This window comes from Agelaius tricolor, unplaced genomic scaffold, assembly GCF_023055355.1.
Source record: "Agelaius tricolor isolate 1412-34295 unplaced genomic scaffold, bAgeTri1.0.p SCAF_2, whole genome shotgun sequence".
In the NCBI taxonomy this organism is placed as follows: domain Eukaryota; kingdom Metazoa; phylum Chordata; class Aves; order Passeriformes; family Icteridae; genus Agelaius; species Agelaius tricolor.
In genome coordinates this window covers 74,692,131-74,836,309 of record NW_027269262.1, presented here as the reverse complement: position 1 = coordinate 74,836,309, position 144,179 = coordinate 74,692,131, and the positions used below count along the sequence as shown (strand labels likewise).

The 144,179-nt window shown below is 40.4% G+C and overlaps 4 protein-coding genes across 9 annotated transcripts; 1 reads left to right on the top strand and 3 right to left on the bottom strand.

Moving 5' to 3' along the window:
- Nucleotides 1-31,064: 31,064 nt before the first annotated feature.
- On the bottom strand, nucleotides 31,065-94,789 carry RAD54B (RAD54 homolog B). 4 transcript variants are annotated; one of them, XM_071421580.1, is made up of 15 exons: nucleotides 94,584-94,789; nucleotides 91,494-91,647; nucleotides 90,656-90,827; nucleotides 55,250-55,450; nucleotides 51,775-52,062; nucleotides 49,204-49,366; nucleotides 48,297-48,522; nucleotides 41,930-42,137; nucleotides 41,276-41,415; nucleotides 40,401-40,691; nucleotides 38,852-39,027; nucleotides 36,462-36,723; nucleotides 35,092-35,158; nucleotides 34,593-34,793; nucleotides 31,065-31,925 (listed from the first exon to the last, which is right to left on the bottom strand). In XM_071421580.1, exons 1-15 carry the CDS (start codon nucleotides 94,787-94,789, stop codon nucleotides 31,699-31,701), a joined length of 2,982 nt encoding a protein of 993 aa, XP_071277681.1. In that variant the 3' UTR covers nucleotides 31,065-31,698. The 4 variants fall into 4 exon arrangements, with proteins under 4 accessions (XP_071277681.1, XP_071277684.1, XP_071277683.1 ...); XM_071421583.1 differs by lacking the exon at nucleotides 94,584-94,789 and adding an exon at nucleotides 92,577-92,656; XM_071421582.1 differs by lacking the exon at nucleotides 94,584-94,789 and adding an exon at nucleotides 92,467-92,596.
- Nucleotides 66,400-77,300, bottom strand: FSBP (fibrinogen silencer binding protein). The gene is made up of 2 exons (XM_071421585.1): nucleotides 76,262-77,300; nucleotides 66,400-72,000 (listed from the first exon to the last, which is right to left on the bottom strand). Exons 1-2 carry the CDS (start codon nucleotides 76,630-76,632, stop codon nucleotides 71,475-71,477), a joined length of 897 nt encoding a protein of 298 aa, XP_071277686.1. The 5' UTR covers nucleotides 76,633-77,300; the 3' UTR covers nucleotides 66,400-71,474.
- LOC139587351 (RING finger protein 151-like) lies at nucleotides 94,740-113,656 on the top strand. 3 transcript variants are annotated; one of them, XM_071421587.1, is made up of 8 exons: nucleotides 94,759-94,878; nucleotides 97,814-97,862; nucleotides 99,002-99,115; nucleotides 100,068-100,291; nucleotides 101,516-101,655; nucleotides 103,438-103,630; nucleotides 104,999-105,119; nucleotides 106,076-113,656. In XM_071421587.1, exons 4-8 carry the CDS (start codon nucleotides 100,086-100,088, stop codon nucleotides 106,307-106,309), a joined length of 894 nt encoding a protein of 297 aa, XP_071277688.1. In that variant the 5' UTR covers nucleotides 94,759-94,878; nucleotides 97,814-97,862; nucleotides 99,002-99,115; nucleotides 100,068-100,085; the 3' UTR covers nucleotides 106,310-113,656. The 3 variants fall into 3 exon arrangements, with proteins under 3 accessions (XP_071277689.1, XP_071277687.1, XP_071277688.1); XM_071421588.1 differs by lacking the exon at nucleotides 97,814-97,862 and having other exon boundaries at nucleotides 94,740-94,878; nucleotides 103,468-103,630; XM_071421586.1 differs by lacking the exon at nucleotides 97,814-97,862 and having other exon boundaries at nucleotides 94,740-94,878.
- A 1,022-nt stretch (nucleotides 113,657-114,678) lies between these two features.
- On the bottom strand, nucleotides 114,679-141,981 carry VIRMA (vir like m6A methyltransferase associated). The gene is made up of 24 exons (XM_071421579.1): nucleotides 141,872-141,981; nucleotides 139,135-139,250; nucleotides 138,819-138,905; nucleotides 138,385-138,433; nucleotides 137,710-137,878; nucleotides 136,698-136,820; nucleotides 135,579-135,881; nucleotides 133,552-134,704; nucleotides 132,023-132,514; nucleotides 131,134-131,288; nucleotides 129,098-129,180; nucleotides 128,537-128,630; nucleotides 127,856-128,400; nucleotides 127,053-127,288; nucleotides 126,067-126,319; nucleotides 124,294-124,511; nucleotides 122,957-123,089; nucleotides 122,224-122,376; nucleotides 120,359-120,519; nucleotides 120,007-120,103; nucleotides 118,921-119,087; nucleotides 118,431-118,762; nucleotides 117,372-117,515; nucleotides 114,679-116,920 (listed from the first exon to the last, which is right to left on the bottom strand). The coding sequence occupies exons 1-24, from the start codon at nucleotides 141,932-141,934 to the stop codon at nucleotides 116,763-116,765; spliced, it is 5,484 nt and encodes a 1,827-aa protein (XP_071277680.1). The 5' UTR covers nucleotides 141,935-141,981; the 3' UTR covers nucleotides 114,679-116,762.
- Between the last annotated feature and the right edge of the window lie 2,198 nt (nucleotides 141,982-144,179).

The following is a 144,179-nucleotide window of genomic DNA, read 5'->3' as shown; positions in this document are numbered from 1 at the left end:
TGAAAGTGCACTTTCTCCCCATGCAACCAGCAGAGAAGTTCACCTTCATCTTTCCCCTCAGAAGGCCTGACTGAGTAGCCTTTGTTCCCAGCAGTGAGTTGCCGGCACAGGCAGTGAATGAGGTCTGCCTCTCCTCCAGACCATTGTGGCATTTCACATTTTGCTCTGCTTCTCACATCTGGCAGTGCTGGCAGGCCCCTGGCTATTCTCAGCCCTACCAAAAACAGCAGCTATGGACAGAAATTAATTTGAGTGCTGGGCTGGATAGTGCTGGACACACTGGGAGTGCCCACAGTCACTGCACGTCCTCCCTAGGGAAGCTGCTCCATTGTCACCATTCATTCCTACAGCACAGGAAGCCACAGGCAGCTTGGTGAGCAAATGTAGTACAAAAGGCAAAAATAGATGTGGGATGAAGCAGCACTGGGCCCACAGCAGTGGGACCACTGGATTACTTACACCAACTTATGTCCACAGCTTTGCCTTTGCCCAATTCACATCCAATGACTCAGTGCGAAGTGTCATACTGACTGAAAAGGTACAAGGGATCAAACACTCTGAGACTGGGATGTATGAGGTAGGGAAGTGAAGGATTATATGCCTTAAGTAAATTACTGAGGATTTTAAGAGGGGGACAGGGCAGAGAAAGACACTGAGAAATTAAGGAATAATAAAACATTGTTTCATTTTAAGGGATGCAATCAGAACCACCTGAAAGTGCCAGCATCCAATCTAAAAAATTGCTCTTTTCAGTGGAGTAGATTTGGTAGGCCCTGCTCCTAGAGCTGCCTCCAGGGAGTACTGGATTTGTTCCACCAGCTCCTTTCCTTCCACATCACAGCAGCACTTTTACAATTCTTTAACTGAGCACTGAAGTGGAACATGGCCCTTTGGTGATGGGCACAAGGATAGGGAAGAAGCACTGATCTGCACAAGTTAGCTGTAAAAGCCAGCATTACAGTTCTCAGGGAATAGGATTGCCTTTAATCAGCTGACTCATTGGAGAACCTCTTATTAGTCTATTGCTTGCAGATAATCTGGATTCTGATGTACCAAAAGGAACATGTGTTCTATATCTGTGCACTGTAGAGCTTTGTTGACTATAACCAGTGTCCAAAGGTATTTTCCTCATTAATGCATTAAGCCAGCACAGTGGAAGACTCAGCAGAAAATGAGAAATGAGCAGCCAGGGGAAGCAATGCAGCTCAGTTCATAATAAAATACCAGTTACTTTTTAGTCTAGTTAACTGAAAAGAAATGAAAAGAACTGTCAGCTTTGAGGGGAGAAAAAAGAGCAATGATAAAAAGTAAATGGCAAAACTGGATTATTTCAGTAAGAGTTACTTAGCAAAAGGACTGCCTTTTTCCCAGTCTTGCACTCAATGACGTTAATGAATTCTGCCAATAATTGTCCAGGGAATGGGATTAAGTCATATATGGCATAAATAAATGTGCTTTTCAATGCAATTTTTAAAAAATCGTATAATACTAACAATAGTTGAATGTGAGCTAGCCATAAATTTTTTCAAATACTGAGCTAAAAAAACCTTTAGATGAATGGCACCAGCACAGAAGACTTTTTTGTAGCTGGGACCCTTGTAGTATGCCACAGTTCTCAGTGCAATCAGGTTCAGGAGCCACAGTGTCCTTTGCAGCTACAGGATTCACAGAGTTTTACATCTTGATTTTATACCACTAAGTGAAGATAGTAATTTAAAAATAGGCAAATGCTGCATCAGCAAACCATAGGTTAGAAACTTCAGCAGAACAATGATCTTATTCTGATCTTCAGACCTGTTGAAGGGAGATCCAGGAAAAGGTCTTTTGCTCTAAATGCAATTTCTTCTTCACCTTGCTTTCCAAGACTCTTACACTGAGTGCAGCCAACAATAATTATCAATACTCAGGCATACTCACACAGAAATACAAAGGAAGCCCTGCCAATAGAAGCAAATCTACTTTAAAAATATTCCACATGGTGGTCAGATCTTGACTTTCAGGTCCTAGATTGCATTTATCTACAAAACAAGCCATCCTAGGATGGCAAGAGAGCACCACTGAGCTCTCTGACCCACCTTGGCTTGCAAAACACCTTCTGTTTTGCATAATCAAAAAATGTTTTTGACTCATTGTCTGAGTGGAGGAGTCCTACTTCTGGGTCAAGGCTGACATGAGCAGGGTGGAGGAGCCCTGGAAGAATGGGCAGGGCTGTGGGTGTCCTCAGGACCCCAACTCCCACCTGGTGCACTCCTTGAGGAAAGGTGGTGGCACATGGTTCAGGCAGAGCTGGATTTGCTTGGGCTGGTTCAGTCCAGGTCACACCAGGTCTTTCACTCACATTTGCACCAGGAGAAAAGTGTCGGGCTGAAACACATGGCACACAAAACACATGGCAGTGGCTAAACCAGCTCTTCCTCCAAAACATTGGGTCACAGCTGGGGCGTGGTGTCTGGGTGTCATATCCTTTCCCAGCTCTCCTTATTGTGCAGTCAACCAGCAGTCAAAACCACAGCTAAATATGGTCTTGTTGGAGGGAGCTCTGATCTCTCCCCGTTTACAGTATCGTCCACCCAGTGTCCCTGGTTCAGCGTTCGGCTGCCTGCTTGCCACACTAGCACCCAGTAAAGTGATGCTTCATGTGATTGCCCAGTGATTCACTGCCTTGTTTGGATTTTCTGGCTCCTGGGCTCATGTTTATCAGCAAAACACACACTCTCCAGTGTCAGGCTTTAAGCGGATTGGAGCCACACAAAATGCCTTTGAGCAAGATGCGCTACACAGTCAGGCATAAATAATGTCTACTTAATTGAACAACAGCATCTCTTTTATTTACATGGCTTTACCCTTATGTCATTTATTATGTACTTTCCACTTTCCAAAATATAAGATGTGATAATGGACCTATAACTGAAGACACATTGTTTATTTTCTTTTTGCAGAGCTAATTCTTCACCTCTGTTGTACAGTGTTCATGGCAGGTGAACTGAGCACTGGCCCCTGCAGGTAGGATTAATTTCACCTCATTCAAACTGCTTGCCTTGCTTCCAGAGTGAAGCAGACAGGGTTAACCAAGTAGCTCCAGGGTGATTCATCTAACACAGGTTGATGAATCATGGAGATGCCTCTCTCCCCACTGACCACAGAGGTTGGGGAGATGAGTCTCTCTGCACTAATGCTGATTTTAAACTGCATTGTCTGAAAGCTGTACTGGCAGTCAAGTGAAATGAAGAAATCCCTAATGGCCTAAAGGGTAATTTTGATGATGATTTTTACTGATGTCCTTTTCAGGTGGGCAATAAGTATGACAAGGTTTAAGATTTAATCATTGCATATGGTTAGAATTTTCCTGCTCTCATACAGAGGGTGCATAAATACACAAAGCAACTTGGCTATAAAACAGGAGAAACCTTTACTGGGTGCCACGTTCACCACGGATGGCAACAGGGGTCTTTTCCCAGTAGCTGCTGAGACACTTCTGGGGAGGAATTAGTTCTGCTGCCATCCCCAGTGACCAAGCACCAACTGCTGTTTCTTCACAGCCTCAGACATATGACAACATATGGCTTGTGGAGTTTTCTGCCCTGCTTCTGCAAGCCAGTGCTGCTGTCAGTGCATCACTACAGACACGTCCTGCTCCGTCTAGCAGGCCTCCTGAAAAAGGAAGATCACAGCTAGCATGTTTTTCAGGGAGCATACTCAGTAAAACAGCAGCAGTTACAATGCTGTCAGCTGCAATCTTATGCTGTGAAGCCAGTTCCTTGGCACTGAAGGCTCTTGGGTTCTGTAGGAGCCAGAAAAGGGAGGCACAGCTGCAGGAGGATCTTCTTGAGCCCTCTAGCTAGGACACACACATGCACACGTGGATGATGATGATGATCAAGCATGTAGAGTGACCTCCTACAACAACTGCTAGTTTGTCTTTTTCTTTCTCTCTATTGTTTTAATCAAATTTATTCATTTTGAAAGCAGGCAGTAAACAGAGGAGCTGGGCATAGAAAAAAAAGCCATCATTAATAACTCTAATCAACCATCTTGATGACTAGCAGAACTTCCAACAATTTCACTGCATTGTGCTCCAGTGCAAATCATATTTCTGCCTTTCTGTGATAGTGTGAGACAACACCATCCTTCTCAGCAGTGAACTCTGCAAGGTCTCTGTCATGTTTTCCCTCCTTTACAGCAATTAACACATCTTTTAATACTTTCTGAGCATTTTCTACACTAAAATTTCTTATTAATAAGGGAGGACTTTTTCTCATCATCTCACCAAGCATGCTACTGATTAAAAGATGCAAGTGACTAGAAAAGAAGTGTCATTTGTGCATCAAGCCCATTTCTCAGGTGAGCTGCTCTGAACTGGGTACCTGACATGCATTGTTCTTGTGAAGTACAAAATTTGAATAACTGGTAGGAAAAAGTTTTGATTTTTTTGAGGCTGTGGAAGTAGCCCTGTTTTTCACTAATCCTCTGTTACTGGGAGTTTACTCAACGGTCAGGCCGGCAGTTTGAGAAGCTAAAAGCAAAATAGCTAATTCAAAGTCACAAGCTCAAGGAATGTATTTCTAGCATGACTTCTAAACTAGATCTAATTGTTGATGCTCTACAATCTCAGTTCTATGAGCTCCCATTTGGAGCTGAGCAGGGGAGGCAGCTGCACAGCCCCTCTGTCCCTCCCACCACTCTGTGCCCTCTCTGCAGCCCTGCTCCGACAGATTTTAAACAATTCTGTCACACTGTCAAGTAAGACCCACAAACATGACCTGAAATGATAAAACATATCAACAAAGAGAGAAGCAAGGGGGAACAATACAGACACGTCCCTTTGCAAAAGGCAGAGAAAATATTTTGATCTCCTAGTTACAAGCCCACTCCTGGTTGACTTCTGACCCAAGACTCTGCTGCTGACAATTACATCACCCCTGCTGGCCAGTATAACTCTACCTCCAGTAGCTCTTTGCCTTGTTAGCAGGGTATGCAGAAGAGCAACTTCATCTCAGTGAGGCAGTGGAGGGAAATGGGCTCCTTCAGCAAGGAGAGGAGAGGAGAGCAGCTAAGGCAGGAATTGGCACTGGATTGCCTCCCATGCTCTCCCTCACTCACAGCTTAAGGAAAAGGTGAAGCTAAAAGGAGAAGCACCCTTAGGGTACAAAATGTTCTTTGGTTAGAGGATCAGATGGAAAAACTCTGTCTGACAGCATATCTGAGCATCTTCAAATATCTGCTCCTATGAAATACCTCTTTCTTCTCTCACACTACATCAGAAACCACCCTTAAATTTAGTCAAGTCAAGAATAACTGAGATTTAAAAACATGTCCAAGTTATGGAAAGACAAAACAGCAGTAAGTCCATATGTTCCACAGAGAATGAAGACCCTGGGTCCCATATACCTGCACATTTCTGGTTCAACAACACTGCACAGCACCTGTGTTGGATGCTCACACTTCTCACAGAGAACAGAACATTTCTACTGCCTTCACTACCCTGGACTCTCTCTGTTATCTTCACTTGCCTCATTGGAGGCCTTCAGCATCACCACTGGATTGTTTTCTGATTACCTTGCATGCAGCTTGTTAACTTTTTGTCCTGGGGTGACTTCAAGATGCTGAGTTGTATCCCCATTCGTCTGTTTAGCTCAGAAATAAGTTCTGCACCTTTAAAACTAGACCTGAGAGCAAACGTGGGGGAGAAGGAAAAGCAGTGGAATATTTTTCGTGGCTGTATTCAAAGCACAGAAATAAGCAGTGCCCTTGGAGTTCTCTGTTCTGCAGACAGATGGGGAGCTTTCCCTTGCTGTTTTTGCTGGTTCTTCTCTTGTTAGCTGAGGCCAGAAGGGTTTTTGGAACTGTTCAGCCATTGTTCTCTCTGGGAACACCAGGACTATCATCCAGGGGTTCCCCAAACTGCGGAGAGACTGAGAGAACACACCCACGGACACCCACGAAAAGGACTCTGACCTGCAAAAGGGCTGTCTTGGAATTTGCCTTTTCTTCAGAACAATGAAGGGTCCTATTGTTTAATATTATTCATTTTCTTGTGTTTGTGAATACTTTGCTTGTTAAATAAACAGTTTTTTCCACTTTCCTCAAAGGAGCTTTATCTCCTGAACAGGTCGGGGGGGGGGGGGGGGGAAAGAGCTGCTTGAATTTGCTTTTTAGAGGGACCCCTTTGGAGGTTTCCTCCTAAATTTGCCCTTGTTAACCTTCTATCTGAATAAAAAAAGAAAATCTGATGAGATAAAGAGGTCAAGAGACAGACTGTCAGAGACACATGTCTGACTCATAGAATAGACTCCTTGAGACCATGTAGGTTCAAGAAGTGTTGAATTTGCAGATAGTATATCACTTACAGTGTGTAATTCACTTTTTACATCTCCAGGATCCCAGGAAAGTACTCTCTTTGGAGGCCCCTAAACTCCCAATGCCTCAGTCTCTTATTGCTACAGTCTTGTGACTATATTAAGGAACTAACCCTTCGGAGCCCAAAGGATCTCTGAGAGACCTGAGTGCTGCACCACTTCAGCTTTCCAAAGTGTTCCTCAACCATCATTAACAGAACAGTCCCTTTTCACCTACCACACAGGCAGGGGAGGTAGTTCTTCAGCTTTGTGATAAACCAGAAGTTTCCCTGTGGGTGCCCTTGTGCTGGCTGATTCCAAAACCCTCACAGATCCGCCTGAAGGGATCATCAGCTGCTCTGTTCCCATCAGGGGATCAGGAGCAAATGTACAAAGTCATGTGTGGGCTTGTTCAAATTCAACAGAAAAGAGAACCTGCACATTTCATCAGCTTGAGGCTGAAAGTCTGTGGAACTGGGATAAAGTTGGGATGAGGATGTGGAGATGAGGACAGCCTTCATCAACAGCATTTTATCAGTGCAGAGAGTTGAGAGAAGATGAGGTTACTTCTCCCTCACCCAGGATGCAGTCAAGTTTTGGAGGTATCAGACACATAGTGAAACTTTCTGTGAAGGACATGCCTGGCTTACATGCCACTGGTTTTTGGATTTTTTTTTTCCCATGTCTGAAGAACACTGGAAAACATTTTGCTCAGTGAGGAGAAAAGTTCCTGCATTTTAGAAAAGTGTAATAAAAAGTCGTGGAAGTGAAAGAGCAGACACTCAACAGACAACATGTGAGAAGTGAGCTATTTAATGGGTTGCTCCATACCTTGAATGCACACAGCAACACTCTGCTGTTGGCCTTACCACTGTAATTTCACCTCCAGATTATACCAGTGTTTTCTCAGTGGCAGCTGCATGTATCACTGGTCCCTGCTGAAGATGCCTCTCCACTTTCACCAGTAGAGCACCCAATACTAAGGGAGCTGCTTAATCCTGGTCCTGGTTTGGTCTGAAGTAATGGAAGTAGCAATCACATATAATTTTTTTAAAAAAATTAAATCCAGTGACAGTGACAGTCATAGTAATGCATGAAGACTGACAGCCACACCAGCTCTGTGTATTCTGTAGCAATGCAAAAGACAGAATAAACCCAAACTCAGACACAAGAAAGTAAGATATAGTGCCTTGCAGAGTCAAATGCAATGCACTGCCTCAAAACTTAATTACTAATTATATTAGAGCTGTACAAATCACCTGGTAGTGACCTTTTTATTTATTTAAAATCTGCGTCACTACTTTAGTTATTGTCTTTCCATGATGCACTTGTGGAGTGTATACTTTCCTGCAAATGGAGCAGCAAGTTCCCAAAACCCACCTGTTCAAATACACAAACTCTGCTATATGCATTTGAGGCAAAAGTGATTTATCAAACACCAACATACATGGAGAAATTCCTGAGCAGGTTGAACAGACCCTCCTGCTTGCTGTCACCTCGCCAGCTGCAGTGGAGGGAAGGAGCTGCCAAATTCAGAGCTTCATGGAAACACTCACGGCTGCCACAGGGGCTGTGTCCTGCAGGGCTCAGGCAAGCCAGGTACTTCAGCTGCCACCCCAGCCAGGGAACGTGCAGGAGGCCACAGCTGAGCCAGGCCAGCCCAGAGAATTTGGGGGTTATCATCATATTGTTACATATTCAAGCCAATGTGGCTGTAAGTGACAGCAAACATTAAAAAGCTCAGTTTAAGCTTTTATTTTATGCAGAAAACTAAAACATCTTAAGGATATAAATAACTACTGCTAATACTTGGTGTTACCCAACAGCTGAACTAGGTTACGCTATTTTTTGGTTTGATTGGGGATAGCCCAATATATAAATAGATTGTTGTTATGTTTAGCTGGGAACAAGGATTAGAGACTGGCTTAGTACAGAAGTAGATCCTGATTTCCTCTTAGGAAATAGAAAGAGATTAAGACAATCAGACAATCAGAGCAGAGCTCACACACAGTGACGAACCAGCACATTGTGGATTCCCCTGCTCAGGGATGTTTTCCAGTGACATCTCTGCTGTTTGTGTCATTTCCTGTGCTTAAAAAGGGCATCCCTTAAGTACTACGAGGCAGGTAAATACTCCAAGGGAATAATGCTGAAGAATAATTATTGCTGGCACTGAGTGCATGCACCAGGTATTAGAAGGCACCTGCTGTGCTGCCTCTCACGAGCAAGGCACTGCCTTCAGAGCAGCAGCACTTGGTGCTCAGTGGCTGCACTGTGCAGTTTTATACAGACATCTGGAGCAGATCTCTGTATCATTGGACCTTTGGCTTTAAATCAGTAAAATGACACAGGCATAACACAGTGCTTGTGAGGAGCATTGGAAAAAGCACTTCAATCATTTAAAGAAATCATAACTGGAAAATATTGTTTAAATAATAATTTGCTTCTAACTGTTTAAAAGAGGACTTCTGAAGACTGAAACAATTGGAAACAACATCATTATTGGTTGACATACACAGTCAGAGACCAAGCTGCACGAGCTGCATTGTGCCAAGCACTACACAAACATGTATCAAAAACATAACCATTGTCCCAGGCAACTGTCAACCTCATTATTAAACTGGAGGCATGGAAAACAGAAGGAAACAAAGAGAGAGCACTGGTCAACAGGAAAGGCAATGGCCAGAGCAAATCATCATCACAACAGGCATCAAATATATGCAGAATAGTCAATTACTTTTATGCAAACTAACAGAGAATGAAATAGCTCTGTGATCTCATAGGGATCTTTTAGGCACAAAGGACAGCAGACAAAAAGATGTACGAATGAAAAGTCTAGATAAATTCTCCATGGCTACAGATAAGAGATTTTTTGGTGGGGGAGCAGAGTTGAGTACATTTTCTATCAGAATTTTAAATAGCTTTGGGGCTTTTAGGACACCTTTACACTACCTATAGGATTTATCATCCAGTTTCAGGCCATGTTTGTAATAATACAACATTTGGCCTCAGACAGTCTGTTAGTCTGAGTCATGCTTTGATTTCTCAGAAATCACAGAAAAGAACACCTTCCCACTATTTAGATTTTGTCCTTTATTTTTTTATTTAAAAGAAATATTTAGAACATCTTAATCTAAGTTTCCAGAACTTAATAATTTATTAATATGATTGTACTTTAATACTTTCTTTCATTCCTTTCTTAAATCTTGTACCATAGAAAAAAGAGTGTTAAAAAACTAGTTTCTTACCAAGCCCGTTGAGCTAGGCACAAAAACCTGTGCCTAGAAAAATAAAATTTTTTCTATTAAAAGACCAAAGACTTTCCTATGTAAGAGCACAATGAAACATAAAAACAGCCACAATGGAAAAAATGGAATAGATTTACAGTTTTAAAATAGCTTGCATGATACAAAAGTTCATGGATCTATTTAAGTTTCAAGAAAAAAGTTGGGGTTTTTTTTCATTATTGCAGAATGCATTCATTGTGGGTTTTAAGTGCCTCGATTTAGAAGTTGAAGGCAATTTTTATTAATAGCACATGTAATCCCAATACAAGAGATTCCTGTGGCAGATTCATTGGCTCCTTAAAACAGACATCCTTGGCATCAGTAGAAAAAAGGGCTGGAAAGAACTGCTTGGCAAGGGGGAATCCCCATGGCAGTGGGGTCCCTGCTGCAGTGCCACCTCACTGCTCTCCCACAGGCAGCATGGGCTGGAAACCTCCTGAGGACAAGGCATGGATGTGCATCCCCTCCCATTTGGAAGGAGATTCCACACAGAGATACTCATAAGCCATGAGTCTTCCTGGGTCTAAAACACCTGGGGCATGAGGACCTGAGGATGCTGTACTCCTCAAGAGGACAGACTGAGCCATCTGGAGGCAGAGAGAGGACAACACTCAGTGGAATGTGAGAAGGGAAAGGCCACCTTGTTGGCTGTGACTGGCTGTAGCTGACAGCTTTAATCTCTTTTGAATAAACCTCGTTTATTCTAAGAACTCTGACACACAGCACGTGCTGGCAGGATAGGACTGACATCACTGCAGTCCCTCTGGTTACTATGCAGGAATTCAATTTGTGTCAGCCTTTTCATGGAAATGATTCTTGTGAGCCAAGCAAGAAGAGAAACTATACTCTTCCCACCTTCTGGGAAGGCAAATAGCCACCAGGAAACCCCTCTGTCCAGTACAGCTTGACATTATGGTAAAGGTGTAACCAGAAGAGATGTCCCACAATCCACCTTATTAGAAGCCCTGGGAGATGTGTTTCCTGAACTTACAGATCCCCAAACTCCCCCTCTCAAAGAAAGATACCTTCCACTGCATGGCCACCAAAGCACACACCAGCTCAGGAGCTGCAGTGGGCAGCCAAGGATAGTCACACCTCCAAGGCAGCTCACAGCTTCAAAAAAACCCCAGAATTTCATTAGGGAGCCCTGAGGTTAAAAGGTAGCTATTAGTCCATGAGGCACCAGAAAACTCTTGGGTAAAATCTTTAGATGGGCAAGGAAGAGTGAAAAAAGCAAAGGGAAGGTTTTCAGAAGAGCATCACACAATTACAGAGCAGGGGTGAAAGAGAGCCCAGAGGTGCAATGACACATCTGTCCCTCTGACTGTCCTTTGAAGGAATTTAAAGAATGCCAAAAATTGGCCTGATACTATAATAAATGGTTATTTTTCTTCTTGTTATGTACTTGATGCTAGAGTGATTTCTGGCCCTAAGAGATGAATTCCAAGCTGTCCTGAAGGTAAAAGGGCAAGAGCTGTCATTACCAGTGGAGTCTCTAAAATGAGCTACATAAAGACTAAAACTAACAGATGATAAATTCCAGCTGCTGATGCTCCCAGTACACAGAACTGAGTTGTCATGAGCTACAACAGCTCTCAGGAGAGGGGAGAGACATGCCAGGATTGCAGAGCCCCTTCACATCAATAATTTTATATAAAGTTTCCAGTGGAAACATTTTGGCACATCTACCCTTGGAAATGTCCATAAAAACCTTGCGTGAAACATGTTTATGCTTTTCAAACTTTCCTTTCTTTGTATATTCTCCTAATATCTTGATAATTGCCAGTGACCTAGCTCCAAGGCCATTCCAGTGTTCCATAAACCAGCAAGCAGTGGGAGTGAGGGAGGTTTTCTGTTGCTGTTATCACAAAGAGAATTCAAGGTAACTGCAAATCCCTGGCAGGGATCTGAATTAATGCAGAATTCTTTTACTGATGCTCCCTTCCCAGGCATCCTCTGCTCCTTAGCAGCAGTTACCTGCTCTGGTCATGGCATATAATGTCATATGTACTGGTTCTTGCTTCTGAAAAGCCAACTCTTAAAATGTGCTTTGGAGGAGCTGAAGGCACAGGATGCCCTTGTGACAGACGGGCTTGGGGAGAAGTCACCCTGCATCCAGGCCTGCAGCAATGGGACAGAGACTGGAAAGCAGTGACAGCACAGGGAGCCCCAGGGGCTTGCTGGGCAAACAGGAGATGGCAGAAGAAAAAAAGCAAACAGCTAATGGAAAAGGCACCTGCTGCAAACTAAACATTGCTAAGCTTGGAATAGTATGGAGAGCAGTCCCTCCTCACCCAGTGCAGGAACTGGGCAGGGGCAGGGAGGGCCCTGCAGCCAGGGCACACAGCAGGGAACTTGTAGACATGACAAAAGCTCAATACATGCCAGATAAGGCCTGCAAGTAGAATAAAAGATCCACAGTGTCATGAGCATGACTCTATACTAAATGTATGCATCATTCTCCAAAGCCTTTCCAAAAATGACAAATTATCTCAATGCAGATGTTTCTTTTATGTATTATTCCCTTTTCATATGTCTACTTTTCCTCTTACAGGCATTTTCAGTCGCTTAGGTAAATGATTAAGTAGATTGCAGAACTGTCAAAGGCCCAGGCAGTTGTCATGATAATAGAGATTACAGATATTACATATTCTTTCATCACACACACAGTCCTCATGGACCTCGCTGGTGAGATGAGTGTAAAAAGAATTACTGTACAATAAAACTAACTGTAAAAGAAGAAAAAAATGGAGAATGACAGAAGGTCAGAATAAATTATGTGGAATGTCAATAAAATGTCACAACACAAACACTTTTCTGTGTTCATCTTTTTATCAACAAACATTTTTACAGGCAGTGAAATGTTGCATCCCATGGCTGCTTCTGAACCAGTGCTTGAGCACATGGGCTTTGCATGAATTTACATGTGCAGCAGTGAATGTGTAAAATGAGATTTACACACAGAGCTATACTACTGTACATAGTTTTTTGGGGGTTTTGGGGTTTTTTTGGAAGGCATCTTTTTTCCATAGTGCTAAAAGATGAGCAGAAGAATCTGTTGACATTATGAAATGAGACATGTAAGTGAGCTCAAAGATCTAAAAGCTGCAACTGTGGGCCAGAGGCTGGAACATATGCAAAAAATATTTGTGTATTCATGTAGACACAGTCAAGTTTCCATTCTAACTTTTCCTATGTCAGAAAACAAAGAATTTTGACCAATTATATAGGCATTTAAATAGCTGTGCACTTCATAGCTTTCCATTTTCTGTGGTCTTGCTTTATTTCATGTGTGCCATTTACCACCTCCTGTTGCCAATGGTTTGGAACCCAGTTCTAGGAGCTTTCTAGTAGTTCACTGCTGCAGCAGGCACCAAGCAACAATGTTGGCTGTAACAGCACGTACACTCTAGTCATGATTCATTATTTTTGGTTCCTAAGAGTATACATGATCCTAATCAAATTCATCTGTAAGTGAGTCAAGTGTGCTTGATTAATGCTAACGAGGAAAATCTGAGGGCAGAGAGGCATGTAATTTCTGCTTCATTTAAAAACATGCTGGAAACTGAAAACCTATATTGGTGCAAAGCCTATTTCTAAAACATTAACTATATTTTGTCTTTCTGCATCTGTCAGCTGTAAGTACTGACAGGCTAGGAGCACAGTTTCTCCATTGCTGCTGCAATGTGATTTTTCTTGTGGAGATGTATGTGGGCCTAGTTTTGCAGCCACATTACAGTTTGTTCCTGAGGCCATGAAATATTTATAGGGATCCTTCTATGTATTTGAATTGCAGCAAGCAGAACAGTCCCACCTTCTGAAAAATTAAATTTAGACATTATGTCCCCACAGATTTCAGTAGCAGGAACCTAAATAACTTGCAGAATTGGGGCTACCATCGCTCACTGAAGAGGTAGAAAGTAAAAAACAGTTTGCAGCCATCTGCATGGAAAGCCACCATCACCAGTGGCTAACAGACCTCAGCAGCAGCACTGATCTGACTCCCACAAGCCCCAGCTTTCCATGACCCTGGCAGGCAGCTGGTGTCTGGGCAGATGGGCATACAGAAACAAGCCCAGTAAGTGCAGGTAATGACAAATGTGAAATAGAAGCTTGTAAAGTAACAACTCTCTTATGCAAACCTTTTGCTAGAAGTTACAGTGCCCAGAGAGAGGTGCCAGCACCAGTGGGGAAATGTGTTATTCTGGCATCAGCATAACCTTCTTTTCCTGGAAGTGCACACGTGACTCCACAGCCTAATTTACTGTAGCTCCAGTGCCTGCTCTGCAGGTCTGGGGCTGCTGTCTCGAGCTATTCCAGTAACTATTCATTATAAATAGCAGAGTGTCACTGCAGGCTGAGAAACAGCTTATCACAGGAGCCACACTGCTACTGCAGTGCTGAGAGCAGTGAGAGCAGCAGCTGTGACATGATCCTGCAGTGCTTGGGCTCAAACCTCTTGGAGGGAGCAAAACAAAACCTGCTTGGCCTTCCCCCCCTCTCAGCTTTGGGCAGGGAGTGTTCTGCACTGAGGCTGTTGAGGAGGCGTGCAGCACACAGGAAGGGAGGTTACTAGGGTCACATCCAGCACTTGTAATCTGTACATGACTGTGAGTGCAGAAAAGGCACTGACTGCCCATCCTCATGTCTAGCAATGGTGCAAGGGAGAAAAATGTGTGCATGAGCTCTTAAATGCAATACAAGTGGGAATTTGGGTGACCAACACTAGCAAAACAAGCTACCAAACCACACCAGAATGACAGTACATCCCAGGGGTTATAGGCATATAGGATTTTGCCTTAACAATGTTCTCAGGTGTTTAACATTCTTCACTGTGTGAGCCCTCAGGTGGCACTGCTGTGGCCAATATTATCATAACTCTTCTGCTGAGAATCACAGACTGGTCACTTATCTGACAGCCTGGTCCTTTAGGGACTTCTCGCACACATCTAAAGTACTCAGCAATATCCATTTAGAAAAAAAAAAATAAACAAAAAAACCACTCCAGACAGTAGTCATTTCTGTCCTGAAATTAATTCCAACAGGGTTTTCATAGCAGACTTGTGGACACTGCACTCCTGCAGGAAAGAGAAAGCAGTAAGTATTCCTCTCTTTCCCTGGAAGGAACTCAGAGCCATGCACACCCTGGGCTGCTGCACTGTACCCCCAAGGAAATGACACAGGCCCCAAAGAGGAAGCTCATGTCCTCCCTTCCAAACTAAATCTTTTGACTACTACACTACATTCCTGCTTTTATATATCAGATTGTTTCCATGAAGAATTGTTTCCATGAAGATCAGCAGCCCGGTGGGTGAATTTTGGCATTCAGCTGCTCTCTGTCACCTGCAATCCTTCTATGAGCCAGGGGGACAGGCATGCTCCTGAGAAGGGGAAGCTGCAGAGCTGAATTCCTTCAGAATATGGAGCTCCCCTATGGAAGAATGGTGAAAGGAACTGACTATTAACCAAAAGGCTGCCCTACCTTCCATGCAGGTCCCTCTTTTCATGGCTGAGAGAAATACAGATAACAGAAAAGGGTGCACACAGGCATTAGGTGTGATCTCATGGGTTGTTCTATTAAGGCTATGCCCCTGTGCTTCCCCTACAGTGCAGCAGAAGAGTTCACTTCATGTTCATTTTTGGATGCAGCCTTCTCCCTTGCTGACACCCCCACCAAGTGCTGGACATGCTGCAGTGATTGCACTGAGTTAGCTCTTCAGTCAGCAGACAAAACTGGTGGGGGGCTCTGAGCCCCAGTCTCACACAGCACGTACCAGGCAGCAGTTCTGAAGCATGAGAGAATTAGAGCACTCATCCATCCCTGGTTAGGGGCACATTGAATACAGGAGCCTTGGAGCCAGCTGTCTTGAAGTTCCTCATGCAGGGCCACCTGCAAAGGGCTTTTGGAATCTGAGCACTGTGCCTGCCTTCCTTTTGCATTCTTCTCAAAGAGCTGAGCAAACACCTGACTTCAACTGAGGGAAAACGAAATATTTTTGTTTGGATAGTACCTGCCAGGGAGTGGTGCTTGGAGACAACTAGCAGCAAGCTTGCTTGTTCAATGAATTTAGTGTCTTAAAATCATTTAAAAAGCATTTTAAAGCATTTAAAAAGCATTTTAAAGCATTTAAAAAGCATTTTAAAGCATTTAAAAGCTCTGTGGATTCAGTCCTCTCTGTGCATGTGATCAAGACTCTCTTGTGTCTACTGCATTTTGGAGCTTTGGGCACTCATGGCTGTCCAGTTGGAGAGATTACTCCAAGCTCCATTAGGTTTTATCACTCTTTACATGGATTTTCTGTTTTGTCTGCTGCCTTACTGTTATCCCATCTCCTTCCCATCCTGCCTTAAGCCATATGGGTGAAACTACATCAGAAAGTGACCATCTGGGCAGCTCAACCAGCTACAGTAAAGGAGATGCAACCTGAGGTAGCATCCCCTGCTCTTGCAAGGGACAAGCCAAATCTCTTACTTGTGCACTAAGAAAGTTTAGGATGTTGCTTCAAAACTGGATCAAAAATCTCTGAGCTAAATCTCAGCCTTTTTAACCCATTTAGTGCAACAGGAAAGTCTTTTAGTTCAGCAGTCTCAGCTGTTTCAGTGTTGCTGCTGCCTGTGACAATGTGGACAGAGGAGCAGCCTGGAGCAGACAGAGCCTCTTGTGGGCCCCACAGTTCAGCTTTTTCCCTGTGCAGTGTTTTGCAGTGACTAACTGATGCCACAACTGCCTTAATGTGTGCTTCTCTACGCAAATCTGTCAGCCTGACAAGAGTCCATCACAGCCTTTGGCTTTGAAAACCCCTCTTCTGTATCAGCAATGATGGCAAACAGAAGGCACAGCCATCCTGATTAATTAATCCCCACACAGCACCTCCTAGCAACCCAAGGCTGTTATGCTAACACTTCTGAGCTTGTAAGTGGATAACTTAACCACATGGGAATGCACTATCTCACTCTCATGAGCTCACAGGGCTTTAAAGGAAACCTTTCCTACCTCAAGGCTTTCTCTGAGATGCCATCAGTGTCTGGACACACAGCATGACCAACAGACAGTCACAGCAGGCAGGAAGAGAAGGTCTGATAATAAAATATGTAATTAATTAGCAACTCTTCCATTCTCCTTTTAGGAGATGAAGCCACACACTCAAGCTTTAGTTCTGTGTCCACTACAGCAAATGACAAGGAATTCTAGAGATGATGAAGGCACCTAAACCACTGAACTTGTGTCAGTGAGTTTGTATAGTGTGAAGTGCTGATAAACAACTGGAGAAGTGCTCGTCCAGGAGCAGGCAATTCACATGCAGGGCAATTCACAACTTCCATGAATTTTTGTCACTCTGACATACACTATCTGTTGAGAGTGGTCCTCAGGCTCCATATTCCAACACCACTGGAGCTTCCACCACTGAATCTTCTCAGCTGCACAAGTGAGGGCAATGTCACATCCCACCACTTCCTGCAATATCACATTACATCCCTCTGCCTGACTTGGCATCGACAGTTTTTTAAGGTGCTGCTTCAGAATGTCTGTAAATTTGTGGTTTTAAAATAACTTTTACTAGAAAATACTAGTTAAGCAAAGTTAGCAGAGAGAGGCATCTCAGCCATCCTGAAGTCTGAGGAGAAAATATCTGTCTCCAGCATTTACACTTGAGACAAACCAGGAGACTCTGCCCCCAGTGCTGTTGCTTTATATCCAGTAACTGCTTGACATTGGTGTGCACATCCACCTGCAGTGCTGCCCAGCTGTGGGGGTCAGTTTACATCTTCTCTGCTGGAATTAATTAACACAAGGAGCAGAAATTTAAATAGTGATTAGTTAAACTTCAGCATGTTACATTACCAGAAAACCCAACAAATGTTTATTACCAATGGATCTCCAGGAAATAAGAATATACACAGAGAATATTCAAGATTAAGGCTCCTGTCTGGCATCATGCAGCATGAAATTGCACCTGGTAGACTGGGACAACTGTAACAGCTGCAGGTTAATTCTGTGAGCCCAGAGTGCATAAAAGGGTGTATCAGGAGTCCTCACCCATAAAACCACTGGTTATAAATTGATGCTCCTGTTTTAACACTTGCAAATAATTTTTGAATTCTAGAAATCTGGTTTTTTAAGTTTATAATAAAATGCATTTTATTGTCCCTGAACTCTTCTCTGGTAATGAGAGGCATGCCAAAGTGATCTGGGAAGTGCTGGCACTCCTCCCTGCAGGCTGCACCCCCTGAGGGGACTGGCATGGTTCCTCATCAGACTTCTCTTCGCTGAGCAGCCCATCAGGTCAGTAGCTGTAATGTCATCTTCTCTGCAGGGCTCATCTCACACACATTTCCAGCACCACAAATGTGTGTCTCCCCTCCTAAAAAAGGCAGAGACAGCCTTTATTGAGGATAGCCAGCCAAAAGACTGAGGAAAGTTGTTCTTTCCCAAGCCCAACCCCTCACAGCAGCATTAGGTGGAAAACTCGAGGTGGGAGTGGGAAGATACTGGGGTGGGTTTTTACAGTGGGGTGTCAGAAAGCAGCAGCCACTGCAGCTGGGCTGGGGTTGCACCAGCAGCATGCCCACACTGCCCCCAGCCCACTGCCACAGCCACAGGTGCACTGGGACATCCTCAGGAGCTGGGCTGGGGGACAAGGGACTGCTGCCCTTGCTCCAAGGCAGTGCAAGATCAGAGCTCCTCATCAGCACAACCCACCAGCACAACTGCTGTTCATTGCAAATCACATTCTGAATTCTTTCCTGGCCTGACAAATCATGTGGGAAGCTGGAGGAGGGGGCAGAAATTACTTTGAATATTGTCTGAGTGAAAGGAAGCCATTACCCTTCCTACCCTGCCTTCCTCTGCCATGCCCAGGGCTGGCCTGGGTCTCCATACCCTGACCTGGGTGCAGCTCCTTGCTGGCCATGATGCCTTAAGCAGCTAGAACAGAGGCTAGACAGAGTTAAGGGGAATAAAAAGGATATTTATTGAAGAGCCTTCAAAGGCAGTACCAGAGCCAAAGCCGTGGCTCTGCCCAGATGGCTCCAAGATGGAAGCAAAAGAGGGCTTGGTCACAAGATCTCACATTTTAAAAAGTTCTGGTCCATTTGCATATTGGAGCTAATTGTCCAGTTACAGCCCCAGCCCATGAAGTCCCATCCTTCTTGTTTTTCTCTCTTCAGTCCACCATTGTTTATGCTTTTGGGCCTCAGATCTGGATTGGCCATCCTTGGGTCCCCAGCTAGAGAAGGAATTGTTTTGTCTACCTACTCTGTGAAGAGAGTTTACTATCCCCTAATATGAAACTAAGACCCACACCTTACTATCCCCTTATATGAAACCCAGACCCACACACCAAAGCAGCACAAAATTGAAAAAAAAGAAAAAATAAAAAGCTACAACCCAAGGTATCAGCGATGGCCACAAGTAGGAGGGGTGCTCCCACCACCAGAGAGGAACTGGAGAGTGTCAAAGGAGCTCAGCACTGAGAGTGCATCATTTCCAGCCTAAAAGGAACACTTTCTCACTGAAACTTCTCCTCCTCCTTCCCAGCTCCTGACTTTTTTCCTTCCTGACCTATTTCCTTGTAAGAAAGGACAAAGGAAAGAGAAAGGGTTCTTATTGCAGACGTTCTGCAGGGCTCAGCAGAAGCCTGTAGTGGGTCCAGACACAGTTCCTGCCTCTCTGCAGCACAACCACCCTCAGCCACACCAAAACAGGACCTGCTGTTGACAGCTGCTGGTAGCAGCCAGGGGCTGGACATTGGGTAATTAATTTTTAACTTTTCATTAAACTAGTCTGTACATCAGCCCCATTGGCAGAGACTGTCTAAAAGCTGTACTCATTCAAACACAGGCTCTCATCTGTCCCAGCTCCAGGCACTCAGGGGTTTGGGCAAAGCAGAGCAGCACACAGCTTTGGCTAATAATGAACAACTTCTGTAAGGGATTTCTGGTCAGCACAAGTTGTCTGCCCAGCATACTGCCAAAAGGGAACAGCACCCACTTTGGCAGGCAGTTATCAGTGATGCAAGAGAATGTTTCCCCACATTTTACCAGACTTTTCCCTGTGACCTTTCTCAGGTGGTACTTCCTCAGGTCTTACAAATGCACTTCAGATGTCATCACATTGTCAGTTTTGGTTTAGATGCTGTAGAAGATGTGTCTTAGAGGGATGTGTACTGACCACATGGTGAGCACCTGGAAATGGAGTAAAGTGGTCATATCTGAAGAGACTAAACAAACAAGACACAGTAGTTTCAGATACCTTCCACAGCAGATCAGCCACCTGTATCTTGAATCCTGTTCTATTTGCATCTGAGCGCTCCAGGTGCAATGGCTTACAGGTAACAGGAAAAACCAGCTGGAGAATGCCAGGCTTGCTTGAACTGACTCTGGACACACTCATGATTCAGCAAAAGAACAAAAGGCCAAACTTGAAGCGTCAATCCTCAAGTGTTGATCCACTTCAGCTCAGTTCTTCCCCAAGGATTTCAGGAGAAGTGTGGCCTGAAAGAAATTTTGTGTGTGGTCTCAAGATTTTTATTGCCTAACTGTAATGCAGTAAGAATTAATTATGTCCCATGGGACTCTGACCCTCCCAAATGAAACTCCAAGATCCTGGATCCTGATAGAATGATGCAAAGTGGCCAAATTTGGTAATGGATAGAGGTGGGACCTTCCATGGTCTTAACTACCACTGAGGGACGGTTTGAAGGTTATAATGTTGTGATGGAACAACCTCTTCAAACTATTATGAGACATTGTAATTCATAGAAGTGCTCAGGCTTAAATCACGTGCAAGATCCTACTGACTTCTGCTGGCCCTGGAAATGAAAGGAACAGAGCAGTTCTATGCAGTCATTTCTACTTTTTCCTCTTGGCTTGTAGCCAAACCTTGGAGAAGGATGCCAGCATCAGTCAGATGTGCAGAGACACAGATGTTCTGAAATTCAGTATTATGGCACCAAGCTTTTCAGTGTTCTCCCCATGTTCAGAAATCACAGCCCCAAGCTGAGTGCACAGGCATACTCTGCAATGCTTGGGGAGAGCTGAGTACCTCAGCTGGGGTCCACAGATGCCTACAGCATGAGGAGAAAGGAAAGACACAAGGCCAATTTAATCACGGTGCCAAGCCTTTGACAACTAAACACCAACCTGAGATTATCCTCAGAGAATTTACTGGTTGGGGTAGGTGTTTAGTGTGTTCAGGTGTCACACAGCTCAACCTGCATCTGCAAAGTGGTTTCAGGACTCTGAGTACCTCAGTGCCTATAGCAGGACTAGGGCAGTACTTGGGTACCCAAATTCCTTTGCTCCTGTGGCCCACAGTGTCTGCTCTTGTTTCCTGGAGCTGGCAGGTGGCAGCTGCAGCTTTGATCTACAGACTCTGGTCATTCCCGTGAGTTACCAACCTGCAGGCTGCGCTATTCCTGGCCGGGAGGTATCATCCCATCATCCCATCATCCCATCATCACTCAGGACAGAGCCGGTCACCAGACCCAGATACCAGTGATTTCAATGCGGAAACAGAGAGACTGTGCTGTATCGCTGCCCGGAAGGAGCGATCAGATCCACACAGAGTCACCTCCCTGGCAGCAGGGCTCCCGATGCATGGCTGACCTTGTGTCCCCTTGCGGTTCCCGGGCCCGCTCTCCGCGGCCGGCCCGGGCTCGGCAGCGCCGGGACCGATGGACCGTGAGCGGCTGCTGCCACCCTCAGGTCACCCTCTGAGGAAACCTCGCTCGCTGCCTCTGCTGGAGGCTCTCTGCAAAGGAAGGAAATGCAAAGAGAGCCCAGCCGGGCTGCTGCTGCTGCTGGGGCTCTCCCGCCTGGCCGGCGTGCTGGCTTTGCTTCCCGCGGACGTGCAAAGAGGTTTCATGGAACACGTTCCATGCAAGAGCAGGAGCACCTCTGACATAAAAGGGCAGGGCGGGAGGACCAGCAGAGCCTGTCATAGAATCATGGAATTGTTTAGGTTGGAAAGACCTCCAAGATCATAAATTCCAACTATTAATCTGGCCCTGCCAAGTAGAGCAATAATCATGTCCCCAAGTGCCACTCCATCCCTTTCCCAGGCAGACTATTCCAGTGCTTGAGTGTGCTCACGACTGAGTTTCAGTGCAGGGACGGGGCTGCAGTGCAGACCTGCAGGCAGGGAGCAGCACACTGTCCCTCTCTGCTGAATGATGCCTCAGCTCTCCCAAAACCAGCCCAGCACTCCCGGGCAGCCAGACAGGCAACTCAACTGCATGCAGCCTGCCGGAACACACAGCTCAAAACAAGCTGTGCCTGCCCCAGGAGTGTGATATCTGCAAGGACTGGGACTACAGGAGGGAAACTGGTAACCAGAGCTGAAGAAGGAGGTCCCAAATCACCTTAATTCCCCACTACCAATGCCCCAGCTAAATCCCCAGCTGAAATTAGACACTCACACCTTTACACTTCTCTTCACAGCCAGAACCACGGCTGCAGCCAAAGCTGGACAAGAGCACAGCATCAAGCAATCCTAATTGCTTTTTAACAAGTGTTTTACTTGCATTTGTGCCACCAGGCACCTCCTACATCAGCTTGTACCAGCTGAGGGGCATAGGCCTTGACAAAGGTGAGATGAGAGAGTAACAGGGGAGAGAACTTCCAGTGCTGTGAGGCAGGGTATCACTCCAAAGGCAAGCAATGCACCTTCTCACTTCCAGAGCTGCTGCACTGCAGGAGAAGGGATGAGCTTGGTGGAGAGAACATGGCTTAGGGCAGTCCTTTGCAGCCAGGACTTTTACTGCTTAGCCAGTTAAACAAAAAACAACTTGAAGCCAAATCTTTCCTGTTATTGTCTCCTGCTATACCTGTGGTCTTTTCAGCACTGTGATACCTCTGCAATTCTCCTAAGGAAAACAAAAGAAATTGTCTGAGGATAACTTTCACTGGCACATCTCAGTGCAGAACTAAATAAGCCGTGTCCTGGGGGATATTTCATGTCCACTTGACAATGTATGCTCAATGTGAATGCTGATGAGTAAGATTTTTCTTGGAAGCTTCTTTCCAGAAGTTGCTTGCATGCCAAAGTAGAGGAAAAGCAGAAATTATTTTCCAAACAAGTTTTGTTCATAGGAGTGTCAAGTTCAGCAGTATTTTCATCTCCAGCATGTTCTTCCCTTCTAATACAGTTTCTGTTGGTGTCTGAGACTTTCAAGGTAATTTCTGGGCTGTGTTTAGCTTTCAAATCAAAGGTGAGATTTTTTTTGCAACACTTCAGCAGTTTCTTCAATAGCTTCTCAGACCATTAAAACTTGCAACATCTTTGGGAGGAGATACACAGATTACTATTGCTTTTGACTTAAGCTTTTCTTTATTGTACAGCTATGCAAAACAACACAGTTTGTCAATGGCTAGACAAAGAGTAGAGTCATTGCTAAAAGCATCTTGACAAGTGGCTTTCAGGCTTAGGCAATCTTCCACTGTTCATCTGCAGCCCCAGGCTCCTTGGTTTACTCTGGCTTCTGGAAGCTGCCGACACACAGTCAGTAAAAAACCTCACAACTCTTTTCAACCTGCTGATTTCATATTCTCCACAAAGCAGGATTTCTGAACTCTTTCATCACATCAGGTTTTAAAACCTCACTGCTCCTGAGCAGATTCTTTTTTTCTACATCTATCACAGGTTTTAGACCTGAAGGAACCCTTGACAATAGTTGGTGACCATTAGTCAGTCACATGCCTTAGAGCTCTGTACTTTCTCCATATTCCTAATACAGGCCAGGAGATCACTTAAACATTGGAAGGAGCCTTAGGAGGTCCTCTAGTTTAACCTTCTACTGAGAAAAGCACCAACTTCAATGTTAGATCAGGTTATTGGGACTTTGTTTCAGTCTGGTTTCAAAAACTGTTAGGGATAGAGCTTCCACAGACTTCTGGGAGGCCTCTTTCAGTGTTGATCTCTTTTGCTGTGTGGGGTGGTTGTTGTTGTTGTTGTTGCTATTTCCAGTCAGATTTCAGATTTTGTCATTCTGCAGTCAATAACTGTCTCCTCTTACTCTTTTGTTGTGCGTCTTTGATAAGAATTCAGATCTATCTTGCCCCTAAACCTCGGGTTGGATTACTGATTTCTCCCACAGACAGACAAGTGTTGCATAGAATTTGACTAATTTATCTTCACATCACTGCTGTCTGATCAAGAGTTCCTAACTGCTCTTATGAGGTGGAGCACAGATACTAGAGACAGCAATTAAAAGTCACAGAATCACAGAATAAACTGAGTTGGAAGTGAGCATCAAGATCAGCGAGTCCAACTCCTGGCTCTGTACAGGACCATCCCCAAGAGTCACACCTTGTGCCTAGGAGTGTTTTCACTTTTTGAACACTTTTTTAACTCTGTCAGGTTTGGTGCTGTGACCACTTCCCTGGGGAGCCACTTCCAGTGCCCAACCACCCTTTGGGTAAAGAACCTTTTCCTGACATCCAACTAAACCTCCCCTGAACAACTTCAGGCCATTCCCTTGGGTCCTGTCATTCGTCACCAGAGAGAAGAGATCAGTGCTTGCCCCTCCTCTTCCTCTCATGGGGGAGTTGCAGACTGCAATGAGGTCTCCCCTCAGTCTCCTCTTCTCCAAGCAAGTGACCTCAGCTGCTTCTCATACAGCTTCCCCTCCATGCAATTCACCATCTTTGTTGCCCTCCTTTGGATGCCCTCTAAAATATATTGTTGTGACCAAGACATTGGCTAATTTGGAGTGACTGCTCTAAAATTATACCAGATTTCTGTATATGTAGAAAACACCAATTCCATTCACATCAGCTGCAACACAATTTATTCCCAGGTTGCTGTCCATCCTCTCAGCTGGATGAAGCAAGGAAATGGAACATGTGCGCACACAAGACTTCACTGGGATGCACATGTACAAGGTCATTAAATGTCCAGAAGGCAACACTCATCCTGAATGTCCACAGCTTGCAAAACAGTATCTGTGTCCTTTAAGAGGTCATGCTGCAATGAAGGTTGCAAATTTTTTTCATCTGGATTATACTTTCAAATTTCCAGTGATGCACAAATCAATAGCAAAGAAGTCAATGATTCTGGAAGTTTACAGACATGAGCTGAGAGGAAACAATTGCTTTGCTAGTGACTCCACGGGTGTATTGGGTTTGAGAAGGAAGATTTTGGCAGCAGGGGGCTCCAGGTGTGACTTCTGTGAGAAACTGCTTAAAGCTTCCTCTGTGTCTGATAGAGCCCATGCCAGCCAGCTCCAAGACAGGGCCGCAGGTGGCCAAGGCTGAGTCAATCAGGAATGGTGGTGATACCTCTGGGATAATGTGTTTAAGGGGGAGGCAGAAAGGGAGGGCCTGGAAATGTGGAACAGCAGCTGGAGGAGAGGAGAGAGAACATGTGAGAGAAACACTGGCAGAGAGGATGAGGATGAGGTGTTCCAGGTGTCGAAGCTGAGGCTCCCCTGGAACCCATGGTGCAGAGCATGGAGTCCAGAGAGGAGCAGAGATCCCCCTGCACCTCTGGAGCACCCCAGGCCAGAGCAGGGGGGTGACTGAAGGAGGCTGTGGCTACATGGAAGGCCCCCTTGGAGCAGACCCCTGGCAGGACCTGTGGGCCCATGGTGAGAACAGCCCATGGGGAGCAGGTTTGCTGGCAGGACTTGTGGCCCTGCAGGGGAACAACCCTGGAGCAGCCTGTTCCTGAAGGACTGTACCCTGGGAAGGGACCCACTCTGCAGCCAATGGAAGGACTCACATTGGAGCAGTTTGCAGAGGACTGTCTCCCATGGGAGAGACGCCATGCTGAAAAAGGAGTTGAGTGTGAGCAGTTCTGTCCCTGAAGAGGAAGGAGAGGCATAGAAAACTTGTGATGAACTGACTGCACCCCCCATTCCCTGTCTCCCTGCACTGCTGGGAGGGAGGAGGGAGAGAAAACTGGGTGTGAAGTTGAGCCCAGAATGAGGGTGTGGGAAATTATTTTAAGATTTATTTCTCATTATCCTACTTGGAATTTGATTTGCAATAAGTTGAATTGATTTCCCCAAGTAAAATCTGTTTTGCCCATGATGGCAATCAGTGAGTGATTTCTCCCTGTCCTCATCTCAACCTGTGAGCCTCTTGTTATATTTTCACAGCCCTGTCCAGCTGAGGAGGAAAGTGATGGGTGAGTACCTGGTCTCCAGTCAAGGTTAACCAACAACAATGAGCATTTACCAAAAGAAGAATGTGAGACCAGGAATTAAGGGGTCCATTACAGGGCCTGGAGGAAAGCATTCTCACTCCTTCCAACAAAATCAATCCTTCTTTCTGTTTAGTAGTGGTATCTGGTTCCAATCTTGATATTTTATTTTTTTTTACCCTCTGTCCCCACACATCCTGCTCAGACAGCAGGTCACCATTTAAGCCTTTGTTTGCCCAGTCTTTTCCTCTCTCCTATCATCTCCTTGCTTTCCCGAGTCCCCTCCACTTCCTTTTCTCTCTCCATGACAACCCTGATCTCTCCAGTTTCCTTACCCCAAACCACCTTGGCTATAGTGTTACTCAGTGAGTGGCATGGGTTTTTTTTCCTCCTGGGGGTGGATGGGATGGCTGATTAAGGACATGGATGAGACAGTTCCTTGCTGTCAACTGTGGCACTGTGGTCTGCCCAGCAGAGAGCAACTGGATCAAGAATTGCAGAAAGAATCTCTTAAACAACTCTGGTCAGACTGCATCTAGTCACTCTGTGGGATGTGGAGCATTCAGGGTCTGATCACTGTAAAAGCTCTGAGGAAATGTAGCTTGCTCAAACTGATAGCACTGTGCAGCTCTGAGTCTGATAAAAGCCTAGTGTAGAAGAAATCAGGGGACATTTTAGCTGCTCAAAAAAGAATATTCCTAGTGCCTGTTTTTTTGCAAATACTTATAAACTGGTGCAGACACTAAAGGGAACATTGAAAAACATGTTAGTGCAGAAGCCATGCCTTTTCCTCCTATTTTTTCCCACCTCTATTTTAAGTTCTTATCCAAAATATGAAGGCAAGAAGGCATTTCAGCAGAAGGGTTTCCAGTTCTGGAATAAGGACAAAACAAAGTGTTTTCTCCTACCCTGTCTCAGGAACAGATCAGATATTTTTGCTGAAGGTTTTGATGCAACACAAACATAAATCAGCCTGGCAGCAAAAAATTGATAGGGGAAAAAAGAGGAAAAGTTTCATAGTAGCAAAGGAAATAGGAAAGTGGTGTATAGCAGGAAGTGCTGGCCAGCTTTAGCATTAGGAAGTACTGTTAACCCCTTCTACATTTGTAGTACGCACATCAAATGTGACATTAGAATGAATAACACACAAAGGTTCCTCTACTTAACTCATTGTTTTGGGAATTGAATTTAGATCTTGGCTCTGCAAAGTTTTGGCTAAGCCTTGATTCCTGCACAGAACTCTGACTCAATGAGGCTGTGGAGACCTGTCTGCTCAAACCACCTACAGGATGAAAACCCCATCAAAGGCAACATGTTCCAGGTGGAGGGAGGAAATTTCAGACTGCACTTCTATTGTTGAACAAATCTATCCCTCAAAAGGAACCTTGAAAGGTCAAGGGTCAAGAGGGAACTCTCTATTACATGTCATAACTCACACTCTAAAAACTAAAACTTGGGCCAAGGTAGTGATACGTGAACAGAGGGAAAGGATGCTGACAGAAAACACACAAAAAGCCAACTCAGAGGGGCCCAGGCTTTTGTCACACTGACTGACATTTTGCCTACTTGGAAGGAAATTAATTAGAGGAGAATGAAGAGCATATGTTGTCAAGTGGGTGTAAATCAAACTAAGCAAACAAAGGAGTACAGGGAGAACTCAGGCTGAGAGAGAAGAAAAGGCTGGAAGCAGCAACAGCCACAGAGATGGGCATATTTTCTCCAAATCTGTTTATATTTCCACATGTTGATGAAAAGCCAGGAGAAAGGTAGCAGCAACCAGCGTACCCAAGAAAGGAAATTTCTAGCACAATACTCACAAGCTGGTTGCAGTGTTCAGGATTACTTACCTGGTCCTGACTGGTGCTGCTTGTGCAAACATGTACCACCTTGCAGGAGTGGAACAGTGCATCATACCTCCTAAGTCCTGTGAGTACCTGTGCCTACAAAGGCAGTCTTGCTTTTGTACCAAGGAAAGGCACACAAGGCCGTGTTAAAAACCATTCTCAATTCAGCTTATTCTTCAGTTACTCCATAAAGCCCAAAGTGGTTTTTCTCATTGTTCTTTATAGCCTTCCCAGATCTTCTGGCCACAAACACATAATTTATTTAAGCCACACATAAACAACCCTGATTTACGTCAACTTTTCATTCAATGGAAAGCACATGAAAGAACTACTTTCCTTCTGTGTGTTACTTGCCTGCAAGGGCTGGAACATGTCTTTCCAAATTCCTGGTGGTAAACCCAAGCAGTTGTCAAAGCTTGTTCCATATTTGGCATTTTAAGAACTTCCCGAGTTTTTTCCATTACAGAATCATTCTGTCACCATTTGGCACCTCTCTGTACCAGATGACAAGTGAAAGAACTTTATGACCTCTGAAAAAGGCAGACCCTTAACTGAACCTGATGTCAACCTCTTGTCAGAGTGCAAGACATTTGTATGGCAGTTGCCATACAAACTTGTATGACACCAAAGTGAATAGAGTAATAATTCAGCTTGTTATTCTTTAAGAGAATAATGATTAGGGGTCACCATCTCAGTGAAAAGAAAACTCGTGCCAAGATGGTTAAAAGCTGAATCAACAAAAACAGTCACATGAAACCCATTAAAAAAAACTTTGCTGCAGTATACAGAAATAAATAAAACACCACTCCTTCTGCTTTTTAAAATCAGGGTTGATCTCAGGCAGGAACACACAGTACACTTGTCTCTCTGGCAGCATGCCCTGTGCCAGAAGTAATTGAAATCCTCCAAAATCCCCTCCTCCCATCTAAGACCTGGCAAGGAACAAGCACAGCATCAATTGCTGTATCTGAGGGCTGGCTGACAGGCCTCCCTGCCCAGTGTGATTCACAGACCTGCAGCAGCTATTCTAAGATTAGCAGCCCATTCCCTAAAGAGTGTGTCTTCCTATCTCTCTTCTGACAGGGTAAGCCCTCCTCACTGGACCACTGGTGAAAACCAGCTCAAATCAGTGTTATTCCAGGGAGTGCCCTAAAACAGCCTCAGCTCAGCTGGAGCACACCCTGACCTGGTAACCCTCAACATCTCACACCTATAGAGGCACTGGGGTGTTTAGCTGGCACTGACCACCAGCGCCCCAGGCATTCCTCTATTCTGGTCCCATAGCACTAATAAATGTCAAATATCAACAATCTATGCTCAGCTGTTGTTGAAAGAATATGTTGCTTGCCACTGTGCTTACACCTGTAGTATCTGCTGCTCTTCCTGCTGCAATGAAGAGGTAATTTGAGACCTGTTGTTAGGCAGATTTGCCTGGCTCCTTGGCATCTGTCCATAAAAACTACCATTAGGTGGATTAATGCTTGCCTCCTTCAAAAACTGGAAAAGGCAACCAAGCACATTAACTAACACCTGGTTTTCCAAGCATTGCACTAGAACACAGCCATTGCTTCACTATCCTTTACCTCTCCCTTTCTGCAGAGCAAGTCTTTGACCTAAGACACTGATTTGTGAGACCATGCAACATAAATTACATAGCATTCTAGAGCTGGCAGCACTGGCAAGGAATCCAGAAGCTGCATTTGAGACCATCTGCTAGACCAAGTATCAGATCCTCCTGATATTTGTCTTTCAGCACCTTCCCCATTCTCTAGGGTTTCACACTTGTTAAGAGAAGGGGCAACATGGCACAGCTGGAGACTTGAAATCCCCGATATACCTTGCCAGTCAACAGTTAGATTAGGGTAAATTCACCACAGGGGCTTTTCCTAGGAGGCATTTCTCTCCTAAAGGTGAGGGAATTCACACGTCCACTGCTGCAGTCTGTATGGAAATGCTGATTATTATACTATGATAAAACATGAGCAGGATGGGCTGGTCCCACTATGAAGGCTGTTGCAGACTACTGTGAATCACAGATGGCACAGTAAATTAGAGTCTGTATTCATGCTTCCTATCTTTTCCACAATGTATTCTTCCAGTGAGAAACACAATTTTTCAGGATAAATAAAATTTCTGATTCAGATTTTCAATCTGCATCGCGTGTAATGCCATGTGCAACCCATTGCTGGGATGGTATTGTCTTACCCACACACCAAGAAGCACATGCACACTTCCACCACGCCCTGAAGTAGTGACAGGTGAAGGGGGAGACACACTTGGCTGGCAGTGACACACAGGGTGGGTGCAGGAGGAGCTGTCCCCTGAGCACTGCCAGAGGTCTGGGGCAGCCTGGCATAGCTGGGCACAGACAGGGAATTGTGCTGAGGCTGTGACTGGCTTTGAGTGTGTTTGCATGGGCTGCTTTGGCCTTCCTGACCTTGAAGCAGCATTACTTACTGTGACAGCATCAGCAGAGAAAGTCAGCACGTGCTCCTGCAGACAAGGACAGGAGAGATCTTATAGAGATTTATGGGCAGCACAGATCTGAGTATCATCAGTCTCAGATAATTATTAATTACAATAACTATCATTATACAGAGTGCCTGGAATCTCCACCTTGAGATACAGAGCTGCAAACCTTGTCCTTGCTAAGTGAAATAAGCTGTGTGAACTTTGTCTGACAGCAAATGGGCACCATAGCAGCTGGATAAGCATGGCCACCCCACCAACACTCACAGGGTGAAGAAAGAGCTCTTCAGCAGCCAGCCTAAGATGTTATTTAAACTCTACCTATTAGCATAATTCTAATTATTACCAAGAACACAGTATGCATGCCAAAAATATGTTCAGAATTTAGGACTTTCTCAATCATTGTCTCGCTTTGGTCTTCATTACTTCCAGGTGTCATCCCACATTAGAGTGGAAGGAAACTCAAAAAAACCCTCTGAAATAAATATGGATGGCAAATAGAGCTCAGTGCACATGGCTTTCAAGTTCCAAAACTGCACCAAAATGCAAGGAGAATGTCTGATGATGGGTTAGGATGGGCTGTGAATTCAATGCCAGTCTAGGGAAAGAGGCAGTCTAACAGTAACACAGAGAATAATTTTAAATGCTTCTGAAATTTGGTTGGGCACTTGGGCTCTGTTGCCACATATACTATATATCATCATATCAAACACAATGCAGGATTATGACAATGGAGCCCTCTTATTGCTCAAGGTCTTTCAAATTCTGTAAGTTTGCAGTATTTCTGAAAATTATCCATTCTTCTGCTCTTGTGGGCATTTCAAAGTACTTCACTTAAAAGTTACAAACTGATTTTGAATGTTTATGTCTTCAAAGAAGGGTAATACAGTCATTATAAAATATACCATAAAAATGCTCAGTACTTCAGTCTGGCAAAACACATTCTTAAAAGGAGTTAACAAAATGAAGATAATCCTGTACTATGTATGTCTGAGAAATAAAGTTTATTTTCCTAAGCAAAAACAATAGGAGAATTTTAGAATATTTTGACACAGTATCAAGCCATGCCCTCAGAATTTTGGACATTAGTGACTATTGCTCTGAATTTCATTAAATTGTAAATTCAACAAAAAAAAATCTACCTCGTTATAAAGCTGCATTTATACAGACACATAACATTGTTATAACAAAATCCAACCAGAGTCTTGCAATATACATGTATATAGCATTGCCTAAATTATAAAATTTGGCTGAAGAGTTGCCAGCTTTACAAGCAATAAATTATTATGATCAAATGAAAACTATAAATCAAAGTAGACTTACAGTAGTAATGTGCATAAAAATCAATCTGCATATATGATATCAAAGGAACAAAATACTGGAAAGCAAAGTTTGTTTTAAAAATCTGTATTATAATTACAGCAGGTATGATTAACTTAGTAATAACTGTAACTTTGTATAAACACCAGGAATCACATTTATCCAGAAACCTCACAAGAAACACACAAAACAGAACCTCACAAGAAACACACAAAACAGAACTGGGCAAAAAAACCAATAGGTAACTGCACATCAGTTGTTTACAAGGCCTATGACAAGGAGGATGCAGAAAAAGACACTCAAGTTTTATTAGGTGGGGAAGTTGGATTGCTTACATTCTGGAAAATGAAAGAAACATTTTCTTTTATCCTTTCAAGGAAAGGATCAGCAAGAGTCTGATGTTGCCCAGAGAAATGTTTCCATTGCATCAGCTGTGACATGGAAAGTGGCTTCTTTGAATTAGGTTTCCCATGGTTTTGTTCAAGCTGGCAGTTTCTAGATACAGGAGGCTTTTCTGAGGAAGTATCTGAAAAAAAAGATGCAGCAGACTAATCAGAGAAAACTAAGACAGAAAATTTCAGTCCGAATCAGTAAGACAGCTGGTGATAACAAACAAGAGAAAATAGAACAGCACATATTATCATTCTGTACCAACAAAATCCAAACATATATCCACAGTAAGAGAGGGAAGGCTGCTTCTTGCTCAATGATTAAGGTTATCAAAATTACCACATGCTAGCATAAAGACAAATCCTTTTACACATGGATGGGAAAGGAAATATCTTATTTGCCAACTTCCTTTCCTCTGTCTTCCTAATTCTGTGACATTTGGCCTGCTCTCATTCTTTGAGTAAATCTGAATCTAGATGTATGTTGCAGCAAAATTCATGCTAGCTTCAATTTCTTCCCAGAGGAATCACTCCAGCCAGCTAAGAAAAATTTGAGTAGCTGTTTCATTGACTCAGCACACTAGATCTGTACAGTCTGTACATCCAGATTTTGCCAAGTTGTTCAATATACACAATACTGTATATCACAGTAAGGAAAAGACTATTCCTGTGAGATTAATTCACTTTTAAGAGAGGATCCTATAGCCCCAAATAGTATCAGGTCATTGCAGTGCACATCACACACTGATAGCTTTATGATTCACCTGATGTATGGGATAAATGAAGAAATAATTTTGTATGAAAAAAATTGCATCAGTACTGTTACTGGTTTAAAACTTGTCATCAAATATTTTCATAGCAGTATTATGTGCTCGTTAGGAAACACCAGTGATATGAGCAGCATGACTCAGATTATTCCTGGTATTTTTAAGTTTCTGAGAGCCCATAAAGACTCATAAACACAAAACTTTCCTTTTGACTGACATATGATGTTTGAAGTAGACTTGAAATACATTTTTTTACTGGCCAGATGAAAATTTAGAATAGATGCATTTACAGATTCTGCCTTCCTACCTCCTAAAGTACGCTATGATCAGGTAAAACAACAGGCTTATAGCTTTGTAACTGATGTGAAGGGCAGCAGAATAGCAAGCAACCCATCTGCATGATCCATGCACAGAAAATATCTTTCTCTCAAGACCCCTATAGTTTTCTAAAGATGACCCTAGTGTGAATAGACCACAGGAGATGATGGCTGTAAGACATGTATTATTTGGCTCCTCTTTAGTTTATCTTTTGAATCATACTTGCTAGAAATGGAGGAGACAAATCATTGGAAGTTCTTGACTTTTCTGTATAGCAGAATCTATCCCCAGTAACCTGGAATCTGGTTCTTGATGTAATTTGACAGTTTTCTGTTCTTGAGAAAGCAAAGAGACCAGCCAGTGGTAGCTGTATTCTGGGGCATCAAACTGAATGCCATGCCATTGTTCATCAGAACAATTTGACTAGGGAGAGAATGAGCCAGCTTGTCCTCTGCTCTTTAGGAAGACAAACCTTCCCCTCACTCTGTCATTACCACCACTTAAGTCTAATAATGGCCTTCAGGCTTTTCCTAGATTTACTGCCAAAAGGTTTTGTTCACTGGGAACAGGAACTACTCTTGAAAAAGTCCCAGAACCCAAGAGGCCAATGTTGTGATTGAATTGATGAAACCAAAGTATGTTCAAAGCATGAGATAAGAATTCAAGATGTTAGGACAATTGCAAGCTGCTAAATAAAATTGCAAGCACCAGTGTTCATCACAGTAGCAACACAAAATTTCTCTGGATTTCTGCAATCCAGGAGCCACACATGCCTCACTGCATACCACTGGGAAAATATGGCCAACATTTAACTCAGAAGGTGCCTTTCCCACACAGATCCTGTAATAGTACCTAAATGGAGGATGGTAAATATAGAAAATCACTTATGAAGAAACAGAAGGTCTAATTTTTCAATCATTAAAGATACAAAGATGATTTAATCAGCATATGGAATAAAAATAAAGGAGAAAATCAAATTCTTATGTCTACATAAGCCCTGTGCTATCACTAGCCAAGTCTTCCTCATTTTGAGTAGAATGAGATGAGAAGGAAGTACAAGTCTAACCTATTACCTGGGAACATGCAAACCTTCAAGGAAAAAAGTACTGGATTTGCATTACTTCTTTTCCTGTCCCTGTCTATTGAGAACACACACCCATTTCTTGAGCTCTTTTTATTGAGGTTTCTGTGTGCATTTAGAAGACATCAGTATTGGTACCACACTATCACTCCTGTAAATAGTGTACATGGATATTTCATGCCCCAAAAGAGAAACATACCAAGGCAATAGGCACTCGTTCCTTTAAGAGACTAGATGAGCTATAAAACAAAAATGGTTAGGATGCAAACATAACTTATGACCATTTATTTTTTAATCCCATTTCCAACTTAAACCTATATACCTGTACAGAGCAAGGTGTGAAAACAACTTTGATATGCCAGAAGAACAGGAGACAGGTCCCTACAGAAAGGATAGATGTGCGTATTTGCTACTTGCATGATAAATGAACTGGTTGTTACTGCAAGGAATTAATCTTCTTCTCTTTTCATGAAGGACTCCTATGGATTAGATAAATCAGCCAGTGTGTGGAAGATTCCATAATGAACCTCATTATTTCAATCCTCTTTTGCTGAGAATCAAAGTTTTCTCCAGAGACAGACTATATATAAAGAATGGATTCCACAGCAGTGGCCAGAGATAATGAAAAACAAACTCACTTTGATGGTCAACCTTTCCCATACAGTCACACTCAAGCAAGTCATGAGTAACACAGCTGGAATCTTCATGTAGAGTAAAGAGATTTTTAAGCTCCTCAACAGAAAAATGTGTGTGCTCAGATGTCTTGGAAAGGTCTACAACTGCCCCAGAAAGGTCTTGTTTGCTGATCTGTCTTTGATAAATCTTTTCTTCTATTGAACCTGTATTGAAAAGAAAAACAGATAAATTGGGATAATTTTTGACCAGTATTTACAAAGAAGTCAAATCCATTTCTTGATAACAATATACATAGGAAATGCTAAATCACTATTTTCAGTTTTTTAAGAAAAAGCAAAGCAAAGGCAAGTGAATCAGTGTGATCTCTCCATTTTAACTGAACTCAGAACAAATAGATATTTTTAAAGAACGAATTATTTCCAAAACTATTCCCTCTCTTTCTTTTATGGACAAAATGTCAACATCTCTCTCAGTCTGGGTAAGTTGAGCACCATCTCTGACCTGTGGTTAGCAGCCTGTAGATATGGACAGCATGTTTCTGACCATCTCTCCACACTCTAGCCATTGCCTGAGGAAAGCAAGAAGATGAAGAGCATTAACATTAACATAACTGCTGTACAAGGATCCTTCACTAAAGCTTGTAGCTTTCACTGACTGAATTACCAGTTCTGCCCACTTCTTCAAAGAGATGTTGTCTGGATAATGCATTCCCCAATGACTCTCTGTTATTGTTTCTGTAAGTTTTCTGGTATTAATTGTAAACAGTTTTGAAAATATAATTTACTTTCTGCCATTCATGCTTCTCTTCCTTTCTGTACACTAAAGTAGGAAAGTAGGTGTTTCAATTATTTCCTGAAAGAAATCCCCTCTTCATATTTGTTTTCTAAGCATTAACAACTATTTAATATTTCAGGAATACTGATCATTCTCCCCATCTCCAAAATTGGGTTTTTTCCACAATATGCCTTTTAAAGTTACTTTCACATTTCTATTGAAATTCTAAAAATGATTGCTTGCACCTCTTTTATTTCTCAAACAAACAAAATGTAAAACTGAGTCCTGCTATATGATCTTTTTTTTTAAAAATGTATACACCTACACCCTCAACACAAACACACACAACAGGCTTGCAGTCTCTGGCAACCTGTAGCAATTTTGTCTGATTTACCAGACTTTTTCAAGCAACAAGACAAGTGACCACATGAGGGTACTAATTCACCCTGAGAAGAGGAGCAAGGGCTTATTTCAGGTATTAAGGACACAGCATTACTCTACAATAAAAAGTTTCTTACTGAGTTCATAAAAAGATTTTTTTAATTGTTATTTTTAAGGGCTATTTTAACTGAAGTCTCTTATGCACACTAAATAATCCCTTGAGGCCAACAGTGCCTTTACAAGAATAGCACAGCACTGGCTTTCTTTTCTTTCTTTTGGCATCACTGCCATGTGATTTTCTCATTCTTGCAATTGTGATCAGAGTCTCTCCCTTTTTCTCAGGGACTGCAAATCAACAGCAACATTTGCTATGCAATCTAACCCCATTTTCCTTTTCTTTTTAGAAACACAGCAACTCTCCAGATAAAAAGACATCAAGAAACAAAGAGGATACGTGACTCACTCCTCCAAAGAAACAAGAATTTAATCTTTTTATATTTACTGCAAGAGGGCTTCTACTGATCCCAGTATATATAATATGACAGAGAAATATTTCTTCTTTTCTTCTCAGGAAGAGTTTTCCCTCATTGTTGTACTTGTCCAGACACAATGTGATAATTGGTAGCAGTAAGACATGTAAAGTCAGGCAATTCAAAATCAGTCAAGAATTCATTTGATGCCCATCCCAACCCACATGTACACAGTTGTTACCAGACCTGAATATCTGTAGCTGGATTCCAGTCAATATCATACAGGATCAAATGAGATGCTCCAACCAGGTTCAGTCCCACTCCACCAGCCTTTGAACTCAGCAAAAAGATGAAAGCTGGGCTGCATTTGCTATTGAAAGCATCCACAATATGTTGTCTCTGGGAGACAGGAGTATGGCCATCCAGTCTGGTATAGGAGTATCCATAATGTTTGCATACATCTTGTAATACATTTAATGTCTGAGTGTAATTGGATACCAACACGACTCTGTCAAACAGCAAAACAAAGTCATCAACCTAGACCTTGGTAAAATTAAAGTCCAATAACAAATCACTGAAGACATAGAAGAAAATAAAATTAAGGTAAAAAATTCCACATCAACTCAGGGTTAGTTTTACTTTGTACAATATAAAACATTTCCAGTTAATTAGAAGCACATACCAGATCTGGATGCTTTTTACTCACAGTCAAGCATTCAAGTGTTAAATAATTAATGTCTCCTTTTGCAACAGAATTTGGCATAATGCAGATTGCAGCATTCAGAACCAATCACAAAGATAGATTTTTTTTTAAAATCTGTTTATACAAAATAACTGTTGTTGAGACAGCATTTGCAGAGGATGTTGTAGGAGCTAATAAATAATGTATATATAAAACTCTACTTAAAAGCTACTATGAATTTCTACAGAAAACCTCAGAAAATTCCAACAAAAATCATAATGAAAGTCGAGTAGGACATCAGAGAGACTTTCCTACATTTTATGGCTGAAAAGAACAGGGATGAAGACTAGTGAAAGGTCTGATCCCTTACAGTAATGGTCCAAGCTATGTTGGTCTATTTTCTCTGAAATTTTGTCTAATTAGGTTTCAAAGGTTTGAAAATCTAGCATTTCTATCCTCCCAAATATTGAGGATGATTCTACTAAGTAGACAAATATCAACTATCTTTTGAATTTAAGCTATAAGTAAAAGAACAAGGCATTTTCTGCCAGATCTCATTTGGAGGTCTTTAGTCATCTAAACTAAATGTAATAGATTTGATTTTTTAAGAAGTAATTATTCATTTCATTATTTTTTTTAAATAATTTTGATTTAAAACAAGTTCTGAAGAACAAGACAAATAATTTCAGGGGGAAATGAAAATATTAACATTTTAGAAGTGTTTTAGAATATTTTTATTATTACACTTTACAGCTGAACTACATCCATTATCTGTTTGTAAAGACTTTGCAAGACTTATTTTTTTGTCAATCAACATAACATTCACATCTTTGTCTGCACTCAAAAATAGAATATAAACTTCAGATTAGGACTGGAATTGAGTCTGTATATTGCAAAAACTATTCAGTACCAACGAAAGCAGAGAAACCAAAGAAAAATAAACACAAGCTGCACTGAATTAATGCAACAAAACTTAAAGGCATAAAGTAATGCCTCAAATCAGCAGCCCCTAAAGTACTGCTACAAAGAGATACAGGTTTTACTGACATTCCTGGTTTCACTGACCTATAAAAACTAAGGCCAGTACTTTTAGATATTCAGCTGACACTGGTTCCAATGGATGCTAAGAACATAAACTCCAGCAACAGGCTCAACTTTCTGATTTGTGAAAAGAAAGTATCTTCAGATTCCATTACATCAGTGTCAAGAGATCTGCTCTTACTTCCCACTACTGAATTACAGTGTGTGCTACTCAAACATCACTTGAAATAAAAGTTAAAGTTAAATACTTTTGGAACAGTTGAGCTTTAAGGCATGAGTCCATAAAAAATTATCCTGGTACACCATATCATGTGAGATTCCCACAAATCAGCAATTGCACAGAAATTAATCATGTGCATCCTATTAGCCCATGATAGCCAGAAGTTTTCCTACAAGTCAGTGGCATTTACCACAGGGGAAATAAGTGGTTGCTGGGCAAGTTCGCCTTTGAAGAATGTTTGCCCTGAACTTTAGAAAAGGCAGCAAGCAGTGAGCAGTTAAGCATGATTAAAGAGGAAATAACTTATAATCTAGCAATGAAAATCTTTCAGTGCAATTTCATAGATTAACATATCTTCTCATGAAGATACAAAGAATTGGAAAGCCTCTGCAAGTACAGGGTGCAGCACAAGGGCTGTAGCAAACCATCTTACTTGCTTTGCAGTGTAAAAAATACAAGTATCACTACCTGGAAAAAATATGAAGACCATCTTTAAAAATTATGTCAACTAGAAGTTCTAAATTCACAATTTAGCAAGAAAGCCAGGACTACAATGTTTAAATTAATTTGGCACCCCTGCAAACAGCTGCAATACCTTTATTTTGAATGCTATACTCCCATGCATTTGAAAAGCAAATCAATATCCAGAAGGTCACTCCCATTACCTCCCTTGTACCTTTCTTTCACACTTGCCTTTCAGAAGAGTTGAGCTCATGGATTGCTGCCAACAACTTCACCAGCACCTGCAATTTTCCTGAATCAGTTTCACAGAAAGTGTCTGAAGTATAATCTTGTGGGAAGACATCTATTACACCTTCATAGAGACTGGACTCATCATATTCCTCAGACATAGGATCACAGCTTTTTTCCTGTTGAAAAGAAAAGGATTAAAATTCCATATCCCCTCTAACATAATTTTTTTTAAAGATTGCTATATTTTTATCACAAAGACAAAAGGAGGCATAAAAAGCTGCCACAAAGCAATGTATTATGTGAGCATGACAACCTTCCAACATGGGATTGAAAGCAAAGTTTTAAAATACTTATAGTTTATATTAGTTTACATTCTCTAATCTAAGACATTGTTTGAAGCTAAGGAGAAAGTTGAAATTCTTAGAACTGAAAAATATGTACAACTTCTCTACTTAAACAACCATACAAATGTATTTCCACAGTAAAGATATATCTAAACCTTGGGAATGAGGAGGAAATCAATACATTGTGTATTCTTTCTAAATCCCACAATTATTATGAAACTTCCTAATCATTCACTCTGTTTAGGAAAATACTGTAATTAAGATTCAGTTATACTACTAGAAATGAAGAAAAGCTGGCAAGCAAAACCAATAAAATAGTAGAAACACAGGTAATATTTTGCTTACTTAGAAAATCAATGTTTCACAGGGAGGAAAAAGACAGACCACTCAAATGCCAAAACCACAATGGCAATAAATTATTTGCACATACAGTCCTCTCCATCCCTATATTTAATAAAGGCTTGTGGTTTTGCATATGAAAGGTTTCTAATGCTTATACTATGAAGTAAAGGTAATGAACTTTACTTGGCAGCATTGAAAGCTAGAGGGATACTGCACTGTGCATATTCCACCAAAGTCATAAAGTACGTCTTTAAAGAAAGATTTACATTTCCACCCACCTTACTTGGACTTCAGCTAGTGGCCATTGAAGTTACTATTACCAAATTCTAATTATCATACTATTTGCCTAGGGGAATAAAAACATTTTTTTATGTACAACCCTAGGAGAAATGGTAATGGAGACATCTAGTACCACTGACATCTTGAGCCTGCAGCTCCCAGGGTCATTAAGCTTGAAAAAGTGAAAATATCATGTGGACAGGGAGCTTTCAGAGAAACCAGCAGACATACTAGTATTACTAGTACATACTAGTAATCTAGACTAGTAATCCCTAGTTAATAGTGCTCTTTGTAAAATTCACATTTATATGTATTTTTATAAATATTCAGAGACAAGGTTAAGATGGAAAATACATTAAGAAAGAGAAAACAGCATAAGGCAATAGGAAACTGGTGAGACACTCTTCCTGAGCACATTCAGATTTCCTAACACTTGTGCTTTTGAAAGCAGACTTCCTAGAGCAAGCTGTATGTGAGAGTATGGAAATGACCTTAAGCAACATGCACATTGATAACACAGTTTTAGTGACATGTGTCTGCTGAAATGACTAATTGCAAGCACACACCCCCGTGCAAATAGATACCTTTATAGCTTTAAACAGAAGACATGGATGATTGCAAAGTTTTTTCAGCGCTCCTATACATATTAGGTGGGGACTATTTTCCAGCCTGCCTTGCAGACAGGATGTAATGACACGAGAACTAAGCAGTTTTCGGTACAATTCAAGTTGCAGCGCCGTTGGTCGGCAGAAGATTATGCTCTCCTTTTTGGGGGGCAGAAATTTGTTTATAACCTCCTGTGTTCTTCTTAGAATAAAGAGTCCAGTGAGGCGTGTGAGTTCTGCTGCTCTTTTTTCTCCTAATTCCTTTTCCTCCTAAAAGAATAAAGCACAAAATTAATTATAATCTTGTATTTCATCAGAATAATGTTCTGTATGATTTTAATTAGGTATTTAAATAACCTTTTAAAAGTATGATACCACTTTCTGATATGGGACTGTAATGACCAATTCTTCTCCAATTACAACCACTGCATTAATTCTATGTCTGGTTTCTAAAGTCTTAAACAAAGGAAAATAATGTCCCAGATGACATCCAAGGCTTGAATTATATTCTAGAATTCTATTCTTGAGATGCAGTGAAAGCATGCAGACCTTGCAGTGCTGTGAAGAAGCTAAGAATGGATAAAGTATTGTCACATGCCAATGCACATGGTTTATTGGGGAATGCAGGTGTTGGAAGCACAGCTGTTGCCTGGTAATTAATAGGCAGCTGAAATGAGGTGATTTTAACATGTGTGTCCTCCTTCTGCTCTCTTTCAAAACAAGTGACTTCATGTCAATAGGAAGGTGAAAAGTTTCAGCTACTATTAGTAGTCCTGAGCTTCACTTTGCTCCATAGAATACAAATTTCATTTTACTATGAATTTTCTTCTAGAACTGATTTTTTAACCAAATACCTCTGTTGCTGAAGGTTCTCTAGATCTGACAATTGGTTCCTCATATATCTTTCTATACGTGGATAAAGAACCAAGTATTCCTGGATTCACAAACTCTATTAATGCATAAAATTCCTGCAAGTCATTTTGGATTGGAGTACCTTGAAAGAGAAAAAAAAATTCTGCAATTGGTTATTTTTTCTTTAAACTGATGGAAGTACATTGAATGCATTACATTAATATTGACAATGTATCTTGAAAACAGATGTTTTATTTTAATGTGAAATACTCAGAGTCCTGAACTGATCTAAAACTTTACCATGAATGACAAGATACTGTACTCCTAACTAAACAGACTGCAGATATAATTGTTCTGACAAAGGAATTTAAAAAGTCAAATTCTAAATCAATTTTATTAAATAACTACAAAGGAAAGCATTGAGTGCAGAGTCCCAGTTCCCTTACAGAAGATCTAAGGATCCTTGCTTGCCCCTGAAGACTGACTTATTTTGCCTTTATGTAAAAACAATTGGAAATAACCTGTTTTTACAACACCTGAGATTTCTTCATTTAATATCCATTGCCAAAATTCCAACTGATCTCATGGTTTTCTTTTACCCCAACCTAGCACTATCAACATAAAAAAATACTAAAAGATTACTAAAATATACTAACCAGTAAGGATAATTCTCCTCTCACAAGACAGACTAGTAAGGGCTGTAGTTGTCTTAATAGTGCTGTTTTTCAGCCGATGTCCTTCATCACAGATTAGGAGGTTAAATTCTACAGCCTGAATTTGATCCGAAGATCGCAACAGCATCTCGTAACTGATTATCATAACAGAATAAAGTGGAGAACTGATGAATTCTTCTACTTTGTGGTCCTGCAGGCATCAAGGAAAATAAATCATACAACTATTTCATTGGAGATCACCTCCTTAAAAATCATCACATTCCTTAAAAATCCAGTAACTACAGAAATTTGTTCTCACATGACACAAGGTATTTACTATCTCCTTCATGACTTCGGATTATTGATTCTTTCCTAATTTGCGAAAGAGATCTGATACAGCAATTTAGAATTTTACCACCTCATTAAAAGAAAATTTATTATTCTTTTAAGCCTTTAAATCCTCTGAGATACATTACCATGAAGGTGAAAACTACAGAGTTCTTGTAATAGCTTTCCACTGCTGGCATTTGGGTAAGCTTCAAATGAATAATTAAAGCCAAGATAATGAAGGGCCACAGGTAGCTTCTTGTACATTCACTTTGGATCTCAGCCTGGTAATGTCCAGTAGGAAGTTACCACAGTCTACCAGAATTCCTTTTGTAGATTTTAATTTAATTTTATATTATTGAATATTATATCCTATTGGTATTATTTAACCTACTGAATTGGTTCTAGGTCTCAGGATGTAGAAGAGCAAAGTTCAGCTTCACTGGAACTCAGGTGGGAGGGATTCTGCAGGGAGCTTTCATGGAGGTCAAAGAAACTCCCAAGTGCCGGGATTTTTTCAAGGATGCTCTTCTGGAAGCATGAAAATAGTTCATCCCCTTTAAAGATAAGGGAAACAGGTGGAGCAAGAGACCCCTTGGCTTAACTGCAAACTTCTGAGTCAAAATCAAAAGCAAAGTGCACCAGCGATGGAAATGTGGATAAACACCTGTTGAGATCTACAAAGGCATTGCCAGGGCCTGCAGAGATGCAGACAGAAAAGCAAAAGCTCAGCTAGAAATTCATTTAGCCAGAGATGTTGAGAACTGCAAGAAATAGTTCTCCAGGTATGTAAAAAAGAAGCAGAAACAGAAGGAAAATATTCACCCACCAATAAACAGGAGAGGTGAATTAGTCAAATGCACCTTCTTTACCTCTGTCTTCACCAGCACTGCTGGGTCCCCAGCCCTGGGAACAAAAATCCAGGGTAATTACAGACCCACCAGGGTCAGTGAAAGAAGGTGGGGGTGAGCTCTTACAGGAGCTTGACCCCTATGGATTAATGGGCCCTGGCATTGCCCAGGGGTACTAAGAGAGGTGACTGACATCATTGCAAGGCCAATGCATAACTTCTGGAGAAGTCAAAGGAGAGCAGGGGATGTGCCAGAGGACTGGAAGGATAATACCCCCATCTACAAGTAGGGTTTAAAGGAGGAACTTCTAAGTTATGGAATGAATCTTCATGGGAGCTATCATATGTCAAAGGAAGCAAGGGGTTGGGAAAAGCCAACACAAACTCACCAAGGACAAACTGAGCTTGACAAACCTGCTCCCCCTCTGTGACAAAGTAAGCTGCTTGGTTGGTGTGGGCTGGGTGGACATTGCCTCCTGGATTTCTCCAAGGCTTTCAGAGTGGTTTCCCACAGCCTCCCTCTGCAAAAGCAGATGGGCTGTGGTGTGGATGAGTGCTCCATGTGGTGGTGGGAACTGGCTGAGAGGCAGCAGCCAGAGGGTGCTGGCCAATGGCTCCTCCTCAAATGGGCAGCGTGGCACGAGTGGGGTCCCCTGGGATTGGTGTCAGGCCCAACTCTGTTTAATATCCTCAGAAAGTGATTGGGAAGATGGGATCAAGTGCACCACGATGAAGTTTCCCAGCAACACCAAACTGATTGGGAAAGTGGATGCTTTGGGAGAGAGAGCCACCCTGCAGGAAGATTTGGTTAGGCTGGAGAGTGGCCAACAAGAATCTGATGAAGTCCAGCAAGGGCAACTCTCAGGTCTTACACCTGGGAAAACATAACCCAGGTGTGCAGCACCATAGGGCTGGCATCCACCCAGCTGGGGAACATCTCTGTGGAAAGGGATCTGGGGATCCAGGGGGACAATCAGATCAGCATGAGCAAACAGTGCTGTGCTGGCACAGAAAGGCAACGGGGTGCTGGGCTGCATCCACAAGGGCATCACCAGCAGAGATCCAGAAGTCATTGTCCCACTCTGCTCAGAGCTCACCAGGCCACGCTGGAATACTGTGCTCAGTTTTGGTCCCTGCTGTGCAGAAAAGATGTGGACAGGCTGGAGAGGGTCCAGAGAAGAGCCACAAACTGGGAAGCCTGTGACAGGGGAAAAGGCTGAGAGAACTGGATTTGTTCAGCCTTGAGAAAAGAGGACTTAGGGGAGACCTTATCACAATGTTCCACTATTTAAAGTGAAGATGGAGACTCCCTTTTTACAAGAGGTCACATGGAAAAGACACGTGGGAGGGATAATGGGTACAAGGTTACTCCTGAGGAAGTTCCAGTTGCACATGAGGAGAATGTTTCACAATGAGAATCATCAGCCATTGGAATAATCTCCCCAGGGGAGTGGTGGAGATTTGACTGGACAGGATGCTGGGCCATCTTGTCCAGACAGTGCTTTTGCCAAGAAAGGTTGGACTGAATGATCCTTGAGGTCCCTTTCAACTGGATATTTCATGATTATTCTGTGATTAACTTTGTTACTAGCCCTTAACATTGATGGGTTGGCCAACAGGTAAGGTCACCCTGGGATTCAGAAAATAAAGAGTCCATAAACAGCCCCAGAAAACATGTCTGTCTACTGATAGATTTCTAATCTCTGTATTACTGGTCAGAAAAGGACTGCAACCATCTCCTCTCTTATATACCCCTCAAGCCCTTTCCCTTCAAAAGACACCAAGAATTTTCCTGTCTATTGAAGGAAATGCACACACTAAATAGTCACTGTAATGGGACAGAGAGCTTCCCCCAAAAAAGAAACAGCTGTATTCCTAAGCAGACTTGTAAATGTACTAGGATTGTCTACCTGTCTTGCAATTATGCATAAAACTGGAAAAATCTCCTGTGGCCATGTCCCTTACCTTTCCACTTGGCTCCAGATGCTAATTTCCTGAATGCTTCTTCCTATGTCCTAACGGTGTTCACTAACTAAGCAGGCCATGGGTGCAGCTGACAAGCTGCAACCTCTTTAATTGTGAAGACAAATCAGTCTACAGCCTTAGAAGGTATTTTTATTTCCAAACAAGATCAGTTACCAAACACAGACAACTAAGTCTGGAGCCAGATGGTGTAATACATTGTAAAAGCAGCACAACTTAATTATCACAACCTTTAGAGCCTCCTAGCAGGTGATTCAGATGAATCCATGGAATGAATCCAGCACATTAATCTCACAAAGTACTGTGCAGCAGATCAGCCCCCCACATGCTGCTCACAATGAAGCCCAGCACACTGGAGGAAGCAAGGAGTAGTAAGGACCAAGTAACAAGGACATGCACTCATTTTTCCAGGTGTTTGGGACTGGACTTGAGCTTTCCTGTTGTTTCCAGGCCTGTAGCTAACTGCCTGTTTTCTTGTTGTATTTTTACTGCCATTTTCAAAACAGAAGCAGAAAATTTCCCAACACAGGAACAGAGACACAGAAGAGCCTTGTAGGGAAGACCCAATGTTGTCCCAGCCCAGTATACAGGCTCCACAATGCAGCCTTGAAGACAGAGGCAATGCCTCTCTGAACTCCTCTTGGCATGGTCAAGCATTAGAAGATGCCCAGGGTTCAGAAACCATTTTCTTTTTGTACACTTTCAGGCTGTGAGCTGAGATGGGGAAAGTGGCCTGAGGCACTGGGGAACAGCCACTAACATCCCTCCTCTGGAAAAATATCAAGTGTGCAGGAGAGTTTGAACTCCCTAAAAAAAAAAAAAAAAAACAAAAAAACCAAACAAACAAAAAAAAAAACCAAAAAAAAACAAAACCAAAAAAAACAAAAAAAGCAGGAGAGTCCCTTACAAACCTCCTGCAGTCAAATATAATGTATTTCCTACTGTATGTAACAGCAGCAGTGGTTGAAAGATGAAAAATTAAAATAAATTTACAAGCTAATTTCAAGTAATTAATTCATACTCTTAACTGGCTGCAAGATATGTCTATATTATAGACTCCATTTTAGCAATTATCCAAAGTGACTTGACAGATTTAAGTGAGCTGCCTGGAGCCACATATGGAGCAATTATCAATCAGTATTAGAGGTCCATAATGTCCCAGACTTCCTCTTTGAACAGACCTTTCTTTGCACTAGTTCAAAGCCAATGTAGCTGGTAAATTGTAAATTAAAAAATGCTGAATCATAAAGCAATGTAGACCTGTACTTAATTATTTTTCCAGATATTTTGACTTTAAAACCAAATCAAAACAACTCCAGTAGGAAGTGATACTCTGCAGACAGATAAAGGAATTATTCTCTCAAACACATCGCAAATGCTTAAAATAGGAATTAACAAGACCTAAAAGCAACATTTGTGGAGATGCCTTGCTTTAAAAGCAATGTTCTCTACATGACATTTGCATATTAACATAATTAAACTGCAATCACATTTTAAAAGCAGATAATATCCTGGTGTTTTAAAAAGTCTGTTACTGAAGGGTTAGGATCAGTTTATGGCGTTTCAATGTGAAAGTGAGCAAAACATTTTAAAAAGTCTAGCAGTTCTTTGAATGCATTTCTTATAGACAAGAACAGAAGAAAATGCTGGAGACAAGCTCTTTCTTTAAGTTATACTGGAGAAATAACAGTATGGTAATTGCTGTTTTTCCAGAGAAGATAGACAGTAAATTATTTTGAAATATCTCATTATACCCCAGGCAAGTCATATTGTGTCTTCCTTTTGCATGACAGTGTATTCTGTGGTATTTGGGAACACAGCTGTTAAAGCTGCTGAGTGTCCCCAGTCAAATAGGTCCAATGAGATGAGTAACAGTTTTAAAGTTATTTAAATGTAAAGAAAATGAAAGCAACTTTCATTTTGGGGCATAGTAACTGTCATCAAATTCAGGCTTTCTCCTCCCAACATTATTCATAAAAACTGCAAGAAAACATTTAATTATCTCTAACTAGCCTTTTAGGTTAAAATGTTGCCATATTATATTTCGCCTTGTAACCATTTCTTTTAGGAAATTTCATATCTCCCATCCCAACCTATATTATATTACAGTTCCTAGCAAGTCAGTTTGCTTCATTTCCACAACCTGAAACAAGTTACTAAGAAAAACAAATGATGCACAATGCACCTATTATACATGCATTGTCTTCAGTGGAAGATCAACAGTTTTAAGAGTTTGGCAATAATGAGTCAAATTTAAAGAAATTATTTTTGTTACAAAATTGTGTACAGTCTACCAAGAAGTAAACTTCCATTGAAAACTTCTGCTTCACCTGAAATATTAATTCTTCCAATAAGGATAATTCAAGAAACTGAAGGCAAGTGTGGCTCATGTAAGAATTGGATAACCTTTAGAATGAAGTGCTATTTGTTTCATCAGTCTACCTGTATGAAATTATTAGATTAAAAAATAATTTTGGAAGATAAGTATCTTCAACTTTGTTGCAAGCACCCATGGAGGTACTACAAGCTCTCCACTTCCCTGGAACTTGTGAATGTTAATACCAGCAGGAACAGCTTCATTACAGGAGGGGACAGGGATCAGCATCATCCTGCTTCTTAGTAAGATTTGTACTTGTCTGCATTCTTCTAGAGACAAGAGATAGTCTCATTACCTAACACTGAGACTCCAGGCCTGGTAACTCTTGAGACTTTAAATCATCCCAACAGAGATCTAACTCTTGACTGTGACAGTAAAGGGAATAACCTTCTGAAGTACCCCAAAATAGGCAGCCAAAACAAATTAGAAGTTTTCAGTACAGAACAAAAGCAACTACCACAGAAACAGGTAGATGCTTTGGTATGTAAACAGGGAAGGTGTGCACTTTGATACATAACAGAAACCTCCTTAAACTGAAGAGGCACAGGGAGGAGCATGTCACCTTTTACAACTTCAAAGGGGAAACCAGAAGAAAGGTGAGACAGACATATGCTACATGTGAGCTTGGATTATGACATTATGACCTGGTGACTGACAGCAAAATACCCATATGGACAATTATCTGAAGAAGAAATAAAGTATTACAAATTAATATTAACAGAGAATTACTAGGCCTTGTCTCTAGTTAAAAAAAAAAATAAGAGGAAAAAACCCCATCATTTCTATATTCTGAGCCAATAATGACCTAATGCCCTTTTGGAAATAAATCTTACCTGATCAACTGTAAAGACTTTGATCCTTTCACTTCCCAACCATTTCTGAAATTCTTTTTTCCAGTTTTTCACCAGACTCCCAGGGGTGACCACCAGTGCCCGCTTCAGCACAGGTTTGCGTCCATAGGGCCCCTGGCGCAGGAGAGTCCAGACAAGGGCAATGCACTGCAGGGTTTTCCCCAAGCCCATCTCATCAGCCAGAATAGCTCCAGATCTGCCACTAACTCTGTAAGAGGTAATGAGGTGCTGGTATCATTTTAAAGGACATATCTATAACTATCCACAACTGCTTCAGGGATTTGCTTCTGTGCCTGTTTTCTGAAGTATAAAGAACCTGTTTATACTTATTATGTCTCCTGTAGGTTTTTATTCAGTTGTACTAGATCTTAGAATGAAAATTCTCATTTTCTACAGAAACTCATTAGTCCTCTAAAACTAAAGTTTAAATCTACCTGGAACTAGAATTATCCAGTACCTTACAGAATCTATGACTTGAGAAAACTCTTTTGAAAACAATGCTGTATTTTCTTTTTAACAGGTTGAAATAACATCTTTTTTATTCTAAATGCCAGAATTATAAATTACATGAATAATTTTGAATTATGAAATATAAATCTCAGAAAGCAGTGTTTTTCAGCATGGCTTTGATTATATCTGTATTTACAAAATTTGGTACATAGAAATGACAGGCCTTTTGGTGCACTAGCTTCTCATGACATCTGGCAAAGTCATGGCAAGTGTGATGCTACATTTAGGTCAGAAAAAACTTGTGCAGCCGCTTTTGGGAGAAAATTACTAATATTAATTAACTGAAAAATTGCTCAACACTTCCCAAGATGTCACATTTCAAACATGGGCAGGAAAATATTATAGGTATTAAAAGCTACAAGGATAATTATAACCTTACCTCATTCCCATTACACATTCATACAGAAATATAATTCCTTCTTTCTGATGTGGGCGTAGATTACTTGCAATGTAAGGATCTACAACTACATCCACCACGGGTAAACCAGCCTTATTGAACATCCACTGATGACTTGCATTTGGTCGTGGCATAACCAGAGAATCTTCAAGTTCAAAGCATAATCAAGCATTACTTTTAGTCTGTTAGCAAAACCTATTAAAGTCAATGATCTAATTACTGTTAAAAATACTGTTTATTATATTGACCATTGTCAGACTGAAAATACATTTATAAGTACCTAGATTGCCTCCTACAAAAAACCATTCTTTTAAAGAGGCTTTCCAAATAGTTTTTTTCTCAAAGGTAAAGATGATAAACTGAGAAATATGAGGAGGTTTTTTTGGATGAGGTGAAACTGCCTACCTAATAAAAATTGCTTGATGACTTTGAATTCATAAAGTTAAATTCATAGAGTTAAATTAGAAGAAGTTCCAAAATACTTCTGAATTGAAAATCTAAGAAAAAAAAATGACCTACATAAAATCTAAATACTCTAAATAGTACATTTCAAGGGGATAGTCTTGCAGTAGCCCAGAAAGACTTCTCTGCCCAAGAAACAGAGGTAAAAGCCACTGATTTGTTAAAGAAAAATAAGGGAGGCTTGAGTGTGAGCTGACAAAGACTGCCACAGCACATGAATAAAAGAAGTTGATGGGTTTGAAGACATGCAGAGGCAAAGAGAGAATGAAGTGTTGAGCAAGATCTGAATAACAGTTTTGCTTGCCATAATCTGTTTACAAACATTATGATTTTGCTAGACAACGTCCATTCGTGGGTTGCTCCTGCTGCTGCTACATACCTTCACTGAAAAACTGTATTGTCAGAGGACTGAATGAGAAAGCAATTTATGGCTTCTGGTATTTTTATGTCACTAGAGTAAACCTATACTGATAGTTTATTTATGGGAATAGGTTGGTTGAAGGCTTATTTCAGTCAGGGAGATTTTTGTTTCCTACTGACAAAGGGTTGAGTTCTGATGGATTAAATCAAATTGCATGTGTATATATTTAAAAGCCAGTGGAGACAAAAAGATAGATAACTTTTCTGACAAAATGTGCATGAAAATGAGGAGAAAACAAGGCTTGGATAAACACTGGACTAAAAGCTTAAAAACTGTATGTGGAAGATGTAGCTTTATATCTTTGTCACTGTGCTCTGTTCTGCTGGCTTTCCATTCTGTAGAAGCTGCATTTTAATCAACTATAATCATAGACTTCATGATGAAGTGAAAACCTCTGACTGTTCTAATATCAGGGTCCTGGTCTTGTAAAGTATCTCAGTAACTTCTGCAAGAGGTAATGCAATCGGGCATTAAATAACGTGATCCTCCTGTGTAAGCAAACCTAAAGCCTGAGAGTCCAACCTGTTGATGTGTTGAGAGCTCCCAAAATATGATACAAGGTATGCAAATTCACTAGAAGTCACGGAAGATAACTAGAATAAAAAGTAACTCTTTAACAAACTAGTGCAGAAACAGCAAAGTTGTTAATTTACATGCTGAATATATTCGCCTTTTTTTGGTCAGATTTTCAGTTAGAATGCTAATGCAGCATCATCTTGCAATCTCAGGAAGCAACATTCTTAGATAAAATGTAATCAGGCTAAATTAAGACCAGAAGTTGGTGTTAATAAGGATGCTCTTTTATAATTACCACTTGACTAAGATTTCATTGTTTATTTACATAGCAGCCAGGTAACAGCTTCAAAAAGTCTCACAGTATCAGGATATGATGTAAGAACTCAGATGGAGGTATTATAGTAAGAATATAGAAAAAAGTTGTATTTTTTTAAATAAGCACAGCTCTGCTTAGCAACATTTTTTATGCTCATTTTTATCTTCCATCTGAAAGATAGAGCTACCAGCAGAATATAGCTCCTATATGGTTTGTAGACAAAAGAATAGTTCTGCTTAGATAATCAACACCACTTACACAACTGCTTAACCAGCCTGTTCCTATACAATATTTGAACTCTCATGGCTTTTCAGCACATAGTACTTCTAGCACCATAAAACTATAAACATTTATTCCAAAACATATCTGGTTGAGTTTTAGTTACACTCACTGGCTGTGAAGGATCAGGCATTGACAGAAGCAATTCTCTCAAAGTGGCACAACTTTTCTATTGCTGATCCTCCACTGCAATTACTGTGCTGTCACATTATGGCTGTATGTCACTGACCCCAGTGGGAAGCTGGAACTCATCTAGAACTTCTAGTATGTGTCAGATTGTTTCAATGATCAGTAAACTCATTTTCTTTAGCAAAACTCTTAGAAACTACTCTGATATGTTTCCACGGCCATCTGTAATAACTATGAAAAACTTTGTTCAGTGCAGAGTATTTTACTTGTTAGAAACACACATGACAAAATCCTAGCATGTTTAGATAATAGTACTGTATGTCAGAAATACTTCAGTAATAGATTGAGGAACATGAACATTTTGGTTACACATTCAGTATTTTTTGGGAGTCAGAGGATGTTTAAAGAAACTTTAAAATTTCAATCTTACTTGTAGCATTTGGATCATGGCGAGGTTTGCAGCTTTGAGATTCTCTGAGCATATTCTCTTTAGTACTGGGTTGACAGACATTTTTGAATGGTTTACAGAATGGTTTTGTACTAGTTTGAGATAATGCAGATGCATCTGTGTCATGAGTCCCTATTCCAGCCTGAAAACACCTGCCACTGTTGAAATCATCTGCTGAAATTACACCCATCACTTCAATTTCTTTTCCGCCAACCATCAGTGTTTGACCTTCATCAAGGCTGTCTAACTCTTTAGCTTTATATCCAGTACCTAAAAGAACACAAAAATGAAATAATTAGGACAACACAGCAAGTACTACTTCCTTAACACCAGTACTCATCTGCAGGAAGGAAAAACTGTGAAAAAGTTACTCATTCTGAAACATTTAATTGTTACACATAAAGCCTTTCCCTCCTTAATAGAGTGACACGTGAGTGCTAATAATCAGAATTAGCAGAGTATATGAGCAAAGACTCAGTCACCCTCATCACCAACCAAGTCTGCTGAATGTCAAACAACTGTTTAAGACAGCTTTTAAAAAGTAGCTCCACATGGTAAAATCCAGAAGTTTCCCTTAATAACCATCCTAAGTCCTTTTCCCTTTCTTTCATGCCCCCAAAAGAAGTCTTCTAACCCCTCTTGCCATTGATCTAAATGGTGCATTCTACTTTTTAAATAATTCTACATTAGTTTTCTTACACTTAAAGATTCAGATGCCTCTGAAATCTTCACTTCTACATATGTTCTGGAACATGCTCTGATTATTGCCAAGATTTATGAGTGAGTTCAACACTTGTTGGGCTTGGTCAGGTGGGCATTCTCACTGCAGCTACAAATACAATTCCAAAACACAGCTACAGCTGGTGTCATTACAAAATACAGCTACAGCTGCCACTTCCTTTTAAGAGAACAGTGTAGGAAAGAGTGGGGGTTCCTACTTTTAAATAGCATTCTACTGGTTGAAGCTCTCACATAAGAATCAGAGGACATATAATTTATTTTCCTAACTCAGAGAGGTAAAAGCCACATCTCTGTTTCAGAATTCTTTACTTCAATTGTTGAATTTGTGTAAATTTGGATAAACAGGTTTTGATCCTTAGTGAGGCCAAAAAAAAAAACCAAAACAACAAAAAAAAAACCAACCAAAACAAAAAAAAACCCAGAAAAACCCCCCAGACAAAAAAAAAAAAAAAAAAAAAAGGTAAGATTGTGTAGACCAGCAGTTAAATCACTCAGCTGTGAAGAAAGAAGCAAGGCTTCCCAAGGCACATTTTATCCAACAAACACCATATATAAAGTATAACGTCTCCTGGAAACTGTTTGCAAAGCTTGGGTCTGCCGCTTCTAGGAATGTGAAAAATTGGAAGGTGAAGCTCTGCATCTGAATTCCTTTAAGAAGAAAAAATTACTGAGGTGTTTCACAGCCTAAGAGTCTAAGCAAGTGCTGAAAAACAGTCTGGAAAAGGGAAAGGGAGATACTTTCCCCCTCTCCTCTGGAAGTATTCAGAAAGCACACAGTGAACCTTGTTTGGCTCTTGAAGGAACACTTGCTTTCAGGAAAGAGCTGAAGATGCCTGAACACAAAAGAATACATGTGTCTTCCTAAATAAGATGCTTAGGGAGGGCATTTATGATCCCCTTTGCTCTGCATTTTGTTTTTCTGTTATTACCTCTACATAGCTTCAGGCTGAACACACTGAATACAGGTGTGTCCCTGTGCAGGTTCTGGTCAGAAGAGTCTAATTCTAATTCTGGATAGGCTTTAAGGGTAGATGGAAGCTGAGAAGGCAAAACTACAAAGCTCAACTGTTTATGCAGCTGCCAGAAATAACCGTTTCTGTAACATACAGCAATTTACAAGAGAGCACGTCCTAAATTCTTTGCAATGCATTATTAAGGAATTAGGACATTGCAGAGGAGAACAGTAAGATGTTCTGCTGCCTCAAAAATGAGCTATAAGCTGTGCTGATTTTAGGTTCCCTTGTGCCATCCTTGATCCTGCCCTGGTAAGCCTAAGGAAAAAAAGAAAAATTCTTCCTTTGCTTTTTACTTCCCATTTAAAAATAATAATCCCAAGGGCTCATGCACACTATAAGCTTCCCAGTATTACATACAATTTTGGAGGCAAGCACCACTGCTGGACCTTTCCTTCTCACTCAGTGAGTTAAATAATTGCAGAAATTTACCACTCACACTGCTTAAATTGGTCCATTTATTATCTTCTTAGAATCAATATTAATTGAAAGCAACTCTGAATGGGCAAGTTAGCACTAATGACACTGGTATTGTGCTCTCTGACACCATCTAACACGGTAAAAAAACTTTTAAGTTTTTTTTTAACTTGAGTTTTAAGAGAAAATCACAATGTTCATTTTTCTATTGTGTTTGCTGCTAATTCAAGAAGACAGGACTTGAAAAAACACAAGAACAACAGGGTGGTGGCTGATGCATTCCAGGCATTACTCTCTTTCACTCTGCCTTTTTCAAAAACAAGCAAGTCTGTACATATATTGCTTTGCTATAAATAAATTCAAATTAACTTCTAAGTCACAGACTGATTTGCAAATCAAAACTGCCTGGTCCTAACAAGGCTCACAATGGCATGAGATCACAATGTCATGGTTGTAACAAAAGAGCAGAGAAGCCATCTCTGACCTAAAATAAATCAAATTATGCTTTGCAAAAACATTGTCCAATCCTACTCCCTTACAGAATATCTTTGGCTCCATTAGCAAAGTTAATTCTTGCTTTGCTTTAAGTAAAAAATTACTGCTCCAAGTTGATGGCAGCCTATGGTTTGCAAGTCTTATTTTTAACTCTGATATCAACCCAAACTATGTCTTACAGCAGCAGCTGCTGCTAAAACTACAAGACTAAAAATTGCTACACAGTTGACTTTGGCTGGGCAGGAAAATTTTGCTGTTTGCCTGTCTTTCCAACAAACATAACATTTTTAGCTGTTTGACAGGCTGAAAAGTAAAGATCCAACTTCTGAAATTCCTGATTGCCCTACTGCTGACCAAGATATCTACAAGAAAATTACCTGTATCTTTTCCCTAAATTTTAACTCCTTCACTTCTGTATTATGTGAGCAACCAAAATCCACTACTCATCTCTCATTTAGCATTGCTGCTGAATTAGTACAGCCATTGATTTCCAGATTCTCTCTTTGGACTAGCATTTGGTGTTTCTGTGAAATATGTTATTCAGCCTGCTCCAGCCTCCCCCATGCATCTGCCTTATATGTAATAAATATAAAGCTGTCTTTTAGTCTTCCCCCCCACCCCGAGAAAAAAGACAAAGCAAAAGCAAACCCAAAACCTCCACTGTTTTTTCATCCTGTGGTCACCATTAGTATGAAGAACTAAAATATCTAAAGAGCTGGGTCTCTGTTAATTCAAAGCACAGTGATTTTCTGCCAGGTGTTCCTTTGAGCAAGTATGCAATTCCACAGTACCTCTGCCAATGTCTTTGCCTTCCATATCTTTCAATATTACTGACTTTCCTTTTGTAATAAGAATAGCATCGCCTTCCCACTTCTTGTGCTTTTTCTTTGATGCCTTACACCACACGACACTGAAATATTTCACAAGGCAGTCAGGTGCTTCCTGAGCTGCTTCTTCCTTTGCAGTCCCTGATGTTGGCAAATAGAGTGCATCTAAAAGGGAAATAAAATAACAAAGAATATCTCAGGTTCTCCTGATAAAGTGTACAGTCTTTTGCATTTCAAAAAAATCAAACCCAAGCTATAAATTTCGTCTTATATAAACAAAGTGGTATATTTCCTGTTCTTATGGTAAATTTGGATTGAGACAGAACACCACACAAGGACTAATCCTGAAAAAAAACCAACAACAACAACAAAACAAACAAACAAAAAAAAAACCAAAAAGAAAAAAAAATAAAAAAACCCCAAAACAACAACAACAACAACAAAAAACAACATTACATTGTTTCAGAAAGTATGTACTTCCAGGGAAATAAGATTACTTGTTGCATTAGTAAGTGACCTCCTAATTTGACATATATACAAAATGTTAAGAATGAAAAAAAGAATAAAAGGAAAGGCTGAAAAAAAAGCAAAAGGGAAATGACCACAGGAGAAAATGAAAACAGGGTCCTCGTGAGATGGTGCTGGGCAATGTTCTGAAAGCAAGCACAGGAAGACAGAACTCAGAAAAGGGAACAAAGAAGTCCAGGAACCAGATCTGGAGCTCAAGTCATCTGTACAAAGTAGCAGAATAACCATAACTGTAATAATACAAAATATAATTTTAACTTCTTTCCTTGCACCCTTCAAAAATAACTAGCTGTGCAAATCTTGAAGCAGACCATCTCTTGAGTATGCACCAACTCAAACACTGTTACTAGGCTTAGATTGATTTAGATTTGTCAGCAGTTACCCAGTTAAAAGTGTCATGGATGTCAATATTAATAGGCAATATTTAGGTTAATAAGGTTAAGAAATGATAACAGAACAGACAGCAGTTGATTATAATATTGATTAAGAATAAACACACACTTTCAAAGTTAGCAATCTGAGACAAGTAATGATAGAGAAGTCACCAGAATTACCTAAAGGAATATCTGTAGCATTCCTTTTCAGCACATGCACAGCTTCAAAAGGAGAATCAGACTAATTTTCATTAAAATACCCTTGCATGCTGGTTAAAAGCTTAAATAGGTTTGCTCCTTTGATTCCATCTGGGATTCAACACTATACAAATCTGTTACAAAAAAGCACTTATGCCACAGACTAACTTTTCCAAAATTTGCAAGTGTGCTGGTATTTAAAGGAGAAGCAGCAAGAGGAAATTCTTGCTCACAGTAACAGTCCAACAAAGAAGCAGTTTCACCACTTCTACATCAATATTCCTAAAACTGCAAAATACTCCTAAGTTACACACCTAAATGAGTTCAATTTTTCAGACTGGTGTTTACTAAAAAGGTATTATCTAAATGAAAAATGCTGTATTTATCTAGTTGAATATTCTTTCCAAAACACCCCAGAAGTTGTATTGTCTGTATAGAACTCTATGCTGACACAATGCCTACAGCAGACAGGATTTTCCATATGTAGATGTTTCTTCAGTGCAGTAGCCAACATCTGTAGTTTCATGCAGCAGATGTGTCCCCATCTCCAAGGAATAACAGAGCAGCTACTGAATACTGGCATTTCACAGAAGGATAAGAATATGGAACACAGTAACCCTTTGTGAAATGTAGGGGATTCTTTGAAGATGAATCTTGGTAAATGAACCAAACAGTAACAAAAAAATCCTTGCAGCTCTGTAAAAGAGTTAAAAGGCTCTATTGGATCTTCAGTAATCACAAGTGGTAAGATTTAGAGAAGTGAAAGAGAGAGAGGGGAAGAGAGGAAACCTGTACCTTGCAAAAGATTAATTTTATTCTATATTGAGCTTCTAATTGTAAATTGATTAAACAGATAAATGCAAGATGGTTTTCTTTTTGTTTTTTCAAACTGATTCTCTTAGTTTATTCAACAACTACTTTCCTTATATTAAGATTTTAAACTATTACTGCAAGAACTGGAGATTTCACTGCAGGATTTTCTTCTTCTTTCTTGAAGGATGGCAATCCATAAACAAATGACCACCTCTTTGTCTCTTTCACTGACCTCCCCCATGAGTTTGGTGACCCCTGAGATCTGTGTTATGGTCATTACTCTTTTACTCAGGGCATCCTGGATGGTATTATCTGAATTACCAGTAGCTTAACTTTCAAGTCAATAACAAGTGTTCAAACTTTTCTTATCCCTGTTTCATTTAAAATAATTAGAAAACAAATAATTTAGAAACAAAGTTGGAAATTGACAGCCTTTTGTTATAGTGACTTTTGCTGAAGATTTCCAAAGCATCCTGTCGCCAGTAAGAAGCAAACTGGGCACCAATATTCCATGCAATACTACCATGTTTCTATGGGGAAAATGAAAAATTATAGCTTCTGCAATGTTCCGATTTCTTCCCTCAATTTGTCTTCTGAATTACCATAACTGCTGTTTACAGAAATATTCAATAACAATTTGTTTCTATGCTACAGAAATTATCTTCCTTTTGCCAATAACTACGGTATATTTTCAGATAAAAATGTAAGGTTGGTTTTTTTTTTTATTAACATTTCTATGTAAAAATAATTACATCCTCTCAAAATTATCTTTCACATAATTTCCTTGCATAGAAAACCTAAACCTGTTCACCAACAACGCTGATTAGGTACTTGCATTCAACCTTCTTTTTATCTTATCAGTTTTGTTCGTATTCAGCTTCACACCTATTTAACTTAAAATATTATTCCAGTGCAATAGCAGAATATTCAAATTCAGTAACTACAGTGTCATGAGCTTTTCAGGAATTGAAATGAGAATGGTATGTTATGCACAGGAACTAAGTTCAGTGTTTAATATAGGGGTACAGTGAGCAGTGGATTCAACAGCATTCAACCTTACTGCTCAGAGACCATAGACAGTATCTGCAATACAGCTGTATTTGCTGAGACCCTGGAAGACAAACTGCAACTGTACCTTCTGGGCTCTGCTGTTAATCAGTTTGGAGTGAAACTAATAAGTAACAGCAACCATGCATACCCTGTGGTATGAGAAACATCAGGAAATCATGCCCCCTCATTTCTCTCCCAAGCAGCCAAAAGCCCAGCCTGGCAGTGAGGTTTGCTTAGCCATGAAGAAACAGCAGCAAGAGGCATGGCTTTCCTCCCAAAGGAAGGGCTTGGGAACTTTAAAGACATGGCTAACAAGGCTTTGAAAAGCTCCCACAAATAAAGCTTTCTCTCTGTGGTTGAGAAAACAAGGGCTTAGGTTTCAAGATATAAACCATAGCCTCGCTGATACGAGGAAAAGTTTCAGCAGCCTCAGGAAGGTGATGATTTACAGAAATCGGGACGGGATCCAGGAGAGGGGATGGGGAGCATTCCAATGGCAAACCAGTTTAACCAGTTTCTGATGAGCAGGATTTAGAGCAAATGCATCGATTAAGTGCCTTAGGTTACTCCCAAAGCAGCAAGGAAGCAGCTGCACTAGGAATGAGTCCCCAGGGTAAGCCCAGCGTTCATTTCCAGGGCACGGTGGCTCCGCACCGTAAGCACAGCGTTGCCCTGAGGAGCACTGCAGAGGGGCACGCTCCAGTGAGCCGGGCACTGGCACCTTGGCCTGGGTGTGGTTTAATGGATGCCTTAACCCCATCCAACTGCAGGCTGCTGCCAAAGCCCATGAGCTCACCTTTCCTTCCCTCTCCTGCTCTGCTTCTCATCCACCAGCTGCAGGAAAGCCAGCCCAATGAATCCCATCACTACAGCCAATACAGGGAAGGGGTATGTGCAGTTTGGACCAAGCAGACTGGGAGGCTGCCCATCTTTTTTGTAGCAGCTGCTGTTAGGTTGGGGTGATTTTCAAACCATGGGTCCTGTGTTACCCATCACCTTCACACCTGAACTTCCATGACATAAGCAGGTATGAAACAACAGGTGAGTTTTCCCTCAACTGCTCTGAATCTTCTCAATCAAAAGTACTGGCACAATGCAAAAATTACAGCTTAGAGAGGACAATTTTGATTCAAGTTGCACTCTGTAGCACTAAAGAATAATTAAGAAGTAGAGGGAAGCAAATAAAAAAATCTGAACTGCAGCAAAAGGAGATTGAGGCTTTGAATGAACCACAGCCCAAACAATGCCAGTGCTCTGCTGTAGCCTCTGCAGTGACTCTGCTCAGGTGCCATCAGTCTGCTCCATGGAGCCTGCACCATCTCCTTCTTCTGAGCAGAGGAAGTAATCGAAAAGTTCCTTAATTAATTTGTAACATTTTGAGAACAGACATTTACATAACAGTTAAATGTCTAGTTGCCTATGGAAGATCTATATGTCACACACTCCGAAGATATCCCAGGCATATTTAAAGAAATATGAGTCAGATAGCATTATCTTTCACTTGCAAAGCTATTTCAGTCTAATAATAAACTTAATACTATGCTACCATGTAAATGTATATCAGTGTGCCTCCCAGATGGAAAAAACAATGTAATAACTCTTCCCATGGAACTTCTGTGAGACCTCAGGAGGAGTGCAAACAGTAAGAGTCAAGCTGGCTTGCCCTAAACCTGCAGGAATCAATGACAGTTGGGATTACATTTCAGAGTAATTTGATTACAAGCCCGTGCTTTGTACCTCTCTTTCCAAGAGAAAATGTATTTGTAATTCATTTCTCATGTATGAGCATAGATAACAAACTCACCTAAAGAATGATATTTCAAGCAGAAATATTTTCTTTGGACAACATATAATTGTTCTAAATCCAAAATTATTTTTAAAGAAAAATGCAAATGATTAAAAAAAATATTTTTAAACTTCTGTTTCAAAGTCTCTTAATTATCTGAAATGCCAATCAAACTAGCCTCTAGATTCCTGACTATGCAATACTATGGGGATTTCCTTTAGTAGATTTTATTTTACAAAGCTAATAACTTTGCCAGGTCTTCATAGCTAATAATTTTGCCAGGCCTCCATGAGTCCATAGTACATCTTCCATGCTAGCTGTCTCAGTTTAAGCACACATATTCACACACATGCACAATGTTCATAAAAACTGGCAGTGAAAGAAAAATCACTGTTTATAAGAAAAAAAATCACAGATGAATCCAGTCTTAGCCACAATGAACTCTTATTTCTTTTAGAAGCTCTACTAACTCAATGCTCTGGCAAAGAATCTAAAAATCTGTGGAGGAGATAACACTTTTTTTTTTTTTTTTTTTTTGCTAAGCTAAAACTTTTTCCATTCCTGAAAGCTAAAATCTCTTAGAAATAAATGCAGTTTGTACAGTATCTACAGCTTAATTTCTTGAGGATTACACACTGGACATGCTCTAACTGAGGCTGAGAACAGGTTTCTCTGTAGTCACAGCTTTCACTGCTCAGACCAAAGTTGAGTTTCTTCCACAATTCCACCGGGGAATTTTTCCATGGCCCTCTCTTTCAGAACATCTTCCCCCCTCCTGATACCAAACAAGTAAGGATGGCAGAAGGGACACAGACCAGCTACAAGGAAAAGCAATTTTGGAGATGAAGCCTGAAAACAAGAAAGACTATTGCTGGAAAGGAATGCTGAGGTTGAACCAGTGGAAAATTGGCAACTGGGTAAAAGACTGGAAGTCTAAACTGGAAGCAGAGCATGCAGGGAAAGGCTAGAAACCAGACAGGGAGTAAAAGAGTAAGAAAACAACAGGATATGTTAGGAAGATGGTTAGGGAGAACCACTCAGGCAGACTGGGATTGGGGTCCAGTATAAGAGTCAAGGACCAGAGAGAGTTGGAATTTTCTGTGTAGGAGGTGGTGCAAAAAAAAAAAAACAAACAACTTAACTGCATCTCATCTCTGACCCTCAAAATGCAAGATTCACTAGAACATGTACAGCTGGAAAACACTGAGGGAAATCACAGGACAACTTGGGAGGAAAAAATGAGAACAGGAGCTGATTAGGCAATGACAGGGAAAATAGAAGTGGAAAATGACAACAGAAGAAACCAACTAAAGACAACATGGTATTGTCACATAAAAAATGGCAAGCAGTTGGGCACAGAAGGGCACTGACTGCACAAAGACATGAAGGGCACTCACATAAACACAACATCCTGGTAAACAGGGCAGGCTCAGGTTTGGTAGCTGCTCCTTTGGGAATAGGAATAGGGCTGCAATGGAAAGTTTAGATGCAATGTAAGAGATGGAGGTAATTAAGCTCCCGAACCGGATCCATTTCACAGATCATTCCCTGGAAGACAAACCCAAATCAATTCTGACTTTAGGACCAGCAGAAGACCAGAATCAGACAAATATCTTTTAGTGGACAAGTCCACATAGGCAAAGCAGGAGCTAGAGCTTGAATCATCATATCACTTTCCCTGAAGTCGCCTCAGTACCTTCTGCCCTTCAACACAAAAAATTTTCGGTCTTTCAATTTCTTTGCTGTCATCAACCTTGGGCAAAACTCACTGGGCAAACCACTGCATGCCTTGATATTAATGGTGTACACTGAATTCAGTGACGTCTTACTGCAGTAATTTGATTTATTACTTTAAAGGGGAAAGATAAGGTTTTCAACCCTGTCTTACATAGATGAAAATACCAACTTATATGGAATAATCTTTTTAGAAATGTTAATTTGCTCCAAAACCCAAAAGATTAACAACCTTATGGTAAGAAACTATGCTACCCATCTGCCCACAACTCCTATGACCCATCTTCATCAAGTGAATAGTTCTAAGGCTGTGAAGTCAAGCAAAGTTTGAAGATGTCAAAAATAAGGTGTTCCAGTGATCTGATCTGCCTCACTGTGCATAAGTATCCATGATAAAGTCTTCAGAGAAAGCATGCTGCACTACAGTGCCATGGGACCTCTTGTTCATTCAGTGCAGAGAACTGCTGGAAAAGCAGGAACAGTGGTAGGAAAAAAGGCTGCTGTTGTCTCTGCCATCCCTGCACTGCTTTATTTTAAATTGCAAAGGTGTGGGATGGACAAGGCTGCAAGGACAGATAGTCAAATCTTGTGGTTAGATAATGAATAATGCCTTAAAGGACTGGACTTTGCTTGCATGCTTTCTGGAGTTTCTCTGTGATGTAAAGAAAGTCATTTAACCCCAACTTTCAGCAAAAAATATTTGTTTGAGCACCTGAGTTATGATTCAGTCTCATTTGTATTAATAGTGAACACTCATGGGTGTAACTGGAAGTTGTGGTTGGGAAAGATTAACTGTACAGTATCCTAAAGCACTGGGACAATGCAGTCCTCCATGATTCAGTCTGCACCATCCATAAAAGTAGAGCCTTTTGGTGTTTTTCTCTCTGCCTCAACTCGCACTTTATCTCCTAGAAAGTGGAGGTTGCATCAACTTTTGTCTCACAAGGATGTTGTGAAACGCAATTACATCTCGTAGGCACTCAGATACTATCACAATGAGCACCAGAGGGAAAAAAAAATTAGCTAAATAATTCAAAATAGTTTGAAAAATGTGCTGAGAACAAGGCGTAGCTCTATAACTGAACAAAGAGGTGGAAAGAAAATACTGAATAGTGACTCACTGAGTTGACCCAGTCCATTCTGTGAACTGGCAAGGAAGCCCACAGAAATACAATCCTTAATCATGTACCTAATGGTGATACCCAACAGAACGTGAAAACTGGGTTCAGGTTGTGTTATTTGCGAGTTTTTGAACACTTGAGTAGTAACCTTTATTTTCAAATAGGAACCTTCTATATACAATAACAGAGCTGGTAGATGTACTTAATTCAAACCTGTAGGAACAATCCTCTCATCGCCATTTAATGAAATATTTACCTCTTAAGGGTATCAGCTGTAGAGGAGGGAGGATGGAGAGCACATACTTTTAAAATTACAGCTCCATGGCAGAAAACTATTCTTCCTAAACCTCTCAGCTGTCTAAAAATCCAACTGACTCCAGCTTTCACTGTAAAAATTTAATGAACTAAGCTGAAAGCTTCTGTCAGGTCTACAGAAATAGATGTGCAAGTCCTATTATCAAAGGAAAAAGCAGCATCATTGAGAATTCTGAAAGGCTGCAGGCATCATTCGGTGCAGTGAGCCAGATCAGCTCAGTAAAACATTGGAACCAGTCAAATGCCATCCAAATCGACTGTTTACTATACTTCTTAATGTTGCCATCCACACTGAAAGTTGTTTTGATTAATTTGTCAAGTAAAGGGGTTTTTACTTCAAAAAATAAATGCAGAAATGAGACCCGAAAGCAAAATTTATTCTTGGGTTCTGTAAATATTGAATGTTATTGCAATAAATTAGAGTGTAAATGTGATATGAAAATATTCCAAATATTTAAATTACCAAAACCCCCACATTATTAGAAAATAGTTAATAGACTATTACACAATCACAGGCTAATTGTAGCCTTCTCAAAAAGCAGTCATTTTTGGAAGCAGTTTGCAGAGATGTAAGTGTTCATCCTTTTGTGTTTAAGTGTAAATGGAAGATATTCAGCTAAACCCGTATGTGGTACTTTGAAAATATGTGGTTTGGCATTCTCTTAAGTATTTCTTATTACTTCTGTCATTTTTTTTTTTAGAAAACTATTAGAGAACTATTTCTGTACTGTACAAAATCTCTGTTTCTGAAATGCAAAGACAGATCAGTAACAAAAAGCAAGCAGGCAGAAAGGGATTTATTAAGATTACATATCCTGCATGTTAACATCTGGTTTTGCACATACTGGAAGTAAAAACACTTTTAATGTCCTGTTTGTGTTTGTTAATGGCCATCTTTGATTTTCCTGGATTGTAGTAAAGAGTCCTTCAAATACAAGTAATCAATAAAACTTATGCCCACTGTCACAAGCATGAAACCCAACATATTCCTGTCCTAAATTATTTAAACAGGACTGCTTAAAATTTATGACATTACCCTGTGAAGAGGCACACAAAGGATGAGTCATATTTTTTAGAACTTTCATGTGTTATGCAGCAATGATTACTTGCAGAGTGGCTGACGAAATATTTGGAAAGGGAAAAAGTAATCTTTCCAAATCAAGTTACATAACTTTGATTTACATAAATGTAATCCATTCAGTAGTTCAAGCAGAAAAGTAATATTTATGGCCCAAACACAAAAACCTAGAGCTTTAGTTGTAATTCTTACTAGGAAAGCAAAATAGAACCAGGAAAATGAAGGAGGGAACAGAAGAAATTCATCACTGTGGAGATACAAGGTGTTTACTGTGCTGCCTTTGTTGGCTCTAGATGTAAGAAAACTGAATACAATTTAAACTGCATTGAAATTCCAATGCAATTAATAAGATGATTCCATGCAGGAAGCCTTAAATTCGTGATGCCTTTAACAGACCCTACTTTATGTCAACCCTGCCTATTTTTGGTCCCGAGCTGACCACTTATATAAGGAAACGCTAGAAGACATGGAGATGTGGCAGCTTTCCATCAGCAGCCCAGCTCTACTTGCTATTCCCAAAGGACTGCTTTGACTCTTGGTGTCACTGGAAAGCCTCTGCAGCACGTGCAGCTCTTCTTCCCAACTGCCCCATGTGTATCTCATTGGGTATATGAGTGCCTACAAACATAAGTGCATGGGCACACTCATGAGAGAAGCATGAGATTTAGAAAAAGATTATCTAAATAATGTATCTCTATTTTCTTTGAAAACAAGCTTTAGAGATGCCCACTAGATCTTCAGAGCTAAAGTATCTGAAACTTTCTGAGTAGATTTAAGTTCTGTACTGCTGAAAAACATCTTTAGTGCCATCTCAGAAGTTCACTTAGGAATTGTGTATTTTCAAAACTCAAGTACAGCAAATTAGCACATATAGTTAGTTACATAACAAAAACTATTCTGAAAGGAATATATTTTATCTAGCAGAAATAATTATAACTAACAGCAAAGGCTAAATTCCCTAAATGAACTTAGTCCAGCCTTTTCTGCACACACACTATGCAGCACTCTGAATCACAGAGCTACAATCCGTACTTTCCAGGCTATTGCTGATCTTTTTGCAAAAGAGCTGGGCCATTACCCATCCAGCTGGACAGACCAACAGCTCCGAAATCTTTACTGCCCCAAAAGAAAGGCACGTGTACTTGAGATCCTTGTTGTCATCTGCAACCCTCTGGACCTAAACAAATGGCTCCCTCACTGAGGCTGTCTGTCCCATTATTGGCAGAACTACAGACACATTTTCTTGCTTTCACTCAAGGTGTTCAGAGCTGAAAACTCCCAGATCCACTCTCAAGAGTGCAATGTGCTCAGGCTAGACAGGCCTGATTCCTAAGAATCAGTTGTTATGGACTAGATCCAAAGTGTAAAAAACTTGTTCCGAAAATGACCACCTTCTGTGTTTGTTAATGACTTACAAATTAAGACAAACTTGAGTGAGGTTTTATATGAATGCCCAAAGACCAGCTTGATGCCAAGTTTCAAGTACTTTTTCAAAAGCACAGGGAAACTGGAACGCTACAAAGGAAAGATGAGAAAAATTCAATATATGCTAAACAGAGTATTCTCCTTGCAATTTGCTTCACAGGAAAAAGATGAGTCATCAACAAACACATATATAGAACACACACACTCCAGCCTGAGAGGAGTTAACAGCATAAAGTGGCTTGGCCAAACTGCCAGTTAATGCTACTAAGGTCATCTTGTCACGTACAACCTTCTGCCAAAGCCTCCTCACAGTGCAAAGCAGTGCAGACATTACTTGGGTGAAACCTGCAGAGCTTACAATTCAATTTTGTCTGGGGGTGGCTTACAGTGCAGCCTGAAACAAATGCCATATTAGAATGGCAAGTGGCCTATGGAAAATGTATCTGCAAACTGCTGCTGAGTTATGATGTATTACTTCTTTCACATGACATATTCAGTGATTAACAACAAATAAAACTCGACACTACTGCAGGTTGTTATGTGATGCAATGTAGGACAAACAATATTGTAGCAACTAACCACAGGCAGTCCAACATCCCTTCTCCCCATCCCCAAACTAGATAAACACTTTGTCTAAGTGCTTCTGCTAAATGAAAGCTAGAAAAAAGTAAAAAAAAAAAAAAAAAAATCAGTCATTTATAAGCTGGTTTACTTATTTCAAGCATGTAGAAAGTTCCAAACTTTGAAAATGTACATATTTTGAGAAAGTATTAGCAATACAGACAAGACTCTTTCAACAACACGCAAAGCAAGCAAATGGCAACACAGAATACTGTAAACAAAATGACAGCCCTAACCACACTGGGCTCTGAAGTCAACCAAATCTGGAGGGGCAATGTAAACCAGTGGAATTGTTTTTCCATTATATTTATGTCAAATTATGCTAGTTATTGTGCCTAACTATAAATGAAAATCAAGAGCCAAAAGGGAATGGCCAGGAAACAATGACTCCTTTTCAAAAAATATATAATTGCATGTATAAAATACAAAAAAAAAAATCAGCAGCATTTTCCAAGTCTACAGTTTTGTTAAAGAGCAAACAGAAATCATAAATTATATGGAGTAACTGCTGATTAAGTATTCAATTAAAATTATATTATATTCTTCTTGTGTGAGTAATACAGAGTCAAACAAGGTGTTATACTGAAGAGATATTTGGATGCATCAACAAATGATTCTGTGCAATCACTGGGATAAAACAGAATGAAAATCCCATAGCATGGAAGAAAGGCAGGGGCAGTGGGGAATGCCAATGCCTACAGATGGCTGAGCTCTCCTTGGGTTCTCTGACCCTCATCCACCTCCCCATACACACAAATCAAAAGCAAGGTTTTCAGCTATCTATTTTACCACTGAACAACTATAGGTTTTACAAGGAAGAATCCACATTTTGTTAGTTAGCATTCAATGGAACTTCAGGAAACTGCATCTTTAGCTGGAGAAAAACTTTACCCAGACAAATTGGATGCCATTCAAGAGCAAGCATCACTACACACACAGGTTGACACCAAGGCAAATACTCTTGGTTTTAGCAAGAGATAAAACACAGAAAGAGAGGTCACCGAATGATTGAAATTTAGTCCTGTATTACACAGACAGCTAACAGACATGATTTTAACTACTGTAAACAGCACTTTTTTTTTTTTTTTTTACTCTAAGACACAGGCAGTAAGATTTTTTAAATTATTTAAGACCTGGATATTGAAAACAGAATAATGGCCTTCCTTGTTAGGTATACACACTGAGAAGCTATATTTAATGCATTTTAATGCTAAAAGTGTTCTTTTTAGAGGCCTCTTTTTATTTTCATAAGCAAAATGGAAAAGTAATCAACATCTTAGGAAAACAACACTTTATCATCTTCTTGAGTTACTGTTTTATTTTTTTAGTGAAGTTGAAATTGACATGGAAGCATCTTAAAGCACTTTAAAAAAAGACATAGGAAATTTTAAAAGACACCTTAGCCAGGCAGCCTGGGTAGCATAATTTCTTGTTTCTTCCTCCCACTCAGAAACAACTATCATTTAATTGTAAGGAAGTAAATGGCTTTGACTATTGGAAATCTAGTGAGCACAAGTTTGCCCAAAGAAGACAGTATGCAAGCTCAAGTTTTAATTGGGGGGGGGAGAATGCCAAGTCAGAAAATGTGTAGAAGTATAAATTAAAGAAATAAATTTAAGCTAGTTAAGTAGAAAATATTAGAAAACAGGGGTTTTGCAATTAGCTACAAGCAATCTCTTGCAGTCTTGGAGTGTTCTCTCTCACCATTTTTACCTGATAAGAATTCTCATCTTAGGCAAGCATTCCACAGGAATCAGAAGCTTACAGGGGGAAGCAGGAACAAAAACAGCAAGATAATTAGGTAGCAGCGATGAAATTATAGACTGATTGCTAACCAGTTACTTGGATGGATGAAATTACACAAGATGCTATCACAATTATCACAAAGTTATCATAGGTACAATTTTTTATTCTAATCCTAAACATAAATCCATTAGATGTTTGGAATTAAGTTACTCCTACAGCCTGTTTATTGCAGTTATCTTAGTAGAAGGACATGAACATATGGTAGAAATTTGTCCTTGCCTAAAATTACTCTGCTTGTACTCTGTACATTATAAACATGCAGACAGGGAATGGCACTGCCAGATGCAGCAAAGGGAGTAAGAGGATAAGAATGAGGGTGAAGGAGGGAAGGGCTTCCTTCCATCCCTTTCACACATGCTAGCACAGTATCATTTGCTGGAACAGTAAAAATTCATAGCACTTCATGGTCCAGAAGGACCAGCCACAGCTGTGGTGCATGTACCCAGCATTAGAAATACATGAAAAAAAAACAGGAACAGGCACGGAGAAGTGAGAAGTCTGACTCAGAAAGACAACCTGATACTGCAAAGCAGATGTGGAGTGGGAAAGAAATGCAAATCCGCCAACATAGAGAGGTATAAGATACAGTCAGCACCACACTGAACTGAGAGGGCAGTATAATGGCACTGAAGGAGGAAACACTTCTCTAATGAAAGGAAATAATCATCTCACTTGTAAAGGAAGGAGCGAGCTCCATGGGCACTCAAGAGATATCTCCCCCTTTCCTAAGCTTCCCAAAAGTCAAAAGAAACAAAACTGAGAACACAGCAAATGAGAAGCATGGGATCTCTGAACTAAAGGTGCTGCTTGCAGATAAGAATAAAAGTCTTCCACTAACAAGTGACACAAAGTCAGAACAATGAAACATGGAAGAACACCAACTATAAGGGGACAGTGCATTTTATTTCTTCACTCATTTACATCCTTCCCCTTCCAACATCAAGAACACAAGGGAGACTTTGCTCTGTGCAGGGTCCTATTTTTGCAACTACTTTGCCTGCCAGTTGAGAAGAGACTATAAGCTTTCCAAGACTGAAAACTCCTCTAGTTCTAGTCCTTGAAATAAAAATACCATGCTAGTAGAAACCCTGGAAGTCACCTCTTCATATAGCATCAGAAGAAAACATCCTGAAGTCTCCAGAGCATTTTGATGGCCAGTGTTAAGAATACCTATAATTCAAAACCACTGCAAGACAATGAGCCATATGGGAATTATTTTATGAACTCTTAAAAACTTTCTCATTTGCATAATATAGAAGAAAAGAAACTAGAAATTAATTCCTTACCACTAGAAACCAGAATTCTGATTTTCAACTGAAAGGATAAGATCAGACATTTCCAAATTACAAGACAAGGCAGGTAATTTAGTGCTGTTTCCCATTTCTGAGAAGCAGAACAAATAAAATCTATATTTATTTAGTAAAGCCAGCATTTTGATTCTTGTAAACTCAGAGAAGTGAGTATCTCCTTGAAGCGTTTCCAGCTACACAAAAACAGATCAATGTCCTTGAAGTAAGAAACACAGCAGAAAGCCAAGGACTGTACTGGAACAAAGGCCACTTATCCAAGCATCATCGTTTTCAGTACACACAAAAATTCCCAGAACACTTACAGTACTCTCTTCTCAAGAAAACAACTGAAAAAGTTTTGAGGAACTCCAGATTGTCAACACCTGTTTTCACTGCTCTATAGTTTTCCTCAGTAAATAAAAGACTCGCTTCCCTTTATTTTTCCTACCTGAAACTTATTAAAGTTATCCTGGGCAGTGACAGTCAAGATTATTATATCACAAAATTTAACTACAATTCTTTAAGCTCCATTAGCTCCTCAACTATGCTTACATGCTTCCAGTCTTCAGTTTTCAGTAAGTACCTACCCCTGTGGTATCTGATTTACTCAGAAGACCAGCAAGGTGTGAGGCTTACCTCACTGAGAGTCTGCTAATGCAGACCACTGCCCCAAGCTTGCATGCAGAGGTTTGTGGGAGTGGAGAAAGAAACCAATTTGGGAAAACAGTGATGACAGAAGCAAGGAAGAAATAGTCTCCTTCCTATTGCTTTTGTTCATTTTGTTGTTGGGGCCCTCTGAGATGGCAGGCATCAGAGGAATTTTATTTCCTTTGTTCTGGCTTTTTCCTTGATGCTGTCCTTCATTTCCTTTTCTTGCTATAAAGGTTAGAGGAAGGGGAAAGTATTGTTACAGGGAATAAGGAGCCAGAGGTCTAAGGCAGCTGTGGATCCATTCACAACAGGCAGGAGACTAAGAATTATGAAGAAATTAATCATCTGGGACTGATATTTTTCATGTATTTTTCTTCCAGTTATTAAAGTTGATCATAACTACAGAGGAAACAGCTGCTACCAGGACAGACAGAAGAATCAATTTTGTTTTCATTTGGGGCTTTTTATTTGAAACTAATCGAAAGATGGGAACAACAGGATCTATAAAAGGGACCCAGAATAACACAATCTGCTGTTGATTTCAAGTCACATGTTACTTACATACAGAAACTATTTTATTTCAGTAGCTTATAGTCATAGTGATATTGATCAAAGGCACCTGCAACTGTCTTGGTTGCACATGCACTGCAGTAATTATGCATGCAAATGAGCAAAGTAGATATTTATGTGGTTGATCACCAGTATAATTACTATAACTGAATACACAATCATGGTAACTGTACACACAAATTACACATGCATGCAGTTTTAAAAACCAAGTGTTGCATTCATCGTCTCTATTTTGATAACATCCTATGGAAACACTTCTCCACTGGAAACAATTAAAAAGTATCAACTTTTAAAAAGATGTGCATTTATTCAACCATCTACTGAACATTAAAAAAATATAACAATCCAGTAATTTTGTTTTCCAAGCTGATATATCAGCAAAACGTCACTACTGTCATAAGATTTACCAAATTAAAAAGAATAAAACATTTAAACATGGCCTCTTATTTCTCCTTCTTATATGCATTTATTTACCTGCAACTTCATTAAGATATTAAAGGTGATTATTTGAAAAAATAATGTATATGACCAAAATTTTTAACAAGAACTGAATTAAATTTCCATTAGCTCATCAAAACTCTAGAGGTAAGTGGAAATGTTTTTAAAGTTTGGATTTTTATCAATCTAAACACTTAAACATGGATTTGACTATACTTTAGACCAGAAGAGTTGGTGCATTCAAACCCACACAAGGTATTTTTCTATGGTACTTAAACAACATATGCTTTCATGTCTCAAGCCCAGATTTTGATTCATCCATATTAACATAAGAAACAATTTTGCATTTATTATTAAGTATTTCAAAGAATATGACAGAAGTAATAAAATATTTAGATATTGCTGTATTCTGGCAGATCACGGCGTAGTCGTATTGCCTTCAGCTTCTCTACTTTGATTTTTGTTCGCAACAGTTCTTCTTCCAATTGCTGCTTTCTTTTCAAACCATCCCTTTTTTCTTGGACATAAAGACCAATTTTTCTTTGGTTTTCTAATATTATTTGATGCTCCTCTTTCAGCATTTGTAACATCTGTGGGTCATAACCACACATTGGTCTAAAGCGTTCTCCAACCTCAAGCCTAAAAAACTCATCTCTTCTTGGTACAGGGGAAGGAGACATCATCACTCTCATATCAACTGAAGACACTGATGTTGAAGGAGACCTTTCCATAATATGCACCAGCTGGTGTTCTTCCTCTTGTTCTAAGTTCTCATTTTGCTGTGAGTCTATAATCAGAGAAGGAGGAGGTTTGACATCCTCTTCTGACTGCAAGTCCATCATGACTGTCGCAGGATGGTGATCCAACATTGCCTGTGGTGAACTGGTACCAGCAATTGTTTCTTTATCGATACTAGCACTAGAACACACAAAATCATATTTAAATAATCCATTAAAAACTATTTTTAAAGGCATAGCTGTAAGTAACCAAAGCTTCATGTGAATACTACTCTGCTATCTATGCCCAGCACTCTATTCCATTACCTGAACACCACTTGTGCCCCTCTTTCTACCACACAGACACAGCCCAGTCTTACTCAGATTTTATTGCTCTAAAGGCAGTACAGAAAATAGAGACCTCGTCTGGTAGGCCCCTCTGACACTGAAGAAGCAAGAAGGGCTATTAATGACACATGAAACTATATTAAAAAAAAAAAAAGCACCAAGTCATGCAAGTAAGAGAGGAAAATGTTTATATAATGTAAAAGGCGATTTTAAAAGGACATTAATTTAGATGGAGTGAACTATGGCAAAAACATTCCCATCTTCCAAATTTATTTGTCTCCCCCTGTTTTAATGTGCTCTGTTTCTGATTCATGCACCCAAGTATTTAGGGTTTTTTTTTCAACATAAAATAATCACTAAATAAAATTACACAAAGAGCCTTGGGAAAAGAAACCAGAGCCTAAAAGACAACCCTTGCTAGTAGATTTGGGAACCAAGCTAATCCTTGCTCATTCTCTTTGAATCGTCCATCTTAATATTTCTTCTGAAGCTTCAAGACACAGAAATGTTTCCATTAAGAACAGGCTATAGTTCTGTGCATTTCTTTTTTAAAGAACAACACCCACTTGACTCATCTGTCTTTGTGTAAGTCCCTGAGTCAGCAGCATCTCAAATCATGATTTGGCATTGCTTTGGCTTTGATGATAATAATGGCTCAAGCTGTTCCTGACACTTGTCTACCATCAGTTGTGTTTGAAACCCTACACTTCTGCACATCACTCCTTTATTCAGGTAATGCTTTTTTAAGCCAGATCAGCTTCTTGATCTATTACTGTACAGATCTACAAAGAATATTTGCAGCATGACTGGGATGGCAGTATAGAGTTACATGGGAACACGAATATATTAACTTGGGATTGACAGCCAAGTCAGTGCACTCTCATGGCCAGGACTGTCTAAAACAGAGGCTGTAACTGGTGCTTGCAGACTCAAAACATTTCTGAACCCTTCAAAAACTGCTGCTAGCAGTCAAAGGCAGCAAGTAGATCCATGATGAACGTAACGTTCACAGATGCTCCCCAATCCTGGAGGACTTGAGTTGCCATCTTAAATCTGGGGGTGAGCAATGGAGTTTTTCTACAACTTAAAATGCCTTCAGAGCCCTTCAAGCCATACACTGAGAAACTATCTGATTATTAAAACACCATCCTGGTTAGTAAGAGATGTAGGTTCAAATTCCCAGAAGCAAAGAAGAAATGTAATTTAGACATCCTGTTCTCACATAAATGCACTACCTCCTTAATGAAAAGGTAGCATGATCCTAACTTCTGGTTCTCCCATGGTCTTCAAAACTCTGGGTTTAAAAGAAATAAGCAATCATAGTTGCATTTTCTGAAGGACCCTGACCTAGCCTGCCATCCATTAACATGAAAATGCATTTTCTATAATAAAAGCATGAAAGTTTCTCAATACTCAGTTGCAAAAAGGCCCATGAGGGTCAGAGCAATATATTTTCCAAAAATAAAGCCTATCAACCACACAAACACAAACTATTTAATCTTAAAATTCTTTAAAAACTACTGTCCATCTGAAGCAGGTATTGAAAACTGACCTTTCATTAATACCCTGAAGAAAAAACCAAGATAAGCTTAATTCTATTGACTGTTACCTGAGCTGCCTATAGAGAATCAATTATATCACCTTACTCCCTTCTACCTCATGCCACAAAGCCTCACTTTTTCCTACATGCTTCTTTCTCACATTGTTTTAGTCCTCTCAGCATAGGAAGCATTATCCTGCACACAAATTTTCACTTTTTTCCCCTGTGCTGAGTGTAATTCTGAGTTTTCCCCCTTTCCACAACAACAGCTTCTAATAAAGCTTCTCTCCTTCTTATTTGCTGGCTCCTGGCCAGCTTCTAGCCTGAGAAAAGTGGAAACAACCAGCAGGAGAAGCAGGTCATTCTGACAAAAGGAAATGGAGAGAGAGCAGAAAGAGAAAGTAAGAGAGGTTAAATAGAAGAAAGAAAGGTGAGATTTTGTGTAGCATAGACTAAAGCCTCTAAACAGTGGAAAAAAATCCAGCTCTTAATAGTGTAATCCACACAGAACTAGAAAAATTACCAGATCTTCAGGTAACTCTGATGAGGCTTGTTTTTTTTTTTTTTTCCCTTAGTCAGCCTCTTAAGTGGAAAACAATTAGACAGCAAAGAGAGAAAGAAGGAATTGAGAAACAAAAGAGCTGCCTGTATGGTGGTTACTAATGTTGTTTCTGACAACTTGACTGAAAGAAAGACAAACAACAGTTACCACAATTGGGGCATGGTGTTTATAAGCCTGCAGGCACCCATGATTCACCAGGTTTCATTTAATCACAGCAAGCTAGAAATTCCTTAAAGGTGCGATTAAGAATTTGGGCTCGTTAGAAGTCATATTTCCCTCCTCCAAAACCTAAGTCATATCCTGGTGAGTTAAAACCCAACACTGGGTTTATAAAATTAGAGTAAAATGCAACTCAGAGAACTATCAAATAATTATGTATTTGGGCAGGGAAAAAAATAATCTTGTAAATTATGTTCTTTTCCTTCAGCCCACAGTGTAGTGGCTGTTCCTAGGAACAACCATTTTGGGTAAGCAGTAATCAAGTCAGTGTTCCCAGACCCATAAAAAACTGCAAAAATTGTTTAAATTACAGGAGACAAACTATGGAGATCATTAGCTCTTAATCATTCACTAACAGCGTCAGTGCTTTTTATAAGCCGATCTACAAACTAAAGTTCTCACACTATGGTTTTTTCCCCCTCCTTACAAAAGTTGGTAGTCAAGACACTGCAACCTTTATTAGCGCAATTAAAAGCCTCATTTTGTTCCAGAGAATTCTTTGGAATGGTTCCTCCAGGGGCATTCATCAGGAGCAGCAGCACAGTCCAGTTGCTTTAGACTTCTTTACGCAAAGGACCCACAACAGAATATTTTTAGAGCATCTGGCATGTTGGGATTTAGACAATTGTTACCATTCAGTTCAACCAGTGGCACCATGAATCCAATTCAGCGAGTGTGCGCATGCCAGCTTTTCTTAGAGCGTTACGCTGCTGCACTCACTATCAGTATATCTGATTAAAATATGGAAAGTTCGCTTCCCATTAATCTGCTTGGGAAAATAAGAAAAATCAGAGCTTTCTCAAGGTTGCTGGGGAGTTATTTGACTTCCCTCCCCCACTCCCTAGCTTAGTTTTTGTATCTGGAGGAACCAAAATCCGACCCAGGCATTTTTTGATCCCTCAAGGACCAATACAGAACCAGCAGAGTGTTGCAAGTCAGATATGAGGGGCATTAGCCAGCTGTGGGAGAAAGCTTGCACAGTGCCTGCCTGTATTATGTCTGGCTCAAATCTAGACAGTGTGTCTCACTTTACTGAGCAGTAAAAAAAAGAAACCTTACAAAAAAAAAAAAGAAAACTTCTAGTGCTGTACCTCTCAGTTTCTCTCTGTATTTAAACTACCTCACATATGACACAAAACTGCTCGGAGTTTAGACTGCAATTAGCTTTGCTCCAGCTTCAGGGAACCATCGTCAGTACAGAAAAGTATAATTTAAAAAAACATTTGCACTCACAAAGGCACTGCAGTGTGGAGAATCAATTTTTTTTTTCTTTAAAGGTTCGGGATTAGCTAAAACATAACATGCAAACACAAAAGTAAATGAGAGAAAAAAGGTGAATAAGATTTCTTGGCTCTATGAACTAACTTTATTAAAAATCCTATATAAACTGGTAACAGTTTCATATGTTGCAAAATGACTGCAGTATTACCTTAAATGGAGGAGAATAGCCATCACTTTGCCAGTGTTTGGATAATCTGCCTATTAAAAGGTAGGGGAGGGGTAGAGGTTGGAGCTACTATTTCTCTTTGATTCTCTCTTAACCCTCACTTTCCAGAGTATGACAAAGACTCTGAAACAAGCTTTGAAAGAGCTGAAAAAAATGAATGCAATGCTAAGTCAACATAAAGGTTCTCATAAAACAACAGCAGTATTATTTTTGTCATTGTTTCCCAATTGGGAATTTTCTCTGATAAACACTTCCTTTAGGAGCCTGAGCACAAGCAAAAGCATTACAAAGTAGATAGGAGGCGCCATAATTTTCATTCAGTAACAAAATAAAAAGAATTGTCTCACCTTTGAACACCGCTCCTGTCTCTTAAACACACATTGGAAATCTGTGGAATCATTTCCACAACTTTCTTGGTTGGCTCGGAAATGCTGCTTTTACAATCTGAGTGAGTCTCCTTTTGCTGCAATAGCTCCTGTTTGGCATATTCTTTGAGCCTCTTGTACAGCGTGCGCAGGCCCTGTGCAGTACGAGGAGGGCGATCTACTCCGATGGCATTGTAGTTATCAGCTATAATATCCCAGCATTTGTTTTTTTCCACTATTACAGAATGCTTATTGGTATGTTCCTCGAGAATTTTAACATACGGCTTCACGAGTTTTAGCAAATCAAGCTTTTCAGATAAGGTAAAATTAGAAGATCTGGCCTTCCCAACCATTGTTATCTTTGAATTAAGGAAGCCGTTCCTGGAGCCACCATGCAGTCCCTAGCTCTGCTCAGCTCTTTTTCACAAACAGAAAAAGATCAGGCTTAACTAGGCTAGTCTCATTTAGGCCCACGCCTACAAGGGAGGGTTTATTAAAATTCCTTCAGCTTAAGCTGACGCAGGTTCAGGAAATCTGCTTAAGCCAAGCCTGACCTACATAAGGCTTCAGACTGAAGAAGGCGAGAAGAAACAAGCAAAATACACTTTTGTATGAAGAGACCAGACATATGCAGGATTTAAAAACATAAAGGTTTAAAGATTAGCACGTTACCCAGCTAAAAATTACCTAATTTAGCTGGAGTAACAAGCTCTGACACATCTCCCAGCTCCCTCACACAATCTCAAACTGAAACCGTGCTGGAGATGATTTTACGTGTAACGACGTCCCCTCCAAAAAAGCAACAATTGCTTTGTGCGAGGCAGGGCGCGTTACGGGGAGCGGGAGGCGAGAGGCGGCGGCGCGTGTGGAGAGAGAGAGCCCCGGCAGAGCCCCCGGCGCCATTTGCATAGAGCTGGTCCTGCTGTCAGTCACTGCGGGGCGGCATCTCCCCCAGCCGGCTGGTTACGCTCGGGCTTCGCCGCAAAGCTCGGCTTCTCCCGCACTTGGCAGCCGGCGACAGCCACCGGCACGGGGGCTTCTTAAAGAGCCCGCTGCGCTCCCCGGCCGAGCTCCGGCGCCGGAGGAGCGGCGCGAACGCCTCGGTGCGAGCGGGCCCCGAGCGCCGCCGCGCCGGCCCTGAGGCGGCTCCCGGGCGAACCCCGGCTTCGCCCTGCGGCCGGGGCTGCGAGCCGGCCCCGCAAGGGCTGGGGCTGCCCGCGGCCGTGACAGATTACCGAGTGCGTTACAGCGTGTGGATACTGGGGTTTTCATAATATCCACCAGCAAACAACTGACTTTTATTATATTTATCCAGGCGTTTTTCCAGGATAAAACAAAAAAAATCTGATTTTTATTAACAAGATGTGCCTCCATTCCTAATGTTTGCTCAACAACGTATCACCTTAAAGCAAGCCTTCACATAAAAACGCATGCAAGGCTTTAAATTTCTGTGGTCTAAACTAAAGCAACAAATTGGAAAAAGAGAAAACACAGTAGATAGAAGGAAAGGTGTTCTCAAGTACAAAAAGCAAAAACTAAGTTTGAAAAATGACGTACTCCACTGAAAGCGTCCGGAGGGTGGAAACAAACACCACTTGAGATAGTGGCAACAGCTTCCTAAGCTTAACATGTCCAGCCTTGAAAACAAGGGAGCCTAGAAGCAGGGGGAAGGAAAGAGAAATAATTATAGCTTGAAATATCCTAAGGCTATAAAGATCTAGGTATAAACTTGTTTGCTCTAAGGGGAAAAATCCCAAAGCAGACACAAGCCGCATTCAAAACAAGAAATTCACACTAAACAAAGGGAGACTTTTAACTGCTAAAAATCAATTAGCATTTAGAATAACAAGCACTTTTGGAACCATTTCTAAGACTTGGCTTGTCAGTACCACCTAACAAAATTGTGACCAGTCCACTTCGCTGGCATTGCTTTCAAGCCAAGATTAAATAAAGCATTTTATAGTCTGAAGCCTATTACACTTAAATTTGAGAAACAAAATACTCTTGTGGTTAGAAGCACTGTATGAAAACCATTACTTATAAACACCTAATCCTTTCCTATTTCCCCTCCCATTGCACTTTACTAATATTAAGAATATAAAGCTGGTGGTTAGAGTTTTGGGGTTTTTTTAATTTATGTTCTTAGTTGTTCTTCAGTAACTGAACAAAAATTGGATGGGCTTCACATAGTTCAGACTCTGGCAGTATCAGCATTGAGGAGTCACAGGTGAGCCTATGCTGCACCCTCCACTGTTGAGCAGTTGTGCAGTGCCCACCCGGACTCTTGACTTTTTAAGACAAAAATAAGTCAGTGATTAAAGGCTCCTCCCCACAGACTCAAAGAGCACAAATGAACAGTGTGGGGCAGAGGAACCCCAACAAGCCAAATGAAAGAAACCAAGCCCTCAGTCCAGCTGCTCCCAGGCCCCAGGGGCGAGAGAGACCCAGAGTCCACAGGAGAGGCTCTCTAGACCACCTCACAGACCTAGGGAGGGGGTTACTGTCCACTGGGTATGGGACTCATTGTGAGATGCCAGAAATAGTATTTGGGGATTGCAGAAGGCAGTACAGGATATTTAGAGGAAGAACTGAAGGCAACACAAGGGACAGTGAACCATGAAAGTGGTTTGGGAAAGAACAAGCATAGGAGGATATGGGGAGGGGGGGAAAAGGGCTACCAGGGGCCAGGTGTATGTAAGCAGGTGGCTGCCCAGTGTGGTGGTTCAGCCATGCCCTGGGCGTGAGCACTGCAGATTGTCCTATCTGCTTGTTAAACTACATTTGTAACTGTTTTCCTCGGTGAGGGAAAATCTCCATTGGGTGTGACCATGTACAGAAACAGATGCCAGCAGCTGGAGCTGTACCACCGCGGGTGGCAGGGGCCCAGAGTCACCAGAAGGCAGAGGCTGGAGCCCAGGCACCCAGCCTGGATAGCTGTGCCAGTGTGTGACCTCGGGCAAACCCCAACCAGAACAGCCATGCAGAAGGCTTGGGAGCCAAGCAACCATGAGTCTGGGCCAGATGCTGCAGAGACCAGAAGGTCTGAGATTTGGCTACTGGAGGGACACCAGGACACCTGGGGCCAGGTCAGACCAGCTACCAGAGACCCAATGCATGTTTGCCTGTCAGCTGGGAGACATGGGGATCCAGGGACCAGTAACTGAGCACAGTAAGAATTTAAGGCCTCTTGCTGGAGGATCCATGTTTTGTACATAAGCATTTGCCAGAAACAAGCTTACTTCATAGTCAGCCAGTGAATGGAAAGGATGAGGCCATTGAAGCTGCCTGTATTTGCGTGAGTGCTGAACTTTTTGATTCTGTCTGTATATACACATATAGTGTGCACATGTGCCTCTTAAAGATACACCCTTGTTGTTCTGGCCACAAGGAGCTGCAGCAGTCTCCTCTATAGTGGGGTACCAGATACAGCAACTCCCAATATTAGACTTATCTAAACTTGTATTACTTTATTACCTTAGTGCCTAATGTTGCTAGAGAAACTAAGTTTCCACACTAATGTAATTATAGCAAAATACTGCTATAAAGTTTTCTTTTGAGCAAAAGCCTGATAAAATGACTGAATTACATATTATTCTGCATGAGTGTAAAATAACCCTTGTAAAAAATTAAGCTGGCTGCCAACCAAGATTTTTTTTCCCTTCCTATTTTCTTCCCATTTTAAAATAGTTCTGCTCATCAGCCTAAGGTTATATCAGCGCTTGGATAAGAAATCACAGAATGTGAAAAGCCTGGATATTACTGATACATATAGACATCTTCAAGCTAAAACAGCAGGTGTAGCTCCAAGACAATTACCAAAACCAAAGATGTTGCCACAATCCACCCTTCATCCTACACCTTCCACCAACACTTGCACTTATGCAACACAGTGCACAGCCAGTTCAGCAAGATGATTTAGCTACAGAATAATCTATTTATTTTGCAAGCATAAGAATTTAATGTGAATTTAATAATTGGTTTAAGTCAACATAGATGTGGTACATTGTCAAAACAGTAATTTCTGCCTCCCCCCAACTGTGTCATGTTCCTGCCCCTTAACTGTGCTGATATGAGCACTCACAAACCTGGACAACTCATATTAATCATTTTTTTCTGAGCTGGGTTAGTTTTAATCACCAGCAGTTCCCTAATCCAGTATGCCGCAGAACAAATAACTCACAAAAAGAAATATATTGAAAAAGCTTCTTCAGACTCTATTTGGATCGTTGTAGGGTGAATTGCAAACCATATTCCTAAAGACTTCAGACTACATCAGACTACAACTGATGTTCCTTCAGTTGTATTACCACAACTGAAGGAACATCAAACCACAGGTAGCAGGAGAGAAATTCTGCCTACCACTGAAAAAAATAAACATATATGCATCCCTTACATCACTTCACTGCCTTCTATACCTTCTGATTTTGCTGTGAAAAAGTCTAGAATTAATACCAGAAAATGATACAAACAGTGCATCCTGGAGAACTATTGAGAGGAATGAATCACAGCTATGATACAGTCAGGAATTAAAGTAGCCAAATCACTGTGGATTGCTGAAAGAGCTCAATGGCCACAAATTTTACAAGTGATAAGTTTGTATCACAGCCACTAACTGCATCAAGTGGCCCATGTAAATTTAGACACCTTATAAGACAGAACACCCTGAAAAGGAGAATGTCTTAAATCAGGGGAACATTTTGAAGGGAGAGGGAGGATCTTTTGTCACACAGAACTGAGGAAGAATCTCTCCATGACAGTCTTAAAAAAAGAATCACTATAAGGTACATGAAAAAGACATTTGAGAAAACTGAGGATGCCCTAAGAAAGAATGTGTCTTGAAAGATGCCATTGGAACAGAGAACAAACATGAATGTTGAAAGGAATGACACCAGTTTAAGTGATTTAGGCTGGGACCTTCTAGTGCAAAAAAATCAAATCACCAGATTGCAGAGCTCTGTGAAGGTGCTCTGCCCACAAAGTGGTAGCCCCAGGATAAGTCTGAAGGACTTCTGTTCCTGTTTAGTAATGTGCAAGCAAACCAGCTCCGCAGAGACCTGTGGTTAGCATTTGCAATCACCTAGGAGCCTGAAAATCCTTGAGAAGAAGAGGATGATTGCAAGATTTGAATCAAAGTTAAAATGGAACCCTGTGCTTACAAAAAAATGTAGAAAGATTCAGCAGCTAGGATGGGGTATGTTACACATCACTGAATATACTGGGCTATTATGGCAGTGGAAACATTTGGCAAGTATCAAGGCAGTTGCTTACCCTTGCAAATGAATTTGGCAGCTGCATAAGATGAGAGTGTCTATAGGTAGTAAGGGCTGCAAAACTTCCATTAGGTCATCATATAGTCCTTTTTACTGACACGACAGCAAGACAGTGCCAAGTCATTCGATCTGCCTGTCTTTAAGAGCCTGCTGAGCAAAGGGTGGCTAAGAAAACTTTCAACTCAGAAGGTTTCTTACAGGGACAGTTGTTTCATGAGCAGTGTCTAAAGGTAAGGGTTGCAGGCATTAATCACTAAGGAGAGGGTTGAAGATTGACAAAGTTTTGTGATCCAAAAGCTGTAATTTAACTTTACCTGGAAGTTACAGTGCTTAAATACATTCACACCAGACCCTTTAGAAATAATATTTTTAGGTAATTTGTGTTTCAAACGTCTTTCTCATGTCATTTGATTTTTTTTCTCATCTTCATCAGCACTTTCACCATCAGTTTTATATTTATTGTTTTTATCTGTGATGTAACCAGGACCTCTCAGACCACTCCTTTCCTTTCTCCTGCACAATTATTTCTAAACCTCTGTCCTGCATGGGACGTGAGACAAATAAGGTGAAGTTTTACCTCTTTTCTTTGTCCTGCTTCTATTTTTGTGATCAGCATCCAGCATGTATTAACTTCCAACCTCTAACAGTTCTTGAAACTGTTGCAAGAACAAGGGTTCTAGCCTCCTTCAGAGCTCTTATCAGCTAAAATTCCAAGCATAAAAGATAAATACAATTCTGTCCCCTCTGCTGATATAAGGCATTTTCTCAACATTTAGCCCACTAAAATGGGGAATATATGAATTAGCCAATTAAAATGCCCTCCGTGCCAAATTTTAAAGAATTTATCTTCACCTGAGTGTGCCATTCCAAGACCCACACATTCAGATCAGTAACCATCCTTCAAACTAAGTTCAGCTTAAAGCAACAGGACTCTATAATACTATGTGACTGTACAGCTCCATGAATTAGCTCTTCACTTTATAAGTTGTGTCCTTACAAATAGAAAAGCTAAGAGCCCCATTACTTATAAATTAAGAAATGCATCCAATCCTAATACATGCTTGTACCTTCTCTGATCCGCTCTTCCAACAAGCTTTTTGATGACTAGTCAGAAGCAGCTGAGAAATATAGAAAGGTTTGAAAGTATGATTTTCCCAGGATATTTTCCCTAAATAAATAAACTTCTTCACTAGCAAGATAGCCCCTATGAAAAGAAATAGTCTAAGAAAAGCCAAGTTTCTGCAAGTTTCCTGTTTTGTTCATAGAGAGATTAAAATTTTTGAGATTATGCTTTTACATACTATCCTGAAAATACTACCCTGTGCACTATTCCCTGCATTTGACAGAGAAACAGCTTTCTCCATTCTTCTAATCTTGCTCAGTGAATGTTTTGAAGACAGTGAGATAACCATCTTATCATTATCTTGTTGGCTCAAGGAAAGTCATATTGTGACAAAGCTTCTGTTTGAAGGAAAACTTAAGGCCCAAAGCCAAAAGCTGTGACTGAACTCTAGTTAGGCTGACATGGCAACAAAGGGGATCCAAACAATGAGCACAGCCACAGAAAGATTTGACAACTAGCTTTGAAGGCATTCAGGCCTAGTCTGTCATAATACCCATGATAGCTCAAAAAACCCCTCCCAGTTCCCTTCAGTAAGGCATTTCTTTTCCCCCCACCTGATAGCTGTGTTCCCTCATCTTCTCTTAAGTCCACCTTTGTATCTATTGGAGACAGGAGAGCTGGGAATATGCACACTCACCAAATCCCCACACTCCAAACTAGAAAACAAATGGTGAGAGAAAGGAAAATAAAGACGTGAGAAAATGTGAATAGCCATGCATTTCTCTTTTTCGCCCATCTTACATTTGTATAGCCTAGTAACAGATTTTGAAAATCAAAAAAGAAGTAAGAAGAAACTATGTGTACAGCTCCCCTCAGAATAGATGAGGGAATAGAAAGAATTATTACTGATAAACGTGAATTCTTTAAGATAATCTCTCTGCAGGGTATTTTTCAAGTACCTAATTTTTAAAGTTACAGTATTAGATAATTTCTTTTTCTGTATATTGCAGATTATATGCTGTGTGCTTGCATACAACTCTAGGGAGCTAAATTGTAATAAATATAATGGGATAGTAAGTTCATTTCCCAACATATCCCCTGCCAGCCCTTTGGATAGGGGTGTTTGCTTTATATCTGCAGTTTCCAAGTAGACCTCTCTTTCTGCATGAGTATTTAAGTCTTTCCGCTTGTTTGTTCATAAATTTTTACTTTCAATAACTTAATGCCTTTTTTTAAAAATGCTTGAAAGACTATCATCTTTACATGGAGCACATCTTTCTTCAATAACTGCTCAAATATATCACTGCTCAAAAGTAAAGAATCTGAAAATTTATATTTCTCATTGTAAAGAAGCAACCACAGTTCCATTTAAGAGACAAGTTACTACTGTGAAACTTTCATTTTAATCCCTCCAATTTCCTTGGAAAATGTTGAATATCTTACATCTAATAGAATTCTTTTTCTTTATTTTCTGATCATGTAATACCTTTCTGATTCCTGGTTTCCTTCCCCTCTCCTTCATTATCTTCATTAGCTCAAATGCAAAGCACATTTAACTGGGGCAAATGAAAAGTACATTTCTCTGCCAATTCACTGCTCTTTTCTCCAGTGTGAATATCCTGGTTATATCATCTATAATTACATAAAGCCTAGTTATTCATATGACAGCAAGATATGATCATACCAAATTATAAATTAACTGTGGAAATATCATACTAGAATTATGCAAGTCTGGATTTGTTTTACAGCAGCATTGCAGATGGCTGCCCCATCCAGGAAAGCAGTTTTGCAGTGGCTGAACATTATATGAGATGTTGCCTTTGGTGGTGAAGCTGCTGTAAAGTTCTTTCTTTCCATCTCGCTCTTGCTTGCTAATTCTACTAGCACTGTGTAGCTCAGCACTCAGCTGGTGGGCATCCCAAATTCAAGATGAATAAACACAGTTAGTAATGTGACAACAGCCTAGGGAACACCCCGTGTGCACAATCAGCTGGGGAAACACTAGGGAAGGCCTTGGGACAGCAGCAGAGTAGAAGACATCATTTCACACCCCAAGGAAGAGCACCAAGTAAAAGGTGTTGTCTTGAGGAGATGTCAGAGAATGTCAAAGCTACAGAGCACAAAACACAAGACCCACTGTGACTGATGTATCAATGAACACTTCTGGAACCAGCATCCAATCAGATATGGACAATTTATCTGACGATGTATTTACATCAGCCCAGTTTTATTAACCAGTCCCCATCTCTTGAGATGGACTGATCAAACAGGCACAGATGACACCTAAACAGTAAAGAAACTGTCCTGAATTGAGAATAAACTTGTCTATAAATTTGTCTGTTCGCTGTTATAAACTATTCTAGAACATTGCAGGGAGAAGGAGAACATTTTAAATCATCAAGATCTATTAGACTAATTTGATACTATTTTGAATAAGAAATTACAACAAAATTTATAGACTTGTAAAATATTACTTGCAAACAATGCAGTAATAAATTACTTACACTCAGGCATCCAGTCACATCTTAGCTGTTCTAAGATGTGCTTGGTAATTATTAAGAGCTACAGATGATTACGGAATATCTTTTACCCCAAGATTTAACTGCTTTACCAGTTGTTTATTAAACAGAGAACTGCAGCTACACATGCAGCTCCACCACTAAAATAGATTGACTGAAATATCTTTTCTAGTTCATCTGTGAAGTGCAACAACAGAAATTAAATTAATACTTGTACTTTTGCAGATATCAAAGTAATTCTACGAATAATCTGCTTCATTATGAGATGCCAGGCATGAATGGTTTTAGTTCTGTTACTAGAAACAAGAAGTACACATTCAAGACTGAAACTAGACAATATGAAAGTCCTGAAAATAAAATTTTTTAATCCTCTGATTAAAAGTGACAGGTAATTGCTTGCTACTGTGGTAAATGAACAGTGGATTTTCTCTTAATATTCACATTAATTGGTTAAAAAGACTTTACTGATATCAAGTGATAAGAGGTATCAGACAGACCTGTAACAATGTTCTAGAAAGCTGAAGGAACCACATTATGAAAAATGAAGCTTAAGTATGCAAAGCATCCCAATCTTACAGACGAATGTAGTCAGTAGACATTAACATTCCAGAGAAGATAGAGAAAATATATTCAAAACTGTATGCAAATAATAAGTACAGTTGATATTATCAGAAACATCTATTTAGAGACATGGGGTGAGCACATTAACCACATTATGAAATACAGTTATGATCTGTCCTCACTGTTAGCTCAAAGATAGTATCTGACCATGACTGCTGGCAAAGTTCCTCTCGCAAGATGCATTAGCAGATGTTAGTGATGGATGAAAAACAAGATACTCTTGAACCAAAAACCAACCAAACAGGTGGTGAGCTGTAACAGAAAAAACTCTTTATCCATACTTTCTGTTCACCTACATCCGGTTCAAACAATGAAATCTCAGTCCCACTGGAATGCTGCGTCTAAGTGTTCAGGTGAAAGAGCTGTTCATTTCCACACACAAAACAGTAAGCCCAAAGGGCAAAACATGGCAACATTCTCCTAGATTAAAAGTACCAACAGAAAGTAAGCTGTAAACTCAGATAATAAACACAAATTAAATTATGTTTGTTTTATACAAATAAAATAAATATATGTTAAACCCTTAAATTGAAGGCAATGTGGGTAAAAACCTCAGTTCTTGCCAATCCCACTCGCTACTAAGTATAGTTTAGGGATCTCCCTGTCCATTGTTTCTTCAAATGCAAATTATCTGTATTTTCTTGTTATTGCTAATAGAACCTCAGAATGTCATGAGGACAAGTAGAAACCAAGTACTTGAGAAGTACAATAATATCCTTCCAAATACATTAATGGTTTTGTTTTCAGTTACTGGTAAATAGTTTAGGAATGTTTAAGTAATTTTCATTTTTAAAGAGCATGCACACTTAGCTGAATTCTTTGGAGGCATGTGAGAAAAAGTATTAATGACAATGTCAAATAAATCACCTCCCTCCCAAAGATCCATTGTGTGAAAAAGTATTAAATTCTGAATACAAAACAAAGGTACCAAAGAGATTGCCATGTTCATTCCTCTTAAAAAGAAGTAAACACCAATTCTTAAAAGAGTAGTGAAGTTCATTTTCCTACAAAGAAACATGTAACATTATTTTCCAGTATTCAGAACTTATAATCACAAGTTGTAAACTGCCCAAGGAACATGTTCAAAATCTTACAGTTCAAACACTCCTAAAATTGCAACACATATGTAGGTTTCATTCAACTGTTGCTACAAACTTATTTAATGTCTCTGGAAATACCTCATCTCACAGAATTTCAGAGTCCCTTGCACTTCACTTTCATTAATGACGTTTTAGTGCAAAGGGTTTTTTAGAAGATGCTTAGAAAAACAAATATCTTTTAAGCCAGACATGCTCTATTTTTAAGATTGATTCCATCTAATAAAATCCTTACTTTTCTGCTCTAAGAAATGGACACCATGTGTCAGATAACTGAGTTTTGTTGGGGTTTTTTGGTTGTTTGTTTTTTTTTTTTTGAAAGAATGTACAGCATTTTCAGGGGCTGGGTTTCAGAAAGATTAGGTCTGTGAACAGTGCAGTTGTCCAATGGTTCACAGGTGTTTCAAAAGAATTTCAGTGGAACCTAGGGTATTTATTTACACATTCCACTGCTGCACTGGAAACCCAAACACAGCAGCTTTGAGTGTGATATATAACTATCAAACTGTTTATCATCTGCATTAAATGATATGGAGACCAAAATAATGCATACACACAGGCTTTTTCAATCTTAAAATTATTTTAATGCCCCTTTAACAGAGAAGTATGAGGCTCCAGAGACTGACAGTCAAATATAATTCCATTACAATACTAATAATAATAAAACCCCCCAACTAACTCTGGCTTTTACAACTGGTTTCCATTACTTCTGAATTTCATACCAAAGCCAGCTTTGACAAAACAATTTAACTTCACACTACAAAGAAGGTTATGATTTACATAATCAATGTAATCGCTACATTAGCTGTAATGAATAGCAGACAAAAGTGACGTAAGGGCAGAAACTGTCTTGGAAAATCTAAGTTATTAAAAAATTACTTAAGATTTAAGGAAGACTCAATACAGGTTTGTTTTCTCACTACAGTGCTCTCCTCACCAGTGAACCTGAAGACAATAACTAACATTGACATTGGACTTCTTCTTTTATAGCACATTTCATGGCAGCTTTTCAAAGGCTTGCAGGGTTAGCCTCATTCTGCATGCATAGAAAGGGTTTTGGCACAAAATGCCTTTGTTCAGAAAGGCAACGGCACATCAACAGAAGTAGCTCACCCAGTTTCACTGCAAAACTTTTTGGTTATTTTTCTAAAGTCATCACAGAGGACCCATACCAGCTGCACCCAGAATTCATGATATGAAAAAGACATTTAGCATCTTTTCCACTTCATAACATTTTTTTGCTGGAATGACTGCTGATTTCCCAGATTATTGTGGAATTAAATCCGCTATTTATCTTTTAAGTGCACTGCTAAGCAGAATTGGCAGTTACAAATTTTTGTAGATGTACCTATAGGAAAGCATGACCCCTCAACATGTCCCATGGACACTGAAAATTTTCTTGAAGTCTAGGCATCAACTGGAAGTTTCAGCATGCAGCAGATAAACACATAAGCTGTAAGACAAACACATGCAAGGAAGCTGAATTTCCCCACATTAGCTCTGCCAAACAGAGTGCATACACTCTGGGTCACAAACCATGCCAGTGGCAGCATCCTATCAGGGCTATCACATTCCCATTTTCTGGGACTGATATCCAGAAAAGAACAGTCAATGGGAAAGGCTCTCCAAAGCACCTTACAGAATGGAGGGGGTTGCTGCCTACCAGGGCCTGGAATTTCTGCAATCCCCAGATGCTAGAAAGGGCTTTGATAGAGAAAAAGAGAATCAAAAACTACACAGACATGTGAAAGGGACACACAAAGATGGTTCAGGCAGGAACTAGCATGTAACAATAAAAGGAAAAAGGCAGCCACTTTTAAACAGCTGAAGGTCAGTAAGCTTCCTCAGCAATGCACTACATCCTACTGCCAGACCAAGTCCCATCTTCCTACTAAACTACATTTCTAAATATTTCCCAGGTGAAAGCTAGAGTTGGACAGGTTACAGAGCTCAGGTACCTGCTATGTCAGCTAGCAGAGAGGCCAGAGACCAAGCACACTGCCTGGACATACTGTGTGACATTGCTAACAAACACCAACGTGGACTAGCTGGCAAGCAGGAGAAGAGGCTTGGAAGCCAAATACTGGAGCAGCCATGAGTCTGGACCAGATATCGGAGAGACCAGAAGGTCTGAGACTTGACTACTGAAGGAACCAAAAAGTCCATGCAAGTTACTCAAGAGACCAGGACATATTGGGGGTTGGCTCCTGGTAAGTTCAGCAACCAGCCAGAAATGTTTGTACGTGTGCACGTCTTGGGCGCAAGGCAACGGGGAGATCACTGAATCCAGGAGCCCACCACTGAGTAGACCAAGTGGATAAGACAAGTCACTGTGGGACCCACAGTGTTCTTGTACCTGTGGGACTGCAGGTCTGTGTACCAGGAGCTGAACTGGGAGCTGTGGGCCTCTGTGGCTGATGTGCCCACAGCTGGGGTGTCCAACAAATCAAGGAGCCAGCTACTGGACAGAGGCAGTGCATAAGGTCAGTTACTGGAGGGATCTAAATTCTCTGTGTGCATGTGTATTTACATATAAACACATGTGTATTCATTTGTTTTTCCACAAACAGGCTTTCACCCCAAGCAGTCAGAGAAGGGAAGGGATGTGTCCATGGGCACTGTTTGTGCTTGCCTGAGCGCTGTGTTCCATATCCATGTTGGCCTATGTGTCCAGTCATGTGTATGTGTATATAGGACATATGTGTGCCTATTGGGAACAATTCCCTTCTGGGAATTAGCCTCACTACTGGCTGGACCTTGGGACACAGAGCTATGTCAGTTTTGCTTCAATGAGGCTTCAAGATTTAAGAGGTCTTATAACAAACAAAATTTAATGCAATTTAAAGCCTTCCAATAATTCAAGGTGATAAGAGGCCCTGAAATGCTCTTTTAAAACTTCACTCACTAACCAAAGTGTTATTAATTAAATGAACCTTAAACCATTAAGTGTAATTAATTACAAAGATACAACGGTGAAATAACTGTAAGACAGGTGTTTAAAATGCCTAAGCTGGCTCCAAAAGGAGCAGTTTTCATCCATCAGTGTTAGTAATCCAGTTCAAGTGCCAGGCTTTCAAGATGTACTTGGCTCCTGAGGTCATACACTTGCATTCACACAACACAGAACTGTGCTGCATCTGTGGTCAGGGCACACCAAGACTGGGAAATGAAGACACTCAACCCCACAATGTTGTTCAGGTCCATCCAAGTGCACTTGCTATAGTTCAGACACTTCAATGTCTTTGCAGTGCTTACTACCCTGGTTTGTCAGGGGCATTCATTATCAGGGCACAGCTGATGAAGTGCACACCCACAAATGAGCAAAGCCAGTTCTGCTCTGTGGCTAAAGTTGGCTTAAACCTTAAGTGCCCACTGGAGACACTGAAGAAAAGAAAACCTCATTCATTCTGAAAAAAAACTGAATCCATTCAGAATTGTTAGCTTTCTCTGCATGAGGTCAGCAAGGTCTCCAAATTACAACACTTCTCCACTATTTAAGGTATTACAATTCTTGTTGCACCAACTGTAGATTAGAGTGAGTTGACTAAAATGCTGTTCAGGAAGACACAAACCTGAATAGCAGCACTACCAACTGGCTTCCAAAACACCTTGGTTCTTTCCTTTTTTATTAAAAAAATTGTTTTACACTTGTCTCCTTCACTCTATCCAGTATGACACCAAATAATGCCACCACTGCACAATGCTTATAATAGTACTTCACAAAAGTTTAGTATATGCAGTCTATCATTCATAAACTTTAAAATTCTGTTATGGTACATAGTAGTAAAACAGAAAGAGCATCTTACCAGCTTTGGGCACATTTATTGTTTTCTTTTCTGCCTTGCTACACTTGTTAATGCTGAAACATGCTTTTGTCTTTACTTTTCCAGTTGACTCCACAGACTGTGTACAATTTTCATTTTGATTCTTGATATTTATTTTAGATAGCAATGAAGCACCTCTCTCTTTCTCATCTATCTGCAAAAGAGAAATAAGTTCACAATAGCATTTCCTGCATGCAGGTGAAGAGAAATAGAAAAAAGAGCAACAAGAAGGGATTTCAAGACATATTAACTGTCATTATCAAATTGTTATATAAATATGTCCATCTCTGCAAAACTGTATGTATCACAACAAGATGTGTGCACACAATACCAAACACTTGTGTAAACAGTTTATGAATTTAGTTTAATACAAGTCTTCTGTAGATAAATAAATAAAAATTGTGCTGCTTTTCTGTGTCAATATTAAAGGTTTCAGAGAAAGTCCCTTTGCAGCAGGAGCTGAGAACTGCAACTCAGCATACTGAGACTTTACAACAAGTATCCTGGCTTTTAAACTGCTTTCACAAAAATCCAATAAAGCCCCTGCCAAGATGCAATCCCCACCTCATTTACACTTGAGAATTGCATTTGGACTCAATACTGGTTAATTTTACTTATTTGAAAAACATTTTTCTGCAACCACTCCACAGTGAGAGAAGCCTAACCTGAGAAGCAAGGTCAAAGGTACTTACAGTAAAGCTGTATGTCAAAATTTGTTCTGAATAGATTTTTTAAGCAGAGATTGTTTGTGGTGAGCTCAGATGTTATCTTTTAATCATAATACTGTACAAAGTACTTTTTAGTGCACTGTTCAGTTTACCTCCTTTAACTTAATTTCTTGGTCCATCTCCTTAGTTTCATTCTTGAGACAAACAGCACTGCATTTTCCTGGTGGTATAAACCTTGGCTTTTTGCCAGCATTTCCTAGGACTTGACTGGGAGCTGCAGATCGCCTCATATTCAGCTGTGCTGCTCTGCAGGGTGGACAGGAAGGAAGGAAGCAGATAAAGACAACTGTAGTCAGGATAGGCTTTAAATATAAAAATATATCCAGAGATGACAACAAAAGCACTATTTCAAAATACAAAGGAGCGTACAAGATCTTCAAATAACAATATGAACTCACAAGCATAATAACATTTAAGAAAAAGTAGTATCGTTGCAATGTTTTGTTTACTAAGAAAGATCAACTACAGCAAATTCTGCAGCTGAACACCTCAAATTTCATTTAAAAAGCCACTAATGCAGTTCCCAATAGTAATAAATGCTCTAGAGATGCACAATATAGGGCTACTTAGCAAACTTACACCAGTTTACGAAAAGAAAGACAGTTTAAAGCAAAACTTACTATTCTATGCACTGGAAACATAATTTTGAAAAGCTCATTATTAGTGCACAATGAATCTTGAAGGTATGTCTCACACCTGGGACCAGCATTTTGCATTAAACAGTCAATTACATTGGTTATTCAGGTTCACCATAATAAGATTAACATTCAGGAGAAAATTATCACTGAATTACAGTGGATATTATTGCTCCATGTTATGTCCACTTGAACAGTGGGAGGAATGTTTTATAGATTTTCCCTCAAAATATAACTATTATTCCCCTGAGCAACCTTAGGTCAAAACCAAACATATGCCAATGTTAATATAACAAAGTTTACTTTGCAACCAATAGAAAAACTAGTTATAGTCTTAATCCTTCAAAGTAGTAGAGAGAAATCAAACAAAAGAAGAAAACTCCAACAGAATGACACAGCAGCCAAAATGAAGAAGGCAAGCAAAACTTACACTGCAGTTACAGGTTAAATTCGGCATTTACACGTTTAGTTTAAATTATCCCCCCAACTACTGGGTTAAAAATAAACCATAACACAGATTGAAGAATCAAACTTCTGTACCATCTCAAAAGCATGTTTGCATCCTGCTGCAGCAGACTGTGTGGTTCTGCACCTTTTTTGGTGCTACTCTGCACTCCAGTGGCTTCCTGGGGCACAACCACCGTTCTTCCCAAGGTTTGCACTGAAGCACTGACAGAGCACTCCCAAGACACCTTGCAAACATGCAAAGACTGGTAGCAGGAGTACTGCTCTCTCCCCATGTCTGCACAATTAGCATATATACGATGCTGTTACTAGACATAAATCTCAGGGGCAAAATGGCCTCAATCATTGTCACTTCCACTGTGGCTGTTATTAAAAATACAAGGAAAGAAGCCTGTGTCTACAGCAGTTCACTTAAGTTGGGCTTACCTGACAACAGTGATAGCAAATGAGTTTTAGTTAACCCTATGCACTAAGGGAGTAGCTTGGTTATTATAACATTATATCTGTAGCATGAAAAGCCACTGTGAACACTGCAAAGGTGTGAAGAACCTTCAGGGGGAGCAGACTGCAAAGTGCCAGTGCTCAGCAGAGCCAGCTTCAGGTGCCACAGGAATCTGAACAAGCTCTCTACCCAACCCTACACTGCAGTGACACTTGGGAAGACAACATAGGACACACCAGGGCTCTGCATGAGGACTGTGCATGGCATGGCTGCAGTGCTACACTAACCCTGCCCACTGCACTTGAGGTTCTGTGGGACAGAGAAATTGCACAGTTCATAAATTGCACATACCCATGATTAAAGTGTTCTGCTTCCCAAATCCATTTGGCCATTACACTGTCATTTGGTCTAAAGCCACAAAAACAGACTCATTAGGAGATCTGAAAATTACTAAGACATTTGAAGACACTATCCTTGATGACTCAGTACCTTCACTGTTACCAGTATTACCTACTTGTAACTACAAACCTTATGGGTTTGTGGGTTTTAAAATTAAACATTGCATCCAGAAATACATATTTGTCTTTTAAAATATAAGCTTTCATAAAATATAGTAAAAATATGTTAAAAAATAATAACAAAAATGTTTACATTTTGTCCCTTTACACTACTACCCAATAGGAATAGAACATCAGGGATGTACAACAAACCACTGATGCCAAAACTTTCAGATCAGAGTGAGTGTAGCAAGGCAAGGAACAGCTCCAGACTACAACTAAATGAAAGAATATGCAAATATACCCTTTCCTCAGAGACGATACACCAGGGAACCTTGCACCTGCCTTATTGTTAGGTCTGGCTGCAGGGAAACAGCTGCAAGCCATGCAGAAAGCACTGCTCCTGGCTGCTATCAGCAACCATGCCTGAGCAAACCCAGCGCACCGCGAAACCACAGCCCAAACCGTCTCACGGCTGCCTCTGGTTTGTCAGGCACTAAATCCGCTTCAGTACTTTGGTCCTAAAGGTATATTAGTAGCTGCACTGAAAATCAAATATACATATAAAGAACGTTTCAAGATTTTACATATCCAGCTCAACACGGTGTGCACGGAGCTCTGCTGAACGCAGCCGCAATGCCCATCTCAGCCCAAAATTAACAGCTGCTCCTGGAGCGTTTGAAGAGGCACTGCCGGCACAGATACAAAGGCAGAACAGGGGCTGTGGGCAACTGCAGAGACGTGACACAGCATCGGCTTTTACTCAGTTAAATTGCAGGCAGCGAGTGCATCGTCTTGAACACCAACATTACTGAAAAATCACTTCAGCTCAGGAGTAGCTGTAAGGAATTTTTACAAGAGCATGTAGTGAAAGGACAAGGGGGGATGGCTTCAAACTGAGGGAGCGGGTTTAGATCAGATGTAAGGCAGAAATTCTTCACTCTGAGGATGGTGAGGCGCTGGAACAGGTTGCCCAGAGAACTTGGGGATGCCCCATCGCTGAGGGCCAGCTTGAATGAAGCTCTGAGCAACCTGGTCTAGTGAAAGATATCCCTGCCCACGGCAGGGGGGTTGGAACTAGATCATTTGTAGGGTCTTTCCCAGGGTCGCTTCCACCGGGCCCCCCGCCCGTGCCGCCCGTACCTGCGCTCCGCTCCCGCCTCCGCGCTCAATTGTCCCGCCGCGCTCTCCCGGCAGTCCCACCGGCCGCACCGCGCGTGCGCGCTGCGCCGCCTTCCCTTCCCGCCGGGCGTGCGTGCGCCGGGGCCTGCCGTGGAACAGGACCCGGGAAAGGCGCTGCCGTGCGCATGCGCAGTGCCGGCCTGCGGGGTCTGTGCCACACACAGCATGGCGGAGGGGCCGCCCGCCGCGCCGCCGTCAAGCGAGAGCGGCCGTAAAGGGAAGCTGGGCTGCGCGGCGGCGAGCGGCGGCGGGCGGGGTGAGTGGCGGGGCCGCGACCCCGAGCGGGCCGGGGGCAGCGGGGCCCGGGGCGGGAGGCGCTGCACGGGGTTTGTGCTCAGCGGTTGTCAGGGCCCTGCTCCGGGCCGGCGGCGGCATCGCTGCTGTGTGGGGAAGGGAGCGGGAAGGGCGTGTGCAGCTGTAAGGGTGTTTGTCGCTACCTGAGGCAGCGCAGGTGCTGTTTCTTGGTGTCGGGTCGCTCCTCCAGATGTTTCCAGGCCAGCTCTGTGCTCTGCGTCCCTGAAGCGCCTTCCCGGGCCGAATCCGGAGGCCTTTCCCCCGTTAGCTGTATAGAATTCCCCCTCCCACAGCTCCGAGGGGAGAGCTCTGACCCTGGGCTTGGCTCGGGGCGGCAGAGCCCGGCCCTGCACCTATGACCGAAGGTGGTTACAGAATTAATTAGGTTGGAAAAGACCTCTGGGGTCACCAAGCCCATTCCAATGGCTGACCACCCTTTCTGTGAAAAAATTCTTCTGCTGTCCAACCTGAAACCCAGCCCCCGGCACAGCCTGAGGCGGTGGCCTCTCATCCTGTCGCTGGCTGCCTGGGAGAAGAGACCAGCCCTCACCTGGCTACAGTCTCCTTTCAGGTGGACCCAAAAAGTCCCCTCTGAGCCTCTTTTTCTCCAGACTAAACAACCCCCAACTCCCTCAGCCGCTCCTCTTAGGACTTGTGCTCCAGATCCTTCACCAACTCTATTCTCCAGATCCTTCACCAGCTCCATTGCCCTTCTCTGGACTGTGGTCTGTGCCAGGCATGCCATGGATGGCATTGTTCTGAGTAGGCTTTGCAGAACAGCATGTGTTGTACAAAAATGTTCTTTGACAGAGTAGCTATAGTAGTTATGTAGTTCCTGGTAGAGGCCTTAAATTGGCTCATAATTTTTATATAAGCTTTTTTTTGAAAAAAAAACCAAAAAACAAACAGTTGTTTGCATCAGTGTAAGGTGGTGTTGCTGTTCATTTATTCTTACCCTCCTCTGTACCTTTTCTCTTACATGAATGTTCATCCAACTCCCCAGTGTACCAGTCTGGGGAGCTGAGCTGAGGGAGTAGTATCCCTCAGCATCCTTGACTGCTGATGTCTGTCTTTCTTCCCTTCCTGCCCTGGCTGCAGTTTCTTATGCCTGGTCATGCCCTGCTTCACAGTCCCTAGAGCTTTTGCTGAGCCATTTACAAGAAATTGTAGCCTAACTAATCAAATCAGGGTATGGTTGTCTGTATGGTGAGTTGCATGAGCCAGTTCAGGAAAAAGGCAAATTAAATGTTCTCACTGATTCAAAGGAGGGGGTGGAGGGAGGTGGGGAGCACATTAATTTTTGGATGGATAGGCTTGGGCTATCGTAAGAAAACTGCTACAGTTAATTTTTCCCCCCAATTCAGTCTTAAAACATGTCAGTTACTGAGAGTGATGCATCAAGTGCCTGAGAAACCACTTGTACAGTCACAGTTGAAGGGGTGAATCTGCCCCTTCGGGCACTGATGCTTGAAGTGGCTTACAGTGTCAGAGTGGCAAAAAACACACTAAAATATTGCTTCTGTATAGCAGGATTTGTGAAAATAAAGGCTGAAGAAATGTCATGTCTCGGTGTCACCTATCCCTGGGCCCTGCATGGACTCTGTTCCTGCAGCATTTCTGAAAATGCTGTCTTAACCATGCACATCTGTATTTCTGTCATGGTTCATCCAGACTTTCAAACAGTTATGCCTTTTTTGTCACATGAAAAAGAAGCATTTTTTAAAAATCAGAAGCTACTGCAGATGCAAAAATGAAGGTCACTAATTTCATTTCAGTGTCCTGACTCACAGGGGAATAGCTTTGATTAGTGCCAGGCATTTAGCAAGCTATGTGATGATGTTGTTGGGAAGTACATCCCACCTGTATTCTCCCTCTTACCATATCCACACCAAATCTCTGGTTTTGATTTTGGATGTGTATCTGCCTGGCAAACCATGTGGGATGACAACTGTTGAAAAATCACTTGATACCTGTGAAGTCTGGAGATTTTTGCTTGTCCCGAACTGCAGGGAAAAATAAAACATATGAAACAATAAGAGGCAAATAGCATGTCATAGTTTGTGGGCTTTCTCTCCCAAACAAAGAAATCTCTGCACAATGATACCTTACAATTTATGCATCCTCCCCTACATGATCTTCACATGGCCCTTGTCATCCAGTGGTGATTTTTGGTCTGGGGTCTTCTAACAGCTTATTGGATTCTGTTTCCATGTCCATGCAGGCAAGCTATTAACTGTTCTTATCTCGAGTTGCAGCTTCTGCTGATGACCATGAGCTCCTTATCTTTTGGTTTGTGCTACTTGTGCACCTGCTCCCCGGTAGAGCATGGGAAACTAAAATAAAGTCCTAGACTCAGGATAAACATTACTTAGCAACAAACTAAAACATTGATGTGTTGGCAGCATTCTTCTCATTCTAAAGGCAAATCACAGCTCTGTAGCAGCTACGGGAAAATTGCTAAGGAAATTAACTCAGTTCCAGCCAAAAGCATGTCTAGGCAAAAGTCCACAGCTTTCAGCCTAAGGCTTCCTGCAACCCAAGCTGCATATGCTAAGCAAGTAGATATAAGCAAGCAGCCTTCTAAATCACACAGTATTATAATTCTATGTGACTTATTCTGTTTAGAAATTATTTGCTTAAGCTAAGTAACTGACATCTCTCAATGAAATTATGTAATTTCTAGGTGCAATCAAAAAAAAGTAGTGTGACAATTGGTGAATTCTAGTGGAATTGGGAAACTAAGTTTTGAGACCAAATGGAGAAGAGAGAAGTTTCTGGGGATAAGCAGAAGCTGAAAATTACCTCATTTTGTGGTAAAGATACTGGGTAAAGTGATCTGTACTGCTAAAGTACATGACATTCATCAAATGCTCTCCCTCTGCTCATCTCTTGACAAGGTGCATCTCTTGAAGTTGATGAGAAAATAAAACATCTCTGATTCTTCAGGTCAGGAAACTTCTACTGGAAGAAGTCTGGGACTTCAGTAACAGCTGTTGGCATAGGTCCCAGATCCATGGCCACAAGGGTTCCAGCGCTGTGTTTTGCTGCTCCAACATGAGTCTTCAAAATGTCCTGAAGAATCCCCCTTATTTTTTGCCTCAAAGTTCCCATCCACTCTTCATTTGAACTTCAGTTTGGCTGGGGCTTTAAACATCCTTATATATTTATATACAGATGCATATGTATATAATATATATATTTTGTTGTTGCTGTTGCACTTCATTTCTTGTTAAGCACAAATAAAGTTTTTTGTTCCCCATTAGATAAAAATAGTCTTTCTTGCATTCCATTAGTCTTCAAACTTGCTAAAATATGCTGAAGAGTGTCTTGAAGACTTGGTCCTCAGGGACTAGCAGTGTTTGTGCAAAATGTAGCTCACAGCATCCGCAATTCCACTAGAACCGTAGAGTAGAACTCTAGAACAGTAAAAGTACTGTTTTTCTCTTACCTGTCCTTGAAAGTTTTCTAAAAGCAGATCCACCAAACCAAATCAAGGTGTTAGGCTTACAGTTCATATTATCTAATCTATATATGCAGTTTAAGTCCTCTAGCATAACTCAAGGGGTTTAATAATTATATCTTTTATGTGATGATGTTTTAAGTGAGCAACCCTAGTTATGCTACACAGCAATGATATTTGCCAATACAACAAACTTGACTGTAATAGTTTTGTTTTAAAAATGAACTGCCTGTCATGACGGGATTAGAACAGGTCAATAAGGAACTTTTATCTTCTTGAGGAATATAATTTTACCAGATTTCAGTTGCTACTTTTCAATAGTACTAATTCTGTTGTCTTCAGTCTTAGAAACAAAACTGGCTTCAAAATTGATCATCAGCAGGGTGTTCAGTTTTGTGATAAATGTCTGCATCAATAGTAATTGAAACAGAGACTGATGATTATTTTCACCATAATCTAGTCAATTCTCCTGTGTTGAATTGTAGGTTTTCAGTGGCTTGCTTTAGAAAACTTGATTTTATTGGGCTGTTAGGACAGCATCTATTCAGTAGCTGGCTTGTTAGACATAGGACTCAGTAACTTAGGAAACACTACTGAGCCTTACTCTTTGTAATTTTTCTCATAGGCATAATAAAGCAGTGAAGAGAAACTGAAGGAAGCATTACATGCCTTACTGATCAGAAAACTGTTCCTGGAGTATTTGGGTAAACTACATATATATGTAGTAAAATCTACAAAGGTAAGATATCTTCCTTTTCTATTTTATTTATAAAATCTCACAACTAATGAAAATCATGAGTCTCAGTGGGTTTACAAAAGTAACTTTGTACGTCAAGGAGCAATGTGGAGCCTAAAACTTATTCTTTTAAGCAAGTTCTGTGGAGTCTTGCCAAATTCCTCGAGGTTTTTCATTATAGGATTTAGATGAAGGCAGATTGCCCATTAGTTCTTTTTCACAAAGCTTTCAAATCCATTCCAAAGCTTCTCAGTTTTATAAAATAGATCATGTAGGAAAAGACAGTAGCTCTTCATGATTTCAAGGTTAGCTGCAGTTTTGGCTTCTTTTACTTCCTGAATATTAAGTATGTCTTTAAGCATGTGGAGGTTTCATGTTTCCTCTGAAATGGAGGTCTACAGTGACTAGAGAATCTTTTTTTTCAATATGAAAGCAACATCTTAAATGATGTGCAGTTCATCAATCCAGGATTTGCTAGCTGAAAGTGCCACGGCTATTGTTGGTAAGAACACTGTATTGTAAGTTTGTTAGGCATTATACAAAAGGTTTTAAAATGGAAACCAAACATTTGCATTTGAACTTGTGTGATGTTTCTGCTTCAGGTAGAATTCATGTAAATGGAAATTGTATGTTGCACAGTGTCTGCTACAATTACGTTCAATAACAGCATTCAGAAGAAGCGCAGCTCCACTGTGCCGAAGTCTGTGCTTTCAGAGTTCAGAATTTCGTGATAGAAAATTGTGATTCTGACATCCAGCAGTACAATTCTCAAATTCCCTTAAATCTGAAAGTCTCTGAAGTGTGTAAATGTTTGTTTGCATTCACACATTCACTTCTTTATTCACTTTATGGTCTCCATGTTTTTAGAATTGCTTTCAGGCCTCTTTGTGGATCTACCCATACAGATTCAGCACAAAGATTGCTTTATTTCTTTGTGTTTGGGGTTTTTGAGCAGGTTGAAGGTGTGGAGAGCATGGGTTATGACATTGAGCGCTTCGTGGGCTATGTTAATGAAGGGCTGTTGTGCTCCATCTGCCGAGACGTGTTGGAAGATCCACTGCAGGCTCCTTGTGAACACGCTTTCTGCACTGCCTGTATCCATGGGTGGCTTGTTCATCACAGTAACTGCCCTGAAGACAGACAAGTGATTGATGTGTCTTTGCTACGACCTCTCTATAGGTATCCAGTAACCTTGCTGTGTGTTGAAATTACATGAATTTAGGATTTCTCAGTTTTGCTTGCACAGCTTCATCTCCTGTCAATGCTGTTGCTCAGGCTGTCTTTATCCAGTATGCCTCTGGCGGACACCAGCTGCTTACTTACATGAAAGCATTAGCATTTTCTATTTATTATAACTAACCATCAGGGTGTTAGGATTTCAAAACTGAAAGGACACTTAGTTTATTCTCCACCTTTTTATATCTTGATGTTGATTCTAGATGCCTCTCTGGATATTACTCTGAATGTCCTTTACAGCACCAAAACTTCTCCATACTTGATTTTAGACAAAGCAAGCAAAGCAACTCTTGATGACAGTCACTACACACTCTGTATCTCTTTTCAGTCTTAGATGCTGTAGTTTGGTTTGTAATTAACAGTTCCTGGAGATATTAACCAAATTTCTGACCTTCAAATCCTTTTTAGAAAGATCTTTAGACATAGGAATGTCTATTGTGAACCACCTTGTTGTATAAAGCAGGCTGTTCTCACTAGTGCCTTCTATAGCTGGTCAGACAGTTGGACCATATGATTGCTGTTGGTCTTGCCCAAACAAACTGTTCTATTTTAAATGTTAATTCTTGCTAGTGTCAGAACAAAACAGTTTCAACAGTAGACGCTGCTTGCTGTTTAACATCTGCATTATCTAATCTTGCTCAGATTAACAGTTATGTATTTAAAGTCTCCAGCTACAGTAAATTTAACTTTGTTAGGACTCTGAACATAATTTTTCATTCTTGAGATTTACTATCTGGAAGTCAGCTATAGTGTAGACAGAGCACTAGAGTTTAATTTTTAGATTGTTTTATCTATACTCCCTGTAGTCCTGGAGTCTGGCATGTTTAGAAACAGAGAACTTAAATGGCAAATGAGTAGCCCTGGTGTTTGTTATTGATAATATCTGCTGAGCCAGTGAAAGGTCAGAATTAAAAACTATTCAAAAATAAAGAATTCATTTGTGCATTTAAATTTGGAGACTGAATTTTTCATTAACATTGTTTCTTTCAAACGGTTTTTTCCTGGTATGGTCACTTGAATTCTTTAAAAAATAAATAAATTTAGCTAGTTACTCACAATTTTTCCTGATGGAGATTGGAATCTTGCTTTCTTTTCCCAAAAGTTGAAAGTACACATTTTTCAATAGTGTTCCAAGATTTAAGGACAAATTCTTTTCTTTGCATGTAGATATATGAAAAATGATTTAAACCGTCTTCAGCTACATTGCAGAAACAGAGAGTATGGCTGTGAAATGGTTTGTTCTCTGGAGTCTATAGACAGGCATGAAAGGGAGTGTGAGTACAGTCAGATACCCTGCTCCAATGCTGGTGAGTAACATTCAAAGTTGAATCCTTTATATTAAACAAACACATTTGTCATCTTCCCATCAACAGAACTGCAATAATGGCCATTATTTCCTAACAGAAATTCAAAGCTTTGGCACGATATGCTCTTTACAGCAGTGTTTTTGAACAAAATATAGTACCTGTTTATGGCAGTTTTGATGATTAGCAACTGTTTCTTATCCAAAAACTAACCAAAATGAATATGATGAACTTTGAACGTATGAAAATGTAGTAGTGCGTTAGTTTTGCTTTCTGTCAAGTTATGAGTGTTTTCCAGTTCTGACTGCATGTTTTGATGTTTGAATGAATGCAGTAGCCCTTGCAGAAGACTAAGGGATCATAATTTATTTATAAAACACCTGATTGCCTGGTGCATGTGCAGCTGTCAGCTCTGTGACATAGCTTTAACAAAAATATATCTTGGAAATAAGAATTACTCTAAGCTAAATTCCAGTTAGAATTGTTCATGTTGAGGTTTTTATTTAAAGCAAGGCTACACCTCCTGAGAAAGAAGCATACCTCTAAAAAGGAACATACTGTTAAAATTTACCCATTGAATTAATTTGAAATGTTGTCTGCTCCTAGGTAAAGTTAAAATCTAATTAATGATGCTAAGGACTGCCATTGTAATTAATTATGAGATGATGAAGGTACTAGAAGTACTAGATGATGAAGGTACTCTGCTAGAAGTTATAATTTTTCTCAGAAGTGACTTCTGCAGATGATTGATTCACCTGTTCTACTTCCTACAGAAACAACAGTGGTTTACAGATTTATGTATTTTACAGTGTTTTACAGATTTATGTTTTTACACTGCACTGGGTGTCTGGTGTTTGGCGTGTGAAGGCTCTTACATTTCTTCAACTCTTTCCCAAAAATACATGGAATGTATTTTGAGTACCTCAATTACAAATCATTAGATTTATTAGTAAAGCTCTTCTAGAGAACTCACTTGTCATTTTCTGGCATGGTTTGTTGGGAAGTTTCAATACTCCATTATTTCAGTTTCCTTAAGTTGATATTCTCTTTGCATTAATGCATTATTCTCTTTGAATTAAATGCAAGTGTGTACTTCAACAAAGGGAGTCTCAACAATTAAACTACAAACTTCCTAAGTGTGACTTCATAAGTTGAGACTACAAACTTCAAGTTTAGAGAGTTGAATATAGCAATAATTTATATAGTGCTTATTTTTGATTCTTTACACTTTACTTTTAATCACTACAGAACTGCAAAGTTTGTATCCCAGAATTTCTGTGGAAATATTTCTATCTTTGTATGAGTTATTAAATGTTCATAATAAATGTTCTAACTTATTATGGTCTAGTACATTAGCAACAAGACCCAACAAATTGTTTGGAAAACAAGTTTACATTCCATCTCATCCACATCTCTCTTTACTACTTCTTTAAGTTTGATAGCATAATATTTTTTTACACATGTGTATTCTTTATAAATTCCAGTCATTGCAATCTATGATGGTAGCACAGGCAAGCTGCTAGTGTCTTAGTTTGGCATCAGGATTGTCATTACTGAAGTTGATTTAATGCCAGACCAGCAGTAGAAGACTACAGAAAATACTTCCTTCCAGCCTTTCAGTGTTCTCAGTTAATGGATGAGTATCTTAGTGAGACCTCCTAACAGCATTGTATGAGTAGCTACGTATGTGTAACTGTCATATTTCATGTCCTAAGGAAATCACTTCTCTCAGCTTCCTTTCTTGAGTGTTTTTGTTTGGAATGACTGAGAGTGCTTTTGTTGTAGATGCTGTCTTGCCTTGCTCCCCCTGCTCAGGTTGCACCGTGCAGATCGAGCGGCGTAACCTGGACGGGCACCTGGCGGTGTGCGAGTACCGGAGCCGCGAGTGCCCCAACGGCTGCGGCTTCACCATCCTCAGCGCCGAGGACACGCAGCACAACTGTGTGGCAGAGCTGAGGACGGAGCTGGAGCTGCTTCGGTACCAAGCTTCTCTTTCTCTCGGGGCTGGGCTGGGTTGGGCTGAAAGTCACTGCATGAAGCACTTTGAAATACTAGCACTGGATTCTGGTATGTGTTAAATGGCCGTTAATTCCTTGATGCTAACAGGCCAGAACTTTATCATGTGTCAGCATAGACTTTAAATTCTTGCTGGGCATTTGTTGTTGGGCGTTTTTTTCCAAGTTACCATAAATCTTAAAATACCACTGCTTGCAGTTGAACAGAATTGCAAGCTTACTATTTAAAATGACAAATGACAAAAAAACTAAGAAAATGGAAGCTGGGAATTTAATTCTTCCATTGGCCTCTTATACAGATGAAGCCACATTATTTAATAATTGTATTTAGTTTATGTTTTTACAGATTGAGAAGATAAAAATCTGTAAGTATTTTGGCAGGTACAGGTAGATTCAACCACTGAAGGTCTAATTATGATTTTTTTTTAAGTTCTGGTAGATAAACAGTCGGTGAATATGACTCTTCTTACCAGCATCATTGTTTTCCTCTTACGTAGGTTTCTGTAGCTTTCCCTTTGCACTATATTCCAGTTGTACTTTGGTTTTTTCCCCCGCTCAGACTCCTTCCCATTTGTATCTTTCAGCTCCTAAGTGTTGTGCTTTTGAACACTGCTGTGAAGTCAGGCTCAAATATGGTTTAAATGCATTGAGACACAAGTGATTCTGCTACCTGGTTTCTGAATTCAAAAGGTTAATGTAGTGCCATCTGGTTTTGTCTGTGGAGCTGTGTGAGTGACTAGGCTGTAACAGTTTACTGCATACTGTCATTTAGGGTCCACCATAAAAGTGAACGAGGTTACACAGAACCATGGAATCATTTAGATTGAAAAAGAGCTTTAAGGTCATTGAGTCCAGCAGTTAATCCAGCACTGCCAGGCCCACCACTAACTGTGTCTGTAAGTGCCTACCATGTCCACACACCCAGGCTGTCTCACTTCCTTACATGTTTAGCAATACTATAGGATTCAGACTTTTTATCTTGGCTGCTTCTTATTTCATAACACTCAGCAAGCACATACTGTAGGCAAACACCAGAAAATCACTTAAAGTCATAAATACACCTTCTTGAGCTCTGGGAATATTTTATTTGAGGAGTATGATTTGATTGTCCCTCTATAGGCTCCTCATGGGCACTTTAATGCCCCTAGGCACAATGCACATCTTTATGCTGTTTTTCTTTTTAAATTAATAAATCATGCCTCTACAGAGGCATCCTGTAGAGCTTGATGGGAATCAGTTCAGTCTGCTTGGCTGCAAGAAGGCTTTCTGGATTTTGAAGATCATTCTTTTCTCTGCTTACAAGACTTAACAAGGAGAAATAAACTTTTTAGGTCAGAAATGATCTGCAGAGTGGAGGAGGCAAAACATGAGATGGAGTCAAGGTTAGATTCACAGAGAAGGCATATGGTCCAAAAAGAGAGTATTCTGCAAAATGAAATTGAAGAACTAAAGGTAAATACAATATTTTTTTTTCTCTCTTAACAGTCTAGCTTTTTGCTTTTCCAGTAGCAGTTTCTTATTTTGTAAACAAAGTCTCGTACAGAGGAAAATGGCATTAGGTATGGTGAACAAAACCATCAAAGCTTTGTCAGGTTATCTCTGTGGAGAAGCAGGCTGGATTCTGTATTCCTGTGGTTTACTGCTTCAGGTTCACTGGAGCTTACCTGGGTACTCCACCTGTGTTCTGTGCATGCATAACATTGTCAGCAGATCAATCTGAAACTGATTTCAGTGTCTAAATGTAGAGTATGCATCACAAACTGGATGTAATTAAACATTCAGCTCCATTTTTAATTGCTATCCGAAGTGGCTTAGTCCAGAGCTGACACAGAGCCCTGCTGCCAAGAGTGGTATTTGCACTGTGATCAGAGGGTTGGAAAGGTTCACAGTAAACTTCATCAAGTAATAAGCAAGGCTGTCTTATCCTTTTATTCATCCTCTTTTTATTATATCACAGAAAATTATTTTTAAAGCAATAGTTTTTAAAGCTTTTAAAAAGTTTTTAAAAATTTATAGTTCACAGTTTTATTTTTACTGGATTTGATGTTAAATCCTTGAAGAATGTATCTGAACATAACCACAACCATATTTTGTTTGGATTCTTGAAATAGAAAATAAAAGCAGCACAGAGGTAAATTGGCTGTTTCTTATCATACTTCATAAGAAACAGAATATGCAAACAAAATGTTTTTGAAAAACATATTGGAATCTTTAGAACAAGACCATCCCACAAGGTGAATGCTGGATTGTGTCTCAAATTGTTTACACTTGTTGGACTATCAAAAAAAATTTTTGGTGGTTTTTATTCCAAAGACTCCATCACCCAACATGCATGGCCAGTTTGACTTCATTGCAGCATCATTAGAAGAGGGTTTGTTTCTTGCAGTAAATTTGTGTTTGCATTTCAGAGTCAGATGTCACGAATGATGTCAGATGTACGGTCTCTGATGGCTGCAGAGAGGCAGCACCGCCAAGAACTGGAGCAGGCAGAGCTGGAAAAACGGGAGTTAATGGAGCTGCTGAAGGGGCTGCAGAAGGACTGTAGATTGACTACTACAGAGGGGAGCAGGAAGTCAAATTTCCGTCCTTTGACACGACTAGAGAGTGTAAAAAGAAAACCTAGGGAAGTTACAGTTATCTAAATAGTACTAAGCTCAAAAAGCATTTTCTTCAAATACTGGCTTCTGGCAAACTACTTTCTTTGAATGATTGGTAAACTATATAATTCCTGATTTACTTGGGGTTTTTTTAAGTCTAACTTAGAACTGTATTTCCTTTGGGGCCATAAAAACAAACAGAAGAATTTTTCCATGAGGGAATACTGGTCATTAAAACCAGTAATTGGAAGACATATTTTTAGCTAATGTTTTTATAGAAAGGGAAAGGAGACGTGATTTGTTCTCTCTTTACTGCATCACTTACAGGAATCTTTTAAGACTCAAACTACAGCCTTTTAAAGTCAAAGATACAGACTATTGTGGACCAGGAAGAAAAAAACATTTCAGTATCTCTGTTTGAAACAAAAAAGCAAATGTGACCATTTGGGATGTACTTAATTTGGGGAAAAGTGAATAGTAGCGTTAGTAAGTCAGTAATAGAAATTAATAAGATTTTGTTTGTTTGTAGTCAGTAGAAGGTCTTATTTCAAAGGTGGAGAGCAAGCACTTTAAATTGTAATTCTTCTGCTATGTAACAGCTTTGGGTGAGGTTGACTGTTGCTTTAGAGCTTCTCCTCATTTCTGAGGCTGATAACACTCTTAAGAGACTAATACTAAAGCCTGAGGTAGTAGAATAACCTTTAAACAGATGTGTGAATAACTTTGAGTTTGTGGGAATGGATCTGCTTCTTACTTAAAAATTTGAAGCTTCTATATGTGAAACTGTCAGGTATTTCTACAGGATCTTTTAAGCATAAGACCAGTCATTTGGTACTCAATGTCTTTAAAGTATATATAGATACCTAGAGTATCCTTAATTTTCTTGTGGTAGGTTTAAGGCTACTTGATATGCACAAGAGATGAATATTTGCACAGTTACTTGGGCTTCAGACATCTGTGTTAGTGCTCAAGCTGGCTTCAGGGAGTGCCAGAGCCTGGCACTGTCATCAGAGGGTAACAGAACACCTGGGTGTAAGTAGGTCAGTGATCTGCTCTGCTTAGCAGTACAACTCAAAGTGGGGGTGGAAGGATTAAGGGATGTTAGAGCATCTGAGGAAGAGATTGACTGATAGAGCATTCTCTGCCTCCCCTGAGGCAAATGTACCAGTCAAATGCACCTCAGAAAGGGGAGGATCACTAGAGATGAACCTAGGGTGGCAGGTCTGTGATGCAGGCAAAACCATTGGCCTGGCTAAAGTGCATCTACACCAACACACACTGTGGGCAGCAAGCAGGAGGAGCTGGAAGCCATTGTTCAGCAGGAAGGTTTTGATGTTGTCACCATCACAGAAGCATGGTGGGATGACCATCATCATGGGAGTGCTGCAATGGCTGGGTATAAGCTCTTTAGAAGAGACAGGCAAAGCAGGAGAGTGTTTTGATTGTATTGAAATTGATGATGAAGATGACAAGGTTGAGTGCCTCTGGATGAGGATCACAGGGAAGGTCAGCAGGGCAGACATCACGGTGGGAGTCCCTTAGAGACCACGAGCCAGGAACAGGCTGATGAGGCCTTCTACAAGCAGCTGGCAGAGGCGTCATAGTCACCAGCCTTTGTGCTCATGGGTGACTTCAACTTGCCAGATGTCTGCTGCAAATACAGCAGAGAGGAAGCAGCCTAATGGGTTCCTGGAATGTGTGGAAGACAGCTTTCTAAGTAACACAGCTGGTGAATGAGACTAACAGAGGAGGGGCCCTGTTGCTTGTGGGCTAAGAAAAACTGATGGGTGAACAGATGGTCAGTGGACATCTTGGGCAGAGTGACCACAGACTGTTAGGGTTTTCTGTACTGGGTGAAGTAAGGAGGGGCACCAGCAAAACTTCTGCCTTGGACTTTGGTGATCAGACCTTGGCCTTTTTAGGACATTGATTGACCAAGTCCCTTGGAAGTTAGTTCTGAAGGGCAAAAGAGTCCAGGAAGGCTGAATGTGCTTTAAAAAGCAATTGTTAAATATTCAGGAACAGACTATCCCCATGTGTGGAAAGACAACTTGTATGGGAAAAAGACCAGTGTGGTTAAACAGAGAACTTAAGCTGCAACTTAGGGGGGGAAAAAGAGAATATATCATCTCTGGAAGGAGGGTCAGGTAACTTGGGAGGACTATAAGGACTTCACAAAGTCATGTAGGAAGAAGATTAAAAGGGACAAAGCCCAACTAGAACTTGCTTTGGCCACTACAGTTAAAGACAACAAAAAATGTTTGTCTAAGTACGTTGAAAGCAAAAGGAAGGTCAAGGAGTGTCTCCACAATTAGTTGAATCTAGAGGGTGGTGTAGTGACAGGGGTTGAGGAAAAGGCAGAAGTACTTAATGCCTTCTTTGCCTCAGTCTTCATATCGAGATCAGTTGTCCTCAGGATACCCAGCTCCCTGAGATGGAAGTTGTTGATGGACACATGAGTGAAACCCCCATAGTCCAGGACAAGGTGGTTAGTGACCTGCTGTGCCAGTTACACACTCACAGGGCTATGGGCCCTGATGGGTTCCACCCCAGAGTAATGAGGGAACTGGAAAAAGTACTCACTGGCACAGGTGAGGCAGCACCTTGAGTTCTGGGCCCCTCAGTTTAGGAAGGACGTTGAGACCCTTGAGTGCATCCAGAGGAGGGCAATGAGGCTGGTGAGGAGCTTGGAACACAAGCCCTGTGAGGAATGACTGAGGGAGCTGGGGTTGTTAAGCCTGGAGAAAAAGAGACTCAGGGGTCACCTTATCACTCTCTACAACTCCCTGAAAGGTGGCTGTAGTCAGGTGGGGGTTGGTCTTTTTCACCAGGCAGAAACTGACAGAACCAGAGGACACAGTCTCAAGCTGTGTCAAGAGAAATATAGGTTGGACATTAGGAAGAAATTTCTCATGGAAAGAGTGACAAAGTACTGGGATGGCCAGCCCAGGGAAGTGGTGGAGTCACCCTCCCTGGATGTGTTTAAAAAAAGACTGGATGTGGCACTCAGTGCCATGGTTTAGTTGAGGTGTTGGGGCATGGGTTGGACTCGATGATCTTTAAGGTCTCTTCCAACCTAGTGGTTCTGTGAATTTGCAGAAACACTTTCAGTCATCTATCAGCAGTCCTGCTTAACTGGAGAAGTTCCAGTTGACTGGAGATTAGCAGATACAGTACCCATCTACAAGAATGGTTGGAAGGATGATCTGGGGAACTGCAGGCCTGTCAGCCTGAGCTCAGCTCTGGGCAAGGTTCTGGAAGAGATCATCCTGAGTGCCATTACATGGCACATGAGGGACAACCAAGGCATCAAGCCCACAAAACATAGATTGAAGAAAGGCAAGTCCTGCTTGACTGATCTGATCTCATATGACTAAGTGGCCTGCTGAGAAGATGAGGGAAAGGCTGTGGATGTTGTTTATCTAGACTTCAGTAAAGCATTTCACACCATCTTCCACAGCGTCCTCCTAGAAAAACTGGCTGCTTGGGACTTGGATGGGTGGACTCTCCAGTGGATAAAAAGTTGGCTGGTTGTCAGGCCCAGAGAGTGGTGGGGAATGGAGCTAAGTCTAGTTGGCAGCTGGTCACTAGTGGTGTTCTCTAGGGCTCATTATTTGGGCCAGTTCTGTTTTAAGACCATTATTAATGATCTGGACGTGGGGATTGAGTGCATCCTGAGTAAATTTGCAGACACCACCAGGTCAGATGGGAGTGTTGATCTGCTTAAGGGTAGGAAGGCTCTGCAGACAGACCTGGACAAACTCAATCAATGTGCCAAGGACAAGTGCACGAGGTTCAGTAAGGCGCAGTGCTGCGTCCTGCTCTTGGGTTGCAGCAACCCCATGCAGTGCTACAGGCTGGGGGCAGAGTGGCTTGAGAACTGTTCAGCAGAAAGGGACTTGGGTGTGATGGTTGACAACCAGCTTAATATGAGCCAGTGTGTGCCCAGGTGGCTAAGAAGGCCAGTGGCATCCTGGCCTTTATCAGAAATAGTGTGGCAGGGATTGTCCCTCTGCACTTGGCACTGGTGAGGCCACACCTCGAGTGCTGTGTCCAGTTTTGGCCCTTCACTTTAAAAAGGAAATTGAAATGCTGAAGTGTGTCTAGCAAAGGGCAACAAAGCTCATGTAAGGTCTAGAAAGCTTGTCTTGTGAGGAGCAGCTGAAAGAGTTTGGTTGGTTAGTCTAGAGAAGAGGAGGCTCAGGGAGGACCTTTTCACTCTCTACAACTCCCTGAAAGGAGGGTGTAGCCAGGTGGGGACTGGTCTCTACTACTGTGTCCACAGAGAGGGGATAAGAGGAAATGGCCTTAAGCTCAGACAGGGGAGGTTCAGATTAGATGTTAGAAAAAAAAAAAATTCACTGTTATGGTGGTCAGGCATTGGAATAGGGTGCCCAGGGAGCTGAGTTGGAATTACCATCCCTGGAGGTGTTGAAGAGTTGTCAGGATCTGGGGCTGAGCAATGGTTAATGGTTTAGGGGTTGCAGGGCTAGTTCTGTGTTGACAGTGGAACTTGGTCTCCTCCACCCTTGATGATTCTGTGATTCAAAGTTTGCAGCAGGATTTTTTAACAGACCCACAAATCAAGGAGGCATTTATCTATAAGCACTGCATGAGAAATCTGTTTAAAGACTTTCTCCAAACTTTTTACACAGCCTATTCATGTTGCTTTCAGTGGTATAACTAAGCCATATTCTCAGCTCACCAGTGACTAACTATAGAGATACCTGGCCTTCTGTTTACTGAATGCATTAAATCAGTTTTGGAGGCTCAGGAAGATGTGTGCAGATTCAACAACCCGAATATGTTCATTTTATCATTTAGAAAGCAACTGCATTACTGTGCATGCCTTGCTGTTGCTCAGAGCAATGCTTTTACAGCTAATAGCATAACCAAAGAGAGAGGCAGCAATCTTCTTTAGCACAGTCTATATTATGAAGATTTGTGGTCAGAGCTGTCTGAATTTTGGACATTAATAAATCCTTCTAACTTGCCCTTTTGTTAGTACCACTGAGGCAGATGTACACATATTCAGGTCTTGAGTATTTAAAAACTGACATAAATAGCTCTTCTGTAAAGGAATTGAGAGTATTTGGGGCACTAGCAATCTCACCAATTCATGCCATAGCATATCTCTTAACCAGCCATATTTAAATAATCTAAAATATTAAACCAGTAGCTATGATTTGGGAAGACCTTCACTCACACTAAATGTTCAGGGGTCACTTCACTTACATCAATGTGTATTAAAGCAATAGGTAGAAAGTAAGAATGCTGTTGCTCTTGTGTTCTGAACAAGCAAGCTGTGAGTGTCTGTGCCTTGTGTGACATTATTGCAGCATTCACACTAATTTTCAAGCTTTTTCGCAGGACCAGATTTCACGCTATTAGATTCAGTTAGTGCTTTTTTGTGTACTGTAACTGTGTGGTTGTGATGTGACTTTATCTACTTTGCCTAATGTAAAGAAGAAAATTACTTCAGAATCCATTAGAACTTGATGAGCTGGATCATCTTTCCTGAGTCAGAGGGCAGTAACCCAATCTTTTCTGTTCTGACCACCGAAGAAAGCAAGCTATTTGCTCTGTGCGTTCCCCATCATGGGATCTCTGCATTTGTTTGCTTTAGAAACTTCACCCACACATTTCTGAGTAAATTCCTCCTAGTATGGGAAATAGGGTTTATTTAATGTTTACCTAGCATTTGACCTGCTGTCTTTTTCCTAATGGACATGAAACTGTGAGAAAGCATGTCCTAGGTGGCAAGGAAGGACTTTCTGCTGTGCTGTCAAGCTCTGACAGTCTGAACTTCCAGTGTGGAAATGTGGCAATGCTTTGGGTCCACCAGCTGCAGCATGGGCTGTCAGTTTGGGTTTCTTTAGTGGCACAGAAGCACTTTCAGAGATGTTTTAAATAGGCACACAGTAGCTAATGGCATCAGGTCCCTCTGGTGACTTTAAGCTTTATGCCATTCTTCTGGGTTGGTAATGGTTCTGCACTTCAGATTTTCCTCTGCTAATGAACCCCTCACAGGGTGGCATTGCTGAAGTATCATCATCATTTGACCTGTCTTATAATTGACTAGACTGACATTAAATAGCCCATTATGTTAATATTTCATCTACTTCTTGCTTTTCCAGTCTCATGTATTATGCAGCTCTTAATAGCAGTTGGCAGCAGCAAGGGATTTTTTTTTTCTGTCTTTCAAATAGTCTGTTAATCCTGTTCACAAAAAGTAAGACTTCAAATATTGTACTAGACTTGACATAAGTTAAAGACATTCACTTGAAAATGATACTTCCATAGTCATGATCATACTTTAGCATTATATGAGACACTGCTGAAAGTGCTTTACAGGAGGATTCCAGCATGGAATTACTGGTATTACTATTCTCATACTAAATCACACTTTAATCAGTTCCATTTCCTCACAAGTGGAACTGCTGTTCCAATTGTACCAGTAACTGTGCAAATTGTTGTATTTTTTTTTTAAGAATTGCTGCTTCTGTCTCTTTGCAGCTGGAAGAGGGAGAGCAAAGAGAGAGAACAAGTGTGGTGTGACTGTTCCTTCAGCCCAAAAGCAGAGATGTGGCCTCACCAGCTTGTGCCACTAGCCAGCTTACCAGTGTGAGCTGCCAGCGTGTGGCAGGGAGTTAACAATGGCATTAGAATTAAATGGAGATTAAATCTTTGTCCACAGTTAGGTGGATACAGTGTCACAGTACCGAGCCTGGGAGATTGAGAAACAGAGCAAGTGGTTAAGTAAGGTATGTGGAACTTGCATAAACAAAGAGGTTCTTGGCAGCATAGAAGGGAAGGGAATTGCACAGTCAAGCGAAATACCTGCTATAGTGATGTATTTTCACTGGCCAAAAGTGGTTTTATCTGAACTGTTCTTAGGTGTTTGTATGAAGTAACGTTTTAATAGTCCCTGGTTGCAAAGAGTTCCTACAATTTATAGGAATTGGTAGCCTTGCAAATGAAATTTTCCATGTGCTGTCCTCTTGGATGTTTCTGGCATGGTGCTTCTCTACAGCCACTTTCCGTCGAAGTGCTGGGTAGTATTGACAGGAGCAGTACTAGCCTTGCCTTTCTCCCGTACTGTTGTCAGGTGGAGTACGGTAGGTCAGGGAGATTTTACCACGCAGAAGATGCCTTTATCAAGACCTACAATTCTATGCAACTTTCTATTAACTGAGTAAACACTGAACTGTCTTCCAGCATTATGGGTCGCTGCCAGTCTATTTACATTTTCTACCTTTATATGCACAAGGATAAACCAGCAGTCAACAGATCTTAATCTCTAGTGTGTATAAGAAATGGTAACACTTTGTATCACTTTGAAGTACGCTTTGTATAAAAGTTGAACTAATAAAGGGTCTACACCATAATTAACACACTTTGGTCCACTTTGGTTCACTTCATTCTGTACAGAAGTTTGAGTACCCTCTTTATCACATTTAGGTACACTGGCCTGCATAGCACAGGAGTCACAAATGCACTGCAATCACAGGCTTGGTGCCCTGGAGTAGGCAAGGCTGCATTTTCCCTCCTAGAGGAAGCAATAAACAAAGCGGGTGCTCAGTCAAACTATCCCTTCTCCAGATTTCCCTCCCACCTCACAGATGGGAGTTTCTGAATGGGATGAGCTTGGAAGGCAAAGCACTGGCAAAAATTTGAGAATTCCTGGAGTCGACACTCCAGTCCTGCACAGACAATAGGACAATGAAGGGGCAAGGGAGGAACTCCTTCTCTATCCATCAACTGCAGGAATCTTACCCCTTATGCAATTTTTTTTATGGCCACTACAAACACCCTGGTGGAGACATGTAAGAGCAGCAAAACAACAGAGCTGTTGTATTTGCTTAAACATGAGCAATCTGGACGTGGGGCATGCAAGCAGGAATTTGCTGCATGCAGTCCTCTGCCTTCACCAACTGGACACATTCTCTTACCTGCTGGAGGAGTTACTCAGCAGAAGAAAAAAGGCTGAAAGCCGACATGGCACAAGCAGAGACCAGCCCAGATCTGGGCTGATAGCCTGTTTATCTCCTAGGCCTCTCCACGTGCACCTGGCCCTCAGCCACATTACAGACTGCACAGCAGCTAAGGATTTTGGAAGCAAAACCAAATGCACACAACTTGTCTCACCCTTATGCCACACACAAACTGTGCCTTCGTCTGTCCATGCTGCATTGGAGATCTCTTCTGCCTCACTCACTCTCCTCCCAGTGTTCTGCTCATCAAGTCAGCACAGGAGTCTCTGAAGTTCACCACTTCCTGGTGTTCCAGTCAGGAAACAAAACTTGAAAATGTCTTTTTTTAGCCAGAGTATCAAAAGCAAAATTGAACACTTCTTTGAAGTGTTATTTACTCATGGTAGCAATCTCATTTTAAAAAGCAAACCAAGTAACACCTGAGTTTTAAACAGCATTATTTCATGCTGAATTTATCCATGAAAGGAACCACTTTGTATTGAAGGGTCACAGAACTAAATTCATTAGTAAAAAAAACAAAACAAACCAAAAAACATAATATACACACACTTCTTTTTTCAAGTTTAAATTTACATAGCTTTCATACACCAATGTATCAACCCTTTATTTCCTCCTAGTTTGAAAATTACTAATGTGACATGCTGTATATTTTAAACTTTGAAGAACCAGTACTGAATATTTACATATTTATTCCATGCTTGATACTTAACTTTTCATTTCAAATTCCCTGACAGAAATCAAATTATTTATATCCCTGCTAGTTTCGAAAACAGTAAAATTTCTAAAAAAATAACCACCTTAAACACATGGTATAAAGGAGTGAGTCAGCTTTAAAAATATTTATGCAGTGCTCCTTAAAAAAATAGCATTAATAACAGTAATGCCTGTGAAAGCTCCACCCATTTTAGTCATTATTAGTAAAATTACATCTCCCTCTTATTTTACCATTCAGAAAATTGTTTGGCTTCCAATCCAAATCTGTCCATGTTATTTTAAACAAGGTTAAACCCTTTAAGAACCGATATTGCTCCCCATAGGTGCACCCAGTCAGTTCATGGGTGTTTCCCACTTTCATTGGTTATTCAATCACCTCCCAGGCAGTGGGACAGTCTCAGAGTCTCCATGCAGGAAAAATACAGCTAATAGGGGCCTTCTGTGTATCAAATGGAAAACCTACTTAATTTAGTCAGGGAGTATAGAGGTAAAAAAATTTCTATTTAACATAATACCATACTTTAGAACACTTGAAATACGATACGGGCAGTATTTAAGTAGAGTAAGACCCCTCTATAGCACTTCTGTAGTGTCAACAGACCAAGCATAAGTGAAAATCAAACTAAGTCTTACAGTAGAGCTCATTTGCAAATATTGCATGTGGCCTTTAGGCTACCCCACCCTGTCCAAAAATGCAAGGGCTACTGAAAATCTGTTAATTCTATGAAACCCACAGAGCCCAAAGGAATGCAAACACATAAAACCTTACTTCACTGAATTCAATATGAAAATTCATTCAGAATTTAATCGAGTAGTGATATTTCTTTATGAATTCCTACTCCTCCTTTTTCTCTTTTCACCGTATCTCAGTCTAATTACAGGAACAAAACTCCAGTTCTTTATAGACTACATGTTGGCTCAGGTTACACACCTATGTCTCTGCCCTCTTCTCAACTATGTTAGGCAGAGGAGAGAGAGGGAACAAATTAACTCCAGGTACTCTAAGGGTATGAGTATTTGCTTTCTAACTGAAAGTATATGCTGCTTTCCAGTCAAATAACTCCTGTGCTCCTAATGCATGAGCTGGAGTTGTAAAGTAAGTGATGGAATGTTGATTTATTCTTCCTGAAGTTAGTGACAGACCTTATTCAAATTTTACCTGGTGTGGGACTTAGAAGTTTCTAATCTCATTTCCCAAGATGTACAACAAAACCTACATAAATTACATTGACATTTGTATACTTTAACAGATTAATTATTTTCAGTTGTTCTTCCTTCCATCATTGGCTACTGCACCTCCTGGCAGACACACCTCATTGATTAATAACCCAGACTGGATAATAAAGTAACAAAGGAAAAAAAGGCTAATGGTTCTAAACCTGAGAGAAAAAAAAAACCAAAATTGCCTTACATACATATTTTTTAATTTTCTTGCAGTAATAAGTCACACACAAAACACTTGCACCTTTCTTTTGGCACAATGAATATTTAAGAAGTTCTTCAAGTCTTAACTGAAAGAGGTGCTTTACTGAGTATAGTCTACTGAAATCCACAAAAAAATTGAAACATTCTTTCAAAAGGAACAAAAAATTTACAATTGTACACAAAAAGTCTTGAATTCTATTGAAATTTCAATTCTTGTATCAAACAAAAGCTTTTTCTTCGGACAAAAATATTCTCTTGGTGTCCTCCAGATACCAGAAACTGAATTGGTCCGTTAGTGACGCTGCTTTCTCTGTCATCTTCACAGAAGTCCACAAGGTTGAGCTGTTCCACCACTGGGTCTTATTCTATCGTGTGAAGGAACGTACATGACGACCTCTTCCACTGCCTCCACTAACAAATTTCCCTCTTGAGCCACCACTGCTACTACTATTAGCACTTGTCCAAGACGGTCCAATTCCTCCACGGCCTCTGGACGCACGATCGCGAGGACTCGGTCGGTAGCCTTAAAGCAAAGAAAAGTATACTCAGTTGGAAAAAAAAAAAAAAGCCCTAGGCGGAGTAGCTGCTGCCAAAGCGTAAGAAACAAAACCAGGATGAGATACAAACAGCGTCTGTTTCCTCCTTTTAATTTTCACTTTTCTTTTAGGCAAGCATTGCTGCTTTAATTGCGCTACGATTACCATGGAGGTACGAAGAGAATCGAATGACCAAAGTCTGAGTGCAAAATTAAGGTTCTGCGATCAAGTGTTCAATTCAGCAAGTTTTACGGGTTACAGGGCAGCTCGTACAAAAGCACGTATTTGACATGGTCTCACTGACAACTGTTCATATATGCTTAAAACATTTGCTGAATTTCAAGGTGTCTGCAGCATCCTTGCATGGTTTCATTTGTAAAGCAAAAATGAAATTCAAGGAATTCTCTATAGTTCGATGCCCATATGAATACCATGTACCTGCTGAACTTAATGGTCTCAGTGGTGGCAGTGGACCCCTGTTAAAATTGCTTTGACCACCTCTACTGTCATTGTAGGTTCCCCTGGGCGTACTCTGTGCACTCCAACTTGAGCCTCGAGCACCTTCACGACGACTGTAATTTCCTAGATAGGGAGAGAAAAACCAACGCACTGTTGAGCAAACATCACTGGGTTTGGGGGTTTTTTTTCCCATTTCAATCTTCACAATACTCAGGGTGGTAACATAATATTTATACAATTCAAATTGATAAAGATACTCTGTATCAACATACCTGCAGTATTCCAACTTGAAGTCTACAAGTTATTCTGCACAGAATCAGGGAACAGATCTATTTATCAGGCAAGGAGTCAAGTTGAAAAGAATTCACATTATCTAGCGTATCAAGACAAACTCTTGTACTTTCAGATTTTGTGGTGAAATAAATTCTAGTATTTATAACTTTATGAATAGAAGTATTTTCTGTTTCTACTGTGCAAGACTTGCCCTAATGATGGGATGGAAGGAAAAGGAATGCAATCTTGACTATGTATGAAAGAAATTTAACACTCTGTAGGTTACAATCTCCAGGTTCACTGAAAATTGCATCGTATTCTTGTCAGGATCTTCCAAGGATCTTCCATCCTTTTATCCCAAACCCTCATTTTAACCCAAATATGTACTGTGGTGCTTGATCTCAGTAACTACATGTCACAGAAGGCAGGGAAGCACTCCAAGAGTTGCTGAAACAGCTGACTACTTTTGTAAAAGACAGGCAGAAAGGCAGCATGGGAATTCACAGCCTTGTTTCACTTGAAAGGCATTTGTGATCAACAGGCTGTGGAGCAGTTGTTTCATGGACTCTCTTAAATTAGCTATCTACAGCTTTGGAGGTTCTCACCTTCAAGAGAATCTTTCCTGGTGCTATACAACTCATTGCAACAACACTGCTTCAGGAAGATCTCACACCAGGGATGATAAATTGCTAGGAAATTGGGTTAGTATTACTGAAGCAATTTTAGCAAGCATCTACTCCAGTTCTAATACAGGAACCAACATACCTTTTGAAGCAGGTGGTGTAAAGAACCTGTTCTGACTGTGAAAAGCTCCTCGTCCTCCACGGTTCCCTGAGAATCCACCACGCGAAGAAATCTTCTGTGACACTTTTGGTGGCCTTTTGGCTGGTGGTATCCCATCTGGAGCAACCACTTCTTTGCTCTCTGCAGCAACAAAATCATCCACATGCATGGAGGGTGGCCTGCTTGTGTTCTGTTTCCTCTGACGGAAGATATCGTGTGGTCGAATTCCTTGTCCAAATCCTCCCCTTCCTCTTCCTCTGGGTGGTGGCACAACATGAGCTCTCTTTGCAGGCTCTATGTACTCAGATTTCCCACTGTCATGACAAACCATGATTTAGTTAGCTAATGTAACACTGTACTACTGATGGTCAGGCATTCTCCATACTGGAGATGCAATTTGAAAGGTATCTGACATTTTGACAACATACAAATCAATGCTGAAGACACAGTTAACTCATTAAGTTCATTTTACCTTGAAGTTATGAAGGTCTCATGCTTGTGCTTGCCAAGCTTGAACCCTTTTGTGGTTTTTGTGCGTCCAGGAGATGATGGTTCTGACAAAAATGACCTCTCCAATTCAGCCTGCAAGTCAAAGTCACTGCAGCCCTTCTCTGACAGTTCAATTAAGTCAACTTTTACCTTCAAAGAGAGAATTTAATCAAAACATCATTACTAGCACCTCAAAAAAAAAACAAACCATGCAGCAGTAACAAAACAAAAAATACAGCAGAGCTGCAGCAAAATTATCTTGACAGATCTGAACACAAAAGGAGTGAAGGGCATAGCTCTCAAATATGAACACCTATCTTGCCACTTAATGACCCACAGTTGAAAATTCTCTTGCTTAAGATACAGCTCTATAAATTAATGTCACTTTTATACAGTTTTGGTTTTGCTACGGAAATTAAAACATAACTATCTTTGCATGTAAATTAAAAAATTAAAACTAAAAAATAATTAAGGCAATGAAGTCAACAGAAACTGATTGTTTCTCACACAAGAAATTAAGACACTGCCAATTCCTTAGTTCTAAAAAACTCAGAATGTTACTGTATTTTTCATTATTAGCGTTAAAGTTTATAATCCAGAAGTTTCAAAAAAGAAACTTTTGTGCAGGTAGTTTCATTTACTACTGCCATGTTTCCCCCTTCTGTTACCTCAGAGCAAATATTTAAATAAAAAAAAGTGAAGCTATGAGGCTCTTGTGGATATTACTGCAATGACAGAAGACAAGCAAGGAAAAGAAACTAAATAACATTATTTTCTTCCTTTAATACAAACTGATGAAAAGCCTCAAGAGCAGTGCAAAAGCAGTTTGAGACTGACACAGCAACTGTTCCCCTAGGGTACTGCAAAAGATCCCACTTTTGTAGCAGCTTCCAAGTCAATCAAAGCATTTGATAACCCCTTTAACAAATGTGAACCTCTCTATCTGGGTCAAGTTAGAAAGGTGAGCTCAGGAAAACAATCCCTTTGGCCACATGAATTTCTGATGCTACTAGTTCAGATTAACCCTCATTTTTAAATCCACTTCAGATACATTAATGAAGCCTTTTACCATATCTAGGTCAGTGTCTATTTCTTCAGCCTGAAAGGGTGAGAACCACATGGACTTCAGCTGGTCATCCATCACATCTGCCAACACGTACGTAGTCCTACAACAGAACAAGGCCAAAGGCCTGCTTGGTTATGAACCACAACCACCTCCAAGCATACACAGCACCACAGGACCGGGGGTGAACATTGCTGCCCTACTCTTGATACTCACATGACATTAAATACATTGGGACTCGTGGGTAGTAGTGACAACAGTGCTCTTTAGATCCTGTTTTTAATATACTTAATTTATGTATGCATAAAATACTCAATTTTCACAAATAAATCACTGCTGACACACTCAACCATTTTACCTGTTGTTAAACAAATTCTGAAGAGAGTCTGGTGCAGAAAGAGTAGGCTCAACATCTTGGTCACTCAGTGGACAAGAATCACCTGCTGACTCCAACATCTGCCTTACTCCAACAATGTTGTCCAGTAAGGATTCAAGGCCATCATCTTCCTTAGAACGATCCTATGTCAACACAGAACAAATCAGAATTTTCTCCCCTCTGCAGAGAAGGAATAATGTTTTGCTTATTTATTAAAAAAGGTGGAGTTACAGTCTACAACAGTCTACCCAGCCACAAATAGTGAAAGTAAGACACCTGAGTACACAAACAACAGCAGAAAGCTCCTAGGTGTGGTACTAAACATACCATGTCACCACATGCACACTCTAGGTTCCATTCCCAACTGATGCAATATCCTTTATAACAGTCCCAAGGAAGACACTGCCCCAGGTTTTATTTAAGAAGCTCTCTATTAAAGCATTCCAGTGTCCTGTGTCTGCTGTTCCTCATTCAGAACAACTTTGGCTTTTAATCTCTTAGCTAATAGATGTAGACAGCCAGGGAAGGGACAGGAGGGAATAAAGCACTTGAAAGGCATTTGTGATCAAAAGGCTGTGGAGCAGATGCTTCATGGACTCTCTTAAATTATCTACTATCTATTATCTATCTACTGCATGGCTGCCATCAGTTACAGAGAATCAATTTGAATATCAGAGTTAAGTTTGCAATTATAATCACAGAAAAGTTGGATGCATTGAATTCTGCATGTCCTCTAGTCCAGTCCACACCATCACTGCTTGAAGCAGGACTACCATCTAAGACAGGTCAGGTCAGCCATAACTTTATCCAGTCATGTCTAAAAAAAAGTTCCAGTGACACAGAGCCCAGAGCCCCACTGACCTGTTCAGTGCTTCACTCTCCTTCTCTCTCAGTGGGTAATTTTTTGTTTCCTAATGTCAACCTGAACCTCTGAAGCCACAATCCAGGGGCATTGCCCCTTGATTTATCATCTGGAATTACCAAAAGAAGTTTGATTCCACCATCTTTGTTACTATTTTCCCAAACAGCTGTGGCAAACTGTGAAATAGTTCCTGAGCCCTCTCCACCAGGCTAAACAAGCCCAGCTTCTTCCTCCTCTCTCTCTCTAGCACATGTTCTGTAGGTCCCTGAGCACCTTGGTAGAACCCTCTCCAGTTTCCCCAGGTCTCTCTAGAACTGGTGAGAGGGCAAAGCTGGTCACAGGTGAACACAACACTCACATGAGAGCTCAGCAGCATCCCATGGTGGGAGACAACAAGACCCCAGGCTGTGCTGACCATGCTCCCTCCAGGATGGCTGAGAACACACTCACTCACCTGCTTCTAGTGACCCTTCACTGTTGGCCCACCTTTAACCTATCAACCAACACAACCACTTGGCCCTTGTCAGCCCAGCCTGCAATAAGGCATGGGACTCTCCTGCTTTCACTGCAGACCTTAGCATTTTTCCTAATGAACCACACAAACTTTCTGCTAAATCAATCCTAAAGCATTTACTGAGATCTCTCTGGATTGAGGCTTTGTGTATGTCAGATTAGTCACTCCCCCCATCCTACTGGCATCCACAAACTCACTGAAAAGGAACCCGTTGTTCAGGCCTCGGATGAAAACACCCAACAATATCCAGCCCCCAGTATTAATTCCACTTACCAGTCAGTCACCAGTAACATTGAGCCACTGCTAAGCTGGGGTTCCTGCTGCTTATTGCATTAACAATCTGCTTCACCACCACCCTACATCCTTTGCTTGTAGGTATGTGCTGCCTTCCATGACAGCATTACCTGCCTGGCTCATAGGATGTGCTAACAGAAAACTGCAACATCAGCTTGATTATTTGAACTCTTTTACCATAACATGTTTCTCCAGATCAAGAAGCAGGCTTTCTGGGGTTTCTTCTTTGTTCTGTAGTAGATGTTTTAACTCTGCAGTGGTAAGACCCAGCGTTCTGCCTGAATGGGATCCATCTGTTTCCATAAGGCTTCCATCATCTCCACAACATCCCTAAAATATTTGACAGTTGGGGAGTGAGTACTCATAAATGTTCAGTACTTCTGGACTGCAAATCCCTTTGAATTCTAACACACATTAGAGCAAATCTAGCAAAATGAGTTCTCTTGATTTAAAAATATACAATGTAAATTATTTTAACAAAGTACACTTCAACAAGCAAGTTTATATACTGCATCAAGATGAATGCAACCCTTTCCTGTACTAGATGAGGTCTGTATCATAGATTTTACAGTTTTTTCTATACTACACATCAGTACAGCAGCTCTCTAACAGGATGCTGTGGATCTAAAAGTGGGACACCACAGCATACTATTCACTTAGGAAATCAGTGTGAACAGATATGCCTTTCTTCCTCCTGAAAACCCCTCTTACTTACTAAACATACCTCCCTGCCCAGCTTTCACAGATTTCATTAAAAACTAAAGATGGCACTAACATTACTGATGGAAAAGCCCCACCCAGCAATCTGCAGAATCAACTGCTTTCTGAAATAATTGTTCCTGAGCATGTCTCACACTGCAGATTTCAGAAAATGCAGCTGAGTTTAAGCATTCAATACATATTTGCTTACCAGCGTATCAGAGTTCAGAATCTGTCGCATAAAATCCAAAAATGAAGAGGCCAGTTCACCCGTGTCTTTGCTGAAACTAGTTATTACTCGCTTCAATACAGTGTACAGAGCATTGCTGTGCTTTCTTAGAGAGCTGTTTTTAAAACAAAAAGAGAGAAAATATTTTATTGGTACATACACTGTGACCGTTCCACCATAACTGGTTAGAAGAAAATGGCATATATGCAAAATAAACTTGGCAAATTTTATAATTATCATCTTCAGCATTGATTACAAAGCTGGAGCTTCAGTATTTTCTCCACACTAGACTCCTATTTTCACCAGTACTGTCTGGTGAAAATATCTGCAGATATTTCAGAGTGCACATATACAGCTATATATACTACCTCCAAAACATTCAAGAAATCACAATTTCATCTTTGACAGAAAAGGGACTGAAGTACAGAAATATGTGCTTGCACAAGGACCTTATGTATGAAGCAGGATCATGCTTGCAGCTACAATTTCACTCCACTCCCTGATGCCTAACTGCAGAAAACAAACTGTAAAGGCAACATGAACAGAAACAGCAAAGCTGTGCACTGAAGCTGACAGCTGGACACACGGGATCCAGCATCTCTAAGATGCAAGAACATCACCTGTAACTTGCTAATTTTTAATTGGTGGTTTTATGGCTTCTTGCATCCACAACTTGTAAAGTGTTTTGAACCACCTTATATTGACAAGGCTCCTTTTTCTCTCTGCAAGCCTCACCTTTTTGCCTCTGCACTTCAACTTCAGCAAACAGAAACAGGTCCAAATACAGGACAAAGAATCAAGTGTCAAAACAACATGTTGTCCAATACATGTATATTCTGTTCAAAGTGAGTGAACAAAAATGGTTTGAAAAAAAAACAAACAACTAATTGCTAAAGCCTTAATTGTCTGGAGATCAGAACACTCGGGGAAGTGCAAACTGAATCCCCTGAAAAGACAGGAATTACAGACAGTTCTCCAGTGTTCCAGATGAGAGCTCTTTGAGTGTCACAAAAGGGAAAGAACAAGAGCACTACATCTCGTTCTAATCCTCCAGCCTTGGAGTGGGGAAACAGAGCGTACAAACCTGTTTCAAATGCTTTGTCTCCTTCTTGAAACTAAGTGTTTCTGTATGCATACTGCAGAAATTATTCAGAGTGTGAAGGAAGACCAAAATACTGAGTAAAACACGGAAGCCCCAATGAGAAATGAAAGCTTAGATGCCTTATCCTCAATATTTTCTACTAAACATGTAAAAAATTATTCCACACTACAGTTTTTAAACAATTTTAAGTTGTCAGGGATATCATAAAATACCATACCTCTTCAAGTGGTAGAAGCCATAGTCATGCTCCGTAAGGAACATCATTGTTCGGATGCATGTCAGCAGACAGCTGTAACTGCTCTCAGAATTCGTTAATGTTTCCATCAGACAGTCACAAATTAAGGGCATCAGCTCTTTGCTTGGTAAGGAGTTGGAAAGCTGCTCTAATTCAGACACGGAGCCTTCTGATGAACTTGGTAAAATAAGTGCAATATCCTAAAAGAATTATTATTATACATATAGTAAAAATGCATTCTGTATGCCTGCAGTAAATATAAACCATACATACATGCAGTCAGAAGCACTGGGTTCTTTCACTATCCCTCTATCATCTTATTCCAGTATTTCAGTTATTACTGATCAGCAAAATACTAACCTAGAACATCTTTTTTGTTCAGTCCTGTTAAGGGTTACAAACCATTATTTATTTCTGAAACATAAAAGCTTCAAATTTTTTAGCTTCTGAAATATTGTAGCAGAGGTAAAATTAAAGCCAAATAGTCACTGGATAACATACACAGTTTCCTGCCTAGGCAGTCAATGTGTCCCTCAATCTCAAAACACTGGTCAAAGAGGCTGAAGTTCCTTGGCTGGTTCAGCTGGAGAAGAGAAGGCTGAGGGGTGACCTCACACAATCTAAAAGTGCCTTAAGGGAGCAGGAGAGGGGCAGGTGCTCTCCTCCCTCTGCTGACCAGCCACAGGACACAGGGAAATGGAATGAAGCTGCATCAAGGGACATTCAGGTTGGACATCATGAAAAGGTTCTTCACTGAGAGGCTGGTCAGTCACTGGAACAGGGTCCTCAGGGAAGTGATTAGGCACCAAGCCTGTCAGAGTTCAGAGAGCATCTGGAAGACACTCTTAGTCATGGTTTAGTTTTAGATATTCCTGTGAAGGGCAGGGAGTTAGACTTGATGATCCTTAAGGGTCCCCTCCAATTTGAGATATGCTTTGATTCTAAGGTTCTGTGAAAACTAAGAGGTGGCAGACACCACCTATGAAGTTTAGGACCTTCTGTCACTTCCATATTTTACATAAAATAAAACAAGATTGATTTTCCCAACAAGTTTGTATGGACAGAGATATCTTGTTTATGTGCAAATGGCTGATTATCTCTACTGACCAACAACATCCATATGTCTTTTGTGTAACTGAGGAAGCACTGGATCGAATAAATACACGTGCTAGTGAGACAAATGATGGCATGCAAATCTGTGCACACATTAATGAGAAACTACAGGGCCAGTCTATGACTCAACTTTCAATGAGCATTTCTTACCTTGCTCTACCAACTTCTGTTTGTTTTTTTTTAATGGAGGAGTTTTACAGTACCAGCATAGCATACACATCTTTATATTTGGAATACATTTTCAAGAGGTTTCAGTTAGATAACTAAGAGATACATATTTATTTAACTAGGTAAGAAGTGAGCAGTGACAACTCAAGTTTTGTCAGTGGCCCACAAGGAGAAATGGTATCCCTCTCTCAGTTGATGGGACAGGAAATCTTTGTGCCATTCAGTTTCTGGTCTCTAATGAGCTGCCAGAACAGTGCACATAATGCAGAAGATGTGTCATAAAATAGAAAATATTTACATTCAAGAACAAGAAGGCAGCACATCTGCCAAAGTAGCCAACCATGCACATTTTTTGTGTTTTAACAAGGTTATTTTTTTTTAATTTTGGAAAAAGAGGGGTGCTTAAGAAACAATCTCATTTAATTTTTCTCCTACAATAATCAACACACATTATGCATTAAATATAGCCAATACCTGATCACAGAGGGACTGCAAAAGGGAAGTTACATATTCAGAACACTGCTGATGAGTGACATTGTCCCCAGCTGATCGCATCAAAGCCAAGAGCTCCTGGAAAACCTCTCCATACTTTTCATCTCCTTTAGTAGTTCCATTGATAAGATGCAGAATAGCCAATTTACAAGCTTTATGTGAAGCCAGGGCATCCAGTAAAGCAAGCAGTCGAGTGGTCTGTCCAGTGTACTGTTTCTCTTTGTCTTCTGTGTTGCTGTAAGGGTATCAGTGCACTGTGAGAAAGCTGGTTTAAAGTGATCTAAGAAACTATAAAAACAACCATCACAGGAGTCATATAATTCTGCATTTTAGAAAAAATTTCACCTAGTTTGCACACTTAAACTTATAGTTCCATTTACTTTTTGAAAACTCCTCAACTTTCACTAAAGAACTTCTGGTCACATCATTAATTAATCTACTGTGCATTTAAATACTGTAGGGTATCTAATTGTATAAGATAAATATGCTGTTATGTAAACAGTATCTAAGGGGATAATTATGTTTTAAAGAAAGAGCACTCAGTTTCAAAACCCTCTGAACCTGTATCATTCAACTTCCACTAGTTTACAAACATCTATACAGATATATAATCCCAGTATAGCAAACTTTACTGGCCTACTCTTCTTATTTATGTCATACAGGTCCTTAAAAGCACTTTATAGGAAAGATGAGGTTTTGCAAAGCCAACCTGAAGAAAATCTTCCTAAAATACTTACCATAAACATGCAACATGAAACTGTCTACATCAAAACCTAGAGGTATGAGCTGGTTCTCTGGCAACCTTAAGCATTATCAGGACACAGCATATAGCACTGGAATGAGAATTTGTTCAGCCCATAATGCATAATATTTCCAAAAGTATTTTCCTCCTGCTAAATCTACTGTGCAGAAGCAAGGTGAATTTAACAGTTCATCAACAAAATCTATGCAAGAGAAAACAAAAATACCTTTGCAGGTCTTCTACAATTAGATCCAATACTGTCCTCATGATGAGCAGAGCAGTAGGTGAAGCCAAGTCACAGAGCTGAACACAAATCCTCCTCAACATGTGCTGAATGGGCTGGCAGGACGAGCTGGAGAAAGAGCGAACGATCTCCTGGATCAGCTTGGCCTGCACATGGAGGTGCATGCTCCACAGCTTCCTGGTGTTCAGTGCCACTGCAATATCATGGGCTTCAATTACCTGCATGAACAGAAGGGCAGGAGGGTTCTTCCTGTCAATTTTTATGATAAAATCTGAATTCTATCACAAGGTATAAAGAAAGCACAACTACTGTCCTCATTAAAAATATGGAATGCCATTTTCATTGTCACCAGATGACAGTGCATGAGCCAGCAAATTAGATATTCCCTCAGGAGCGTGGATTGCCACAGACCTTTTATGCTTACTTAATAAAGATAACAAATTCAAGATCCATGACAAAAGAAAGAAGAGCCTTAAGAGCATTCAGAGTTAAATTAAAAGCTTCAGAGACAGTCATTTAAGTAACAGAACAGAAATCTAGATAATCTCACAAGTGACAAAAGAACAAGATATGACTGCTAACTTAAGAAAAATGCTCCAAATAATACCAATTTTGTTTCTGCTGAAAAAGACTTATCTACAAAGAATCTGTGTGAGCCCAAATGCTTTACTACAACTTTAATTCATCCTTTCACGCATCTGTTCTTTCCACCACTACAAAAATGGTCAAAGCATTATATATAAGTAATAAAAATTCTTTAAAAACTAAATACATCTCAGTTATACCTGAGTAGTCTGCATGGGCAGTGGAAGAGGCAACAACTCTGAAAGCAGTATAAGTCCAGAGAAAAAGCCTTCAGGAATTCTCAAAATTGATGAGAGAACTTCCTTCAGCATTAGAGACCAAGTATTGTTCGCCAAAGTCTCCTCAGAAATGGTAAGTTTTTCATTAACACCTTGTGTAAAAGTCAGTAAGACATCAACAATGTCATTCTGGATTTTTTGTTCATCGCTATCTAAGCGGCCTGAGAGAGGAATAGAGCAGAGGAGCATGTGTAAAGAAACGAGTGCTGCAGGAACACGCATGTCCTTGAATTCAAAGGATCCTCCCCTCAGGAGCTCTGTCAGCATTGTTTTAAGCAGAGTCAGCGTACAGCGGGCCATGGAAATCGTAGTGACTCTGTGCAGTGTGGTGCCCATGTTGACATGGAGTCGCCAAGGCTGAATAAGGATACTGTTCAGCTTCTGTAACACCCGGATGAAGGTGTCCATTCCCTCGGAAGAGAAGAGCTGAATAACTGCAAGATTCCACTTAAGGTCTTTCTGTTGACCTGTACAGAAAAGAAATAATACTTTTGTATTTCTAATTTCTCCTGGGCAATCACAGTTACACTTTAGCCAGGTTTAAGTAGAAGACTCAGAAAACTAAGATTTGTACTTGAACCTGTACAAATCCATCAGCCATACCTTCTACCATAGGCGGTGGACATGCAATATGACAGAGAACACGAAGTGCAGTGGGAAGACCAACTCCATCTGGAGTCATCAAACTGTCAATATTCTTTTAGGGGAAAAGAAAAAGAAAAAAGGAATGAGCCTGTATTACAAGGAAGGACTTCATGAGTATACTGCTTGCTCCAGCATACTCATGCTACAGAATTCAAATTCTGTATTTAGTTACTGTGTGTCACAAAATTTAAGTTTAATTATTTCACCTTTTGGTAAGCAGTCATAATTAAGACAGAAACTAAAAAAAAAGAGCATCAACATTTGCATTGTGATTTACAGGAAGCCCAAAGATTTAAATAATTAGATCTTTGCATCATATATTTACCTTAGATTTTGTTTCAATAAATATAACAATGCAAGACCCAGCCTAGATCATAAGCTTTAATAGAAACATCTCTTTTGGATAACAGTATGTATTTTTAAATATGTTAGTACATATCTAAGACAAAATATCAGACTACAAAAGGTCTAAGCTTATAGAACATAAATAAAGATAAAATCTACCTATATTTTACTGACCTGTTTGATATATTCAATAAGATTTGGAATACAATTTATTTCAAATCTAAGATTTTTCAAAGGTTCCAGCCACTTGCTGAGCTCTGGGGAAAAAAAAAGACTTAAGTCAGTGAATTTATGATCATAAAACCTTTTCCAATCAAAATGTACTTAATTTACACAATAGGCATTAAAGCCAAGTGCAAAATTTGTGGGGCATTTAGTGCAGCTGTAGCCAGCTGAAAAGCATCAACAAAAACAGAACTCCAGAACAGGCAATATATATTATGCACACTGACAAAATTTGGCTCAAGTCAATCTGAAGGCAATTTTCATCTCATTATCTCCATTATCTGTAATCAAACAGTTTTTTACAAAAGACACTAAGGGGCACTGTCAGCTAAAGAATAAAACCAAAACACATTCCCCTTAACATAAAGCATAGGTTATTACAAACTAAGCACAAAACTTCTATTAAGTGCCCAATTAGAGCCAACCTCTGCCCTGCACTCACTCATGCTAGAAGTCGTTACAGATTATCAGTCTCTCTCTTAGTCTAGAACAACCTGAAAGTCACAGGTTCCTAGGATAAGAGATTTAAAGATTTAAAAGCCATTGCTCCTGAAAATATTTATAAAAACGTGAAGATCAAGTGCATATGAATTGATGACTCAGACTGATTTCATGATTTGGTTTAACAAGCTAGCCCTGCTTCTCATAAAGTGGTCTGATGATCAGGTGAGGAGCAAAAATAAGAGCATGACAGAGGAGAGATTTAAACTAAAACTTTGAAGAACTCTGATTTCTTTCAGTGCATTTAAGTTTTGGAAGAGATTATTGGTATGTCTACATGAGTGGGTTAACCAGTGCAGAGCACAACTTTGGCCATCAGAGTCTCAATGTTCAGGTGTCAGAATAGTCTCCAGCAGGATTTTTTTGAGTGTCCCAGGCCTGATCTGTAAGTCAACACAAGCTGGGAAGACACCAAGACACAGCTTGGACATCAAAAGATGAAGTAACAGGGTAACATGGACTATTCCATGTCAGCTGGCCTAGGTGCCTTGAAACAGTCCCAGGATTATCTAGTAGTAAAGATTCTGTCAGACGACATCACTGTCCTGGTTTCAGATGGGATAGAGCTTGTTTTCCTCCTCCTGTTGTTCAGTGCTGTGTTTTGGATTCAGCATGAGAATAACACTGATAACACACTGATGTTTTGGCTGTTGCTAACCCTAAGTCAGTGCTTGCCCTAAGTCAAGGATTTCCAGTGTCTCATGCTCTGTGAATGAGGAGCTGCACAAGAAGTTGGGAGGGAGCACAGCCAGGAGAAGAGACCCAAATTGTCCAAAGGGATATTCCATACCATAGGATGTCATGTTCAGTATGAAAACTGGGAGAGTTGCCTGGCAGTGGACGATCACTGCTTGGGGAGGGGCTGGGCATTGATCAGCAGGTGGGCAATTGCACTGTGCATCACTTGTTTTCTTGGGTTTTATCTCTTCTCTCCTTTTTATTACAATTATTACTATTGTTATCATTAGCACTATTAGTATTATTATATGTTACTTTTTTTTTCAATTATTTAACTTCTTATCTCAATCCAGGAGTTTTACTTGTTTTTCCCTGATTCTCCTCCTCATCCCACTGGGGGTGGGCAACAGTGGTGTGGTACTCAGTGTCCAGTGGGGGTTAAACCACAGCAATAGCAATAGTAAACAAAAATCAGACTCAGCTCACTGACTAGTTAGTCCACTTCTACAGAAATTCACTCTCCTATTATCAACACAGTTTGAATAATTTCAATGTAATTTCCTGTAATTATCCAGAACTCATGGCAGCTATTTTACTTGAAAAAAAAATTTAACTCTAAGTACTTCCTATTTAACTCTCATTAACAGAAAAAATTGCACATTATCTCAGTGACTCAACTAATCAGATGCAACTGCAAAAGTAATTTCATTATCCAAGCCAGACCACTGTAAAGCACCAATTATTCACATAAAAAAGATTTCTTCTATACATTCAAACAACTCAGTTGATAATTACACATACTGTACCTTGCAACTTGGTATTATTTTCATCTGCTTTACAGAGCTTCAGCAGAGGTGCTGAGTGCTGTTCCAGCATTTGGACATCACTGGAAGACTGTACCACCAGTAAAACAAGGATGCAGGCATAATTATAAGCCACTGACTTCTTAGACTTTGAGTCTCTGAAACAACAACAAGGTTTTCCTTTAGATCTCAGCTAACACAAATGGATATCTGTTCGATTTTCATTATTTGACCCCTAAAAATCTGCCTACAGAACTTTTACCATCCACAAGGATTGACCCATACAATTATCAATGAAGGAAACCCAAACAATTTCCTCCTATTTTTTTGGCAAGTGAACACTTTCTGCCACATTATACACATTCATATTCATTTCAGCATCAACAAACCATGACATCCAGTCAAGTGGCATGCAAATATTTTTATGTAACTTTATCTGTTTCACAAATCATTTTAAAATCACTGCTACCTAAAGTGCCTGTCCAGAGAAAACAATGACTGCATTTAACATCTACAAGAACTTGAAGAATTGAGATTCCCACCCCAGAGTAGTGTGCAGTGCTCTCCATACCCAAACTTTTTACTTGTTCCACAGACAACATTTTATGCTTGAATAAAAACTGCCTACCTACTGATTTTTCCACATAATCAAAAGTTTGCCCTACATATATTACAAAAACTTTGTTGATGACCTACACAGATTTGGGGTATTAAGTACTTGATTACAAATGACAGGCCTGATTTTTATTACATGCTTCTACTTAAAAGTTGTTTTGGCTTTAAGTAAAAACATCAGGATCTAAAGGAAATTTTAGATTTATGGAATTATTTATAAAAGATAGATACTTTTAAAATAAAAAAACTAAAGGATATAAATAAATGCATACATTACCCTAAAGCTTCTTTGGAATAGTACTCCATTAAAGTAATAAGACTTTGGAGATTTTTTTCCAGACTGAACACATGAGCCACAGCAGATCTTCCTACAGGGTTAAAGGTGATCAAGTAAAGGTTGTGAAGTGTTCCCAGCAGATCTGAGTGGTCAGTCTCCTCACTGGCTGTGCACCGCTGGAAGTGGCAGAACAATTCTGAAATGCACTGTAACGTCTGTGTTGAATGCAGGAGCCACAGGGCAAAAGGATCCTCGTTGGCACCATCTGACTGCAGACCTTCCTCTTGATCAGGGTCAGAAAACTGACAAAGTGCTCTAACCAACAAGTTTGTTGCTTCATGCTCAGAAATAAAGAAAAGAAGACCCTTCTGTGACTGTGCCAGGAAACGCAATATATCTCGGATAGCCTGGAGCACACCTGGATGTGCACCTGTCACTGGAAGAGACAGTAGCAAAGTAATGCATTCCAAGAAATGGTGACTATGAAGATATCTGAAAAAAAAACCAAAAACAAACCAAAATCAGGAAAGTAATCAGCAGTACTACAAATATTTGTCAACACTTTATGTAAAACTATGTACCTCCTAGCTTCAGTACTTATTGCTCTGTGGACTATGAGAAATAATAACTAATTATGAAACAGTACAAAATTTAAACCTTACAAAACGTAATTGCTATTATATTTACAAGAAATAAGTCCTAAAATTCTGATCTCCATTAAAAAACCCAAACAATAAAAACCTCAATCATATCTACACACAAAACAGGACACTGTATTTTATTAAATTTACTGCATCTGAATCATCATCAATGTCAGATTCAATGTTTTAAATGTGCTAGGAAATCAATCATTACAGCATATCTAGCAGGCAATTTTTGAAGACTCTTTGCATGTAGATGCTTATATTCAGCCATGACCTACACCACTGCTACCAAAGAAATCTGTCAGCATTTACAGAAATACTTTCTAGATAGAAATTTGCTAACAGAGTAAGAACCCATGAGATGTTTTAAGGAGCTGAAGACAGGCAAGCCTCAGCTCCTCTTCCTGTGCTGTGAAAGTGAGCACAGTGACACAACTGCATGACTTTTTCATCAATCTGAGACCAGTTTGCATCTTGTCACCTCAACATCCAGACTGAGGAATTCCAGACATATTTTATCCATAGACATAGTTGTGTTCGAAGATAATAAACACTCTAGATTTACAACCATTTTCAAACTGGACAGCACTAAGCATAACTGGTCAGCATCTACGAATGCAACTGAAGGGTGAGCACATTACCAGCAATAAGGAGATTAAAAAAGAGTAATAAGGATGTCAACTTCAGGCTAGGTGCATTCTAGGTTGATCAAAAGCCAACAAAATAACAGGCACATTAACTTATCAAACTCTCTCAGACTTCATATCCACAATCTAGAATCTTCCAAAAAAGAGTTAAGTGAAATATCTCAAAGTCACCCCTGAAATATATTTCTATCAAGCTAGAGGAAACACACTCTAGAAATTAAATTCATAACTGCTGTACCTAAACAGGACAGGGTAAGGATCATCCCTTTCTGGAGGGCCCGTAATGCGTGCCATGGTTGGGAAAGATTTCACAGGGGGCTGAATCATTGTATGAGGAGCAGTTTCCATCAAATGGAAGATCTCTTCAAGGAGACTAACAAGTTTTTCCATCTCTCCTTCGCTTATATTAGAAGATTCCAAAAGATGATCCATATCCATAGGAGCCTCCACATCATTTTCATATTCTTGGTTGGTTCTTTCAAGTCCTGCCAAGTCCTGGTCCTGTTCTGGCTCTGTGTGATTAGGAAGAGGAGGAGTGTTCTCTGCTAACTGATCCACCACCTTTTTAATGTCTGACAGAATCTCATAGAAGTGACATTTCTGGAGAATTGCAGAACCAGCTGTAACAACTCGCACAGTCTGATCTAACAGTATGAGTTCCAGGAGTTTCTGATAACCACTTTTTTCATGTACATCTGTGCCACCTCTTAGAAACATTTCCATTCCCTCAGTCATACTAATGACACTATCCAAAGCTTTAAAAGCATTAAGTTTAAGGGAGGATGATACATGATCTGCAAACAACAGTTCAAACAACACATTAATCACTCCTGCCTGCAAGAGTGCCGTTATTCCTTGAGTCCCACATTCTGCTAATGAAGACACCAGCTTTGTCCCAGCTTTGAGCTGTCGAACGTTCAAAGCAATGGGCTGCTTGAGAGCCACCTGAAGGTTTAAAGCCTGCAGGGTCCAGTCTACTAGCTGGGTAATATAGCCTTGCTTTGTGTCTTTCACCAGCAGGTAGCTCAATTCTTTAACTATTAAACTTGGAATTTCTTCTAATGCCGTGACCCACTTTGCCCCCCTTTCCTCTTGATATAATTCCAGCAGTTCAGTTAATTTAACTGAGCCTTCCACTGTCCCCGAATTTTCTTTTTCTGTGTCTTGATCCTTTATTTTAGCAACTTCATTTTCAAATACAGTCTTGTAAGGGCAGCTGAAGTATAAAAGTGGTCCAAGCTCCTTTTCAAAAGGTTCATATGTCACAGGAGGCACAGATGCCAGATCCTCAGGAGTATATTCAATATCAAAGCTTGGATACTTAAATGTTTCACGTTCTAGATCAGCAATTACATCTTCATCACTTGAAATCTGCTCATAGCCATCATCTCCTAAAAAGACAAAGATTAAGTTACCAAATCAGTTATGAATAAACCAATTCATAACTGCAGAGAATATCTTCCAAATACAAGTAGTGATTCATTTTACACAAATATTATTAGCTAGAGAACAACCACACACTAACATACAAAAAGCCTTCTCTGTCAAGATATGAGTGAAAGCCCCACCTGACAGGCGTTTTTTATGTAATAATGGAATCATTTAAAAGAATGTATAAAGCAAGAAGTTTAACTAGAATACACATTACTACAACTATATTGCCCAATTTTCTTCCTGTGATTGCACCTATAAAAACACTTCTAGCCTGCAATTTCTGCATAGATATGGGTGGGATCTTTAAATAACACAAGAAGATGACAATTAAATATATTATATAAACAACTTCACGTGGTTTTTACTTAAGAAATAGTCTTTCACCACTTTCCTACATTTCAAAACAAAACATAACAAGATTGAATGTTCATTCTCACCTATACAACTCTATCTATTTTCCTCTATTTATAGAAAGTTTTACTATAAAGGAATAAATATTTGACAGCAAGATACTGCTCTTGAGAGATGCCAGCACCACAAGCAAGGCAATGTTGCAATAACCAAGTGTCCTTGAAGCTGGGGGGGGTGCTTTGCCTGTTAAATAAGGTTCTTTCCACTTCTCTCTGAGGAATCCTTCCCAACCCAGCTGAGGGGAGGGGCCGTGTGGGTTTGCTTTCTGGAAGGGCCCCCTTTGGAGGTTTTCTCCCAAATTTGCCCTAAACCAGGACACCAAGGGAAAAAATTCAGTTCCCTTGCACATACTCATCATGAAGGTACTGCCATCAAAATTTCATAAACCTCTATTTTTTTTTTCTAAACTCTACAACTTACCATCACCTTCTTCCTCCTCTTCGCCCTCTTCTTCATCTTCATCATCTTCCTCCTCCTCCTCTTCTTCCTCATCAGCAATACTCTCTACTGTATGACCATCATCATCATCATCGTCATCGTCGTCCTCATCCTCCTCCTCCTCAACATCCACATCATCATCATCGTCCCCTTCTTCTGGCTGATCTTCCTCTACTTCTCCATCGTCCGAGTACTGGCTTTCTTGATGAATGGACGTTCGATCAGGAGAAATCGGCTCAAAGTAATCCTCCCTATGGTCCACATCATCTTCTTTTTCCCCAACCACTAAAAACAGATACAAAGTTTCGGAAATAAGAGCACTTTTCCGAAATCCGAAGATATTAAATAGGACTGGCCCTATGAGTAGGTCCCATCTGGCCCCATACACTTGGCCTGACCATTCCCTCCTTGATTATTGAGGGTTCATTCAGCTCCCTGTATGTGACTTCCAGCCCAGGGTACCTGGAGAGTAACTGCTTTTCCTACTAAAGACTGAGGCAAAGAAGTCATTAACTACCTCAGCTTTTTACACATCCTTTGTCACCATGTATCCCCCTGCATACAATAAAAGAGATTCTCTTCAGCTCTCCTTTCACTTTTTGCTAATGTATTATAGAAATATTTTATTGTCTTTAATGGCAGTATATATTTTTTAGGTTTCTGCATCACATACACTAGAGACGCAAAAAAAGCATCTTGAAAATCTTCTCGTGATTTGACTGAACACAATCACTTAGTCCAGCAAGACTATCAACATCTTGGCACTTCTAAGCAATACAGAGAGTGGGTAACTTGGCAGATGCTGCAGAATAATGCAGAAGGACAATGGATACCAGACTCAACAGAACACCTATATAAAACATGAGTAGCATGTTTAACAGTGTATTGGTTAACAGCCAATATTCCCAATCTACTATCTTTAAAAATGATGCAAATGAACAAACCCAAAGCCTATTTTTCTCCAAATCCCTTTCCTAAAACTGAATCTGTCCAGCAGAAGTAACAGCAGATAAGAAACTTCACACTGGGCAGGAACACAGAATTCTGCCTCCTCTAAGCAGTGATGTATAGCAAATAAAACACAGTCTCTTCTCATTGTACCTGACACTGGCATAGGTTCATCCTCATCATCATCAGGAGGAGGAGGGCCTGGAGGTGTCCTTGGTCCCCTGGGCTGTGGTCTTGGAGGACTGCCATTGAATTGGTCTTCTTTCTCCCCATCAACTATATTTATTGGGAAAATAAAAACTTGTATTTAATGAAACCTCAGAAATAAAAGGAGAAAATTTTTGGGCTTCGGGGCTACTTTTGACGGGGGAACACAATTGCCCAGCTTTTATTTTATCTATATTCTGCACTACATGAGACAACTTTCTAAAGTCACTTTTGATTAAGTAATTTTTGATGTAAACAAGAACTACATCAATAAACAAGCTTATTTTTTTAATATAATACTTGTTTAAAACTGATATGAGTAATGCCAATTACTCTACTCATACTGTAACTCTATCAATAATATCTGAATTGCTTTAAAAAAAGTTCACATTTTACGCAACTGGCTTTTACAGTTTACAACTGTCTTTTACTGCATATAGCATGCAAATTTTGCAGTCTTCCAGCCATGCTTTGAACAACAGTTCTAATTTTAAATCTAAAACAAAAATTGAAGCAGGAATTTGACCATGGATTCTCTTCATGGCTGTTCTAAAACCAGCACAGAGCACTCCTCTGTAATGTATTTTACACAAGTCAGATAAGCAAAGTTAACTACAACTGTGAAATTTTCTTATGACTTTAATAATATTCTAATCAGTTTTTTTAATACTCCAATCAGCTACATTGTAATAAGTTCACACAAGTTAAACTGCATTTTTACCATCCAAAGTAACTAGCAACACATCAAATAAACCACTCTCATAAAAGCACTGGATGAGACCCTAGTTAAAACCATTCAATATAAATCTAGAAAAAAATATGAAACTAAAGACACAATAAAGAAAAATGAAAGCCACTGTAATCTAAAATGTGGAAGAATTGGGGATTTGTTTTTCAGATGGGATACTGCAACACTGATTTGTAAAAGAAAAAATCTCTTTCTTCTCCCAAGACTCACCATGTTTTGGATTCCTTTTCAATCCAGGCTGTTGCTGGGGAGGTGGAGGCGGAGGGGGTGGTGGAGGAGGTGACTCTCTCTCATGAGTTATTACCCTGTCAACTGAGCCATATATTGCCAAAGTCAGACAGTTGTACCACCCTCTAAGAACCAATCCATCTGTGTTGACCTGTTGGTTTTTCAAAAAAAAAAAAAAGGAAAGAAGAAAAAAAAAAAAAGAAGGAAAAAAAAAAGCACTTAAAGACAACTCCACAACTCCAAAACAGTTACTCTAGCTTCACTGTATCGGTATCTGCATAAAAGCCAAAAGAAAAATCCAACATTAAAATACCTCTTTATCCCACATTTTGAAAACTGAGAACACATTAAACACATCAATCACTGCAACAAATAATCTTTCTCTAAAATCATTAAATTCCTTGCAGTACATACATTGACTAGATACTGGATCTACAACAGCCTATTAATGAAAAAAACCCAACAAACAAAAAAAACAAAAGACAATACGAAAAACCACAAGAAAACTCTAAAGAGTATCTAAACTACAAGCAGGTTTTAGGATAAGGTTTGAAACAAAAAACACTTTATACAGTGCTAACACACCACATGAAACCATGTTTACACCTAAATGACAGATATGCGGGGAAAGAGGAGGTTTAAATCGCATTGCATTACCTTTGCATTGGGCCTGAAAATAATTGAAGTGTTTTCATCATATTCAAGGCTGTTAAATGAAAGATACAAAGTAATTTTTCATTAATATAAAGCAGAAGTAAAACACAGCAATACTAATCAGACAAGCCAACAATAAGGTACTGAACAAATACATACAAGAAAGAAAAATCACTTCTTTCTACAGAATTCCTTGCATTAATATATGTGGGCTCTGTAAATTTAAAAATGACAGAAGTTTTTCTTACTTTAGTATAAACTATGTCCTTCCATACAGATCAGAGGAAAAGGATAAAAACACAAACTAGCAAAATCTAAAGCAAATACGAAACTCATAGGAGATACAGGATTTTCTATTGCACATTCTCTGCACTATAAAAATTTTCAGGAAGAAAAGGTAGATTATGAAGTCACGCACTAATCTTAAAGGAAATTACCTTCCCAGCCGATCAAAAACAGGGGCACTTGGTTTGCTGACATTGTTGAAAAACAAGTCCAGTTGAAATGAATGGGGGGATGTCTCTCTAGGAACAGAATGAAAGTAAAATTAAATTAGATGAGTTCCTTATCAGAGTAAGCAGGACTACCACAAAATTATACTGTTTAAGGAACACCCGAAAATAATTACACGTTCAGCAAACACATAAATACATTTTACATTTTTATGTAGGAAGGTCTATTGAGATACAAAAGTTCAACAAAACAGTAAGAGGAAGGTTCTCCTGAATCTGATACCTGGTATCTTTCACTTACCCATAAGCCCTGTTGTCAGGCAAACTTGTGTGAGCTCTCACTCCTGGAGGAATGACTCGGACTTCATTGATGTAAACCACGCATGGAAAACGAACCACGTCAATATTGGTACTTTGCTACAAAACAAAGAGGAAGCAAAGTCTAGGAAATGTAAAAAACAAACCACATAATGCACTTGTATTCTCTACTAACAGAACATGCAGCAATCTTAATAATAAAATTCAATTCTGCAAAATGCTAAACACTGATAAACACTGTTATACAGAAAAATAGAGTTTTTAATATAATCTCAGCATTTTTCATATATTTGACACTATTTTTTCATAGAAAGTGTTACTATTAAGTTTATTTACTTAATTTACTACCTTTATTTGCAAGAATCTTTTTAACAGTAACAGGTTGTTTTTTTCCAGACAGAAAGTATGCATGATGTAGTTCTAAACATTATCAAATTTCATATTTCAAATATAATATTAAAAATTATACCAATATTGTAATTCAGTACATCTGACTTACAAAAGTAAGTACGAAAATCTGTACAAAATTTCCATATGATGCTTATTTTTCCAATTTTGCAATACCTGAAAACCTTTAGCAATTATCTTTCTGTTTACCACACAGAAACAGCAAGTATAAAGAATTCTTCTACTTTCCAAGATGTTTGAGCAAACTAGAAAATTATCAAACTTACAGTGACTTTCCATGTAGCAGTTATTAAATAATTAATGCTGGACATCTTCTCTCACTAAATTCACTGCATTAGATCTTATTACATTTATCCATCATTTTATCATACATATGCTCATTAAACAGTACACATATGTAACTTCATGTTCAATTGTAAACATATAAAGATTTTCTTAAGAGAAGCTCATAATCACATTTCCAATTAGCAAGCTGAATTAGCAGACTGATAGGGAAAAAAACCCCAAGCCACTGATCTACTAACACAACTAAAAAAATGAAAAATAAAAAAAAGTTGATTTGCAATCAAAATTGATCTCTTTCACTACAATCAGCAAATGAAACCAGCAGAAAGCAAGTACTAAAATTTTTAGAAAGCTAGTAAGCAATGAAACAGACAAAGTCGAATTTTAAAAACAGTTTTTAAGATACGGTTTTGGGCATGTGTTACTGTCATCTAAAAAAATCGATGCAGACATTTTTTAGCACACAATAAAACAGCTTAGCCTGTGGGCTGATGTGTCAGAAGCTGGATGGTGGAACCAAAGGAATCCTGCTAGGACAGGGAGCACAGACACATGAACAGGAACAGGCTGAGCACAGCCTGCATGGACTGGGGGCTGTGGGAGCTCATCTGTGCCTCTAAAAAACATCTGAGTCATGCAGGAGACTCAGATTTCTGGAGGAAGGGCTGCTATGGGGAGCTTCATCCTCAGGAGCACCACCCAAATAAAGACAAATCCCTCTTTAAATGATGCTGGATTATATCCTGACAGCCATGCATCAACATCACCAAAACCAGAAGTGAATTCAACCCACTTCTCCTACAAAACATTAAAAAAAGGCCCTACATCAGAACTACTCAACAGCAGTTAAACTGCATAGCTAAGCCAAATAAATAATTTTATTCAAAACCACAGCAGTACTTTCCAAGAACTGTAAGTTCCAGTGCAACACTCATAATCCACAAGGCAGAAGAATCAGCGCAACATAAAGAAGGCTTTCAAAAAACACATAAAATACCTAAAGTTCAGGTTTGGACAATGGCACTGGTAAGAATGGAAGTGACAGAAAATTATTTTAAATTATTAAAAATGTTCAACAAGAGAACATAGGGTCCTGGAGAGGAATAAGAGTAGCTACTGTTTCTACCCAGGGGAACAGCACTGGGTAGCACTCCCCACCTAACATTGTTCTAAATAGTGGAATTAAAAACACATTTTGGCCTAGCTAATCTGGACAGCTAAAAGACTCCTGAAAAACTTTTCAACTGCATTTCATTGCATTTCATTGCATTTCAAAATACTCCATTTTCTTTCCCTAATACCTATCTATGAATGCAGTCAGTTACTGTATGAATTTGAAACGTCTTTGTCATGCTACAGTACACAATCACTTTTCTCCTAACAGTCCCGTTCCTCCTCCCTGAACGGCACATCGAGCTCAGACCCAGACAAATCTGCTGCAAGATCAGCAGTTTGAAAGATGGTCAGGATCCCAACACCCTCAAAGTGCAATATTTGCACGATCTTGAACTGCCAAAAAAGCCTGACATAATAATTTTGGGTCAAGTGAATAAATCTAAGGGAATATCTCACAAACACACAAATATCCCTCCTCATGATCAGCTACACAAAAGCATCAGGAATCTCACAAGCGGCAGGGCATGGCCGCTTCAGAAGTCAACTTCTTCCATTAGATCGCCTCCTCGAAGCACGTTTATCCTCTTTGTTCTCCGCTCGCCTCTACTCCCCGCCACCTCTAAACTCCTGCTGCTTTCCCACCACCTTCCGCCCCGTGCACCTCGGGCTGCCAGGACAGCGGCTCGAGCCAGGCTTCGCGTCAGGCAAGGGGAGAAGGAGGCGGCAGCTCCCCCTTGAAGGCACCAGCCCCGGGGCCGCTGCTGCCCGACCGCCGCCGGGGCCCGCCCCAGCGGGGCTTCCGCACTCCCGGGAGGCCCCGGCGCAATCAAGGGAGCGTCGGCAGCAGCCCAGGAGGAGGGAGAGGAGGGGAAGGGAGGTGAGAGGAGAGGCGGACCCGAACCCCGTTTTACCTCCGCGCTCTGGTGCTTGAACGTGTCCAGGAACAGCAGCTCGGTGGCGGCATCCGCCGCCATCTTGGCCGGGCCGCGGGGGACGCGCTTCCGGCGCGCGCACGAACGCTTCCGGGCCGCGCGGGGCGGGCAGGGCGGCGGGAGGGGCTGAGGGCGGGGCGGGGCCGAGGGCGAGGAGAGACTGAGAAGAGGGCGGGGCGAAGGAGCTGAGGGCGGGGCGAGGGCGGGGCTGAGCTGAGGGCGGGCTGAGCTGTGGGCGGGGCTGAGGGCGGAGCGAGACTGAGGGCGGGACGGGGCGGGGCTAAGGGCGGGCTGAGGGCCAGGGCAGAGAAGGTCCTGCCGCCCCTTGTGCCGTCAGGGGAGACGGAGCCTGGGTTGCTTCAGCACTCACGGAGTCATAGAATGAATTAGGCTGGAAGAAACCTCAGAGATCGTCGAGTCCAACCTTTCACCTGCTAAAACTCGGGCCGCAGTCGGGGTTGTGAGCAGCGGGGCGGTGGCCCCGCTCTCCACAGAGCCTAGTCCCCGCTGGGCGTCACCGTAGTCCGCGCCGAGCCTTTGCCTCCGCTCGGTTTCACAAGCTCGGTGCTGGTTTATTTCAGCCCCGCCTGAGAAATTTCCTTTGTAGCTTTTCCCATGCTTAAAGCAAACTCTTTTCAGGTGAAGAACTTGTCGCTTCTCTTAAGTTCGTGAGGCACAATTCCTTTCAACCTTTCCACAGCGCCAGACGTACCCGTTTAGCATCCATTGTCCTTCTGCAACAGCAACCAAGTTGGACAAGAACTGGGGACGCCACGAAGCCAAAGCCAGCCCGTGGCCAGGAGAATGATGTGGAATTAATCTTACGCAAGCAGTGCTGGTTACACAAGTTTCTGTACGAGCTCTATGCCTGACAGCAAAGCTGCAACATGGGCCTTTGGAGGAAGCTGTAAAAAGATGTGTTACATCTCTAGATGGAAGCCTCAGCCAAATACCTGCACTTTCCTTAACGGTGATAATTATCCCTTGCTATCTGCCTCTTGTGTCTGAAACAGCTGCTTATGAAATACACTGGTTTATGTGTGTATCAGGACTTCACAAGCCCCTTTTCTGTTCCAGTAGCTGAGCTTGCTGCTCTCTCAGCACTCCAAACTTTCACTTACACCAGGAGCAGCAGTCCTCTAGGTTGTACTCCACATGAAAATGTTGCATCACTTTAAACAAGGCTGTGGTTCAATACATCCATTTGTGGTGGTGAAACTAGTTCAGGAAGTTCCCATCCCCACAGCACGTGTTGGGGAGCCGGCATGCAATTCCCCAAAGAGTTCTACTGGCACACCTGAAGAGGTGTTTTGTGGCAGTGCAGGGATACTCATCAGCTAGAATTTCTTCCCAGTTCACTGAAAACATGGTTCTGCCTCATGCTATTTGAACAGATGTAGTTAAAGTACAAATTCCTTTAAAAAAATAATTCACAATTTGAAAAACAAGGGGCATCCTTCGCCATGCTGGCAGATTTCCCTGCTGTCATTCTTGCCCCAGTGTGGACCTGTGTCTCATCCTGATGAATTACCAGATTAAACTCCTGAAGTAAAATACAATATCTTTATGCAGAAAAGAAGAGAAACCCCTTTATATGTATTTTACTAGAGTAGCACAATGCCTTTTGACAGTTGACATAGCTTGTTTTGATCATGTTTAGGGGCTCTTTGGAGACTTCTGTGGGGCAGTAGCTTCACAACTACTCCAAACGTGGGCATCACTGTGTGTGCCATTGTGCCAGAGGAGCACAGTCCCTGTCAGATGACTTGTCTGCTGGGACAGCCTGCAACAGTACTGCAACCAGGTCAGCCAGTGAGTCTTTGGTAACTGGCAGGGGAATTCCAGCCCTGCTTTTTTATCTGCAGTGACTCCCTCGCTGCTGGGAACAGCTGCAGCTCTGGATGTGAACAGAATCATCTTTGCAGGATTCCGTTTAGATGGCTCTGAATGCAGTGTCGTTGACTTCAGCACATGGCTGGGCTTACAGGTCAGGCATCTCCTTGCTGCAAGAACAGCTGTGCTTGAATGTCACACAGTTGCATGATATCAAGAAGCAATTTGGGTATTTTGGGGGGGTATTTTCTCCACTGATGAAAGTAGAGATAACAGAATTTGGTTAGGAACAGCAGTTATCTTAGAGACATTTTAAAAAAAAATGGTGGCAAACATTAACACATTCAAAAAAGAATGACAGAGCTGATTCTCCAGTTTCAGTTGTAAGAAGTTGATATTCTGGAAGGAAACTGGGGAAAAGTGATACGGGTGGGATACTTGTCAGAGGACAAAG

Coding starts and splice junctions, on each gene's coding strand:
- FSBP (XM_071421585.1), bottom strand. CDS start 76,632: ATGGTTGGGAAGGCCAGATCTTCTAATTTTACCTTATCTGAAAAGCTT. Junction 72,001..76,261: donor GACAGGAGCGGTGTTCAAAG/GTGAGACAATTC, acceptor TGTGTGTTCTAG/TGCTAGTATCGATAAAGAAA.
- RAD54B (XM_071421580.1), bottom strand. CDS start 94,789: ATGCTGTGTGTGGCACAGACCCCGCAGGCCGGCACTGCGCATGCGCAC. Junction 42,138..48,296: donor AAGTCTTTACAGTTGATCAG/GTAAGATTTATT, acceptor TGATGCCTGCAG/GACCACAAAGTAGAAGAATT. Junction 35,159..36,461: donor ATCCAGCTACAGATATTCAG/GTCTGGTAACAA, acceptor TGCTTTCCTCAG/GCAATGGCTAGAGTGTGGAG.
- LOC139587351 (XM_071421586.1), top strand. CDS start 100,086: ATGGGTTATGACATTGAGCGCTTCGTGGGCTATGTTAATGAAGGGCTG. Junction 100,292..101,515: donor TTGCTACGACCTCTCTATAG/GTATCCAGTAAC, acceptor CTTTGCATGTAG/ATATATGAAAAATGATTTAA. Junction 105,120..106,075: donor ATGAAATTGAAGAACTAAAG/GTAAATACAATA, acceptor TTTGCATTTCAG/AGTCAGATGTCACGAATGAT.
- VIRMA (XM_071421579.1), bottom strand. CDS start 141,934: ATGGCGGCGGATGCCGCCACCGAGCTGCTGTTCCTGGACACGTTCAAG. Junction 131,289..132,022: donor TATTCCAAAGAAGCTTTAGG/GTAATGTATGCA, acceptor TTGTTGTTTCAG/AGACTCAAAGTCTAAGAAGT. Junction 118,763..118,920: donor GAGACCTTCATAACTTCAAG/GTAAAATGAACT, acceptor TTGTCATGACAG/TGGGAAATCTGAGTACATAG.